This window comes from Camellia sinensis, chromosome 12, assembly GCF_055761805.1.
Source record: "Camellia sinensis isolate YWXY chromosome 12, ASM5576180v1, whole genome shotgun sequence".
Lineage (NCBI taxonomy): Eukaryota > Viridiplantae > Streptophyta > Magnoliopsida > Ericales > Theaceae > Camellia > Camellia sinensis.
Genome location: NC_138972.1, coordinates 150,000,482 through 150,116,780, shown reverse-complemented (window position 1 = coordinate 150,116,780; position 116,299 = coordinate 150,000,482). Strand labels below are relative to the sequence as shown.

The following is a 116,299-nucleotide window of genomic DNA, read 5'->3' as shown; positions in this document are numbered from 1 at the left end:
TGTGTTTGGTTTGTATTTTGAGATAAATTTTTTTTAAAAAAAAAAATTAGAGAGAGAGTTTAGAAAGTTTTTTGGTTTGTTTGGTTGAATATTTTGAAAATAATTTTGGAATTTGAAAGTTTGGGATGATTTGATATTTTATTATAATTAAGTAGATATATATATATGAAAGAAAAAAGTAATTAAAAATGAGAGAGGAGAGAGAAAATATGATTGATTAATGTGTAATAAAAAGCGAAGTAATTTTAGAATTTTTTAAAAAAAATTTGTAACCAAACATATTTTTAAAAACTTTCTTTTAAAAATATGTTTTAAAACATAAACCAATCACACTCATAATATCCTTTGCAAGGTATTAATGACAAAAATACCTTATACAAACTATATTACTATATTTTATAAATTTTTTATATCAACTGATGTGTCCCGTTATGTAACTTTGAAAACTACAAAATAATAAAAAAATATACCCCGGAATAAAGGATGAAGTAAAGAACTGGATTGATGAGTACTCGTTGCATAATGTTAGGAATTTTAAATATTTTATTAAATATTTTATATGAATGTAAAATTTACATAAAATTTATATGATATAAATTTCACATTTATATTGAACATGTTATAAAATATTTAAGATTCCTAACAATTTTTAAATTGATCAACCAACAAGCCCCTAGGCCTTCAAAAGATCTGTGTTAACTTACAGCAACTGTGAGGAAACAACACGGACTGGATAAGGGGGGATTGTAATCCATCGGACTGTTAGTCCGGGGATACATTGTCCCAGGACTATTTAGTTGGATTAGATTTGTATCCTATGTTTGTTTAGTCATGGGATTAGATGTCTGAATTGAACTATTTTTAGTAAATCCAATGTTTGGTTAGACGGACTGGATAAGGCTAAATGTTCAAAACACTATTTTATCCTTATAATCTATAATTTATAATTTAACAACACTAAAAAAATTTAATTTATAAGGCCACAATTTTTAATTTATTATTTTCAATTAAATTAAATTAAATTTATATTTTATATTTTATATTTTTATTTAATATATAATTTTAAATAACGACAATAAAAAAATAATTTTATTTAATATATAAATTAAATTTTCAACAACACTAAAAAAATTTAATTTATAAGGCCATAATTTATAATTTATTATTTATTATTTTTAAATAAATTTAATTTATAATTTATATTTTTTATTTAATATATAATTTTAAATTAATAATACTAAAAAAAATTATTTAATATGTAAATTTAATTTTTTAACAACACTAAAAAAATTTAATTTATAAGGCCATAATTTATAATTTATTATTTTTAATTAAATTTAATTTATAATTTATAATTTAAATTTTTTATTTAATATATAGTTTTAAATTAACAATACTAAAAAAATAATTTATAAATGTTCAAAAGACTATTTTACCCTTTTCTAATTGTTCACTAAGTAATAGCATGGAGGGTAAAATGGACATTTCACAAAATAATCTCATGGGATACCAATCCCATGGTTTCTATCCCACACCCCCCATGGGATAGGATAGTCCCATATTTGTGGGATTAATAGTCCGGAGCAAAAATTTTCAAACAAACAATGTACTATTAGTCCAATGAGACTAATAGTCTAATCCCACTCTCTTATCCCTCAAAACAAACATGCTCTAAGGGGCTGCATACATACAGAAATCCATTCAAACAAATTGTTCAAACACCTTCCTTCCACTGATTTAGGTTCGTTTGGCATAAAGGTTTGGAATTGATTAGGGTTATTTTAGTTAAAAAAAATAAAATAGGTTAAAAAGCTAATAAGGCAAAATATCACATCAAAATTATAATCATTTTATTTTTTCTCTCACAAAAGTCAAAAAATCTAAAAAGTCTATCTCAAACGAGACTTTTTAGCTTGAGACTAAAATAGCTAAAAAGTCAAAAAGTCAATCCACATCCCAAACCAAGGCTTAGAGGGTGTTTGGGCACAACCTAAAAAATTAAAAATCTATATATTATATAAGGAAAAGTGAGTTTTTAGGGAGAAGCTTAGGAGTTCCAAACTCTCATTCTAAAATTATTGAATTTTCTTAATTTTAAGCAATTAATAAAATTCTCATCGGCTAACTTCCATTTACCTTTTATTTTACAATTCCATATCGGGAAAAGAAAGAAAAAATAAATTGTTTCACTTACGTAAAGTGAATCTTATATTTCCATTTATATAAGCAAAATAAGATTTTTAGTGAAAAACCTTGTGATCAATATCTCATACTAATTTTTTTTTCCCTTAATTTTAAACAATTAAAAAAATCTCTATTGGCTAGTTTCCATTTAACTTTTATTTTACAATCTCACATATAGGTTTTGATTTTAAAAATAATTTTGTATGAGGTTTTGAAACTCTCATAATATATATCTTTAAAAGTATTCTTTTGTAAAATATATAGATATATTGATAATCTCAATATCACTTTTACTGCTCCTTAATACAAAAAGTATGAGATAATTATGATAATTTTAAATTTGTATTTAAAACTTATAAATCTTGGGATAGATTATTATAATTTTAAATTTATATTGTGTCAATTTTAAATTTAAATTAATAGATTGCTTTCCGTATTTAGTGACAGTTTAAATTTTAAATAAAATAAAATTTAAAAATTTTAATGAATTAATTTTTGTGTAAACTGGTTAGTCTTTTGACGTAACTGATTAAGCTAAATTGTTTTTAGTTTGAATGATTTGTTGGTTTAACAGTGATTTTCGCAATTTTACCAAAATATATTGGTTAGATTTGTTGGATTCGAAATAAACTAAAGAACTGAGATTCTTGATTAGAAATAAACTTCTCGCTCAAACAATTGTTAATTTTTATTCTATAATCTCACATCAGGAAAAAAATAAAAAGTGAATTATTTCACTTATATAAAGTGAATCTTATAAAGGGAGTTTTGAGGGAGAAACCTTCTAAAAGCTCCAAACCCTCATTATAAAATTATTGAATTTTCTTAATTTTTAAACAATTAAGAAAATTCTCATTGACTAACTTCTATTTAGTTTTTTTTTTTTTTACAATCCCACATTGGGAAAAAAGAAAAAAATAATTATTTTACTTACATAAAGTGAATTTTATACTCCCATTTATATAAATTATTGAATTTTCTTAATTGCTAGACATCTAACTACTTTTTTCTTGCCAAACTTCTCCCATTACTCATATATATTTTTTCACATAGCATTATCCTCTTAATTAATGACATAAATTTAACAAAACTTGATAATGGGTTTGTTTGAAGTGTTGGCTATTTTAATTAGTTATTTGGCTATTTTAGTATGACTAAAATAGTTATGTTTGAGAAGTTAATTGGTTTTTTTTTTTTTGGTAATTGATTTGATGGTTGTGAAAGAAAAAAATAAAATAATTATAAATTAAATGTGACATTTTGCTTTATTGATTATTTTAGTCTATTTTATCTTTTAGTGATTTGTTTTAACCCAACTCTTTTCCAAACAAATGAAATAATAAATTTTTATTCTTCTTATATATTTACTATTTTTTACAATAATAAATAATAATTTTATTTATAATATACTTTTCATTACTTTCTTGTAAATCATTATGATAGGATAATTATTCATTTAAATTTTGTTCTAATAAATCAAACAAAAATTAGTTATCTTGCCTTTGTGTGTTTTTTTATTTTTGTTTTTGTTTTTGACAAACACTTCCCGAGAGAGATCGGAGGGTGTGTATGTGTGAGATTCACATGCTCGGATCTTACATTATGGGGCCATTTGTGATTTGATTTTTTTTTTAATGGTTTGATGATTTTTTATGAGAAAAATAAAATTATTGTGTTTGAGAATTACTTTATAATTGTATGTAATTTGACTTTTATTTTATTTTATTTTGTTTTTACTATTATTATTATTTATACCTAATTTGATGATTTTTATAAGAAAAATAAAATTATTGTGTTTGAGAATTACTTTTTAATTGGATGTAATTTGACTTATTTTATTATTATTATTATTTTTTTTTTTTATATTATTATTATTATTTTTTATTTTTTACCTAAAATCTAAGTTGCCAAATGTAACGAGGGATAACCTTGGTAGACTTGCTTAGGAGCTAATGATTCATTTGAGAATTAACTTTTTTAGTATTTTTTTATTTTTTATGAAAAAAAAATGCAAAAATTAATCAACTTTTAACTTTTAATTATTTTAACCAATCGCCAAACATGACCTAATACCAAATACGAGATTTTGGTGCCTTGCTTGTTGAGCTGTTTCTAATACCAAATATGAGTTATTTAAAAATAAATAAATAAAATATGAAACACAAGTAATTTTAAATTTATGTTTTTGATGTATGTACGTATGGCCAAGTCCAAGGATATCAGAAGAGTCAAAAAAGGGGGCTAAGCCCATGATATATCCGGCTCAAAAACGTCCAAGCTCATATTATTATTGGCCCATGTAGCATTGGCTCTGTTTGGTAACACTTATTTTCAGTTTTTAGTTTAATTTAAGTTATTTTGATGTGTTTGATTCAGTTTAACAATACAGCTTATAGCTTTTTGTAAGTCAAAAATCAACTTGTTCTTTGAGTGAGGGAGGAGAAGCTTAATTTATAAATAAAAAATCAGCTTATGTTCACAGTTATAAACTATAAGCTGTCAAGTTATAAGGTATAATCACTTTCTCACAGTTTTACCAAACGGGGCCATTGTCACAAAATAATTTAAGTTGTTATTTGTGTGGGTTTTTTGTGCGCCTTGCAAAAATAAATAACTTAGATTAATTTGTGGTATTATCACGTCAATATCTTTGGAGCAATGAATAATTGCTCTACAATGAGACATAAATCCTATATATATATATATATGCAAATAGTCACTATCTATTCTTTTCTATGTTTCCAATTATCTTCTTCCTTAATTATAGTTCTAACTTGATTGTTGGAGGGTTTTTGAGAATGATATCTGAGAGGGTAATTTTTGGGAAAAAATTGGGCCGAGCTGCAAGTTGGGCTTTGAAGCCCAAAACGCGAAGGACTAAGTAAGAAGGCCGTGAAGGTTACTCCGGCCCAGGAGGAGCGTAGTTACTCCGGCTGAGAGAAGTAAATGTTACTTCGGCTCAGGGATGTAAAGCTACTCCGGTACGGGGTGGCTTCTAGTTAAACCGATCTCCAAGATAGTCCGGTTATAAGTTGTTCCGGTCGAGATCGGTTGGAATGTTATTACTTGGTAGGGCGGTTCAAATGCACCACGGTTCGTGTATGGGAGAACCAATATATTGTGTGGCAAGAAGAACCGAACTACGGTTAGTATGGCCTATTCTACGGTTCGGCATAGCCAATGCTATTTCGGTCATGGGATAGTTCGGCCGAAGAAAAAACCATCCCACTTGGTTTAAGCAGTGGGGGAGGGTGTAAAAGGATAAGCATTATCCTTTGGAGTATGAATCCTAGGAGGACTCTGCATAGAGAAATACAAGTCCTACTAGGATTGTGCCGCGGGAAACTTATAAAAGCTCACAAACATCACCTTGGAGGAGGTAATTGAACACAATCTTTCTGAGAACTTAGAGCTTTGTCTATTTGTCAAGTTTTCTGACTTAGGCATCGGAGAGGTTTCCGGCACACACCCGCCGGCTAGCTCACGTTTGTGTTTTCAGGTGACAAAGCGACGTCGTACGGAGGAGCGTGGACTTGGTCAACAGGATTATACGAGGAGAATTATTTCCTCCCCGTACAATTGGCGCCGTCTGTGGGAAGAACAGACAAGAACAAAAACCTCTTGACTAAGCTTCTCCTTTTCTCATTCAATGGCACACATTGAAGACTTGCCGCAGTCCGCCGTCGACGGACTAACTCCAGAAGGGGGCGCAAGGCGTGAAGGATTACCTGCTGTCCCTCCCATGGCGGACTTGGAGCCCCAACAACATAATTCCAGGAGGAGTGGCAGGGGAAGGCGGAATGGCAGCCCTCGTCACTCTCAAAGTCCCGACAGGCAAAGGAGGAGGATTGATCCTCAAGCCCTGGAAGATCGCGTAAAGAAACAGGATGAACTAATTCGAAGGATGGCGGCGGACATGGAGGCTTTAAAACGCCAGATGAAGACTAAAGATGTGGCGACAGGAGAGGGGCGCAAGCATAAAACGCCCCCTCGCCACTCAGAGAATCGTAGTAGGAATACTACGCCCTCCCAAGGAGAGAGCAGAAGCCTCAGGACAGGCGACACTCACTCCTTATCTTCAAGAACTCGTCACTCCAGGTCTGAGAGGACGAGATCCGAAAGATCATACACTGAAGGAAGCACGTATTGGCCTTCACATTCACACCAAACCAGATCCAGACAAACCGAGCTACCCAGGTCATCCGACTTACGAACTGTGCTAGAAGAAAAAGCACGATGCAAGGAGGATGCCAGGGCGAGAGATCCACACCGAGTTTCGGCCTTACAACGGTTGGCTCCTCGGACGCATGGAAGCGTCGAGGTTGGAATGCCAATACCGCGACCGGCCTACGAACTAGCTGACAAGGCATTAGCAAGACTACAGACTTCGCCGTTTGTCCCAGCGATCGAAAACGCACCCCTACCATCAGGCTTCCTTCAGCCGAAATTCAATACATATGAAGGGAAGACGGACCCGTATTCACACTTGAGCCACTTTCGCCAAGTCATGGCTGTGTACAGGCGAAATGAGGCCCTAATGTGCATACTCTTCCCATCAAGTCTGGGCGACCTAGGCTTGACTTGGTTTGAAAAACTCCCAGAGGGCAGCATAGCCTCCTGGGCCCAATTGGCAGAAGCGTTCGTAACAAGGTTTCGGACAAATACTAAAACACCGGTGGAGATAGACCAGTTACTCTCCATCGACATGGGTGAAAAAGAGACCCTCAGATCTTACAACAGTCGCTACTGGGAGACATTCAACCAGATTGGAGACTGCCCCACCAATCTAGCCATTGCACAGTATAAAAGAGGCCTACCAGTAGGGAATCGACTAAGAGACTCGATCACCATGACACCACCCCTCACCATGGAGGCCCTGATGGAAAGAGTGCATCAGCACATCAGGGTAGAAGAGGATGGCGCGCGTGCTAAAGCAAAATCAAGTACGACCGCGGCACCAGAAAAGAAAACCCCTGCCAAGGTCAACACGGTTGACCGAAATAACAAGAACGGACGTGGCAGACGAGATAACGGAGAAGACCCAGACAAAAGATGGTTGAGAATCCGCACTGCCATAACAACGGTGTTCAAAAAACCAATATATCGGATTCTGAGCGAAATAAAAGACGAGCCATTTGTGAAGTGGCCAGCCAAGCTAGGGGAAGCTCAGAAGAATTACGACGACAGATCACGGTGCACCTTCCACAAAGAAAAGGGGCACCGAACTGAGAATTGCATGCCACTGAGACAGCACTTGGAAGAATTGGTGGCAGCAGGCCACTTGGACGAATACATTGAAGGAGGAGCACAACCGGCCCCCCAAGATCATAATGACCAACCCAACAGAATGCCAAACGATGCACCACCACAAGGCATTATCAATGTAATTCATGGAGTTTTTGAACCTGAGCGCGTATGCGAGCTTAGAGGTTCGATCAAGAAGGCTGAGCACTTTAGGGAAGTATTAAGTACCCAACCCGCCATCAAGAAGGGGAGGACAGAGGCAACAAACGTCATGTCCTTTTCGGATAAGGACTTGGAACGAATTTACTACCCCCATAATGATGCCCTGGTTGTCACTCTCCGAGTCAAGGATTTTGACGTCAAGCGGATTCTGATTGACTAGGGTAGTTCATGTGAGATCATGTATTACGACACATTCAAACAACTAAAGCTGCAAGACAAAGATTTGGCACCTGCAGTTTCTCCCCTGATTGGATTCAACTCCATGCCAGAGTGGCCTGTCGGCAAAATAATCCTTCCAGTCAGAGCAGGAAGTGTATCAAAACAGGTGGAGTTCTAGGTATTGAAGGTCCCCTCCACCTACAACATCATCCTGGGCAGAACATGGCTGCATGCCATGCGTTCGGTAGCGTCATCATACCATCAGGTAATGCGGTTCCCCAATGACGCCGGTATAATCGAAGAAGTCTATGGCGATCAGATCATGTCAAAACAATGCTTCGCCACAGCAAACGGAAGCCGAGCTGCCAAAGGATACGTTCATTCGGTGGAAGAACCCGAGAGTAATGAACTATTCGCGGACGTCGGCAAAGAGGCTGATCAGAAAGCGGTGGAAGACTTGGTGGAGGTAAAAATAGATGAGAAGAACCCGGATAAGTTCTTCTTGCTTGGCTCATCATTGTCCAGCGCTGAGAGATTAGAGGTCTTGGAATTCTTGACCTCTAATATCGAAGTGTTTGCCTGGACATCTTACGACATGCCAGGCATTGATCCAAACTTCATCAGTCACCAACTCAATGTCCACCCATCCGCCAGACCAGTCATTCAACGCACACGCAGATCGGCACTCCACCACGCCGAAATAGTGGCAGAAGAGGTAGGCAACCTGCTGGAGGCAGGAGCAATAAGGGAAGTGCACTACCCAAGATGGATCTCCAACACCGTCGTAGTGCCAAAAAAGAATGGTAAATGGCGTGTCTGCGTCGACTACAAAACGGTCAACAAGGCGTGCCCAAAAGATAGCTTCCCTCTACCAAGGATAGATCAACTGGTGGACCTAACGGCAGGGCATAACCGTCTCAGCTTCCTGGATGCATACAGAGGCTACCACCAGATCGCCATGCATGAACCAGACCAGGAGGTCACATCCTTCACAACACCAAGGGGGTTATATTGCTACAAGGTCATGCCCTTTGGCCTAAAGAACGCAGGGGCGACATTCCAAAGGATGGTGACCAAGATGTTTGAACCATTGTTAGGCAGAACAATGGAGGCTTACATCGACGACATGGTGGTCAAAAGCAAGGATAAGAATGACCATCTGAAAGATTTGGGCGAGATGTTCCAGACCCTGAAGAAACACAAGTTGCGCCTCAACGCATCCAAATGCGCATTCGGAGTTGGATCTGGCAAATTCTTGGGCTTCCTGGTGACCAACCGAGGTATAGAAGCAGACCCCTCTCAGATCAAAGCAATCCAGGAGTTGGAGAGACCAAACTCAGTCAAAGAAGTGCAGCATCTCACTGGTATGGCGGCTGCGCTAAACCGGTTCATAAGCAGGTCGTCAGACAGACTACGACCATTCTTCCAAGCTTTAAAAGCCAAGTTTGAGTGGGATGAAGAATGCGACCGAGCTCTGGAAAGCTTGAAGGAGTACATGTCTTCCCCACCACTACTTGTAACTCCAGTTCCTAGTGAAGAACTCTTTTTGTACCTGGCAGTTTCTCAGCACGCAGTTAGCGCAGTGTTGGTTCGTGCAGAAGGAATACAACACCTACCTATCTTTTATGTAAGCAAGACATTGTTGGGAGCCGAAACAAGGTACTTGCCCTTAGAGAAGCTAGCATTAGCGTTAATGATGGCATCCAGAAAGTTGGCGCATTACTTTCACGCCCACACCATAGTCGTCCTCACAGCCTTTCCACTAAAAGCTCTGTTTGAAAGGGCGAACTTCAGTGGGCGAATTTTGAAATGGGCAGTAGAGTTGGGACAATTCGACATCAAGTTCCAACCCAAGACCGCGATAAAAGCTCAATCTTTGGCAGACTTCATCGCAGAGTTTACTCCTGGAAGTCATCATATCTGCCCAGTCGACCTGACTGACTCAACCGAACTAGGGACGGAAGTTGACGCCGGAATAGCGCAACCCCTAGTGGAAGGTAGTCCATCAAGCACAAAGGCAGACCATACTAAGGACAACAAGGAGGAGCCAAACAAAGGCTCACCAGCAGTTCAAACAGAGGACGAAGGGCAGACAGCCAACCTGGACTTTGAAGAAAACACCCTTCTTGACCTCACGACATCGTCTGATCCTTCCACTTGCTGGAAACTATTCGTTGGAGAGATGTGGAAGCTCTTTGTGGATGGAGCATCCAACCGACATGGTGCAGGGCTTGGCATAGTCCTCATCTCTCCAGACGGCCTGGTTATAGAGCAAGCAATCAACCTTGGCTTCCTAGCATCCAACAACGAAGCAGAGTATGAGGCGCTTCTCGCAGGACTCAAGTCGGCACACTTCATGAAAGCAACCGAACTAATGGTGTACAGTGACTCACTGCTGGTGGTAAACCAAATTTCTGGCGAATACGAAGCAAAGGATGACAGAATGGCCAAGTACCAAGAGCTAGTCAGAACGGAGATCAAGAAGTTTGATGTGGTAAGGATAGAACAAATTGGCAGGGAGGAAAACAGCCGAGCGGACGAGCTAGCAGGCCTTGCCTCAATGGCAGATACATCAATCCCTCATCCATTACTCGTCGACTTCTTACCAAAACCAAGCATAGAAGACCCCGAAGCAGAAGAAGTGTATTGCGCAGAATTAGGGCCCTCTTGGATGGATCCCATCATCCTGTTCCTAAAAGACGACATCCTACCAGAAGAGAAAAAAGAAGCCAACAGAATAAGGGCGAAGTCGCAGCGGTTTTGGCTATCTCCATCTTTGGCATTATATAAGAAGTCATTCTCTGGGCCTTACCTCAAGTGCGTTCATCCCAGCAAAGTAGAAGCATTCCTGTTCGAAATACATGAAGGGGTATGTGGAAGTCATCAAGGGGGAAGGTCGCTCGCTTACAGGGCTATTTCACAAGGATATTGGTGGCCATATATGCAAGCAGACTCAGAGAAATATGTGAAGAAGTGTGAAAAATGCCAGAAATTCGCGCACCAAATACATCAACCAGCAAGAGAACTCCTACCTTTAACTAGCCCATGGCCTTTCGCAATGTGGGGCTTAGACATAGTAGGACCACTTCCAACAGCACCCGGAGGCAGAAAATTCTTTCTCGCAGCAACAGACTACTTCACAAAATGGGTGGAAGCAGAAGCATTGGCATCAATCAAAGAAAAAGATGTGAAGAAGTTCGTTTGGCAAAATATTATCACTCGGTTTGGCATACCAAAAGCACTGATCTCAGACAATGGAACTCAGTTCGACGGCAGAATCTTCAGAAGCTTTTGTGAAGAATACAAGATAGAGTTCTACAATTCCACACCGGCGTATCCTCAAGCAAATGGGCAGGCTGAAGCATCAAATAAAGTCGTCTTGGATGGACTAAAGAAAAGGCTAGAGAAAGCAAAAGGCAAGTGGGCGGATGAACTTCCTCATGTTTTATGGGCTTACCGCACCACACCTCGGCGATCAACTGGAGAGACACCATTTTCCTTAGCCTATGGCATGGAAGCAGTGATCCCACTAGAAGTTGGCCTTCCCACAATTCGAAGCGAAAATTTTGATCCAGACTTAAATGGAGAAGCCATAGCCTTAGAACTCAACCTTGCAGAAGAAAGAAGAGAAAGAGCGTTGGTCCACATCGCCGCATACCAACGAGAGTTAATCAAAAAATACAGCAAAAAGGTTCATCCAAGACAATTCAAAATTGGCGATTGGGTATTGCGCAAAGTAATGGGAAACACCTTGGTCCCAGGAGACGGCAAGTTAGGCCCAAATTGGGAAGGTCCTTATAAGGTGGTTGGGTTAGCCGGCAAAGGGGCATACCACCTAGAAGACAAGGATGGCAAGGCAATCCCTAGGCCATGGAATACGGCCAATCTCAAGATATTTTACTTTTAGCTTCTCTCTTTCAAACATTATGTAATTCTCTCTTCCTTCAATAAAATGAGATTCTTTTTAGCACAGATTACTCTTTGTACAAGTTAGCTTTCAAGACTTAAGTATATTACAAGCATTCCATTCTAAGTTAGCCGGAAAAACAAACTTAGAGGTTGGCTGGATTAAACCAACACCCTTCCTAAGCCCAGAATAAGGATCCAGGCTGCAGGACATTTGGTCGGAATAACCAAATACTAGAAATTAGCTGGAAAAACTAACTTCAATAGTTGGCTGGAATAAACCAACACTTGTTACTCTTCAGCCGAAGTAAGTGTAAGGCTGAAGAGTGGTTGGCTGGAATAAACCAACTCTTGTTACCCTTCAGCCGAAGTAAGTGTAAGACTGAAGAGTGGTTGGCTGGAATAAACCAACACTTGTTACTCTTCAGCCGAAGTAAGTGTAAGGCTGAAGAGTGGTTGGCTGGAATAAACCAACTCTTGTTACTCTTCAGCCGAAGTAAGTGTAAGGCTGAAGAGTGGTTGGCTGGAATAAACCAACACTTGTTACTCTTCAGCCGAAGTAAGTGTAAGGCTGAAGAGTGGTTGGCTGGAATAAACCAACACTTGTTACTCTTCAGCCGAAGTAAGTGTAAGGCTGAAGAGTGGTTGGCTGGAATAAACCAACTCTTGTTACTCTTCAGCCGAAGTAAGTGTAAGGCTGAAGAGTGGTTGGCTGGAATAAACCAACTCTTGTTACTCTTCAGCCGAAGTAAGGGTAAGGCTGAAGAGTGGTTGGCTGGAATAAACCAACACTTGTTACTCTTCAGCCGAAGTAAGTGCAAGGCTGAAGAGTGGTTGGCAGGAATAAACCAACACTTTGTACTCCTTAGCCGAAGTAAGTGCATGACTAAGGAGTGGTTGGCTGGAATAAACCAACTCTTGTTACTCTTCAGCCGAAGTAAGTGTAAGGCTGAAAAGTGGTTGGCTGGATTAAACCAACACTTAGTACTCCTCAGCCGAAGTAATTATGTCGCCTAAGGAGTGGTTGGCTGGTAAGTATAGTTTAACCAACCAAAAACCGAAATAACACTTGGAGTAATAGATGACATTACAAATGCAAGCATACACACAATAACCGGAATAAGAGAAGTAAAATTTTCATTACAAGAGAAGTCATTACAAGGGGGCTTAGTTCGGTTACAAAAAAAAAAAAAAAAAAAAAAAGGAGAAAGGAATACAAAGTCAAGCGAAAAGATCTTCAATTTCGGCATCAAAGGCAGCATCAGTGACAACTGGAAGACCGGTCTCTGGTGGCAGCACTCCTTCAGTCACAATAGTGGCATCGACCGGAGCCACAGTTTCATTTGGCTGTTCAATAGTCAGATCTTCCACTCTGGACTCCGGCCGATCTATCTGATCCACGTTTTCAACCGGAGTACCCTCAGAAGCAGAATCTTCGTCAGTATCTGAACCTTCAAGGAATTGCTGCTGCATGGCATCCGCATACCCCGCAAGGGACTTCGGTATAAAGTACTCTGGAGGGTTGAAGACCTCGGTCTGTTGATCTTGACCGAGCTTCTCCACAGCCGCCCTCCAGCCGCACTTGAAGAAAAGCTCCTTGGCGGCATCGCATTGCTTGACGTAGGCCTCCTCTGCCTCCTTGAAACCTCGCTTGTACCCCCCCTTGTCGACCGCCTCCATGTTCTTTTTCAGTTCGCTTATTTCGGCGTCCTTTCTCCTCTCAAGCTTCAACAACTCCCGCAAATACTTGTCCTTCATAACGATGGCAGCTTTCTGCTTCTCCGCTTCCGCCGAATTAACTAGATCGGCAAGACGGCCGTTCTCCGCTTCTAGCTCGGCCATTCTCTTTTCGGCTTGTAGTAGTTCGGCCGACTTTGCTTCGGCTTCCGCCATCGCCTGCCTTGTGGTTTTGCGGAGTTCTTGGACTTTCCTATAAGTGACATTGTTCTTTTGCAAGGCCTGGCAAAACAAAAATCTCATCTCAGTCGAAGTAAAAGTTAGAAAAATTTAGACACAAAAAAACAGACAGAGCTACTTACCAAGATCATGGACTTGGAAGCAGACCGAATTGATTTCATTTCGGTGTTCAGTTGCTTCAAGTGGTGCTCCATGTCCTTGGGGAGGCACACACTTTTGGCCAGGTTAAAGGCCAGTTGGTGGTCTTTTTCAGCCACGACCGAATCAGTGGCTTTGATGTTTCGGTCATTGAAGATCAAAGGCGGAGCCCACTTCGGAGATCGAGCTCGGTCAGTTTGCTCTGGTTGAGAGGCAGGATGAGGACTTTGGGGGACGAATTCGACTTCATCAACAAGTTGCTGTTCGGCTGACGTAGATCGGGCGCGTTTTGAAGGGCGAGATGAAGAAGGCCGTTGTGAAGGAAGGGCCACGACGGCGGGCTGAACCTCAGTAGTTGGTGTTACTTCGGCCCTGGTTGTTGCGGTCAGGAGGGCCCTAACTCTGCTTTTCTTTGCCATTTCTTCTTCAGCTGTTAGTGGGACAAGTCTTATCTCGGGCAAAGTTGGGTCCGGTTCTGGGTCTTCCTCGAGAAGAAAATCGGTTACCTTTGCTTTCCGTCGACCGCTGTAACGGTAGGTCGGTTCGAAATTTAGAAGCTTGGCCCAATCTCTTTCTTTAACCCGAAATGCGGCTCGCAAGACTCCGAGGTTAGGATAGCTATACAAGGAATGGAGATGGGCGAAATCTGCAAAAAAGAGAAGTGTTAGTTCGGCTAACAGACTAAACAACCGAGATAACTTACAAAGCAGAAGACCGAAGTAAAATTACCAGGCTCTCCCATTTTCCAATTTATAGGTCGGCCAGGAATTTGAGCCTGAAAATCCTCAAAGTTCCCAGAGACCCAAAAGAAATCATCCATCATTTAGATCTTTATCCGGAGTGTGTTTAATTATCTTCTCTCGACGGCAACGAATTCTAAGGTAGTAGACCCACCCAGCATTCTTTGAGCCAATAGAGTATTGATGAAAGATCTCGGCCAGACCAAGATTCAGTCCGGTTTGGTGGTTTAAAGCGGCTATCCCCATTATAATACGATATGTATTGGTGGATAGTTGGGTGGGACATAACCTAGTCTGTCTAAGAAATTCGCAGATTAGCGGTTGGACAGGAAACCGTAGTCCGGTTTCTATTATGGATTGAAGGGTAAAAGGCACGAAGCCTTCATTGTTCCAGGGGGTAGCATCTTTTTCGGCCAACGCCAGATGGACATCATCAGGAATCTGGTAATCTTGCCTAAATTCGGCCATGCCACCAGGGGTTTCGACTAAATATCTATACTTACCCATTTGTTGTATAATTTATGAATAAATTATTTCGGTACAAAAACTAGGCTCAGTAGCTCGGTTGAGCACACGCAGGAGTGCCTGGGCAACCTAAGTCTGCAAAGTAGAAAACAAAGGGGTTAAGCACAGATCGTTGGACCGCGCTACAAATCATAAGCAAGATATGCAAATCCTACTTCGGCTTAGTGGGCTCGTTCTACCTCGGCTCATCAGAAGGTTTGTTAGCTCGGTGTTGAGCAGATTAGACCGGTTTATCGTCTAGGGGCAGCTTTCCGAGTTCGGTCTAAAAAACTAAGAAAGCTGGTTTAGCCCCAAGGCCTAAATCGGTTTTAGTGTGAATAAGAGTTACTTCGGTTAAGCCTCTAGGGGCGGCTTTCCGAGTTCGGTTTAAGAACGAAGAAAACCGGCTGGGCCCCAAAAAGCTTAGCTCGGATTATACACCGAAGTACCTAGTTCGGTATGTGCAAGCTCGGTGATCTTATCTCGGCCAGAGTGGTTCAGAAGAAACTACTGATATTCCTACAAGTTCTAGTTCGGTTATTTTCTGAATCTATCTACATGCATAACACAAACAGTATCCTAGTCCGGTTGCTAGGTGATTTTGGATCTAAGACTATTTTCCTACAAAATAGTTCATACATGCATGGAGTTCTACTGATTTCTTCATAAAAAGTACAAAAGCAAAGCAGATAAATGGAGAAAGATGTTTGCAAAAAACATACAAGGCATGGAAAGTAAAATACGAAAACATAAAGAGCAAGGTGATTAGATTTCCTTACCAGAAAAGAGAGAAAGGAGACTGGAGTCGGGAACGGTGGCAGCAAGAACACAAGCTTGAGTATGGAAGTAGAGGCACAGAAAGAAGATGAAGACAGAGAGAGAAGGTAGATGCAGGTAAATGATTCAGAAGAGTAAAAAGGTTGTTTTGTGAAAGAAGAGAGAGAAAGAGGCGGCAAGAGGAGGCGGGACTGTTCAAAATTCACGAAGTACGAAAGACGGCGTGACAGCTGTCCTCAACCTATCAGACTCTGCCACGTGTCATGGGAAGGGGAAGCGTTACAGTCGCTGTGATTGAAGAGACGTTTTGGCCGGACATAGTGAAGCTCGAAGTAAAATTAGCTCGGCTTAAAAGTTCGAGAGTTTTTAGCTCGGCTGGAGAGGCTAAAGTATTTTTTAGCTCGGCTGGAAAAGCTTAAAACGACGCCAGCTCGGCTGGTGGACTGGTAATCCCAATCATGCTACGCAGATGGAATTAAGGGGCAATTGAGAGGGTAATTTTTGGGAAAAAATTGGGCCGAGCTGCAAGTTGGGCTTTGAAGCCCAAAACGCGAAGGACTAAGTAAGAAGGCCGTGAAGGTTACTCCGGCCCAGGAGGAGCGTAGTTACTCCGGCTGAGAGAAGTAAATGTTACTTCGGCTCAGGGATGTAAAGCTACTCCGGTACGGGGTGGCTTCTAGTTAAACCGATCTCCAAGATAGTCCGGTTATAAGTTGTTCCGGTCGAGATCGGTTGGAATGTTATTACTTGGTAGGGCGGTTCAAATGCACCACGGTTCGTGTATGGGAGAACCAATATATTGTGTGGCAAGAAGAACCGAACTACGGTTAGTATGGCCTATTCTACGGTTCGGCATAGCCAATGCTATTTCGGTCATGGGATAGTTCGGCCGAAGAAAAAACCATCCCACTTGGTTTAAGCAGTGGGGGAGGGTGTAAAAGGATAAGCATTATCCTTTGGAGTATGAATCCTAGGAGGACTCTGCATAGAGAAATACAAGTCCTACTAGGATTGTGCCGCGGGAAACTTATAAAAACTCACAAACATCACCTTGGAGGAGGTAATTGAACACAATCTTTCTGAGAACTTAGAGCTTTGTCTATTTGTCAAGTTTTCTGACTTAGGCACCGGAGAGGTTTCCGGCACACACCCGCCGGCTAGCTCACGTTTGTGTTTTCAGGTGACAAAGCGACGTCGTACGGAGGAGCGTGGACTTGGTCAACAGGATTATACGAGGAGAATTATTTCCTCCCCGTACAATATCTATGGTGAATTTTTAAAGGATTTTATTTTTCAAGCCTCTACAAGGAGGAAGTCCATCTCATTGCTCTTATAGAATCCAAACCATCTCCATATCTTTCAGACCGTCCGTAAGCTATTTATTTACTGATATCATCATTTTTAAAAATTCAAATTTCTTCCTAAAATTGTATTTTTAAAGTAAATAAGTTGAAGTGTTTTGATTCTAAAGTGTAATATGACTTTGAGAAATAAATTTAAAATTACTTGAATGTAAAAATTTTGTTTTTAAAAGAGTTTGTGCTTGATAACAAAAAGAAAATTCATTGCCTGTTGCCCTTGCCCTGGTAATATCTAAGGGAGTTGAATGCATGCGAAGGTATACGTAATGTCTGAAACGAACAATTTTAATAGTTAAAACTTGTCTTGTTAAAAATTGTCCTTGGCAGTATGTAAGGGGGTTGGATGAAAGAAATATTTTGACTAAAGTCATGTTATGAAAATGTGATTTCATAAAACTATATATGTTTAAAAAATAAATTTAAAATTATTCTACAATTTTAATTTAATCAATTTTATATTTATTATATATATATATATATATGATTTAATGTAGCAATTATGTTATTATTTGTTAGTATTTCACACGAAAAAACATTCAAAATTAGATGGATTAAAGTGGAATTTCAATTTTTTGTAATGATAACTGACAAAGGAATTGTATTAAAAAACAACGGAAAGTATGAGATTTAAATTCATAAAATTAAAACTATGTAAAACCCTCACCGAAACTAGAAGAACCAACAATTTAATTTAGGAAAATTTTAATATATAACCCTTTAAAAAACATGTATGATTCATATACACCTTTAATTATATATATATTTTTTTTAATTATGATTAATTTTCTTCTTTAGTTATGATATTATTTTAATTATAATATTTTTTTTTTAGTTATAACTCAAAAAATTAAAATTACATAATTTCTCCTTTTACTTTTAAAGTATACTAGCATAACACCCGTGCTATGCACGATATAAAATAATATATTATTTATTAAAAATATGATAATTATATTTAATTTTTTTATATTTTGTCTTTCGTAAATAAAATTTTATATATAAATTTAAGGGTTTTGAGTCAATTGTTCCTTTACTATAATATATAGTATAGATACTTTATTATAATAAAAAAATGACATAGTTCTAATACTTCACTATTTTAGAATAAAAATATATGAATTTAAAAAAATTATCATATTGGTTTTTGAAAGGAAAATAATTAATGAAATTTTAAAAACTTGATGAGTAAGAAAAAATCATCGTAACATATAAAACCACCAAAATTACGGTTAAACCAGTAAATCGTTCAAATCAAAAATGGTTTAGCTTAATCAATTAGGTCAAAAGACCAATCAGCTTACACAAAAATTAATTCATTAAAACTTTTAAATTTTATTTAATTAAAATTTAAACTATCACTAAATATGAAAAACAATCTATTAATTTAAATTTAAAATCGACACAATATAAATTTAAAATTACAATAATCTATCTCATAATTTATAAGTTTTAAATATAAATTTAAAATTATCATAATTATCTCATAATTTTTGTATTTGGGAGCAGTAAGAGTGACATTGAAACATATTGAATTGAAATACGCACAACACTACAATTATCATAATTATTTGATAATTAAGTAATTAAAACTTTAGTAATTAATTATTTTAAAATTATCATTTTAATTAATTAATTAATTATAATTATCTCATAATTAATTAATTAAAACTTTTAAAATTTAAACTATATTGAACTGAAACATGCACAACGCTATAATATTAATGTGATGAAAATATAAGATTCACTTTATATGAGTAAAACAACTCATTTTTTCTTTATTTTCCTGATATGGGATTATAAATAAAAGCTAGTCAATGGAGATTTTTTTAATTGTTTAAAATTAACAAAATCAAAAAAATTAATATGAAATATTGAAACTCTCACAAAGTTCTTCACTAAATGGGTTAAGAGTATATGAATTACTTTATATGAGTAAAACAACTCATTTTTTCCTTCTTTTCTCGGTATGGGATTATCAAATAAAACTATAAAATCGCGGTCAACTCAATTAATCAATCAAATAAAAAATGATTAAAATTTTTAAATTTAAATTATATTGAATTGAAACATGTACAACACTACAATATTAAATAAGATGGAAGTATAAGATTCACTTTATATGAGTAAAATAATTCATTTTTTTCCTTATTTTCTGGATATGGGATTATCAAATAAAGTTAGCCAATGGAGATTTTGTTAATTGTTTAAAATTAAGAAAATTAATATAAGGATTTGGAGCTCTTAGAAGGCTTCTCACTAATAAGTTTATTTTCTTTATATAATATATAGATAAATAGATAGATAGATGTTGAATACTCAAAAAAAAAAAATTCAAAATTTTTACACAATAGTTATATGGCTTGTGAGTCTCTTATAGTATCAGTTCTATTCACATGATTATTGCGTAAAATATTTGATAAACTTTGTTTAGACTCCTAATAAGTTGTTTGAGAAGTAATTTTTTAATAATTTTTGAATTTTTAATTACAATATGAGGTAAAAAAAAATAATTAAAACTTTAGTAATTAATTATTTTTAAATTACCATTTTTATTAATTAATTCATTATAATTGTCTCATAATTAATTAATTAAAACTTTTAAAATTTAAACTATATTGAACTGAAACATGCACAACAATACAATATTAAATGAGATTGGAGTATAAGATTCACTTGATATAAGTAAAACAACTCATTTATTTTCCTTATTTTCCCAATGTGAGATTATCAAATAAAAGTTAACCAATAGAGATTTTCTTAATTGTTTAAAATTAAGAAAATCAAAGAAAATTAATATGAGATATTGAAACTCTCACAAGATTCCTCACTAAATAGGATGCGAGTATAAAAATTACTTTATATAAGTAAAACAACTTATTTTTTCCTCTTATTTCCTCGATGCAGGATTATCAAATAAAAGTATAAAATCGCGGTTAAACCAACGAATCAATCAAATCAAAAATGATTTAGCCTAATCGGTTATGTCATAATTAATTAATTAAAATTTTTAAAATTTAAACTATATTGAATTGAAACATGCACAATACCACAATATTAAATGGGATAGAAGTATAACATTTACTTTATATGAGTAAAACAACTCTTTTTTTTCTTATTTTGCGATGTGTGATTATCAAATAAAAGCTAACTAATGGAGATTTTCTTAATTGTTTAAAATTAAGAAAATCAAGAAAATTAATATTAGATATTGAAACTCTCACAAGGCACCTCACTAAATGGGATAGGAGTATAAGATTTACTTTATATGATTAAAACAATTCATTTTTTTCCTTCTTTTCCCGATATGAGATTATCAAATAAAAATTAGAAAGATTTTCTTAATTGTTTAAAATTAAGAAAATCAAGAAAATTAAAATGAGGATTTGGAACTCGTATAAGGTTTCTCATTAAAAATTTCATTTTCCTTATATAATATATAGATAGATAGGTAGATGTTAAATACTCAAAAAAAAAAAAAAATCGTCAAAATCAAAATCAAAATTTCTACACGATAGTCATATGACATAAGAGTCTCATATAGTATTAGTTTCATTCATATGATTATTGTGTAAAATATTTAATAAATTTATTTAGACTTCTAAGAAGTTGTTTGAGAAGTAAGTTTTTAATAATTTTTTAACTTTTTAATTATAGTATGAGGTGAAAAATTTAATTAAAACTTTAGTAATTAAATATTTTAAAATTATCATTTTTATTAATTAATTAATTATAATTATCTCACAATTAATTAATTAAAACTTTTAAAATTTAAACTATATTGAATTAAAACATACACAACACTACAATATTAAATGAGATGGAGTATAGGATTCACTTTATATGAATAAAACAACTCATTTTTTCTTCTTATTTTCCCGATATGAGATTATCAAATAAAAGCCAGCAAATTGAGATTTTTTTAATTGTTTAAAATCAAGAAAATCAATAAAATTAATATGAGATATTGAAACTCTCACAAGGCTCCTCACTAAATGGGATGTGAGTATAAGATTTACTTTCCTCACTAAATGGGATGTGAGTATAAGATTTACTTTATATGAGTAAAGCAACTCATTTTTTCCTTCTTTTCAAGATGTGGAATTATCATATAAAAGTTAGCCAATGAAGATTTTCTTAATTGTCTAAAATTAAGAAAATTAGAATGAGAATTTGGAGTTCCTAAAAGGCTTCTCACTAAATTTTCTTACTTGTTTAAAATTAAGAAAATTAATATGAGATATTGAAACTGTCACAAGGGTCCTCACTAAATGGGATGGGAGTATAAGATTTACTTTATATGAGTAAAACAACTAATATTTTCCCTTTTTTTCCTGTTGTGTGATTATCATATAAAAGTTAGCCAATGGAGATTTTCTTAATTGTTTAAAATTAAGAAAATAAAAAAAATTAGAATAAGGATTTGGAGCTCCTAAAAGGTTTCTCACTAAATTTTCTTACTAATTGTTTAAAATTAAGAAAATCAAGAAAATTATGGGTCGTTTGGTTTTTGAGTTGGGCTAAAAAATCACAAAATGACAAAAAAAAGTTAAAAAATCACAAAAAGTCAAAAATCACAAAGGACAAAAAAAATTCCACCATTCCAAAGCTAAAAAGCCAATCAAAAATATCAAACAAACAAACAAAAAGTCCCAGACTAAAAAAATCAAAAAAAGCCAAAAAGCCAACTAAAGAAGTCATTGCCAAACAAAGGCTTAATATGAGATATTGAAACTCTTACAAGTTCCTCACTAAATGGGATGGAAGTATAAGATTTACTTTATATGAGTAAAATAACTTATTTTTTTCTTCTTTTCTCGATATGGGATTATCATATAAAAGTTAACCAATGGAAATTTTCTTAATTGTTTAAAATTAAGAAAATCAAGAAAAATTAATATGAGATATTGAAATTGTCACAAGACTTCTCACTAAATGAGATGAGACTATAAGATTTACTTTATATGAGTAAAACAACTCTTTTTTTTTTTCTTTTCCCGATATGGGATTATCAAATAAAAGTTAATCAATAGAGATTTTCTTAATTGTTTAAAATTAAAAAAATCAAGAAAATTAGAATGAGAATTTAAAACTCCTACCAGGCTTCTTATTAAAAAATCTCTTTTCCTTATTTATATAGATATGGTGTACACCATAGTGTTTCTCGTAAAATTAAGTGGTTAAACCATGCAATTACACTGCAATGCTGGTTTGCAGGGAGCATACAATGGCCCCGTTTGGTGTTGCTTTTAAAACAGATTATAGATTATAACTTAACAGATTATAGATTATGACTTTAATCAGAAACTGTTAATTTGTTTGGTGTAACTATTAGATTATAGATTTAGTAGTATTTGTTAAATAAGCCGTGAAATAATTTTTTGAATTAACTTTTATTTTTTGTTATTCACTATTTGTCTACATTTCTTATAAAAAATAATAATAATAATTCATAATCCATTTGAGTCTTTTTCTATGTTTTAAAAAATAAAAAATAAAAAATTCTAAAAATATAATCTTAAATTAATATGTTCACAACAGAAGAAGCTGATAATCAGAAGCAAAGGGTGAGTAGCTTTTCAAAATCAACTTTTTTAAGTTAAAATAAATTATTAGAATCAGAAGCTCTTTGAAATAAGTTTAACCAAACAATCCAAAATAACTTTTTCAAAACTAAAATCTATAAGTTAACCAAAATAAGTCACACCAAACACCCCAATATAGCTTCGTTGATTGTGTTTTTGTTATTTATTTATTTATTTTTATTTTGAAAAACACATTATAGAATCCCCCCAAAAAAAACTTTAAAATGGATTCATCCACGTGTGTAGGCCCAAAAAAAATGAGATTTGTCATGCTTTGTTTTCAAATGCATTAGTCACAAATTGAAAGAGCCGTGATCCATACACCCACTGGGGGTCGCGCCCCCAGTGACGTGGCGCGCCCCCAGTGGCTGAAAACTTAAAAAAAAAAAAAAAAAAACAATTTTTTTTTTGGACCAATCTGGGGCCGACACCTCACTGGGGGTCGACCCAGTGGGGGTATGAAGCTTTTCTGCAAATTGAAATTATCTTGCTAGATGTAAAAAATTGAATAACCTAACAATAGGTTCTACTAAATGGAATTAATTTCTATGAAATCTTAATAAAAACAAGTCTTAATAAAATTCATGTTAAAAATATATATTTTTGACGATTTTTTACATGTCGCTAAAAATTGATAATTTGTGATTTTTTTTTGTCATGATTCTTATAAATTGTTGCTAAAACTTACAATTAGTAACGCTTTTCTGTGATAAATTTTTCAAACTGTTATTGAAAATTGAAAATTAATAACTTTTTTTATAACAATTTTATTAAACTGTCACTAAAACTTATAGTTAGTGACATTTTTTGTGACAATTTTCAAACTGTCTAAAATTAACAATTAACGTTTTTTAATAGTGTTTAATGAAAAATGTCATTAATTATTACGGAACCTATTAGAGAATAAGTCTATCTATTAGGATCTACACGTAAGTCCCCCCTAAAAAATTGTGTTAGGATAAATTACACTAATCTTTTTTTATTTATAATTTTAGTTATGTTTATTAAATTTTCTAAAATGATAGAAAAACAGTAATAATAAATAAGAGAGAATTGAAGGACCTGGCAAAAGCCCAACTTAGGTCTGAGGTATGCCCAGCTAAGTCGTGGGCTTTTTAAGAGCCCATTCTGAGCCCGATTCAAGCCCCCAAAAAAGAAAACCGAGCTAAGTTGGATCGGCCCACACGTTTTACATGGTCCACATTTTAAAATTTTAGTAAGCTTTTTAATATTGATTGTTACATTAATTTTTGAGTAAATTACGTTAATCACCTTTTAGATTTGATAAAAATATATATCACAACTTTGACATAATTATATTAGATTATGTCAAGGTCTATCATATTTTTTACACTAAAACATATATCTTATCTTATTTATTTGTGTGTTTATATATCACCTGGATTAATTTTGATCACTTAATTTTTACTAAAAAAAATCGGTGTAATTATACCAAACTTACGAGACTCACTAACTTTTCCTAAATGTCAGAGTTGATCAGTATAATTTACCTTTTATTTTCAAAAATGCTTAGTACCCTAAAGGTATCCCGAATTTGAAATCTATTGCATAAATTTAAGCTTCGTGGGGCGGTAACTACAATAAATATTGTTTATAAATTTCAAATTCTGAATATTTTTCAAAAACATTTTTTGAATTTTTAATTCCTATTTTTAGGTTTCTAGTGAATTTTTTTTTTAACATTTTAATCATTTTTTTACTTTTTAAATTCACTTAATCCATATACACTCAAAATGTGGTATAAAATTTGCGAAAAATCTAATATTTTTTACTAAATAATAAATAATAAAAAAAACACAAAAAATTCAATATTTCGTATTTGTTTGTATTTATTGAATTCCGTTTAGATTTTTTTTTATAAATATTTTAATTTTTAAGTATATTTAAATTAAGTATATTTAAAAAATTAATTAATTAAAATATGAAAAAAGGTGATTAAAGACAACATAATAAGATTAAAAAAAATACTTTAAAAAATTATTTTTAAAAACTCGAAATCAAAGATTGATTTTTCATTTTTAGTTTTTAAAATTTGGGATACTTCATGCAAAGAAAGAACAAAACATGACATAATAGGTTGGTTTGGGAAGTAGGTTGACTTTTTGATTTTTTAGTTATTTCAATCTAGGGTTAAAAAGTCCCGTTTTGGAAGGATTTTTAATTTTTTTTTATAATTTTTTTATGAGAGAAAAAATATAATAATTGTGAATTAAAAATAATATTTTATTTTATTAAATTAAAAAATTTATTTTATTTTTTGTGATTAAAATAACTGAAAAAGTCCATACCAAACGAAGCAACGGAGATAATAACAAATGAAAGAGAGGACGAGGAGTCAAAGAAGCCAAGCTAAGCCAACCATACAACATATAAGTGGTTGTGTTGTGTGGTCCTTCTCTTGCGAAGTTTGCTTATTAACATTGACCAATCACAAGACGACTCAAACTTCTAATTTATGAAAATGAAAACTGATGATGACAGCCAGTCGTGGTGCATATATTAATTAGCGTTTAATATATATTATGATATTATTATTGGTTTCCCTTGTTATATAAAGAATAATGTTATATATATTAATTAGTGTATCAATTGATGATATGACATAATTTACGAGATTTTTGATATTTATAATGTGATTAATGAATGGAATCAATAATAATGTCATAACTAGTGTTGAAACACTAGTTAGTACACTAATTAGTGTATGTAGCACCACCATTATATAAATTATAAATACCTACAGAATAATACTATATGTACCAATTAGTTTACTAACAAATGATGTAACTTAATTTTAAAAATTTTAGATATTTATTATTTGTATAATAGATGAGGTCAATAATAATGTTATAATATATGTTGGTACACTCATTAAATACCAATTAATACATATAATACAATCGATACTCAAAACTTCAAAAATTATGTTATTAAATGCGTGGTCCGCCATCATTTATTTAAGGTTGAAGTGCAAGACCAGCTAACATATGACGTATCACATTTTCATATGATTCGAAAATGCTATCTTACCAGAATTTTGTCCATAAGAATGACACACCAATGTTAATTTTGTAATTAAATGTATTTTCAGGACCTCTTCGCTTTCTAATGATTGGTTTACAATTCTGTGATATTATTCTGTATGTATTTTTTATAGAATTTTGTTATATTATTCTATGCATTTTTTATACAATTTTTTTATATATATCATTTGAAACAAATTTTGACTAATATCTCACTCTTAAAAATCCCTTAATATCTCCATTGGAACAACAAAAAAACTATCCCTATTTTATTTTTCCTAACTTTTTATACTAACATATTCCTAAACACATTCATTATAGATGCTCTAATGGACCTGAGTTTTTTTACATCTATTGATGAATTGAATTACATAAATTTATTTATGAAAATTGGCTAGCTCAAATTAAAAACTAACAAGTTAAATGATGGCACTGAAAAAAATGATAAAAAATATATTGTAGGTGAAATAATTATTTATTATTGTAAGAAAATGATAATTTTATCGTGAGACTAATAATGATTATTTTATTTTATTCTATCTTTATTTCAATGAATCAAATATAATTTGACTGATTTGGATGAAGAAATGTAGAAAAAAAAAATCTTAAGCCTAAAAAAACAAAATTGAAAGCTTGAGTGGTTTGGAAAGGTCAAAATAATAGCTTGTTCAAATCAAATAAAAGTCTGATTGGGCCATGTGTACTCTTCTTGATGAATTTTAAGTGTGAAACCTCACCATAATTGATTAGTTGAATGTGAACTCTTTTTTTTTTTTTTTTTAAAGAATATATATATATATATATATATATTTTATTTGCAAGTGACACAGGAGACTTCATGGAAGGAGACTGTTTTGTAGACTTTTGATAAGAAAAGACTCTTGATGGTATATTTTAAGCGTTGCCTGGATAATCTCTCTCTCTCTCTCTCTCTCTCTCTCTCTCCCTCCCCTCTTCAAGCCACAAAAATGGACAAGCTTTTTGATCTTCTACTCATATCAACACTCTCTCTTTACCTTCTATCTCTCCCCTCAGTTTCATCATCATGCCCTTTGAATCTAGACTATGTCCTCTCAATCCCATGGGACTCCTCTGCCTGCAACCAAACAGTCTCTCCCCCCACCACCACATGTTGCCAAACACTCATCAGCCTCTATGGTGTTGCCATGTCGCAATACCTCAGAGACACCTCTCTCTTCAGGCTTCCAGACCTTCCCACCTCCAATTCATGCCTCTCTTCATTCCAAGCCAAGCTCACAAACCTCTCTCTCCCCCCAACCCTCACTTCCAAATGCCTTGATCCCCAAACCTATGTCAACACCACCAACACATGTGCCAACATCCAAACCAAACAGGACTGGGTCGAACGGGCCGGGCATAGTAGCCCACTTGACCTAGCCTGCCGGTTCGACCTCACCAACAACATCGCTTGCGACGCTTGTGTCCTGGCGGGCTTCCAGGCCCAGTCCCACTTGCTCTCAATTGATGGCAATAGCTCCCATTCCAAGAGTTGCTTTCAGTACACAGTTCTCTATGCTGCTGGTGTCATCAATCTTGATGGCCCAAAAAGCATGGGTGCCCTAACGTGCATCTTGGGGCTCCCAATGTCACTACCAAGTGGTTCAAAATCACGCACCATGACCTACCAAGCCCTAGTTTACGGCTCGGCCGGTGCCGGTGTTGCGGTTCTAGCCCTATCGTGTTTGTTGGGCTTGTACTTTTGGTGGAAAAGTTGGGCCAAATCTGCAAAAGTTTTTTCAAGTTTTGGGTTTGAGGTGGATGATCATGGCGACCGGTGGTGGCGGCCGAAGGCGGGGTCCATATGGTACAAAATCCAAGACCTAGAGAGGGCTACTGATAATTTTTCAATGAAAAACATGATTGGGAGAGGACAATTTGGGGTTGTCTACAAAGGGTCTCTCCCAGATGGAAGATTGGTTGCTGTGAAAAGAGTCATTGAATCAGATCTTCAAGGCAATTCTGAATTCTACAATGAAGTTGAGATCATTAGTACTCTGAAGCACCGGAACTTGGTTCCGCTCAGAGGCTGTTGCGTAGTGGGCGAAGACAATGACGAATTTGGAGAGAGAGAAAGCGAGAGGTACCTCGTTTACGATTACATGCCGAATGGGAACCTCAATGACCATTTATTTCCATCATCTCCGCGAAAACCATTGAGTTGGCCTCAGAGGAAGAACATAGTTCTTGATGTGGCAAAGGCTTTGGCTTATTTGCATTATGGTGTCAAGCCTGCAATATATCATAGAGATATTAAGACCACAAACATACTTTTAGATGGTGATATGAGAGCTAGAGTTGCTGATTTTGGATTAGCCAAGCAAAATAGAGAAGGGCATTCACATGTCACGACACGAGTGGCAGGTACACATGGGTATTTAGCCCCCGAGTATGCGCTTTATGGGCAATTGACTGAGAAGAGCGATGTTTACAGCTTCGGGGTGGTGGTTTTGGAGATAATGTGCGGAAGGAAGGCCCTTGACTTGTCTTCCTCGGGGACATCGCGGTCGTTTTTGATCACAGATTGGGCGTGGTCGCTTGTGAAGGCAGGGAGGATAGAAGAGGCGTTTGAAGGTTCATTGTTGGGAGATGGGGAATCAGTGAACAGGAATCCCAAGGAGATCATGGGAAGGTTTGTGCTTGTGGGGATTTTGTGTGCTCATGTGATGGTGGCTTTGAGGCCTACAATTTTGGATGCTTTGAAAATGTTGGAAGGGGACATTGAGGTTCCAGAAATCCCAGACCGGCCAATTTATGCTGATGGGAATGTTTTTAGTGCATTGCAAGAATCAAATAGGCAACTCAGTGCACAAGACTCTCAACACTGCGGAATCTGGGATGGGTCAGCTGTAGGCAGGCTTACTCTACATGCGAGGAGTTCCCAATTACATACAGATAATAACATGTTTAGATAAACAAGAAAGCCTGTAATGTATATACTTTGTTTTCTGCGTTGCAGTTTATAGTGTGTGCATATATATATATATATATATATATATTGTTTTTTGCTTTATTACAAAGAGATGATCAATGAATACAAAGCACAGGGATTAGTCTAACATGAAAAACAGACAAACGAACTCTTAAGAGCAATCTAGAAATAACAATCTCAATTTTATGTCCACAAAATAGTAAAGAAAATAAATCAAATACACAAAACACGAAATATGCATGGCTCGGCAGTGTACCTACAAATTTGCGAACTAAATGAACTGTATAACTTTTGGAATCAAAACAGAACCAAACCACAAAATAGTTCGGTTCTGGTTTGGTTGTATGGTTCTAAGGTAGAAATTCAATAAGCTGTTTTCTACCTATAAAAGTACTCCAAAAATTAACAAATCGGATTCTTTATATCATATATTAAATATTACATTAGTATTGTCTAATATAGAATATTTCGGTTCTATTAAGTTCTTTGAGTTTTAATCTGGAAATCGAACCATAGTCGACGGTTCTTAATTAATTGAAACCGGAGCCCTAAACGTTCTTTACAAAAAATCGAATAAAACTGTAAAATTTAAACTGATCCAGATCAGTTTCGGTTTAACCAATATTTTTGAACAACACTATTCAGCAGGGTGGAAAAACTCACTGAGTAAAATAATCAAACACTTGGGGGGCTAATTGGTGGACCATCAATCCCTGTAGTAGAATGAGGCAAGCTTCTAACGAACTAGTTTGAAGTGTGAAGTTATTTCGGTTAAAACGCCGTGTGACTCGGAGGAGATCAGATTTCTTGGTCAAGCCAAAAAGATTGCCGACTGAATGCTCCTGAAATGTTCACATAACCATGCAGCAAGACTTACGCTCCGTTTATTTCGATAATTACTTTTTTTATTTTTTATTTTTTCTGGTTGGGCAGTGGCGGCAATGACGCTGGGTACAGTGATGGTGGCGATAGCGAATGAGGATTATCTCCTTGCAGCTCTTGTACTTGCGCCCGTCCTTGCAGGCCTTCGGGTCTACTTTTAGGCCCAATTTTGATAATTCGAACCGTTCATATTTTATAATTTATTCAGTATATCATACCTGTAAAAAATCAAGTTGATCGGATATCAGAAAGTATGTGTTCGAAAAATTGAACTAAAAGTTATTTTTTAAAGAATTTAATAAACAGTTTTCCGAACATATACTTTCTGATATCCGATTAACTTGATTTTTTACAGGTATGATATACCGAATAAATTATAAAATATAAACGGTTTGGATTATTAAAATTGGATCTAAAAGTAGACCCGAAGGTCTGTAAAGATGAGCGCAAATACGAGAGTGCAAGGAGAGAACCTTGGCTCGTGGCGATAGCATGTTAATAGTGGTGACATGGTGATGGTGGATATGATGGTGAGGGTAGTAATGTGCTAACATTGGTACAGTTTAGCTAAAAAAAAAAAAAAATTCGGCTCAAATAGATTTGTTCTCAGCCGATTATAAAAATATTTTCCGTCAACTTACATTTTCTGTTATATCAAATGGTAGAAAATACAAAAAAATATTTTTTTAAAAATGTTTTCCGCCGGAAACATTAAATCAACTTTATTCTACCTCAAAAAAAAAAAAAAAAAAAAATTTATGTGGAGGTCCTAATAGGTAGACTTATTGTCTAATAGGTTTTATAATAATTAATAGCATTTTTCATCAAATATTTTTAAAAAAATCATCACTAATTATTAATTTTCAGCGACAGTTTGAAAATTTGTCACAAAATATGTCGTTAATTATAAGTTTTAATGACAGTTTAAAAATATCGTCACAAAAAAAGTCACTAATTTTTAATTTTCAGAGACAATTTGAAAAATTAATCACAAAAAAGTCACTAATTGTAAGTTTTAAAATTTATAAAAGTCGTGACAAAAAAAAAATCACTAATTGTCAATTTTTAGTAACATATGCAAAAAATATCACAAAAAATAATTTTTAACTACGATTTTACTATGATTTATTTTCAATGGAACTTGATGGGAATTAAATTCAACTATCAGTTACTGCTAGTTTACCCAAAAAAAAAAAAAGAAAAGGAATTGAGATCCATAATAAACTACTTACCTTTTTAGCCAAAAAGCCAAAAAATTACATTTTTAACCAAAAAGCCAATAACTCATACAAAAAAGTCAAAGATTCTCTTTTCTCTCTACTTTTTGCACATCTTTTCGTAATTAGCCAAAAAGTCATCCCAAACATATAAGTTTTTTTTACCTACTTTTTTAGCCAAATAGCCAAAAAGTTACTAAATTAGTCTGTTCCCAAACGAGGCATAAGTCTTCGTTTGGGAAGTTGATTTTGAGATTTTTTGAGCTAAAATAGCCATAAAAAACAAAATAAGTTTTTTAATCTAATAAGACAAAATATCACATCCAACTCATAATCATTACATTCTTTCTCTCATAAAAAAGTCAAAAATCCTTCCCAAATCAGACTTTTTAACTCTAAGCAAAAATAATCAAAAAAATTAAAAAATCAAGAAATCAACCTACTTTCTAAACGATCTCTAATTATCAACTATTCATGCCGAGATACAAACCCCATATATATATATATATATATATATATATATAATTTATAGATCCCATACCTAAAAAAAAACTCTTTATTGCCTTGAACTAGGCTTTAGTGTTGAAGTTTACACCGTGGACACATTGGGCAATTTGAGAACTTAATAAAAAGTAAAAAAAAAAAACTAATTTTTTTAACTTTTTATCAAGTTCTTTAAAAAGAGTCACAAAAAAATTATCAAAAAAGTCAATTTTTTTGTTAAAAAAGTAAAAAAGTAAAAAAATCAACATTTTACCAACTTTTCAAAACACTATAATAAAGCCATCTAATTTCTCAATCATAGCCTTTATCATCCTATAACAATATTATCAATATCTCTAATAATGTAATCTAAACCACCTCTAATTGTTTTGTAGCATGTGTCTGTGGTGTGTCTGGGATATTAATTTGTGCAAATCTTTTGTTTTAATTTAAGTTCCTAAATTCAAACCACTTATTTAGTATAGCATTATCAAAGTTAGGAAGGTATGCCTCAAGTAGTCATAGTAAAATAAGAAAAAAAATTGATATACAAACTTATTTTCCATATAACAATCCACACCACCCTTTTTTATCAAACAAAGTATATCATGCATTAACACCAATGCCTATTATTTTATATTGTGAAAAAACTAAAATTACAAGAAGCTTGAGAAACAACAACGGTGGTTGGACATGAAGACAGACAACAATGATGATAGTGGTGGTAATGACGATTGTAAGGGATTCAGTAATTAAATTGGTGCTGGTGATGGAGATGGCGATATCTCTACATGCAACAACCGATACAACATTTCAAACACCTTACTATTATGTTGTAAGAACAACAAAATTGCTGGGCTCCACGTGGTTGATCAAGGTAGCTATAAACTTCATATATTGTCTAATTTACCCTCTTGAAAGTTCTTCTTCTGTCCCAAATCAAGTATTGACGGAAACCTTTCGCTAGACTTCCAATTCCGGCAAGTTCTTGTGTACGGTTACTGCAAAATATATCAAAATCACAAATTACAAAAACAAATAAAAAGTTGCTTTTCAAGCTTTTATAGATGAACTTCACACACAATTCGGCACTAAACAAACACTTATCCTCCGTAATTGTCTTAATAGTTCTGTTCAAGTGTGGCATACAAAATTACCTGTCCAAGGCCAAATCATCATACCTGATCTGATTTTCCTTCACCATATCTGCTACGAAAGCACTAAAACATAAATATAAAAAAAGCACAAAATTAAACGTTGGGTTAGCTATACAAAAAAAATGACAAAAAGATCAACTGCATTCTCACTCTAATAATTTGAACTATTCATCTTGTAAACTTCTGTGTAGAATAGATCATTTTCATAATAATAAAATAATAAACTAAAAAACAAATTGATTCAATAATTGTAGTTATATAATCTCATTATCTTTGTCTTAGACAATAAACGATAATTACTGTTTTGAAAATAGCCATTTATTTAAATAAATAAATAAATCTGATGGAATTAAATTATGTGTCTATGACTATAAGATTAATTTAATTTTTTTAATGAATTTTCAACACAATAATCTACAAAATAAACAACTTAAATTGAATCATAGAATTCAAATATGTGTTGAAAATAATCAAGAGTCTAACTAGATCAAATCATGCTTCTCCAATCACTTGGGTGTTTGGGAAGAAACTAAAATAATCAAAAGGTCACTAGAAAAATCGAAAGGTTATACAAAAAAGTCAAAAATTCCATCACATTCTCTTTATTTTTTGTACATTTTTTCGTATAAAACCAAAAAGTCATTTCCAAGCACTATTTTTTTTTTTGAACTTCATATTTTAGTCAAAATGTCACCTTCCAAACCAACCCGTCTATTTGAGAACCTAAATAATTAAAAAAGTCAAAAAATCACCAAACTATTTGTTATTAGCTAAAAAAATTAAATGTCACATCAACTTTTCATCCCCCCCCCAAAAAAAAAGAAAAAAAAGAAAGCTTTTTTAACGACTTCTCAAACACATTAAAACTTTTTTTAACTCCTAAAATAATAAAAAAAATCGTAAAAAAGCAAACCCCAAACACCCACTATGCACAACATTAGCCAAGTGGTTTATCAAATCAAGAAAACAAGAAAAATGAGATATATGGAGGGCTTACTTGAGATCACTGTAACTCGTAGCAGCAACTTCAAAAAAAATAAGCACAAAGGTGGCATAAATGAACATCAGAATCACAAAATCAGTCTTTGAAGCCATTTCTAAGGAAAAATGGATCAGAGACCACTTGGACATAACTTGAGCTCCTCTCACTCACTCAAATAAAGGTTAAGACCTCTTGTACTATTTATAATAATAATGTGTATACCCTCTATTTCATAAAGAGTAATGCTAGAGAACCCAAAAGTTTTACCAAACGTCTCACAAAGGTGTGGAACCCACATGGAACTCACATGATGCGAGTCCCACACCCATGTGAGACATTTGATAGAAAATTTGGTAAAATTTTTGGTGTCTCCAATATTTTTCTTTCATAAAAGGCATGTTAGCTTTTTCGGTGACGCATTAGGTGGATGGATAATTTTGAATTTGGAGTAAAGATATTTTTGATATTTTAACACTTGTGACCTATTGTCCTAATATCTATGTATATGTAATTAAGGAGATCTATCTTTGTATCTTGTGTAACTTTTCTAATTATTGTGGATGCAGAACTATGGTGACAGTGGACGTAGTCTTAATTTTGAGGTGAATCATATAAATTTTGTGTTTTTTGTGTGTGGGTAATTGTTGTGCATTTTTATTTTTATTTTTTCTTTCTATTCACCAATCCTATTTAGGAGTTACGGGTTCCTAAAACAAAAGTGGATCAGCACCGTTCCACCCATAAAGTTCTATGCTGCGTAATTGATTAGAAGCACCACATGAACAATGCCACATGATATTCTAAAATTGCATAGTTAACCCCACAAATTAGTCTCACTAAACTCCATTTTAAGTGAGTTTCGTGCAATGAGTTCTCTTTTTTCTTTTTTGGCCAACAAAGTTAGTTGGACTAGAAATTAGAAGAATTGATGAAAGTAGATTCTAAAAATCATCCCTCTCTTAACTTTAAGATAATTATAAATAAAAAAAAAAAATCAACTTATTTAAGCTATATTTTTTTCAAGTCTATGATGGCTTGAATGGTTACTCAAGTTTACAGCAATGCTAGGTATCATGAAAAACCTTTCATGAAAATAGAATAAATGAGGATAAGATTATGTACCTCTAGCCCACATTAGCAAAAGTCTCGTGTGTGAATAATCTTACAGCTTTAAATCTGTAATCGTAACATTGCTGAAGCATGCATGAATTAATATCCTTGATGTTACTAATACACTAAAACATTAGCCCTAATATGGACTGAATAAAACATTAATTTTCTAATGAGATAATTGAAAGACTCAAGAATTAGTCTTCATTTTTCCTTCGTCAAACTGCCAAATATAATTTATTATTATTCTCTTAGTCTTTTTTTTTATATATTTTTTTGTAATTTATATAGAACATTGCTGGAGGACTTGGATGCACTGTTACTTCATCTCACATCATTCAAACCATGTTTATATCTCAATAATTCTGCAGGCTTACATGAGATTAAAATCATAACTAGAGGTAGCAAAATGTCACCACAAAAATATCATGGAGTCCAAAAATATTATTTACAAAATTATCAGATAATGAAGTATGTGGATCAAATATTTTTTGGGTGTGTTCCATAAAATAAATAAAAAAAACTCTTTTGAGTGTGGTCTATATGTCTAAATCAGAGAAAGTTTATACACAAAATACATCCAACATACGTGCCAATGGAAACGTCAAAATTATAAAGACAATGATAGGTTTTTTGATTGAAAATAAAGATATTATATGAAAATTATGTATAAAAGTCATATAGGTATATTGTGTATCATTACTATTTTTTAATCCCTTAACCCCATTTGAATCCTCCTACTCCGCAAAATAGATAGGAGCTTAGTGCTATTTTAATAAAGAAAATGTGTAAAAATTATATAAAAATATTTTAAAATGTGTTGGAATATGTAAAAATAGTAATAAAATTTTAACCTTATTTATTTTAATTCAAAGTCTAACCATGCCACTAACCTAAAACTAACATTAGAAACTCTGATAGTTAACTTTTGTGATAATGTTTGTTTTGAGATAACAACTTCAGGAATGTTATCTAGTTTACATAACTTTGAAATGTTCTTTACAAATTCCATATTTTTTTAAAGCTTAAAGGCTAAGTCAGTCCTAAGATGAACTGTAAAACTGTCATTGGTGGCAAAACATGGGCTTAGCTAATGTGTGTGATTTGTAGGTGATTACATATATCTTATGAGAGTAATCTTGCCTTAGAAACACAAGTTATGAGAAGAGATGATAGAGAAATATTTAATTATTTTTTAAATGCACATAAAAATTTAAGATAAAATGAAGAAATCTAGAAAAAATTCACTAAACACACACACAAAAAAAAAAAAAAAAATGTGTTCAGTGAATTTTTTCCAAATTTATTCAGAAATATTTTATATTTTAGGTGCATCTTAAAAAAAATGACTAAATATTAAGGGAAAAAATCACTAAATAGAAAAAAAATTACAAAAAAACCAAATATTGTGTAAATATATATTCATTACTATTTTTTTCAAACATCAAATATATTAAAATATAAAATAACTTGAATAAATATATCTTAATACTTAATTTTATATTTAATTATAATTTCTAATTTTATTTTTTTCCAGTTGACTTGACTCAACTAACTGTTGAACTAGTGACCCTCAACCCAAACCCTTTTTCCTGTTTGGCAAAGGGGCCGGGTTTCAGAACAATGTTTAGAAGGATACCTGCCCCCGGAACATTGTTTAGAAGCATACATGAGAGCAGAATCACCACTTACATCAATATATTTCCTGCAATTGGAGCACCCATATGCTGAGCAACTTCTGGTTGTTCGATCTTGTGGTGGGTGCAAAACTGTCTGCAATTGCCAATTACAAATCAAATGAGTTTAAAACTATCATCTTGTGTTGATTCCTCTCCATGCAATACCAAAGTTGCCTCATCAAGCTGAGGCATATCTAACAGATTGGAAAGCAAATTACACTAGATAACTTAATTTGCTTTTCTTCCTTTTTTTTTATTTTATTTTATTTTTTCTTGCACTAGAACATGGATTTCAACAGACAGAAGAAATGAAATACCAAGATTTGTACTTACATGGCTCGATCAACCGCTATGTATCCAAATATCCTTCATAACATCAACTATGCTCACACAAGCTTGAGCAACAACTTCATTGCCATGATCTTCAGTCATAGTCTTGATATAAATATTCATCACAGCATCTTCACAACATAAAGAATCTATAGATTTTCTAGAGATTGGATATCACTTTTGAAATGCAACATACTATGCAATTTTCAATTGTTATTGGATCAAGATCTTACCGAAGATTCTCCTGCCAAGAGTGAGAAAAGCAAAGATTTTGACCATATTAGTTAGATGTCCACCGATGGTTACATATGGGGATTAACCAAATCCCAACAAACAAGCAGCCAACGTCAACAAAAAGGGCACCAATCCTAAACATTATCCTCAAATGGTATCAATATTGCTACTATTTTAGCATATATGTATAATTTATAGACATTACATGAAGCAAGTTTAGCAAACAAGTTGATAAAGTTCTCGGCCAGAATGTTTAGAACTCAAACCAGCTGACAAGAAATACATGTTGGAGATTGAACTTCTTCCAACTAACAACCCATAAACAGCATTAAAAATGCCGAGGAGATAGCAAGTAGCTGATGCAGACTTACATTTTCACCTTGGAATACAGCTTGCGCAGCCATCAAAACTATCTGCAATCAACAGATCGATAAAATTTTAGTCTTGAATAAGTACCAAATAACTTCAATGACCCAATAATATTAAGTGAGACAAGACAACTCAGAATTAAACCTACAAAGAGTAACTAGTTCAAAACCCCATTAACATAGAGAAAATGAAAGTAAAGTTTAGCTTTCATTTTACTTTGCCCAGTGGAAATGATAATACATTTCATTTATTAAGAAAAAAAGACCCTATTACCAATTTCAAAAAATTACTTTTAAAAGACTACAAAACATCAAGAGAGAAGCTTGTTTTGGTGATATGCATGAAGACAATCCATCAAAATCATTATGGAAATCTAAAATGTGTTATATCGGTTTTTGAGTATACGAGGGGTCATTGTCTTGATAAACAAAATACCTAATTGAACTGAGATTTATTTGATAATCTCAATTCTCAATCGACTGAGTCAAAATTTTGAAGCTGAATGAGTAGTGGTATGAACTTCTCAAGTACTTTCAGAACTTAAAGTAAAATTTCCCATGAATGTGTCTAGAATCAGTGATAAGTTAGGTCTCTCTCACTTAAACTTTAGATCCTTCCAAAGTCGATCTTCATTTTTAAGAGGTATAGTAAAGATCCACATACAAAATAAAAATAAAAATAAAGAAATCAGATTTAAGCACTTCATAAGGGGTTATCAAACAACCCCAACAAAAATGGGCATGAAAATGAAACAGCAAATTAACTGCAAGGTGTACAAAATGACAATGTATATTTATTTTTTACAATTGGCTTTTCTGTTTTAGATAACTGATAATGTTAACAGCATATTCCTTTGCATAGCTACAAAGAAAAAACAAGGCATGACAAAACAAGGCATGACCAGATCAAAACCAGTGCAATTAAAAACTAACAGTATCTATCACTTTATGAAGAGCTAGTTCTATATAAAATATGTCAGCAGAGTGGACTAATTTAAGATTTAATAGTTTGTGGTTATGAAATCAGCATTCCCAAACACGCTCACGGTTAAGAAACTCTTATATGGACTTAAACCACTTTTATAACACAAGTCATAACATACTTCAACACAGACTCCAAACATATAAATATATATATATATATACATATAGAGAGAGAGAGAGAGTAGGCATGACATCCAAGAAGTTCTATCTATTACTTTTTTCAAGTTGTGCGTGCCTTGCCACTAGTTTTCTATAAAGAGAGGTTGTCACGAAAGTTATGTACGTTTGTGATACATATACATGTGAACGTATTAGCGATTCCTAAATTTAGCTATACATTAATTGACACTTATATCTACTACCCTACAATCATGAGGTCATCAAGAACCTTTACTATTGTTGCTAATAGGTAATAATGAAAACTTCATTCTCGATTCTACGAGAAATTTTATGAAAGCCTTTCATCTGCTTCACTTCGATAGAAGTTTTATTTTCCCAGAATGTATCCTAATTTTGGCCTAATTCTTCTTCTGATGATCAATTCAACCTCTGATCAAAAAGATAGGTCACAAGCTTAAATGGTCACAAAATTAATGAAGGTTGTAAGTATACATGCAAAATTTTACTCAAATTTAAGTAAAAAATTGAGTAAACGCTTTATTTGAAATGAAACAAACACTACTTCAATCGACAAACTCATTCACTAATGGCAAAATGTAAAATTTGAGACCCACAAACTAATCTTGAAATTTTGAGTAAACAATTGAGTATCCTTGATTTGTGTAAAAATTTGATTAAAATTCAATTTGATATGGGTTTGGGTAAAAAGTGAAGGTTGTTTTGAGTGATTTTTACTCAAATTCAAATCTGATATAAATTAGAGTCAATGAATGGAGATGTCCTAATAAACATAAAAAAGATTATTATTATTATTATTATTATTATTATTATTATTTATTAATTAACATATACTAGAGCACACACGCTATGCAATTTATAATTGGACCTATAATTATGACAGTTAATTGAAACAATTGGATATAAACAAAATTGAAACAGCAAAATTAAAGCGTATATAATAGTATACTAGAAGGCGTGTGCACACACCTGGGGATAGCTTCGCCAAACGCTTCATCTACTGCTCTCCTCGGCTTGCCTCCGGTCATCACTGTCCGGCATTAAGGATTGAATAAACCACAACTCCAGTGACTCAAACCATATTTTCTCTCTAAGTATATGGTTTTTCTCTGATATAAGTTGGAGACGAGGAGTAGAGAGAAACGATAGGGAGAAGCGTTCGAGGCGGTGTCTGCATTTTTTTTTTAATTAAAAAAATATATTAATTGTTGTGAAGTTGGGGGAAATGTGCAATTTTTTGTAAATTATAATAAATCATAAATTTAAATTAATTGTAATATATATATATATACATATAAAATTAAAATTAATTTTTGTAAATTTTAAAAAAATATAGTGATTTATTAAATTTTTTCATCTTAAAAATATATACCGTATTTTATCTTCTTTTTTTTCAATTGTTACTTCCTTAACTCATTCTATTTCTCATTATTTTTCTTAACTGTCACGTGAAACTCATAAATACTCTGCGCCACCACTTGTTACTATTCTTTCCTAACCTTAATTACCATCTCCAATTCCTCCCAAACTTTCTTTTTATCCACCAACATGACTATTAGAATTCTAGTTCTCTCTCAATTTAAGGGTGCAACTCGGGCGGGCTCAACCCGAGCAACCCGAGTCCAGCCCGAGTTTTTTTAGGGCTTGGGCAACTATATCTTGTAATCTGGACGGGCTTGGGCAGATTTTTGATGCCCGAATTGCAATTCGGGCCGGGCTTGGGCAGAACCAATGGCCAACCCGAGCAACCCGAACCCGAATTCAATTTAATATATTATATAAATTATATAATATATAATATATAATATATATATAATTTAATAAATTATGTAATATATATAAATTAAGTAAAAGAGTTAGTCTTAATTTTTATTTTTTATTTTTTTTTGGTTAGTTTTCTACCATTAGATTAGCATCTTTTATGTCTACCCTTAGATCTACCTACAGGTTTCTGGACTCGGGCAATTCGGGCAATTCGGGCAACCCGAGTTCAAAATACAAAGCTTGGGCCGGGCTTGGGCAACAATGCTCGGGTTCATGGTCGGGCTTGGGCAGTGCCAAATACAATTCGGGTCGGGCTTGGGCAGACCCCCAACCCGACCGAACCCGCCCCAGTTGCACCCCTATCTCAATTGGGTAGTCAGTGGGCAGCATCATTGTGATGACGGTAATACAAGGGGTGGACATTGCTATGGTAATGAGTAGTAAAGGTGGGAAAGATTTGCTAAATGTGGGGGAGTGATTGGGGTGGTCGGGGAAGAAGTTGACGACGACAGTTGTTGGATTTTGGATGAGAAATTAGGATTTGAAAATTAAAGTTTTTGAATGAAGAAGATAAATGTATTTTAATACTTTTATTTTAAAATAAAAATGTAATATAGAAGTGATTCATTAAATGTGTGGATTGAAATAATTTAGTGTGTAGAAATAAAACTTTCATCTCCTATTATTCAGCAAGTGCACAACTACTCAGACCAAGTTTGGGAAGTCTCAAATAATCTATTTTTTTATCTTTTTATTTTTTTTTCATCACATCACCTCTCTACTTTTCTGCACATCTTTTCGTAAAAAGATAAAAAGTACACTTATTTAGGTCATTCCAAACAAATGCCTGAATTACAAAAAATAAAAAAAAAAATCTCAAGACTTGACCTTTATAACAAAATAGACATTGAATTTTTTTATTTTATTAATTTAAACTATGATTTATTTATTTATTTTTAATCTAAATCATTAATCAATTTTCATCAAGTAAAATTGAAGGAGAAATAGTATTTGAATTATTGAACTTAATATATGTGTACATAAAATGTCTAAAATATATATTTTTTAGTTTAATTATTAAAATATCATTTTTTTCTCATTTTAATTGACAGAAATAGCTTGATTCTTTAGATTGAAAACAAATAAAAAATAAACCAAATCAAACCAAGCCTTAAGTCTTATCAGATGTGGTCGGCAACATGAATCATTATTCTCCATGCAGTCCTATCAAAGGCCATATCGTTAGTCAGATTAAGTAAATCCATATCTCTGTTTGCAATGCTAGCCAACGTTAATCTAGGCGTACCTCGTCTCTTAACACTCTCATTTACCGTTACAGCATCGCATCTCTATTGGTGTCCGTTGAATGTGACAAAACCATCTCAATCGATTCATTTTCAACTTATCTTCCATCGGTGCTACTTCTATCAATTTTCGAACATGAAAATAAATAAAAAATAAAATTAAAAATTTTAAAATAAAAACATTATTTATTATACGGATAAAATTTTGAGTTTATTTTTAAGAAAATTTCAATCTAGTGTAAGTTTAAAAAAAATTACAAATAAATGATAAACTTTATACACATTAATAATTAAAATCATAAACTTTTCATAATGCTATAATAATTTTCTGTAAAATTACTCACTTATAGGCAATTTTTCCTTTATTCTATAATTGGAAAAAAATACAAAACACTGGTAATTTTAAAAAACTTAAAATTACAAATTCATGAAAAAACTTAAAATTTTAATTATTAATATTAATATTTATAAAATTTATCATAATAAAAATTTTAAATTATTTATAATTTATCGAAAAAATTTCCATGCATTCGTAATAAGTTTATGAAATTACCATTCCCAATAAATTCTCTCTTTCAGTTTTGACTATCGTTTCCAGACCAGACTACAGACTTTCCATTAGATCCCCCTCCCCCCATCTCTCTCTCTCTCTCTCTCTCTCTCTCAATTAACATATACATATACATATACGCAGAGGTGTGTATAGAATTAGCTATTTGAGATGAGTAAGCGGACTCTGTACGCATGGGGTGTGGCGGTTCTGTGCTTTGTAGTACTCATGATCGTCACACCGGCGATCCCTCAGTCCCAAGAATATCACAATTTCGCCGACAAACGCGAATTCTTCGGTATTTATTTACAATCTCTGCATTTTTCTGTTAATTGTTGTGTTTGATTCTCAATTTCATGAAGTTTATACACAATTAGGGTTTGATATTGAACAAGGGTGTTTTTCCTTTATAACTTTACTCCATGAGATTAGGCAAGATAATTAGAATTGAATGTGTTTGTGAAATGCTAAGAGTGGCACAAATTGAGTATGAAGTTGTGAGAGAATTGGGTTTTGATAATTAGTCTGTTTGGTGTAGTTGATAATTAAAAAGCACAAGCTAAAACAACACCTTCCCTGCTTTTCAACAATCAGTTTTTTTCAACTTATTTAAGCAATTTCTGCATCTTATAAGCAGCTTCATAAGCTGTACCAAACAAGGCTTCAATGAAGGATTGTAGATGCAAAGGACTAGTAATATGAGCCTCCTAAATGGAAATATTAATGGTAATGATAGTGATATGATCGCAGTAAATAGGAATTTTAGGGGGGAAGAGAAAGACCTAAACTGATATTGAGATGCTGTAGTAAAAAATTATTTAATTTAACTGAGCATATAGTCATTGACAGCGTAGTAACGGAAAAGACCTGATTGGGAGATGAAAATTGGAATTTGTTAGTTTTTTAGCTTATTTTTTATAAACTTAAAAATGATTATGGTGAAGTTCATTTCATTTATTTGGTATGAGGTTTTTGTTACATTTATATTGTGATGCAAATCAGCAATACCTTTTATTTTTTGTGTAATGTCTCATATGGTGTGTCCTGATTTGGGGCTCAGTGTTTTGGAATAAGTGGCTGAAAATATTGATACTTGACATCCAAATTATATCCATTTTTCCTGATTTGGTATTTTTAAAAATCAAAATGATTTTAATATTGTCCATTTTTGTTAGTTGTTATTTTTTTTAATCATTCAGTTGTATTTTTATTTGGACTCATGCTTGCAGTTGACTGACATTACGATTTCAAAATTTCAATCTATAGGCTATCCAGAAATTGTAATGTTGGCAAACTGTACTTGTCTTTCAGCTTTTGAACAATATTTGATGCTCCTCCCTCTAATGTGTTTTGTTATAGCTGACATGTTTGTTTAACTGTTCAGGTATTCCAAATACACTGAATGTGGTTTCAAATTTCCCATTCCTTGTAATTGGTATTGTAGGGCTTATACTTTGCTTTCATGGGAACTATTTTAGACTGAGGTATTATGTTCTACATGATCCTTATTATACGGGACTATTGGAGTGAGAAGATCCTTTATAAATTATACTTACTGATTACAATAACATCTAAATATATGTTTAGGTTGCAAGGTGAGGTTTGGGGTTGGACGTGTTTTTTCATTGGTGTGGCTGCTGTTGGTATTGGATCCTCTTATTATCATCTCAAGCCAAATGATGCTACTCTTGTGTGGGATCGTTTGCCAGTGAGCTTCGTCTTGCCTCAGCTTCTATTTTAGATGTCCTCAATATTTTTCTGTTTTGACATTTGATCAATAATTATATAGATGACTATTGCATTCACGTCAATCATGGCAATCTTTATAATTGAAAGAATCGATGAGCAAAAGGGAACGGTGTCCATTCTTCCCCTACTATTGGCAGGTGTTATAAGCATATTGTATTGGAGGTAAGCATGTGTACCTTTCCTCAATTATAAAGTATTTTGTTTTTCTATTTTAGGTGATGAAGTTCATACTTGTGTATGGGAGAAAATGCCAGAATGCGACAGTGCCTTTGGATTATATGTAAAAATTCAATGTATAAAGAAAGAAATACAGAGAGAATAAATGTATCTATTGATATTATTATTGATTGTTGTCTATAAATGGTGTGTTGAGCTCTCTCCTTTATAGAGGAGAGGGAGAACAATTACAAACCGAAAGTAGAAGCACAAACCAAACAACATTATTAAAGGTACATTATTAAAGCATACTAATTATTATACTAACCTAATTATTAAAGCAACATTTTACATATTATATTCTAACAGCCCCCCTCAAACTCAAGGATGATAGGAACCAACCAACTTGAGTTTGGAGAGAGTAACAAAACAGAAAAATAAAAGAAAATAAAAATGGATAGGAGACACTGTATGGTCGTGTCAGACCGTTGTAGAAGACTGTATAGTTATGGCAAACCGATGTAGAAGATAGTTTATGGGGTCATGTCGGACCGTTGTAGAAGCTAACCGGAATCAATGTCGGGACAGTTTACAGAGTCTTGTCGGACCGTTGTAGAAGCTAACCGGAATCAATGTCGGGACAGTTTACAGAGTCTTGTCGGACCTCTAAAAAGTCGCACCCTCAAAAGGGGTTGTGACAGTTGTTATGACAGTTTACGGAGTCTTGCTGGACCCTTGTAGAAACTAACCGGAATCAATGTCGGGACAGTTTACAGAGTCTTGTCGGACCCATGAAGGAGCTAATCGGAATCAATGTCGGAACAGTTTACTGAGTCTTGTCGGACCCATGAAGGAGCTAACCAGAATCAATGTCGGGACAGTTTACAGAGTCTTGTCGGACCCCCAAAAAGTCGCACCCTCAAAAGGTGTGCCCAATTTTTCAAAAGGCGTGCCATCAAAAAGCGTACCCAATCCATAAAAAAGCGTGCCATCAAAAGGTGTGCCGGACATGATGGCGAGGCGGCGTGACTACCTTGGCTTGCGCGCCCGTTTTGTCGGCTGTCGGCAAGTGGCGTGCGATGCGCGGATCGGCCCTGGCTATTTAAACCAAGGGTGAGGCGGAGGCTGTGCAAACCAGTCTGAAACCTCTGAACTCTCGGAGAGCTTGTCTCTAAGAGCTGCAAATCTTGAAACACTCTGTAACCAACCCTGTCTGACAGTACCAATCGGTAATCGCTGCTTCTCTGAAACACTTAGCAACCCAAAAACATGGCCTCTTCTTCCCGTTCAGCTACCCAGAACATGGCCTCTTCTTTCCGTGGTCTGCTCACTCTCTTTCCCGACCTCAACGAGTCAACAGGAGAGATAACTGGTGCGGTGGCCCGTGAACCTCAACCAAACACCTCTGGTTTTGCTCCGTTGAACTTTCCGATGCGGTCGGTGGAGCAAAAAATGGCAGTGCAAACGGATATTGAGGCCAATCAGTATACTTTGAAGTCATGTGTGGAGACCATGACGGCGGTCACAAACTTGTCGCACCGGCTTCAGAGTAGGACAAATGAGGTGCAGCAGTTAAATGCCCAACTGGCTCTGCTCCAACGCATGTATAAGGATGCGCGAGCAGAGATAAGTGTGCTAAAGGCGGAAAATAAGGAACTGAAGCGGAAGGCCACCGTTATGTTCCGATTTGGAGGGCCGCCATATGCTGTAGTGGAGGAGCAGGGTGGAGTGATCGTGCCCAGTGGAGTGGGAAACACGGAGGCAACACCGTCAAGGGCCGTCCAGGACGGAGGCAAGAAGAAAAGACCGGCGGCAGAGTAGAGAAGAAAAATCCCGCCTGTGGATGTGGTTGTTTGGGTTTGTTTGTGTTTGTGTTTGTGTTTGTGTTTGTGTTTTTTTTTTTTTTTTTGTGGTGTAAAATGGTGATCGGGGTGAGCCCCAACATGAATAAAATGAGTTTGGTGTGCAGTGCTTTTGGTTTTGCTGCTGCTTCTTCTTCTTTTTTTTTTTTTCTTTTTTTTTTTTTGAAAATAAAAGAAAATAAATTTGAAGAGAAGTATGTGAATAAAATTGAAGAGAAATGTGTGAATGTGAAAGGAATAAAAAAAAATAAAAATAAAAAGGAAATGTGAGATTCAAATTTGTTTGGTCGGGTCCTACCACTAATGGAAAAGTAAGAGGATGGGTGTGCAAACCAGTTGATGTTTCGGTTTCTTTTCAAAAGATGGAGTAAAATAAATATAAAAAAGAAAAGAAACTGGAGTGGGGAACAGAAGTGTAATGAAAAAGAAAAAATATAGGTTGGAGAATCTGAGCAACGTGGGAAACCGGAGTGTGGGGAAAGAATAAAAAAAGAAAGAGTATAGGTTGAAGAGTGGGTCACATGGGAAAGAGAGGGAGAGAGTGGGGTACATGATGATGATGTTGGGTCCATGGAGAGAGAGAGAATCCACAGTTCGGGAGGCCTGATCTGATTCTGGGCGTGAAACCTCATACATATGGGTCAGGATACGCTGTGATCTTGCAAGATGAAGTAGGTCTTCAAGCCTTCAGCAATGAGAAATGGTATACAGTTCCCAAAATTCCTCACGCTCTCTCTCTCTCTCTTGTTTTTCTTTATCTCTCGAGAGATCTCTCTCATCGGCCATGCGGAGAGTCAGAGCAACCGCGGCAGCCAAGGCCGCCCCGACGACGGCGGCGACTCCAGCTACGACTGCCGGAATACCCAACGGATCTGGATCGAGAAGCCCAGCGAAGGAGATTAGGTTTCGCGGTGTGAGAAAGAGACCCGGGGGCAGGTTCGCTGCAGAGATCAGAGACCTAGGGAAGAAGGCTAGGGTTTGGCTCGGGACCTTCGATTCCACCGAGGATGCGGCACGCGCTTACGACCAATTGCCTCACTGTCTCTCGCTCCGATGATTCCGTAGGAGGAGAGAGATCGATGGCGATGCAACAGAAGAGTTGGAGAAATCGCAGTAATGGAGGTGGGACATGGTAGAGTGCTGACAACGATGAGAGCTATGGAGGTTATGAGCTCTTCAAGTTCACGTTCAAGTTCAAGTTCGTCTAAGAGAAGAAAGTTAGCGTCCAATCTTCATGAACAACTCCTTAACGTCAACCACCGCTACGCCCTGAATTCGCCGGAGAACTTGGTGTCGTCGTCGCCGGCTTCAGATCGCCTTACGGAGGAGTGTGATTGTCCGAGAAACTTGTCCGCCACAGAGTTCGATAAAGAAGGATTGAAATCCTTAGATCTGAATAAGGTTGAATCACAAGAAGCCTGTAGTTTTGAAAATGAGATCTCCATGCTCATCAACTGCAGATTCAGAAGAGAGATGACTCCGTCAAGCGAGCTTTCGATAGACAAGGACGAACTGGAGACTTCGACGGTGACAAAGCCATCATCAGCGGCGAGTCTCCTCCGCAGGAAACATCCAGTGGCAAAGATGCCATCAGCAGTTATTCGCAGACAAGTACAACTATGATATAAAGAAGGATCTGCTAAAGGAGGGTCGGTACCAGAGGGTTAGATTAAAGCCATGATGATGAGAGTTTGCCCCAGGAAAAGATGCCACAGTTAGTGCAGATTATGAAGAAGAGGAATTCACATTGGCCTCAAGAGAGAGGATTTAGGCAGTGATGGGAAGGTATGTGTAGAAAGTAAGCGGAATAGGTTGAGGTCCGGCGGGCGGCCAAGGCGAGACTGCCGCCCGCCGGTGAAGCAGAATGACTAGGTTGTTAACTTTGCTCTGATACCATGTAAAAATTCAATGTATAAAGAAAGAAATACAGAGAGAATAAATGTATCTATTGATATTATTATTGATTGTTGTCTATAAATGGTGTGTTGAGCTCTCTCCTTTATAGAGGAGAGGGAGAACAATTACAAACCGAAAGTAGAAGCACAAACCAAACAACATTATTAAAGGTACATTATTAAAGCATACTAATTATTATACTAACCTAATTATTAAAGCAACATTTTACATATTATATTCTAACATTATATAACATTTTGTTGTAATGCCTTTTGAGTCTTCAATAAATACAAATGTTTTGGTGTTTGAACTTCTCCCAAGGTTCAAATGATTCACATCTAAAGTTAATTTTGCCAAGATATTTGCATGAGCATGACCCTACAATTCCAAGTAAACATTTATTGTATGTTGACTTGTGCATTAACCTGCAGGTTTTTTGATGACCTCCGCCCATATGCACTGGTTCAGTTTGTTCCTTGCATTGTAATTCCGATAATGGCTATCTTGTTGCCTCCAATGTACACACATTCCACATACTGGCTTTGGGCTGCAGGTTTGTATATTTCATCATGTGGGCTCTTCTGTTTACTAAATCAGTTAGTTTTTTGTGCCATTCTGAGTAACATTTAATTGCATAACATGCAGGATTTTATCTTTTAGCTAAGGTTGAAGAAGCTGCAGATAAACCAATTTATAAATGGACACATCATATTGTCAGTGGGCACACTCTTAAGCATTTGTGTGCTGCAATGGTTCCAGTCTTCTTGACACTTATGCTTGCAAAGAGGACTATTGAAACAGAGAGGTATTCTTTTTTTTATTCTTCAACTTTGTTTGACTTCCTTCTATGACACTTGGTTTTGAAGGGATTTTTAATAGGATAATTATGTTTATTCTCTAATATTTTTGGGCACAATAATTAGGGACATTAAACTACTTAAAGATCATCTTGTTTGAAAACTATTTTTGATTCAATTATATGTTCTTAAAACATATCAAGTTTCTGTGGATCCTCTGTAAAGATCACCTTTCATTGATTTTAAAATTGAGAGTGAGGGCGTCAGACTGACACTCTCTTTTAAAGAAAGATCCCAATATTGGGAATTCTGATAGTGGGAGATTTTTATTATGCCTCCGTCCTCTTTGAGAAGCAGTACCCCTACACCCTCTTAGGGCACGCATCCCTGCAAAAACTCTCTTGTATGAAAATCAGGAAGGGAATTGGATCCTTTCTTTGTATATTCAATTTGATGCATAGACTTTGGTTATGAATGCACAGCATGAGGTGGAATCCAAATCCAAGTTGGGATTGAACCTCACTGGTGCGATGCATTTGCACCACCCTCTCTCTCTCTCTCTCATGTGCATTATTGTTTCTTCTTGATGCAGGCAAAGTTTGCTCGAGACTTGGAAAATTTCCTGGACCAAAGTTAGAGGGAATGAAGTGAAGGTGGAGAGTTACACTTGTACTTACTCAAATGTCCCTGTCGAGGAATCTCCTTAACTGAGTACATGCATACTTTCTGAGAAGTTATTTGGTAGTCCTGGGACATGCCCCAACGCCTCTAAGAGACACACAATCACATGGGGTCCTCCCCTAAATGTGGGGAGTCCACATGATCAGGTGGCTTTTGGAAATATTGGGGCAATGCTCACGAGCACCAAATAAAATTTTCTCCGTTCCTTATAATGAGAATACTTAAATGTCTGACAGGTATACCGCAAAGGCTGTTAACCCATTCACAAAACATTGGTTCAGCATGCAAAAAAGAATGATTTTTTTTTTTCCTTTCAAGAATGTGTACAGAACACCTTTCCTTTGATGATGTATATAGAAAGTATTGTGTTTAATGCTTACTGGTGTAGTTTGTGTACCAGATTGTGACATCCTCTGTTTGTTGATATCGGAGGCAAGCAATTGAAATAAAAATTGTCCTCTTGAAAACTGGAAGTGTAGTAAATAAACCAATCTGCAAAGGTGTCAGCCAATATTTTCAAATTTTAAATATGACCTACCTACAGCCAACAATGCCAACATCTTCTTCAGGAAATTCTTTAGTATTTTTAGAACTGATTTTCACTTGCTTTTATACAAAATAAAAAAATACTCAGTACAAAAGAATTTTACTAAAGTAGGGTCTGGATGGATGGACATATTGCTTATCATGATTATTTTCTAAAGTAGGGTCTGGAGTAGTTTTATTCTTATTTCTGAAGTGGTTGTTTTCATGACTAAATTGGTGTCGTCTAAATATTAATGACAAAGTCTTACCGTTTAGTGAACTCACAATTCTTTATTTTTTCTTTTTCATTTGTGTACAAAAACAAAATTTAGTTATGTGATTGTTGAAACATAGTTCATGATGATAGTAATCATTTAGCTATATCTTGGTAGCATAAAAGCTTTGCTAGTGATTTTAAGTTAAAATGACCATATGTTATAAAACTAATCTAAAATAAATTATAAAATTGCTTACAATAAAATGTGCCTTCACATCTATATGGATACACGGCACATGAATTATATTTTAAATAAAATACATAATAAGTTTACCACTCGGGGTGGTGGCGCAGTTGGCTAGCGCGTAGGTCTCATAGCTATTCTGAGTTATCCTGAGGTCGAGAGTTCGAGCCTCTCTCACCCCAAATGCTTTTTTATTCTTGTATATTTATTTTTTTATGTATTGTTTTTCACAAAGGTTAAGAAAGAAATATTTTATTTTATTTTATTTTCATTTTCATTTTCATTTTAATGAACAAAATGCAACATAATAATTACAATTGTTTGGATTTTTTTTGGTTATGCTTTTTACTACCTTTTTTTTTTATAGGAAAATTGTAATTCCGTCTAAGTTTTCAAAATAAATTGTAAATCAATGATAAAATTTATCAATTTTAATAATTGGAGTCATAAACATTTTCATGATATTGCAATTTGTTTTTGCTTATTAAAGTTGATAAACTTTATCACTGATTTACAATTTATTTTTAAAACTTACACTGAATTGTTTTTTTTTTTTCTTTTTATTTATCTTCCTAGCGTTTAGTTTTGACACTTTGTAAAAGACCCAAAAGCCCAAACTAAAAAGGCTATTAATTGAACAAATGCTTATGAACAAAAATAAAAAATAAAAATAAAAAATCCTAAAAGATTTGGTTTATATCAAGGGTGGAAGTAATTATTATATTTATTTATTTATTGAACTACCTTATGGATGCATTGTATGTCCTCATTCACCCACCGAATCTCACTATAAAATAACACTTTGATACAAAATATTGAAATATTACCTTTCAAATAATAAAAAAACATTATACCGTTTTTATTATAATATTTCATTCAGTTTTCGTTTATATTATAAAAATAACATACCTAGTATAATGTACTCATGAGTTGACAAAAGTCTTAACTTATTTATGTCATATAATAGATAGAACTTTTTTTTGCTATGAAGATTGATATTTTTTTTTTTGTTTTTGGGCGGATGCTACGAAGATCGTAAAGAATTGATTTTGTAACCCCATGAATGATAAGAAAATAAATCATTACTTGATTATGGGCATTTTGACAACATAGTAAAAAGTTAGTCTTTTGACTTTTTGATTTTTTAGGTCACATTATCTCTTTATTTATTTATTTTAACATAAAAAAGTTAAAATGTCACAAGAAAGTCAAAAAACTTAGGGGTTGTTTCGGATGTTCTAAATAAGTATACTTTTTGAATTTTTATGAAATATGGTTGGATATGGGTTGGGTTTGAAGTGATGTGTTAGAGAAGTGATGTGACTTAAATAACATGATGTGACTTAAATAGGATAGTGACTTTTTGACTTTTTTAAAACACCCCAAACAAGGCCTAACTTTTTACCAAATTTTCAGAACACCAATATATACAGTAAGAATTTTTTTTTAATAGCATTTCAATAGAGCAATTATGCATTCCCATCTAAAAATTAAATAAAAATAAAACTATTATGCATCATTTTAAACATCGAATTCGTTGGTCATTTATAAATCAAAATTTGTATGTTATCAACAAATATTTGTATTATAACTTTTAATTACAAAAAATCTCCTCTATATTTTTATATAAGTTTCACTTTCACTGAATAAAATTTAAAAAAAATTCAAGTACACAAAAAATTTTCACAAGATAAATAGATTCCACATGCAAACTCCACTCATATGAATCTCTCACTTTGACACTTCTCTGTGTTTCTCAAATGGGAAATACTAAATGATGTGTACCATATATACACCTTATAACTTTATATAAAAAAAAAAAAAAAAAAAAAACGTAATTTTATATTTTTTGAATCATAACTTAAAAAAAAATATCATAACTAAACATAACATGCGGCTTAACTAAACAACTTATGAGTCATAACTAAAATAATATCATAATTGAAGAAAAAAAAATAGTAATAATTAAAGAAAAATATGACATAATTAGCGATGCATATATTACACTCCTAAAAAGGGTGTGTGTATTAAAATTTCTCTTCTCAAATAGTTGTAAAAATTCTAGATGCGGCTGATTCTAATTAAAACAAATAAAAGAAAAAAAAAATTTATTTAAAAATAAAAAATGGGAAACCATTAGGGCAAGTTAAAACTACCCCAACTAACCATCATTCCCGCCCCGGATGAGTTTTAAAAATTCGTTGACTATTCATGTAATGTATATGTATCCAAGTCTCACCTGTATCAGTTACGATTACCATTTGAGCCCATCCCTATTTCTATTGATGGACTATCAAACCCTTTTCTATCTCACCATCAAAACCCTAGCTGGAATTTGTCTAAAAAATGGCGGATCAGATCGAGCTCAATCGAACCTCTCTTCCCCTTCCCTATCAGCTTCAGGCGAAGAGGAAGGGCTCCGGAGTGAGGACCTGGTTCGTCGTCTCAAAATTGGGGAACTCTCGAATTGAAGAGCTTGGGAAGCAAGCGATCATGCTGAGGAGTGGAGTTCAGGCTAATGATTTGAGGGTTGTTGAATCAGAGCTCTCGAACCCCTCTGCAATTCTCCGAAGAGAGAGGGCTATTGTTGTGAATTTGGAACATATTAAAGCGATTATAACTGCGAATGAAGTTCTGGTACCAAACCCTAAAGACCCTTTTATGGGTTCATTTGTTTGTGATCTCGAATTCAAGCTCTCTGATTTTGGTGTAAGTACTTTTCTTCATTTATTTCATGAAGTTAACTTGATTCTGATTTGATTTGTGTGATCGTTCTTCTTCTGATTTATTTTAGTGGGTTGATCTGTGAATATGTTGGGTGAAATTTGTATTATTTTGTTTTTGGAATTTTGAGTCAATAACACAACATGAAAAAAATGAGCAAGCTGAGGAAAAACTTTTAACACTTTTTTACAGAATTAAAAATTAAGACATCCTGTTTTTGTAAATATAATTAGGAACCACTACTTGGTGAAATTGTTAAAATTCTGAGCTTATATCTGTGAGAAAGCTGGTTTTAGTGCAATGAACTACAGCTTTGCGTAAATAAGGATAGATCCATACCGATCTGCTCAATCTGGAATCCTTGCTTAATGGAGACCAGCTCTGGGTAATGGCCATTTCGTTTTTGCTTATTATGGTAAACATAAGTGGACAGATAATAGTTAGAACCATAAATTGTTGGCGAAATTATTTTTTTCTTAATTCTGTGTTTGGTTGAGGGATTTGTAGAGGGATTTGAAAATAGAAAGGGAAAAGGTTCGTGAAACTAGGTGAAATGTAAGTATATTTTATTCACATTTCACCTAACTTTTCCCTTTCTCTTTCCAAATCCCTCCTCAAATCCCCCAACCAAACACAACGTAAATAATGCTAAGTAGAGAACATTATATCCAGTTTATTGTTACTTTAATCAGAAAAAAAAAATAAAAAATAGCATCACGACACCACCTAATGATTGATATAATTTAAAAAGAGGTGTGTGATTGATTGTGTTGCTGTGTGAAGGCCAATATGGTAAGCAATAAAGCTATGGAGCAATCAGTCTCTAATATGCCACCAGAGGCAAGTGATAGGAGTCATAAATCACCAACTGAATGGTCAAATAGGGGCAACTCAAAGCCATTACCATTTGAGTTCAGAGCTTTTGAGATTTGCCTCGAATCTGTCTGCAGGAGCCTTGAATCTGAGGTATGACTATTAATATATATGTCCTAATGCTTTTGCTTTGTATTTCTACTTCTTCACTCCAGCTGTGATATTGAATTTTGTTTGAAACTAGCATATCAGTTTTAGGGAAATTGACACTTCTGATCAAGCTTTCTTTATGATCAGTGGGTAACAAACTGCACTTACATTATCTCTCATATTTGCAAAGTGGGATTTCTCACCTGTCTCAAATAACAAAATTCATTGATTTGATGGTAGTTTATTATACTTCTTATTTATGTTTTTCTCTATACTTTCTGTGTACATCATGAAATATACAAGCACCCTCATTTTTTGAGTATCTCGGATTAATTTATGACATCATTAACCACCTCATAATCTTGCAGCCATATTCTCAACCATAATTTGGCATCACACAACTTTTTAGGTCCTCTACATCTTTCACAAGTTCAATCTATCCATCAAAGAGAGTTAATATGTCCTTTATGGGAAAAGATGAATTTGCCAAGCAGTATAAACTTTGACAACATTCCCTATACATTCTTAAACTTGTGGTAACACCCTTCAATCAGCACCAGTACCGGTGTTTTTTGACTTTTCTGGCCAATCGTTGTTATCTATATCTTATCAACAGATAGAACTATAGATTTAGTCCTTTCAAACAATGTAAATCGTGCATCAAATGCTATGAATCAATCTTCTTGTTGGTTGTGGACCTTTTACTGAGATATCGTCGAAGCATGTTTGGTCTTTGAATGCATTCGCCCCATCTTTTTTTTTTTTCACAACTAAGGCTTCACTAGAAGTTGAGTTTTCAGTTTTTAGTTTCTTTAGAGATGTAATTTTTACAAATCCATGTTGATATATTTATCCAGACTTCCACATTAGAAGAAGAGGCATATCCTGCTTTAGATGTGTTATCAGCTAAAACCAGTACGCATAATCTCAAACACGTGAGAGTCATAAAAGGTCGTTTGGTTGCTCTGTCTGGGCGTGTGCAGAAGGTATAGTATTATCTCATTGACTTCTTTAATACTCATCCCTTTTTAGTGTCATTAATTGTTTTCCATTTCATCATATTAATTCTTGATAAGGGATTTTTCTTTTCTTTTTCCTTTTTCTACAAAAAAAAATTTATTCTTGTTCGGAAAAGTAGCTAATTGATCCAGTATAATGATATTATGCCATATATTTTATAGGTGAGGGATGAGTTTGAACATCTACTGGATGATGACTTAGATATGGCTCAAATGTACTTGACTGATAGGCTTGCCACCTTGCAATCTGAAGGTTTAGAAGATGAACTAGAGAATGATGCAAATGCATTTAAATCGGGCAATGATAGGTAAATTATTTTCCATTTAGATTCTTGTAATATCTTTGCATGTGGAATACTTTAGATGTTTTCTTTATTATACACAGATCGTCAAGACGTTATTGCAAAACTACATTGTCAATGTTGGTTTTGCAGCAACACCAACTGAGTCTAACTTCCCGATAAATCTCATATCTATGTTGGTTTAGGTTTGATCTTGGTTTTGCCCGATAAATCTCGTAGTCTAATTTGAACCTTGTGTAGGTATTGATTTTATCTTCACCTATTACTATTATGGCTATAATAAACAAAGAAGTTGTTCTTATTTTTCAATAATTTTAATTCAATGTGCTTCATCATGCTTCTTGGTTTTCAATTTTCAGTGATGAGGACATGAGCAGCAAAAGCAGTACTATAGATGTAAGTGATCTCAAACCAAATGTTGAAGAGTTGGAAATGCTATTGGGAGCCTACTTTGTGCAAATAGAAGGAATATTAAACAAACTATCGACAGTACGTTAAACTTCTCTTTGTTTTTGCTTTTTAGATAATGCTATGCTACTTCTAATCCCTAAAGTAGATTTGTTTGGTTATTTGGAAACTTTAGAGGAAAAAGAAGAGTTAGGAGGGATGAAATGCACAGCAGAGCAGAGGGTACTCTCTTTGTCTGTCTGTTCGGTTGAGCAAAATGTGTTACTTTGTTTCACCGAAATATTTTTATTTATCGGTGAAAAGGGTGTTTATTTGAAGGGGGAAAAATGTGAGTAAAATGTTTCCCTTTTTCCCTTCTTCCCTTCTTTCTCTTCATACATTTTGGGAAGACTGATTTTGATGAAGTTTTTCTTTCCCTACCCCTTTCTTTCCTGCCAAATGAAGGAAACTGCTTCCATCCTCCCATCTACTTTCCCCGCTTCCTTTTTCCCAATCCTCAACCGGGAAATGATTTAGTGTTCCACATGTGGGCTCCACCCTTCTTCTGTGATTGGTTTTATGAAAAATTTATGTGCATCTAGCACAGCTGATCTTCCCTTCAATGACGCGTATACCGAAATTACAATGATGTTATATGACTTTAGTATGGTATATGAAAATATAATAACAACTCCTTTTAACCACACAAAATTTATTTCTAGTTGGTTAAATTCTTTATCATGTAGTCCTATATCTCATGTCTTGTGTCTTTGATTTCTTTGTACTCCATCCAAAAAAAAATTCTTTTTAAAATTTTCAGCAATGAAGAAAAAAAATAAAATAATAATAAAGAAGAAAATGAGCTGGTGTTTCGTCTGAATCTGTCAAGATCATTCTAATGCAATAATTTTTCTTGTTTGGTTTTTAAAGCTGCGCGAATACATCCACAACACCGAGGACTACATCAACATCGTATTGGATGACAAACAAAATCTACTCCTACGAATCGGCATAATTATTACTACAGGGGGTTTGATGCTCAACTCAGGGGTCGTGGCTTCAGGTTTCTTGAGCACTAACATTGACATTCCTCTCTTTACTTCCGGAACCTTTGCACAGTGGTATGGGGCTGCTGGGGGTATAATTGCTTGTTCGATTGCTTTATTTGCCATATTCATCCTGTTGTTCAAGTGGTTAAAACTTCTTGTCTGAGGACTAACTAACTTCTCATGAATGGTTAGATACAACAATATCTACTACAAATATATCATTATCTGTCTCCAAATCAGATACAATTAAATAATCTTTGGATCTTGTGTATCATATAATAGGGTATGTTTAGTGACATATGTGAAGTCTCTGGTGTATTTTGATTTTTTTTTTCCTTCTCTGTACTGAGGTTATGTATGTAAAATGATATCAAACCTATAACTAAAATATCTAATTATATGTGTATTCTTTTGAGCTTTTCCTTCAGGTTCATACAACAACAACAAACACAAACTAGATCTACAATACAACAGCAATTACATATTCTTTGAGCTTTTTTTCTAGATCTGTTGATTTAAAAAAAGAAAAAATAGATACCCAATTACTTAAATGTTTGACCCATGGGGCCATTTTCTAGGTGTATTGAGCTTGAAATTACTTGGGTAAACTCTGAGTGGTGGAAATTCCTCAATTGATTTAACAAGGTGAATAATTCGATGGAGGGTTGTAGATTAAGTGATTTCACAGAACAATTTTCCAAATCTGGGTTTGACTATAGTGGGGGTGGTGGTGTTTCTGGAATGGAGCATGTATGAGCACGAAATAATCTTCTCGTATAATCTTTAATCCTGTTGATCAAGTTTGCACTCCTCCAAAAGTCGTCGCTTTACTCCCTGAAAACACAAACATGAGCTAGCCGGCAAGTGTGTGCCGGAAATTTCTCCGCTGCCTAAGTCAGCAAATAAACAATAGACACAAAAGCTCTGTGTATTCTAAGGTGAAAATTGTAATACCTGTATATAGGTCCTGCCATGAGCTTTTATAGATTTCACCTGGTACCATCCTAGTAGGACTCCAACTCTTCCTATAAGAAACCTCCTAAGATTCACTCTTCCAGTGAAGAGTGTCTATCCTGATAACACTTCATTCATAGCCGAACAGAATGAGATGGCCAAACCCTTCGTTCGATTGCTGATGCCAAATCGAGATATCCTACCCTGAATCGCGCCAACACATACCGTGTAGTACAGAGCTGCGCATAGCTCGACCTTCTAGAAAAACACCACGGTTCTACTTTGGACTCGCCAAGTAATGTAATTTTACATCCAACAGTCACCTCTGACCGGCCTGCAATAGGCTCAACGCATAGTGGGCCACTTACAGGGGTTACTACGGCCAATGAACAGCCCAACATGCGCAATCCATTTCAGCTAGCTCGGCCCAATTGTGGTTTACACAAATTACCCTCTCAATTGCCTCTTAATCCCATCTACGAAGTATGATTGGGATTACTGATCTTCAACCGAGCTAAAAAATGCCTAACCTACTCGAACCAAAATTTGAGCTCGGTCCTTTAGTTTGCACGATTTTCAACAGTCTTCTTAGCTGTACAACACGTCTGACACTACCTAGGCCTAAGACACATGGCACACCCCTGTAGGCTCTGTATCTCTGTCACAATCGTCAAGCGTGGATCCCAATAATTTTTGAAACGTTCCGCCTCTCTATCTTCAATAAATATATCTTATGTCTAGTGAAGAGTCGTCTTCACTGTTCGTCTTTTTCGCTGCGGAATCTCATAACCAGAGCTTGAAGCCTCAACTTTTCACGCCCAAGCCTTGGTCCACGCATCACCAGTTCTTATTCTCCCTTGCTGCTGCTGCCTGTTTTTTAGATTGGATTTGGATTCTACACCCAAAATCGTAAGTTTCCCATGCCCTTATTATTCTGGTACTAACATGTTCTCGTTTATGTCTGGAAATAACATTTCAACACCTTGGAAACACATTGATTGGACTTTAAACCAGCCAAGAACAGTGTTTTTGATCAAAAATCGTAATACGGCCGAACTAAGAATATGTTTGCGACCTTTAGGCTTGAACCTGACTGAACTAAAAATGCCTTGACCAACAACTGAGCTAAATCCTTGAGTCGGTCCTACTCTTGTGCCGAACTAGGAATAGCTTGTGACCCACCTGTAGCCGAGTTAGGCTTATTTTGCATTGACTATTTACTTAGCCAAGTCCTTTAGCTAGGCATAACACTTTTTATTTCCACTTTGCAGAATTTGACTAGGTTGGCCAAGCACACCCTTGCACTTCGCCCCCTAGTGGTTTTTTACTCAACCGAGCCAACCAAGGTCACATCAGCGCCGAGCTAGGCCGTCGTGTACAATTTTAACTTAGCAATTTTTTAAGTTTTAATAGGTAGATACCGATTTCTGGTAGACTTCCCTGGAGCCATGGCCGAATTTCGAAGAGACTACCACATTCCAGACGACATCCACCTCTCCTTAGCCAAGTTGGACACCACACCATGGGGCAAACCAGGCTTTGTCCCCTGCACCATGGTGTCCATTGTAGATGAGGGACTTTGGTTCCCCATCGAACCCTTGATCTGTGAATTCTTTAGACAGACTAGGCTATACCCCACTCAATTATCAACCAACACCTATAGAATTATCAATGGGATTGCTAAGCTAAATCGCCGCCTAGGTCTGAACCTCGGTTTGGCCGAGCTGTTCCATCAGTACTCGCTCGGCCAGAATGACGACAGTTGGGTTTATTACCTTAGAGTAAGGAGAGGTCGAGAGAAAATTGTTAAGAGAACACTGGACAAAGACTTGAACGAGACAACTTTCTCTGGGTGTTGGGCAATTTTGAAGACCAAGAAGCCCAAATACGGAGTTATAACATAAACTAGAATAAAGGAACAGCTGGTAAAATCAAACCGGTTTAATTTCCTTTGTTATTTCAACAACCACTATGCTAACCCTTATGATTGTCCTCTGTGCAGATTTAAACCAGCTTAAATCCAACTATGCCTACGCAAATCAGGCCACACTTCAAGCCGCGCTTCGATACCGCCACAGAGATTGGATCGAGCTCCTAAACTTTGAGTCGACCTACCGGTGTAGTGGAAAGAGAAAAACAAAGGTTACTGACTTCCTTCTTGAATCATTACCTGAACTAGACCCCAACTTGCCCCAGATCAACCTTATCCCACTTAATGAAGAGCAAGAAATGGCCAAGAGGAGAGCCGTCCGGACTTTGATCACCGAACAGGCATCCAACACAAACGCTGAGGTCCAAACCGAGCAAACTACAACCAGTCAAACCATTGAAACAATTGTTGCGTTGCCCTCCTCTCCGGCTACCTCATCTCGGCCCAATAAGAGGCCGCGCACCTCGGCCTCTCAACCGCAGCGGCTGATGGACAAAGATGAACCAAAAGAGACAGAGGCACCCGTAAGTCAATCGAGGCAAGGGGGAGGCACCCCCGGCCGTGCTAGTTCTTCTTCGACGTGGGCGCCGGTTGTAACTTTTAAAGGCCGTGCAGTTACCATGGCTGACTCTGTTACCGCCGAAAAAGATCACCTACTGGCGTTTGGTTTATCCAAAAGTTTATGCCTTCCAGTCGATATGGAAAGGCACGAGAACTTGACCGAGCTGAAGGCGATTCGGTCCGCCACAAAGTCGATGGTCCTAGTAAGCTTTGAGCTTCTCAACAAAACTACTACTTTTCGTAATCTCTTAGCGCGGTTTAAACTTATCTTTTTCGGACACTGTGCAGGCCATCCAGAAAAATCACACTGCCCACTAGCGTGTAATCGAATTGCGAAAAACGGCCAAGGCAACCGTTGCCGAGGTCAAGCGAAAAGAGGCACCAGTTTTCATTTATATTATAAAAATAACATACCTAGTATAATGTACTCATTAGTTGACAAAAGTCTCAACTTATTTATGTCATATAATAGATAGAACTTTTTTTTGCTATGAAGATTGGTTTTTTTTTTTTTGGGTGGGTACTACGAAGATCGTAAAGAATTGATTTTGTAACCCCATGGATGATTAGGAAATAAATCATTACTTGATTATGGGCATTTTGGCAACATAGTAAAAAGTTAGTCTTTTGACTTTTTGATTTTTTTGGGTCATATCACTTCTTTATTTTTTTTTTACATAAAAAAGTCAAAAAGTTATAGGAAAGTCAAAAACTAAATTTTTACCAATTTTTCAGAACACCAATATATATAGTAAGAAAAACAATTTTAATAGCATTTCAATAGAACTATTATGCATTCCCATCTAAAAATTAAATAAAAATAAAACTATTATGCATCATTTTGAACATCTAAGAATTCGTTGGTCATTTATAAATCAAAATTTGTATGTTATCAACAAATATTTGTATTATAACTTTTAATTAAAAAAAATCTCCTCCATATTTTTATATAAGTTTCACTTTTACTGAATAAATTTAAAAAAAAATTAAGTACACAAAAAATTTTCACAAGATAAATAGATTCCACATGTAAACTCCACTCATATGAATCTCTCACTTTTGACACTTCTCTATGTTTCTCGAATGGAAAATACTAAATAATGTGTACCATATATACATCTTATAACTTAAAAAAAAAAAAAGACATAATTTTATATTTTCTGAATCATAACTAAAAAAAAATATCATAACTAAACATAACATGCGGCTTAACTAAATAATTTATCAGTCATAACTAAAATAATATCATACCTGAAGAAAAAAAATTAGTACTAATTAAAGAAAAATATGACATAATTAGGGATGCATATATTACACTCCAAAAAAGGGTGTGTCTATTAAAATTTCTCTTCTCGAATAGTTGTAAAAATTCTAGATGCAGCTGATTTTAATTAAAACAAATAAAAGAACAAAAAAAAAAAAAATTATTTAATTATTTTGGTAAATAGGAAAAACCCATATAAAAATAAAAAAGGGGAAACCGTTAGGGCAAGCTAAAACTACCCCGACTAACCATCATTCCCGCCCCCGGATGATTTTTAAAAATTCGTTGACTATTCTTTTTTTAAAAGGGTTTGATTCGTTGACTATTCATGTAATGTATATGTATCCAAATCTCACCTGTATCAGTTACGATTACCATTTGAGCCCAAATCCCTATTTCTATTGATGGACTATCAAACCCTTTTCTATCTCACCACCAAATCCCTAGCTCGAATTTGTCTAAAAAATGGCGGATCAGATCAAGCTCAATCGAACCTCTCTTCCCCTTCCCTATCAGCTTCAGGCGAAGAGGAAGGGCTCCGGAGTGAGGACTTGGTTCGTCGTCTCAAAATTGGGGAACTCTCGAATTGAAGAGCTTGGGAAGCAAGCGATCATGCTGAGGAGTGGAGTTCAGGCTCATGATTTGAGGGTTGTTGAATCAGAGCTCTTGAACCCCTCTGCGATTCTCCGAAGAGAGAGGGCTATTGTTGTGAATTTGGAACATATTAAAGCGATTATAACTGCGAATGAAGTTCTGGTACCAAACCCTAAAGACCCTTTTATGGGTTCATTTGTTTGTGATCTCGAATTCAAGCTCTCTGATTTTGGTGTAAGTGCTTTTCTTCATTTATTTCATGAAGTTAACTTGATTCTGATTTGATTTGTGTGATCGTTCTTCTTCTGATTTATTTCAGTGGGTTGATCTGTGAATATGTTGGGTGAAATTTGTATAATTTTGTTTTTGGAATTTTGAGTCAATAACACAACATGAAAAAAATGAGCGAGCTGAGAAAAAAATTTTAACACTTTTTTACAGAATTAAAAATTAGGAAATCCTGTTTTTTTTAAATATAATTAGGAACCACTACTTGGTGAAATTGTTAAAATTCTGAGCTTATAACTGTGAGAATGCGGGTTTTGGTGCAATGAACTACAACATCGTGCAAATAAGGAGAAGAGTTAGATCCACACCCATCTGCCCGATCTGGAATCCTTGATTAATGGAGGCAAACGCTGGGTAATGGCCATTTCCTTTTTGCTTATTATGGTAAACATAAGTCAACAGATAATAGTTGGAAGCATAAATTGTCGGCGAAATTATTTTTTTCTTAAATAATGCTAAGCAGAGAACAATATATCCAGTTTATTGTTACTTTAATCAAGAAAAAAAAAGAAAAGAAAAAAGCATCACGACACCACCTAATGATTGATAAAATTTAAAAAGAGGTGTATGATCGATTGTGTTGCTGGGTGAAGGCCACTATGGTAAGCAATAAAGCTATGGAGCAATCACCCTCTAATACGCCACCAGATGCAAGTGATAGGAGTCCTAAATCACCAGCTGAATGGTCAAATAGGGGCAACTCAAAGCCATTACCATTTGAGTTCAGAGCTTTTGAGATTTGCCTAGAATCTGTCTGCAGGAGCCTTGAATCTGAGGTATGACTATTAATATATATGTCCTAATGCTTTTGCTTTGTATTTCTACTTCTTTACTCGAGCTGTGATATTGAATTCTATTAATGTATTTGATTGAATTTTGTTTGAAACTTTCTGTGTACATCATGAAATATACAAGCACCCTGATTTTTTGAGTATCTTGGATGAATTTATGACATCATTAACCACCTCATAATCTTGCAGCCATATTCTCTAAAAATTATTGGGTACCAATAGGGTACCAAGTGGCATGCCATTTGGTACCTTCTAACCAATCATAAATTATGTAGCCCCCTTCATGTTCCCCAAGTACCTAACATAAATATAATAGGTCCTACAATCTTGTTGAATTCACCCATGTGTGAAAGGGGTGATCATCCAAGTCAAGTTTGGTTGGCAACAATGGGAAGGCAACCAACCAAAGTCTACCTTGGCGGCCACCAACCATCTTGAAGAGTCAAGGATGGAGGCTGCCCAAAGGCTCTCCCACCTACTCCCTCACCTATAAATGGAGGTTGAGAGGAGAGGCCAAAGGGTGAGTAAGTGAGTGAGGAAGAAAACCGTGAACCAAAGAGTGCGAGAGATGTGAGGCGGAGAGACCGTCTCTCTCGGTGTGAGCGAGGGAGACGGGTGAGTGGCTGAGTGAGGAGAGTGTGAGCTCCTCCTCTATTGTAATCTTTCTGTAATCTCCTCATTGGTATAGTGATAATCGGTTACTCTCCCGTGGACGTAGGCATTGGGCCGAACCACGTAAAATATTGTGTCTCCTTGTGTGTGGGTGTGTTTTTCTGCTTGCAATGATTTCTATAAGGTCTTGGGCGGGATCCCAGATCCCAACAAGTGGTATCAGAGCCTCGTCGGTGGCGTTTCAGAACAAAAACAGCGTAGTGTTTGAAACTGCCCAGAAATCAAGTTGCTCGAAATCATGTTTTGAGCATACCAGGAGCAAGGGCTCGAGAAGAGGAGTCCAACCATATAAAGCATACACCCAGAGGAGTCTGCACGCGCCTCCACGCGCCGCCTGAAGAAGGCGCGTGAGTCCCAGTCTCGGCACGCGCCTCCACGCGCCGTGTAGGCAGACGGCGCGTCGGCCCAGTCGCATGCACGCGCCCCACGCGCGGATGAAGGAAGAAGACGAGTGGGAGAGGCGCGTGTATGGCACGCGCGTGCCACGTCAGCAGCCACGTCATCTGCCACGTCATCCGCAGGAGGAAGAATCCTGTGTTTCGCGGCGAAGGTACAGCCGCAGATCTGAGGCGTACAAAATGTTTTGGCTATATCGAAGCCATTTGGAGTCCGTTTTTTGGTGATCCAATAGTGGTTTCCGACTATTTGGAGTATTCCGGACACATCCGTACGGTCAAATTTTGGAGACGGAGTTTCTGTAAAAGGAAGGCAGATTAAAGTGGCAGACGGCGTCAGGGACAGTGGATGGAATATTTCGTTGGTACACGGAATATTCCTTGAACTTCTGAAAATTACAATTTGGCCCAGAATTTTCAGAAAATTGTGGTGTGGCCCAGTTTTCGGGGAAAGTTTTCAGTGAGGTCCCTGGAAGTGCAGCGAAGGTTGGTTCTAGCTAAACGGACCGCTCCGGACGCAACCGCGAGGACAGAATAGTGAAATTCTGAACGGTTTGGAAAGATTGTCAAAACATGGGTGTTTGTCATCTTCAATACTCAAAGGAAGGTTGCCGGATATTGTGGAACGCTGCGGATTCACTGAAGAGGTTAGAATGGGCAGATTCTGACCCGATTGGACAACCAGATACAGATTGAGATAGATCATTGAAGACCAGAGGAGATCAGGCTTGATCAAATGGCAGATCGAGGGAGATCAGGATTGGTCAGGGGCGATCAGAGGATTGCAGACATGATTATCTCAAGATCAAAGGTCTAGGAAAGTTCTGTCAAAAAGACACTGTCTAAGGAGACTGGTTCTTAAGTGGGACCGGTTGTGACCCCACCAGTCTTTCCTGGGAACTTTCCTAGTTGTTGAGGTGATCGGAGGATCTGGTTCAATCAAAAGAAAAGACCATTCATCGACAGATAGATGATTTGGCAACCAGTACAGGCTCAGGGAAATACTGTGGCTGTTGGAGCTACTGTATACGAGAAGGTACTAATGGTATGTGGACATGTAGAACAATAGTTGCAGAGGAGCATACTAAGCGCAGAAGTACAATTGCAGACGTGCAACAGTGCAAGGGTACGCTAGAGTGTCGTACAGAGGCGCGAGAAGAGTGTGCAGCAGCGGGTTGTTGACAGTTCACAGGAACTTCCAGACAGAGAAATTGAGACAGGTAAAACGCAAGAGTGCGTGCCAAGGAGTGGCAAGTCTTATTTCTCTATGGTGGTTTCTTTAGTTCCATGGCAGCAGATGATAGAGTTGATGCAGATCTCTCAAGCAAGCTTGACGCAGGGAGACCAGAAGCCATGGGTGCGAGCACTATGCACGGAGTTGCATAGTGGTAACTTGTACAGACCGGTGGAAGTTGTCTTGACAGAAGGGCTAACTGTCAAACATCAGTACGGACAAGTGAGACAGAACCGAACATCAGGGATTGCAGCACAGACAACAAGCGTATGTGGAAACGCTAGGAGGTTGTTCAGAAGTGCAGAAGGGCAAAGGCTGGTTGTTCAGAAATAAGCTCCGAGCAAGGAAACTTGAGGATGTTGATGTGTCAAACTCTGAAGTTTTCTAGTTGCTCCAGTGTTCATCATGCAAGGAGTTGCATGATAGTCAAGGGCATCCAAGCAGGGGGTGCAGGACATCCAATCAGGGGGTGTCGGATATCTTGGTTGCGCAAGTTCAAGGATAGCAGGTATAGACATCCGAGACAGGAAGCATGGAAGAAATCTGTGGAAGATAGGAGCAGTGGCTCTCTCCAAATCAGAGAGTGGTGTGAGTTGAGTTGAGGATGTCGGATTCCCTCCTCCTCTTGTATCTCTGGTGTTTTATCTCTAGCTTCAGGGGATGCAGCGTCCCAGTGAAGAGATGCAGACTATGTTGAATTTGGGCGTGACAAGATTAGCAGCAGTGTGTGCAGTGGATCACCTCACATGGGTTGAGGGGGTGATTTGTTGAATTCACCCATGTGTGAAAGGGGTGATCATCCAAGTCAAGTTTGGTTGGCAACAATGGGAAGGCAACCAACCAAAGTCCACCTTGGCGGCCACCAACCATCTTGAAGAGTCAAGGATGGAGGCTGCCCAAAGGCTCTCCCACCTACTCCCTCACCTATAAATGGAGGTTGAGAGGAGAGGCCAAAGGGTGAGTAAGTGAGTGAGGAAGAAAACCGTGAACCAAAGAGTGCGAGAGATGTGAGGCGGAGAGACCGTCTCTCTCGGTGTGAGCGAGGGAGACGGGTGAGTGGCTGAGTGAGGAGAGTGTGAGCTCCTCCTCTATTGTAATCTTTCTGTAATCTCCTCATTGGTATAGTGATAATCGGTTACTCTCCCGTGGACGTAGGCATTGGGCCGAACCACGTAAAATATTGTGTCTCCTTGTGTGTGGGTGTGTTTTTCTGCTTGCAATGATTTCTATAAGGTCTTGGGCGGGATCCCAGATCCCAACAAATCTAAACTAATGAGAATAAAGGAAGGCACCAAGTGGTATTGCCACATGGTACCCTATCTGTACCCAATAATTTCTCCATATTCTCACATCATTAAACTATAATTTGGTATCACACAACTTTTTAGGTCTTCTACACCTTTCACGTGTTCAATCTATCCATCAAAGAGAGAGTTAATATGTCCTTTATGGGAAAAGATGAATTTTTCAAGTAGTAAAAATTTTTGACAACGTTCCCTACACATTCTTAAACTTGTGGTAACATCCTTCAATCAGCACTAGTACTGGTGTTTTCTGAACTTTTCCAGCCCGTCATTGTTATCAATATATTATCAACAGATAGAACTATAGATTTAAACCTTTCAAACAATGTAAATTGTGCATTAAATGCCATGAATCAATCTTCTTGTTGGTTGTGGACCTTTTACTGAGATATCGCTGAAGCATGTTTGGTCTTTGAATGCATTCACCTTTTTTTTTTTTCCCCCCTCCCTCACAACTAAGGTTTCACTAGAAGTTGAGTTTTGAGTTTTTTGTTAATGCTTAACTATATCATCAAAGTGGTCTAATTTCAGTTTCTTTAGAGATGTAATTTTTACAAATCTGTGTTGATATATTTATCCAGACTTCCACATTAGAAGAAGAGGCATATCCGGCTTTAGATGAGTTATCTGCTAAAACCAGTACGCATAATCTCAAACACGTGAGAGTCATAAAAGGTCGTTTGGTTGCTCTGTCTGGGCGTGTGCAGAAGGTATAGTATTATCTCATTGACTTCTTTAATACTCATCACTTTTTAGTTTGATTAATTGTTTTCCATTTCATCATATTAATTCTTGATAAGGGATTTTTCTTTTCTTTTTCCTTTTTCTATAAAAAAATTTATTCTTGTTCGGAAAAGTAGCTAATTGATTCAGTATAATGATATTATGCCATATATTTTATAGGTGAGGGATGAATTTGAACATCTACTGGATGATGACTTAGATATGTCTCAAATGTACTTGACTGATAAGCTTGCCAGCTTGCAATTGCAATCTGAAGGTTTAGAAGTTGAACTAGAGAATGATGCAAATGCATTTAAATCGGGCAATGATAGGTAAATTATTTTCCATTTAGATTCTTGCAATATCTTTGCATGTGGAATACTTTAGATGTTTTCTTTATTATACACAGATCGCCAAGACATTATTGCAAAACTACATCGTCAATGTTGGTTTTGCAGCAACACTAACTGAGTGTAACTTCCCGATAAATCTCATAGTCTGATTTTTCAATGTTGGTTTAGGTTTGATCTTGGTTTTACCCGATAAATCTCATAGTCTAATTTGAACCCTGCCTAGGTATTGATTTTACCTTCACCTATTACTATTAAGGCTATAATAAACAAAGAAGTTGTTCTTATTTTTCAATAATTTTAATTCAATGTGCTTCATCATGCTTCTTGGTTTTCAATTTTCAGTGATGAGGACATGAGCAGCAAAAAAAGTTCTATAGATGTAAGTGATCTCAAACCAAATGTTGAAGAGTTGGAAATGCTATTGGGAGCCTACTTTGTGCAAATAGAAGGAATATTAAACAAACTATCGACTGTACGTTAAACTTCTCTTTGTTTTTATTTTTTAGATAATGCTATTCTACTTCTAATCCCTAAAGTAGATTTGTTTGGTTATTTGGAAACTTTAGAGGAAAAAGAAGAGTTAGGAGGGATAAAAAGCACAGCAGAGCAGAGGGTACTCTCTTTGTCTGTCTGTTTGGTTGAGCAAAAAGTGTTACTTTGTTTCACCGAAATATTTTTACTTATCGGTGAAAAGGGTGTTTATTTGAAGGGGGAAAAATGTGAGTAAAATGTTTCCCTTTTTCCCTTCTTCCTCTTCATACATTTTGGGAAGATTGATCTTGATGAAATTTTTATTTCCCTACCCCTTTCTTTTCTGCCAAATGAAGGAAACTGTTTCCATCCTCCCATCTACTTTCCTCGCTTCCTTTTTCCCAATCCTCCCTGGGAAATGATAAGTGTCCCACGTGTGGGTTCCACCCTTCTTCTATGATTGGTTCTATGAAAAATTATGTGCATATAGCACCACTGATCTTCTCTTCAATGACGTATATACCGAAATTACAATGATGTTATATGACTTTAGTATGCTGTATGAAAATATAATGACAACTCCTTTTAGCTACACAAAATCAAGGAACATGTCAATATTTCTAGTTGGTTAAATTCTTTATCATGCAGTCCTATCTCATGTCTTGTGTCTTTGATTTCTTTGTACTCCATCCAAAAGAAATTTCTTTTTAAAATTTTCAGCAATGAAGAAAAAAGAGAAAAAAATAAAATAATAATAAAGAAGAAAATGAGCCTTCTGAATCTGTCAAGATCATTCTAATGCTGTAATTCTTCTTGTTTGGTTTTTAAAGCTGCGTGAATACATCCACAACACAGAGGACTACATCAACATCGTATTGGACGACAAACAGAATCAACTTCTGCGAATGGGCATAATTATTACTACAGGAGCTCTAATGTTCAATTTAGGGGTCGTGGCTGCAGGTTTCTTAAGCATTAACATCCACATTCCTCTCTTTGATTCTGGAACCTTTGCACCCTGGTTTGGGGCTGCTGGAGGTATAATAGCTTGTTCAATTGCTTTATTTGCCATATTCATCCTGTTGTTCAAGTGGTTAAAGCTTCTTGTCTAAGGACTAACTAACCTCTCATGAGAGGTCAGATACAACAATATCTGCTACAAATATATCATTATATATCTCCAATTCAGATACAATTAAATAATCTTTGGAACTTGTGTATCATATAAGAGGGTATGTTTAGTGACATATGTGAAATCTCTGGTGTATTTTGAATTTTTTTTTTCCTTCTCTGTATTGAGGTTATGTATGTAAAAGGATATCAAACCCACAATTAAAATATCTAATTATATGTGTATTCTTTTGAGCTTTTTCTTCAGGTTCAGACAACAACAACAACAACAAACTAGATCTACAACAGCAGTTATGTATTCTTTGAGGCTTTTTTCTAGATCTGTTGATTTAAAAAAAGAAAAAATAGAAACCCAATTACTTAAATGTTTGACCCATGGGGCCATTTTCTAGGTGTATTGAGCTTGAAATTACTTGGGTAAACTCTGAGTGGCGGAAATTCCTTAAAAGAGAGAACATAGATAAGTGATGGTAGTCTCATCCTCGCAGTGTTGATAGGTGGATGTGAAAACTACCAGTTAACGGTAGGGTGGAGAAAGATGCTGGGTTGTTTGTGGTTACAAGGTTTGGGATAAAGGTGGCTATGGCTTCAATTGAGTGGAACTGGCATGTGGAACTGGTTAAGAAGGTTTTTGTAGTGAAGGGGATGGATGGTTTGGTGTTTGGTTGGGTGGTGGTGGTGATGTGTTTGATTGATGGCTATGTTGATGGTCAGAACGGTAGATTTAATTTCATTTCTTAGCAATTTCCGGGGGATCAGGTAAGAGATTTCTGGCTGTTCATTCTTTTTCCCCCTCGCACTCTAGATCTCATCATCGCTTAGGGGGAGGGGGAGGGGGAGGGGGAGCTACTGAAGTAGGTTTTCAAGTTGACTATGCTTTGAGCCAATTTAAGCATCCGTTTTTTCGACGTTGACTGATCTTGTTCTCCTCTTCCCGTTTTTCTGTCTTTTCTTTTCCTTTGTTTTTTTTCCTTTTAGTATTGTTCTTAAGTGTTGCAGATCTGGACCTTTTATTTTCTTTTTACAGTAGACCCCAGTTTCCCTTTTCCCAGTCCTCGTATTATCGACTCGATCCTTGACCTTTAGTAGCATTCTTTGGCCTCTTTTTATTGGGAGATTTTTGGGTGTGGGTTTGTTGCTGGTTATCTTAGTTTGTTTTGTGTTGGTTGCTTTTCTTACTTTAGTTATGTTTGTTAGTTATCCTTTTTCTCTAGTTTTTGTGAGTCAGGGTTCTTTCCTTGTTTGTGTTTTTTCTCTACTTGTTCTCTTCTTGTTGTTCTGGGGTATTTGTATCTATGTTGCAAAAAAGATTCCTTCTCAACACTGAATCGGCCACTAAGTGAATTTCAAGGGAAGAGAAAGGTAAAGCTATTGTAATAGACAGTGGTTGTAGTCCAAACAATAGATGTCTGACACCACAAGACATGCTCTTGTATATGGATCCACTTGAAATAGCTTTAATCAAAGATACCCTTTGTGATGATTTTTGTTTTGATTGGGAATTGATCGAGCGATCTCTAAAACATGGTTCAGATTTTATGGTTGAAGATTTGGACAAGAAGGTTGCTTCACCTAAGAAGAGTCAGACAATACCATGCTTTGCAAACCTTGGTGAGGGTAGTAGTAGTGGTGTTCTAGATGTTGATTTTGAAAAAGTAGCCTTTTTTGGCCTCAAGGTTCTGTTGTGGGTAGTGGCAGTAGGATTGGAGAAGATACAGTTAACGGGGCTGCTCTCAAAACGCCTTTCAAGCGAAGGAAAAAAGTGGTCATGGGAAAAAATTTTCTAGTCATTGATCGGAACTTGTGTCAATCTCTAAACGATGGTAAATTTCAGTTCTTACATCAGTCTAGCGTGGTAGTTATTGAGGTTCAATCGAAAGAGTTTTCCGAAACAGACATACAATATGTTGGAAGTTCATATTCTTGAACCACTTAACCGAGCAAGGATCCTCTAGAGTGATTTTTCCCTAAAGTTTCCTAGAGTGCAACATTGTGTGGTTGAGATTTACTGGCAAGTCACAACAATTTTTCTGATGTGACTTGCCAGTAAATCTCAATCACACAATATAACACTCTAGGAAACTTTAGGGAAATTTCACTCTAGAGGATCCTTGGTCCACTTAACCAGCTTTCAGAGTATAATTCCATGTTGGATGAACACCCATTGGTTGCCCCAAATCTTGAAGTTCAACCAATCACATCCGATCCTAGTAAAGTTGCATCATTGCCAATGCCATCCCCAGTTTCTTGAGCACCTGACGAGCAATTGCAAGCACCGAATTCCTCTGCTGAGCAGTTACTAGTGTTGGAACAATCTTCTGTGTGAAAAATAAATTGAAACTAAATCAAACAAAATAAAATAAATAACTTACAGAATTTATTTTACCAAACCGAAGTATAATAAAAAGATCAAGTCAAGTGTGTGATACTCTGTCCTTAAGACAGATTCGCCCCGCTACGGTGCTTACGGTTATGTGACGTCTATCTTCCAGGATACAATGATCTTCACAAATTTGTAGTAACACTCCAAACAAATTTGTCCGGCGAACTAGAACCTTGTGTTCTATACTTTCTTTAATTTTCTCTAAAACTAGAATGAAGATTATATATACAAAGGAACGAAATCTGGACAGCAAAATGTATTTTTTTCAAACTGTTTTCGATGGTTGAACACTACTGGAAATGTTGGTATTTATAGGCAAAAATTCTGTCCAAACAGGTGCAATAAAAAATTGAACAGCTATGAAACAGTTTTGAACAGGTGCAGTTTCAAAATTCAAACAGATAACTGCTATAACTGCAACAGATCTAGTGGCAGTTTTGGACAGATAACTGCTCAGCAGTTTGGATTTGTTCGGGCAGTTTAAAACCTGTAGACAGTTTGAATCTGAATCTGAATCTGTTGTGGACTGAAAATGGCACATTTATGGACATAAAAAATTAAATTCAAATTTTGAATTAATTTCCCACAAAATTCAAATAAATTTTGTCAAAAAAATTAATATAAGAACCGACCCGACCTATACCAGCGCCTGGCACGGCATGGCACGGCTCGGCCGACCGGATGGACGACAGCAGAGTGTGTGGTGGTTTGAGCTAAGGTTCCATTTATCCATAACTCCTCCCTTCTACAAACTTGGGATATCCCTTGGGGCCCAATCCAAGTATTGTACTCTAGAGATTATATACCTACAAAAGCTCTCTTAAAGTTTCAATGTGAGACGACCCATTTTAAGAAACCCACATTTACTTCTTTAAATTTCCCTTTCCATGAACCCGAAAACGACGTCAACTTCCAATTCACTCATAAATAGTTTTGATGAACCGTTTTCACCGTGTAACTTGCTATGCGGCAAGGAACACATCACTTTTTCGGACCCACCCCAAAAGACATTTGGGGCCGACTCAATTTTGGGCTCAAAGATGGCCCAAAATAAGCATATATAAAACCCATTTTCCAACAATCCCCCACATGAATGGAATTTGATTGAGAGAAAATGCAACAATATGATCTAATTACAGAGAGTACAAAAATTAGAAATATTCTGCAAATGATAAATAGTTTTTGGTTTTAAACCTTACCTTGTGAGACACTATTGGATTTACTAACTAACCAGTGAACATGATGTTTTGAACTGTTCAATCATTTGTGTAAACCAAGACAATAGAATTCACACAGTATATCCCCAAACACTGTTTAGTTCTCACTATTGTGTTCATTTTGGCCCTGAACAAACTGGTCTTTCATGAGTGCTCTACAGAATTGTAGCCCTACACAAATTTCATAGAATTAGCCTAGTTCACACTCATATAAGTGATTATTATGAAGAGTATCCTGCCATACTCCACTAGATTTACCTAGATATAAGAATCATTAAAATTTTACTTAACCAAAAATGCTGCAGACATCACTATTTCATCATAGAAATGGGTAGGAGTTTGACTCCCCAGTGATCCTTCTAAGTCATACACAACTCAGTTGTCCCTTTGAACCTAGATCTTGGGATCTCCAGTCAACTAGGTTGGATTGTCGTTGTGGTAACTCTTATTTACTAGGCTTTAGTCCCCTTCCCCTTGATAAATTCTCAACTAACTCTCTTTGCTAACCCTTTGGTTAGTGGATCCGCTATGTCGTTTTTAGACTTCACATATTCAATGGAAATAATTCCATTAGAGAGTAGTTGTCTCACAGTGTTATGTCGACGGCGAATGTATCGCGACTTACCGTTATACATATGATTCTGTGCTCTACCAATTGCTGATTGACTATCACAATGTATGCAAATAGCAGGCACCGATTTTGGCCATATTGAAATATCTTCAAGGAAGTGGCGAAGCCATTCTGCTTCTTCCTCAGCTTTATCTAAAGCTATGAATTCTGATTCCGTAGTAGACCTAGCAATGCAAATCTGTTTGGAAGATTTCCAATATACAGCCGCCCCACCAAGAGTAAAGACATACCCACTAGTGGACTTTGAGTCTCTAGTATCCGATATCTAATTTGCATCACAGTATCCTTCAAGTATTGGTAGATATCTAGTATAATTAAGCCCAATGTTACGAGTAAATCGGAGATATCTAAGCACCCTTATAATTGCTTTCCAGTGTTCTACTCCTGGGTTACTTGTATGTCTACTTAATTTACTTACTGTACAAGCTATATCTGGGCGAGTGCAGTTCATCAAATACATTAAGCTTTCAATAATTTGGACATACTCTAATTGAGAAATACTTTCTTGTACATTCTTAGATAGAAACAAATTAACTTCTACAGGTGTTCTAGCAAGATGATTATCATCTTTGCTAAATTTGTCAAGTATTTTCTCAATGTAATGAGATTGTGACAAAGCATAACCTTCTGATGTTTTGGTAATTTTCATACCAAGAATTACATCAGTAATGCCCATGTCCGTCATGTTAAAATGTTTATTCAACATTTTCTTGGTAGTTTTAATCATGTCATTATTACTACCTATGATGAGCATGTTATTCACATAAAGACATACAATGACATAACCTTTGTCTGTATTTTTAATATAAACACATTTGTCACACTCATTAATTTTAAATCCATTTGGCATCATTGTTTGTCAAATTTCTCATGCCATTGCTTTGGCGCTTGTTTTAAACCATATAATTGTGGACACCCCATTTTTGACCGTCCTCAAGACTTGGACGTCATCGTTTGAACACTCGATGATCATCCATGTTTGTGTTCGTTTTGAATTCCCGAAGGACTCGGCTGCGTGCCGTGCCTTGAGATCTCTCGACTTGTTTGTTTTGTGCTTGGTTATGGACCAAACACATGTGTTTTTGCTTCTAAGGGCAGGGAATGGCTTGTTGGCCATCTCCATATCTCACCAGCCATGGCTTGAGGCCACCGGCCTTGTTTTCTTGTTACCGGTCAAGGGTGTTGGCCGATCGGCAATGTTTATGGTCGGCCTGCCACAGGTATTGGTCGACCGGCCCTTTTTCTGGCTGAGACCTCCTTTTTACCCTTTTTAGGCATTATGCATGCCAGCTGTGCCAGCTGGTACGCACAAAACCTGCCCTCTATACACGTGTATGGAGGATTTGCACCCTTTTGCACCCTTTGTACCCTTTTGCTCTAGCTTCTTGAGAAAGCTTGAACCCTTTGTCTTAGCTTCCTCAAGAAGCTTGACCCTTTGTCTTAGCTTCCTCAAGAAGCTTAAACCTTTGTCCTAGCTTCTTGAGGAAGCTTGACCCCTTTGTTTTAGCTTCTCCAAGAAACTTGAGCCCTTGTTTTGTTCTATAAAAGAGGGCCTCTCCTTCCATTTCAGGGGTTGGAAAAATCTGATATATAAAATATATATCACTCTCTCTCTATATCTCCCTCACTCTCTACATTTGTGTGTTAGAGTGCCTTAAAGTGAGTTTTGTTCTTGTTTTTGCACTAGAACACCTAGGAATACACCATTCTTTGGTTACTAAGGTGCTAAGGAGTTGTTCGAGGGGTTCTTGAGCTGGTTTTGATCCAAAGAGGCTACTGGTTTAGTGTTCTTAGAAGTGGTCTTCAAGGGTGAGACATTTACCCTTTTATTCCTTTTTTTTTTTTTTTGTACAAGCTTTAGCCTATCTTGCACATTGATTTAAGCTTAGCTATAAACTGAAAAAAGTTTTGTATTTGCATGCTTAATATGTTTGTTTAAGGTCATTTTGGTGTTGGGGGTCGTCCACCCCCTCTTAGGCCTTGTTTGGCCTCTTTTTGAGCCTTCTTTGTTGAGCTTTGGAACTTTCGTGTATTGGCCTTCTCACCACTGAAATCAAGAGGATTTTCAGTGGTGGTGAAGTGGTTTTGAGGTCTTGTATAGGGGAGGGGCACCCCTCTCCCCTTATGTCTCATTTGCTTGTGTTTTTTGCTCATAAGGGTAGCATGCATGCTTAGTCGATTTTGGCTCCATTTCAGTGGGTATTTGGTGTTATTCTATCATGTTATGCCTCTGTTTTGAGTAGGTTTAATGGTCTCTTGCATGCATTATATGCTTGCCTTGTAATCCCATGTTTTGGCCTAACATGTATCATGTTATGAGATGACATTTTAGCATGATTTTGGTTTGGCTCCAAGAAGATTTTAGCTTTGTTTTGCCATGCTTGAGGTTTGGTTTTGGTTATTTTGATCATGTTTGCCATGATTTGTATAGCCATCATGCATTCTAGCTTGCTAGCTTTGGGAGTGTGGGCCACTAGCATGCTTTACTTAGCTTATTCTCATGATTTGGCATCATTGGAGACCATATTTCAGTCCATGTTCCATGCTTGTGCACTTGCATTTGGCTCTCTTTCAATGCTTGGAAGTGTTGTAGTTTTGTGCCTCAAGAGTTGGTCATTGTGTATGCCACCATGTTTAGACATTTGAGATGCCATTTAAGTGGGTTTTGGGGCTTATTCTAACATACCATAGCTCTGATTTTGTTGGTCTAATGTCCATGTCTGTCATCTTTTGAGTGTTCTTGAAAGTTGTCTTTCATGCCTTAGCCTTAGGCCCATTGGTTTGCATGTTTGTTTTGCATTTTGGCACCATCATGTTAGTACTCTTGGCCACTGTTTTGAGATGGGCTGAGGTCTTCCAATTTCGGTTTAAGTCCATCTTTGTATATAATTGCATGTTTGACATGTTGCATGCTTGCATTATATCATGTTGGCATGTTTGCATGTTGTTTAGCTAGTTGCATTACATAACCTTGTTGCATACTTGGCATATTAATGTGACATTAGCTTAGCTTGCATGATAGGTTGCATTACATTTGGCATGCTTGTTACCTTAGCCTTATGTACATACTTGAGCCACATTGCATACATACATTACATTGTGTTTAGTTTGGAGTGTCAAACCAAACACAAGGATCGAGGGACGTTTCGTACGTGAAGTGATGAAACACTTAGAAAATATGAAGAAGAAGAACTCCGAAAATATGAGGAAGAAGGAATATATTTCTGTTATATTCAAAACTTCTTATTTTACAAGACCAAATGACACTCCTTATATAGGAGATATTACAAACATCATTATAACCCATTATATGCCACTTACATGTTATATATTACCACTATCTACCACTATCATATTATATACATGCCACTATCTACCACCAACACCACTATCATATTCTATACATGCCACTATCTACCACCAACACCACTATCATATTCTATACATGCCACTATCTACCACCAACACCACTATCATATGCCACTATCTTATTATATGCATTAACACAAATTTCCAGCACTCCCCCTCAAGCTGGTTTGAAGATATCTTCCATAGCCAGCTTGCTAGTCAGCTTATCAAATTGCTTCTTGTGTAGTCCCTTCGTTAGCACATCAGCTAATTGTTCACCTGTTGGAAGGTAGGTCATACAGATTATGCCAGCATTGATTTTCTCCTTGATGAAATGTTTATCCACTTCTATCTGTTTTGTGCGATCATGTAGAACTGGATTATGAGCTATAGATATAGCTGCTTTGTTGTCACAATAGACCTTCATAGGTGTTGGGTGAGAAAGCTTTAATTCTTCAAGAATTCTTTTAATCCACATTACTTCACAGATTCCATGGGCAACAGCTCTGAACTCTGCTTCTGCACTACTTCTAGCTACCACATTCTGTTTTTTACTCCGCCATGTAACTAGGTTCCCACCTACAAAGGAGCAGTATCCGGATGTTGATCTCCTGCCTGTAACACTTCCTGCCCAGTCTGCATCTGTGTATACTTCAACTTGAAGATGTCCATGTTTCTTGAACAGTAAGCCTCTCCCTGGAGTTCCTTTCAAATATCTTAAGATCTTATAAACGGCCTCAAAGTGCTCTGCCCCTGGTGAGTGCATGAACTGACTTACCATGCTGACTGCAAAGGCAATATCAGGCCGCGTATGAGACAAGTAAATCAATTTCCCGACAAGTCGCTGATATTGTTCCCTCTCTTTGACTTCTTCAGCCTTAGCAGCTTGTAACTTCAAGTTAGGCTCGATCGGAGTCTCCACCATCTTACAACCAAGCATACCTGTTTCTCCAAGGAGATCAAGAACATATTTTCTCTGATTAACGAATATACCTTCCTTGGATCTTGCAAGTTCCATTCCGAGGAAATACTTGAGGGCTCCCAGATCCTTAATGTGAAATTCTTTTGCGAGTTTCTCTTTGAGGGCTGCTAACTCTGCTTCACCATTACCAGTTAAAATGATGTCATCAACATAAACAATCAAAATTGCAATTTTACTGTTTTTTGAATGTTTATAAAATATTGTGTGATCTGCTTGACTCTGCGAGAAGCCACAACTGATAACTGCCTTCCCAAAGCGTTCAAACCATGCTCTTGGTGATTGTTTGAGTCCATATAATGACTTGTTCAATCTGCATACTCTGTCGCTTCCAAGTCTCTGCTCAAATCCCGGCGGTAGGCTCATGAACACCTCCTCTTCAAGATCACCATTGAGAAATGCATTTTTAATGTCAAGTTGATGTAGAGGCCAATCTGAATTTACTGCAAGAGATAACAGTGCTCTGATGGAATTTATTTTAGCAACAGGAGCAAACGTCTCCTGATAGTCGATCCCATAAGTTTGAGTGAAGCCTTTAGCCACCAGTCTCGCCTTGTATCTCTCAACGCTTCCATCTACGTTACATTTTATCGTAAACACCCATTTACACCCAACTATTTTCTTGTCTTTGGGTAGATCAACTATCTCCCAAGTACCACTTCTCCTTAAAGCATTTATCTCCTCAATGACTGCTAATTTCCAATTCGAATCATCCAATGCTTCCTGTATATTCCTTGGAACAAACAAGTGTGAAATCCTAGATGTGAAAGCTCTATGGTTTTTAGACAGTCTTTGATAGGAGAGGTAATTTGCAATAGGATGTTTAATGCAATTTCGGACACCTTTCCTAATTGCTATAGGAACATCAAGGTCGGAAATAGAAGGAATAGGATTACCTAAAATTTCGATGCCAGAACTCGGGTGGACATTTGGGTCATTAGGATGGACATTCGGGTCATTATTCCTCAGATGAAATCGCTTCCTAGTATAAACCTGAAGCTCAGGATTTAGATCATTTTGTAGTACTTCTCCCCCTAAACAAGAATCTTCTTGACTAGGCACCATAGAACTTGGTTCTCCTAAGTGATCATTATCAGACAGATGTGGTTTTTGTGTAGGATAAATGACATTGGGGAGCAGGATAGAAATATCCCAAAAACGGTCTTCTACTCCACTTGTCTCCCCCTGAAGAGAAGTGTTGGGGAAATAGGATTTTGTTTCCACAAATGACACATCCATACTCACATGAAATTTCTTGGTTTGAGGGTCGAAACACTTATACCCCTTTTTATTTGAGGAATAACCAAAAAAAACACATTTTATAGCACGGGGGTCAAGTTTTGAACGAAATTGACTAGGAACATGAACATAGGCAGTACATCCAAAAACTTTGGCGGGTAAATCAGAAAACAACCTCGTGTTAGGAAAAAAAGTTTTGAGACAATCGAAAGGCGTTTTGTATGTTAACACCTTTGTAGGCATCCTGTTTATCAAATAAGAGGCTGTTAAAATTGCTTCACCCCATAAATATTTAGGAACATGCATGTAAAACATTATAGCACGTGCTATTTCAAGTAGATGTTTATTTTTTCGTTCTGCAATGCCATTTTGTTGAGGGGTATCCCGACATGTAGATTGATGAAAAATTCCCTTTTTTTTCCCAAAAACTCACCCAACTGCTCATTGAAATATTCTGTTCCAATATCAGAATGTAAAATACCAATTTTGGTTTGAAATTGGTTTTCAATCATATTGTAAAAATTTGTGAATAAATTTTTGACGTCAGATTTTTTATTCATCAAATAAATCCAACATAAGCGGGTATGGTCATCAATAAATGTAACAAACCATCTTTTACCAGAAAGAGTAGTGATTTTAGAAGGGCCCCAAACATCACTATGAATCAAATAAAAAGGTTTGGAAGCCTGGTAAGGTTTTGGCAAATAAGTAGAGCGCTGAAATTTTGCAAAAATGTAACTTTCACAATGAAAAGAAGAACAATCAATCCCTTTAAATAATTCTGGAAATAAATGTTTCAGATAAAGAAAACTAGGATGTCCTAGCCTATAGTGCCATAGCATTATTTTTTCTCGAACAGAGATTGAACTAGTACTATTAAAGCTCTGAGCTTTTTTATTACTAACAGGTACTTCATCAAAGTAGTAAAGACCTTCAAGCATCCTAGCACGCCCAATCATCATCCCCGAGTTCTGGTCCTGACATTCACAATGGGATTCAAAAAATGTAACACGACAATTAGAATCCTTAGATAGTTTACTGACAGACAAAAGGTTACAGGCTAAGTTGGGGACGTGAAGAACAGCATTGAGATTAATTTTCTCAGTTAGTTTAATAAATCCTTTTCCTGCAATAGGTGAAAAACTACCATCGGCTATTCTGATTTTGTCATGACCGGAACAAGGGAAATAGGTACTAAATAAATGGGAAAAACTAGTCATGTGATCGGAGGCACCGGAATCTATGATCCACAGAGAGAAGTTTAGGCAAGAGAAGGCTTTAGGATTTCTACCTATTTGTGCCAACAAAACACTAGGAGTACCGGATGAGGAGTTGGATTTTATCAGCTTTAAGAGTTGATCAATCTGCTCTTTGTTGAAGGGACCTGAATCGGCTTCATTAGCGGTAGGAAAGCCACGATTCTTCTCTCCTTGTTTGCTGCTTTTCCAGTTGACAGGTTTGCCATGGATCTTCCAACACGTTTCACGTGTATGGCGAGGCTTGTTGCAAAAATCACACCAGACCCGTGGCTTATCATCAAACCTGCGCTGGTAATTTGCAGCCTTGTTGGCCGCAGCATCGCTAATTAAAGAAGAAATTTCAATTGATTCACCAGTACATTTTTTCTTAAGCATGACGCTCCTTCGGCTCTCTTCCCTTCTGACTTCGGCAAATACTTCGCCAATGGATGGGAGAGGAGGTCTGCCAATAATTCTTCCTCGCACTTCATCGAACTCAATGTTGAGGCCGGCAAGAAACTTGTAAATACGGCTGTCTTCCACAGTTTTCTTGTGGTGGTTGCAGTCGTCAACCGATTTCCATTCGTATGTGTTGAAGATGTCAAGATCCTGCCACAACCTTTTCAACGAATTGAAATATTTGGTGACGGAATCATCTCCTTGACGAATCTCTCCCAACTTCAAAGTTAATTCGAAAACTTGAGATTGATTTCCTAGGTCAGAATACATCTGACTAACATTATCCCACAATTCTTGTGCAGTAGGATAGCACATGTAATTAGAGCTTATATCCTCCTCCATGGAATTGACCAACCATGTCATAACCATGGAGTTTTCAGTGTCCCAACTGTCGAACAACGGATCATTAACAGCATGAGCCTTCTTGTCACCAGTGATGTAACCGATCTTTCCTTGCCCACGGATATACATCCGGACAGATTGTGACCAGCGGAGAAAATTATCACCATTTAAGCGGATGGTGGTGATTTGGACAGAGTGAGAGTTTGATGTTTTCAACGGAATGGCAGCGGCAGGCGTTGAAGTGGTTTCGGACGTGACTTCCGACATGGCTATGACGGTTTTAGGGCTGCTGTGTTTTTTGTAGCTCTGATACCAACTTAGAAAATATGAGGAAGAAGAACTCCGAAAATATGAGGAAGAAGGAATATATTTCTGTTATATTCAAAACTTCTTATTTTACAAGACCAAATGACACTCCTTATATAGGAGATATTACAAACATCATTATAACCCATTATATGCCACTTACATATTATATATTACCACTATCTACCACTATCATATTATATACATGCCACTATCTACCACCAACACCACTATCATATTCTATACATGCGACTATCTACCACCAACACCACTATCATATTCTATACATGCCACTATCTACCACCAACACCACTATCATATGCCACTATCTTATTATATGCATTAACACAAATTTCCAGCAGAAACGTACCTCAATCTTCGGTCGCCAACGCTCTTGATCTCAACATGATAGGGCGTGTAGCATTCATTTGTTTTGTTGCATTCATTTACATTGATTAGCAAACTTGGTACCTTTAGCCATCTTGCATCGAAATGCGTGATTGGTGGCCCGAGGACCGAGGGCCATGCTTCTTTGAGTTCATTGCATGATAGGGAGAGTGGCTATGCACACATTGTCTTGAAAATGCTTTGCCATGCACTGTCTGTCCTCTGCTGCAGCAAAACCAGTGCTCTGTAGGAAGAAACGGCCGGTCGGCCACATTCAGTGCCGGCCGGCTACAAAAGTCCAGCCGATGGCCCCACGTTTGGTCGGTGACCATTTTTCCATGGCCGATGGACTTGTATCTTGGCCGGTGGCATCCTACAGTGATCAGGGAGTAGTTCAGAAGCATTACAAATATTTTCACAGTTCTCAGAGGTGCAGAACAGTGCAAACTGAGGCAATAGTGGCATGGCAACGGGTTTCCGGGCGAGGTGAATCGAGCATGCATCATCCCATCATTCCGAGGCAGGGCTGCGGCCACTTTCCTTCTGTAATTAATTTGTTAATTAATTAGAAGTTTTGTAATATTTAATTAGCTAGAGTAGTTAATTATTTATTTGGTTTGTATTATTTATTTGGACCCTCCGAGGAGGGCAATGTTGTAATAAGTGTGCGTGTATGTGATGTATGTCTTCCAACCCCACGTCTTTCTTCCTTTATTTATCAGCTTATGATGGTTAGATTATGGCATGTTTCAGTTAGTATACTTATGTTTGCATGTTTGCATCCATTCATTTGTCTTGCATGCACCGGGCTCGGCGCATCATACTAACTGCATTGTATTTTTAATTCCAAGTTGAATACATGCTATCTGTTGTATTTCACATGCCATCTTAGAATAGTCGAGCCTATATTAGCTGCATTCTTGCATGTGTTGCATTAGGCATCTCAGCATATTTAGGATTCATGCATGATTTCTAATTAACTTCTTTCTTTGGCTCGGAGTACTAGGTAAGCTTTTATTAATATTGAGAGAGAGAAATATTAATATTGAGAGAGAGAGAGAGTGATTGAAAGACTAAACATAAACAAATTTATTTCTATCTCTTAAGCATTACAATGCTACTCCATTATATAGGAGGCTATGAGGCCACGAGGCCAAAAACACAAACCCACGAGGCCACTACATTTTATTATTATAATAATATTATTATAATAACTAACCACCACCGAAAGCATGAAATAAATAAATCAACCGAAAGCATATGGAATAAAGAAAAAGCACGTGGCTTGATTTTCAACACTCCCCCTCAAGCGACGTTGTAGATGTTAATCATGCCCAATTTGTCCGTCAGAGCTTCGAAGTTAACTCGAGCAAGAGCTTTGGTGAGAATGTCAGCTTTTTGACAGTTTGTTGGAGTGTAGCTGACTTGAAAAACTCCCTCTTCAATCTTTTCCTTGATAAAGTGTCGATCTATCTCCACGTGCTTAGTGCGATCATGATGAACCGGATTCTTAGCGATACTGATGGCGGCTTGGTTGTCGCAGTATAAAACCATGGGATGCTCAGATGGAACTCGTAATTCTTCTAACAGTCTGTTCAACCAGATTCCCTCACAGATACCTAGGGCCATAGCACGAAATTCTGCCTCAGCACTACTACGGGCGACCACTGACTGTTTCTTGCTTCGCCATGTAACCGCGTTCCCCCAAACAAATGAACAATAGCCAGAGGTTGATCTTCGATCAGTTACTGAACCTGCCCAATCTGCGTCTGAAAAAATCTCAATTTTTCTATTTGTTGTTCTTTGGAAGAAGAGACCCTTTCCCGGTGCCTTTTTTAGGTACCTCAATATTCTGGTCACAGCAGTCATGTGTTTGTCGGTAGGATTGTTCATGAATTGACTGACCACACTAACAGAGAAGCCGATGTCTGGCCTTGTATGAGAAAGATAAATGAGTTTTCCCACAAGACGTTGATATCTCCCTTTATCACTTGGTGCACTACCGTCACTTTCTTCCAATTTGATAGTTGTGTCCATAGGAGTTTCTGCCGGCTTGCATCCTAGCATCCCTGTTTCATTCAGTAAGTCTAGAACGTATTTACGTTGTGAGACGACTATGCCTTTCTTTGACCTAGCAATTTCCATTCCAAGAAAGTACTGAAGATTTCCAAGATCTTTAATCTCAAATTCCTTTGTTAGGAATGTTTTAAGTAAGCCAATTTCCTCTTCATGATCACCTGTTAGAATTATGTCATCCACATAAACAATGATAATTGCCAATTTCCCTCCTAGGGAGTGCTTCACAAATAATGTATGATCGGATTGACATTGAACAAAACCGTACCCTTTTACTGCCTTAGTGAACCGTTCAAACCAGGCCCTGGGAGATTGTTTGAGACCATACAAGGATTTTCGGAGTCTGCAAACTTTGTTGAAATTTGATGTCGTCTCAAGTCCAGCCGGAATGTCCATGTAAACTTCTTCCGCTAAGTCACCATTGAGGAAGGCATTTTTTACATCAAGTTGGTGAAGTGACCAATCGAGATTAGCTGCCAAGGATAAAAGTACACGAACAGTGTTGAGCTTGGCAACCGGAGCAAAGGTTTCTTGATAGTCAGTGCCATAGGATTGGGAGAATCCTTTGGCAACCAACCGAGCTTTATAACGTTCCACATTACCATCTGCCTTGTGCTTTACTGTGAAAATCCATTTACATCCAACGGGTTTCTTACCTCTTGGAAGATCAGTAATTTCCCAAGTACCATTCGTTTCCAGAGCCCGAACTTCCTCATTGACTGCTGCCTTCCACTGAGGAGACTTGAAGGCTTCCTGAATATTCCGAGGAATGTTTATCTCCGTGATGCTAGAAGTGAAGGCACGGAACGAAGGTGATAGATTATCATAAGAAATAAAGTTCCCAATGGGATGCTGAGTACATGATCTAACTCCTTTTCTCCAAGCTATGGGCATATTAAGAATACTGTTTTCGAACTCAGAATCAACAGTACTATCTGTGGTAAGAAGATTGTTACCTGGAATGTTGCTTGGATTAGAACCCGGTTCAGCCTCATGGGATTGTTGAGAAAGTGCTCCTTCCTCCATTTCCTCTTGGATGTGTTCATTATCCCGCAAGGCAACAATGAACTCGGAATTTTCGGCAGGTACAGATGGATTCAATGACTTAGGAGGTGTGGGATTTTTGGTGGTGAGGGATGGCTCACTAAATGACTCAGGGGTCCAAAATTGATATTCAGGGGTCCAAAATTGATATTCCTGGGTTGGAGTCTCCCCCTGAATATCAATTTTAGGGTAGTAAGACTGGGTTTCAAAAAATGTGACATCCATGGAAGTGTAGAATTTCCTAGTGACCGGAGAGTAACACTTATACCCTTTCTGATGTGACGAATACCCAATGAAGACACACTTGAGCGACCGGGGATCAAGTTTACCTCGATACTGTTGATGGACATGAACAAAGACAGAACACCCGAAAATTTTGGGTGGGATGGTGGAGATGAGGCGAGTAGTGGGAAAGGATTTTAGGAGAAGTTGACAAGGAGTTTGGAATTGTAGGACCTTAGATGGCATCCTATTGATAAGATAGGCAGCTGTAAGAACAGCTTCCCCCCAGAAGAATTGTGGAACATTTGTGGAAAACATGAGTGATCTAGCAACATCTAACAAATGCCGATTTTTCCGTTCAGCGATGCCGTTTTGTTGTGGGGTGTCAACACATGAACTGAAGTGAACTATCCCTTTGTCTGCTAAAAAATCTCCTAGAATTGAGTTGAAATAGTCCCGAGCGTTATCAGACTTTAGAATTTGGATTTTTGACTGGAATTGTGTCTGAATCATAATTTGAAAATTTTTGAAGATTTGGCTCGTTTCAGATTTGTCTTTCATGAGGAAGACCCAGGTTAATCTAGTGTGATCATCTATGAATGAGACAAACCACCTAGTACCAGTTACATTTTTTATTCTGGATGGACCCCAGATATCACTATGAATTAGTGAGAATGGACGAGACGCTTTATAGGATTGAATGGGAAAATGAGACCGTACATGCTTAGAAAATTGACAGATTTCACAATCAAAAGGTTTTGGATTTTTATTAAATAATGAAGGAAATAAATGCTTGAGATACATAACATTAGGATGACCTAAGCGATAGTGCCACAACATAATTGCTCTATCGTTATTTTGACACGAAACCGAAAAAGAACTACCACAAATTGCCGTTTGAGGTTGTTCTTGTGGATAGTGGCGTTCCTTAAGGATGTAGAGTCCAGAGCATTCCTCAGCATTGCCAATCATCTTCCCCGAATCCAAATCCTGAAATTCACAATGAGTGGAGAAAAAATTAGTAACACACCTCTTTTCCTTAGTGAGTTTACTAATTGACAATAAATTACAGTCCAAGTCAGGAACAAGGAGAACAGAGTTGAGAATAAGATTTTTAGACAGCACAACTGAACCTGTACCAGCAACCTTTGATAGTGAACCATCTGCTATTCGGACCGTTAAATTATTTTGACATGAGTTATATGTATCAAAAATTGTTGCATCTCCCGTCATATGATCAGATGCTCCTGAGTCCACAATCCAAGGTTTTTTACGTTTCTTACTAACAGTAAAGGCGTTCAAAGAATTACCTTTGTGAGCCAAGGTTCCGGATCCTATGATGTGGTTGGAAGACGAACCAGATTGTGACTGTAGTAGTTTCTGGAGCATCTCCATTTGCTCCTTGGTGAAAGGGCTTGCTTCAGGTTGTGGTGATGGTTCATTTGTACCTACATGATTACCTCGTCCTTCTTTCTCAAGAGGCTGACGTGGTTTCCAATCTACTGGCTTTCCATGAATCTTCCAGCAAGTTTCTCTCGAGTGACCCGGCTTTCTGCAATGATCACACCAAGGCCTACCTCCTTTATTTTTCTGACGGTTGTCGATAGGAGCGAATTGAGTCTTAAGAGCCGAGCTTTCTGCCATATTCAGTTGTTGATGAGATCCCATCATGAGTTTTTTCCGACTTTCTTCGCGACGGACTTCAGAGAATGCCTCTCTAAGGTTAGGGAGCGGTTTTACTCCCATAATTCTTCCTCTGATTTCATCAAGATTTGTGTTCAATCCTAACAAGAATTTAAACACACGCTTCCCTTCGACAATCTTTTTATATAACAGACCATCAGTAACACACTGCCAGTTATGAACCTCAAACGTATCAAGTTGACGCCATAGACGAGTAAGGGTATTGAAATATTCAGTTACCGTAAGATTGTCTTGACGTAAATTGTGGAGGGAGCTTTCAAGCTGGATGATTTCAGATGTGTTTTCCTTGTCTGAAAACGTTTCTTTTGCCATGTCCCAGATCTCTTTGGCAGTATCAAATGACAGAAAATTTTCGCCAATGTCAGTGGTCATAGAGTTGACGAGCCACGACATGACCATATTATTTTCAGCTATCCACCTTTTGTAGGTTGATGCTGTGGTTTCTGGTAGCGCCGAGGCTCCGGTGATGTAGTCATCTTTCTCCTTTCCCCGTATAAACATTAACATGGATTGAGACCATTGCAAATAATTTTGCCCATTCAGTTTATGGGCAGTGATCGGAAGATGAGAGGTTTCCATTTGATGAGAGGATGAAGAGGATGAGATGATAATATCAGAAGAAGAGGAGGATGAGTTGATAGTCATTCCGAATGCTGGACCGTATTTAGTCATGCACTAGAAGGATATATTTGAGTAGAAGAGAAAAATTCGAATATTGACTGAAGAGGCGAAAATGACGAGACAGGATTACACCTGCTCTGATACCATGAAAAAATATTAATATTGAGAGAGAGAAATATTAATATTGAGAGAGAGAGAGAGTGATTGAAAGACTAAACATAAACAAATTTATTTCTATCTCTTAAGCATTACAATGCTACTCCATTATATAGGAGGCTATGAGGCCACGAGGCCAAAAACACAAACCCACGAGGCCACTACATTTTATTATTATAATAATATTATTATAATAACTAACCACCACCGAAAGCATGAAATAAATAAATCAACCGAAAGCATATGGAATAAAGAAAAAGCACGTGGCTTGATTTTCAACATAGCATGCTTACCATGAGGCTATGTGCTTATGTGATATAACAGTCTGAATGCCTGTGGGTGAAGGTTGGGTTGCTTGAATTGGAATAATTTGTCGGAACCCGTGTTTTAGCCTACTTGCGAGTAGCAAACTTCCATCCATTTTCAAACAAACAGATATGCGATGTTTTATTCCAACTTGGGCAATCCAGTCTATACTTGTATGCTGTGCGCATCACATAGTAATTCTAGGATAATAAACCGGAATAAGAGCACATGTGTTTTCAAAAATAAGATATCATGTGTGGTGGCCGATCTTTGATCAGGCGAGCGGGGGTGCTCATGAAATGACCTTCCCCAATCGTTCCCAAGTTCCTGAGCCAAGGCAACTTTGGTGATGACGGACACGTGGCCTTAGGCAACGAGTCAGAGTTTCCTAAATTCCACCAAAATAAAATATTTAGGTGGCGACTCTGTATCTGGTAAAGCAGTCCATGTTTGGCACTTCTTTCTAAAAATCAGTTTTTCAAAACGATTTGCCGGATTTAGACTCTTTGGTGATTCATCGGTCTTGCATTGCATTCTGCGAGATTAGATACAGGACCGTGACATTGAGTCCGAACTGTAGTGAGCCCAAATGAACAAAACGGGAGGGATTTCCCCCTGGGACGTTCGGGGACATCTACAATAATGATTTAACCAATTTACACACTTTTTTTTTCTTTTCCTGGAACAGAAAAACCTTCTGGTTGTTCCATGTAAATTTCTTCATCTAACTCACCATTTAAGAAAGCTGTTTTCGCATTCATTTGATGAATTTCTAGATTATATAGAGACGCAATGGCTATTAGCATTCTAATGGATGTTATTCTAGTAACCGGTGAGTATATGTCAAAGTAATCAAGACCTTTTTTTTGTTTAAAACCTTTGACCACAAGTCTTGTCTTGTATTTGTCAATTGATCCATCCCCTTTCTTTTTTCTTTTGAAAATTCACTTGTACCCAAGAAGTTTACAACCTGGTGGTAAGTTCACTAATTCCCAAGTGTGATTTTGCAAGATGGATTCAACTTCACTATTGACAGTTTTTTTTCCATAAAGGAGCTTCAGGACTAGACATAGCCTCTTTAAAAGTTAAAGTCTCATTTTCTAACAAATATGTAAGAAAATTTGGACCAAAAAATTTTGAGGTTCTAGCTCGTTTATTACGCCTAAATTCCTCTTCCTCATTTTGACCTATCTCTTACTCTTGATCTTGTTCTAGATCATTACTAGTAATAGCATCAAAAGATCTTTTATTAGTACTAGTCTGTTGTCCAGTCTTATTTGGAAGTACATGTTCAAAGAAAGATGAATTCCGAGATTCAATAATAGTATTTAAATGTATTTCGGAATGTTCTGATTTATGAATCAAAAACCGATATGTACTACAATTCTTGGCATAATCAATGAAAATGCAATCAACGATTTTAGGACCTATCTTAGTCTTTTTAGGACTAGGAATAGCCACTTTAGTCATACACTCTCACACTTTTAAGTATTTGTAGGATGGTACTCTCCCATGCCACAATTCATAAGGTGTTTGCTCCACTTTCTTTCGGGGTACTTTATTAAGCATATGATTAGCAGAAAGTATTGTTTCTCCCCACAAGTTCTGCGGTAATCCAAAACTTATTAACATGACATTCATCATTTCTTTTAAAGTCCTATTTTTCCTTTCAGCAATTCCATTTTGCTGAGATGAGTAAGGAGCGGTGGTTTGATGAATTATTCCATGTTCTTTACAAAACTCGCCAAAGGTGATTCATATTCACCACTTCCATCACTTCTTAGTTTTTTGATTTTCTTGCCAAGTTGATTTTCAACTTCATTTTTATATTGAATGAAAGTTTCCAAAGTTTCATCCTTGGTTCGAATTAAATAAACATAACTATATCTAGCATAGTCATCTATAAAAGTGATAAAATATTTTTTCCCACCTCTAGCTTGAATTGATTTAAAATCACAAATGTCACTATGAATTAATTCAAGTGGTTCCGTACTTCTTTCAATTGAATGGAAAGGAGTTTTGGACAATTTTGCCTCAACGCAAATTTTACATTTATGATTTGTATCAATGTTAAATTTAGGCAAATATTCCATATTAATTAATCTACGCAAAGATCCATAATTAACATGTCCAAGTCTACCAAGCCATAAATTTGAAGAGTCAATCAAGTAAGAAGAAGATGTATTTTTATTAATAACTAAGGGTACAACGGTCATTACATTCATCTTGAAAAGGCCATCAGACATGTAAGTTTTTCCTACATGCATCACATTCTTAGTAAGTACAAATTTATCACTCTTAAATACTAGCCTAAACCCATTCTTACTCAACAAAGATCCAGAAATAAGATTCTTGCGAATGTCCGGCACATACAGCATATTGTTGAGAGTGAGTTCCTTTCCAGATGTCATCTTCAAAACAATCTTCCCTTGTCCTTCAACTTTGAAAGTTGAGGAGTTGCCCATAAAAAGTTGTTCACCGTTGTCCATTGTAGAATAAGATGTAAACATCTTTTTATCGGCACAAATATGGCAAGTAGCACCAGTGTCCACCCACCATTCTTTAGGATTTCTGACAAGATTTGCCTCGGAAACAACTGCAGAAAGATTGATGTCATCTACACCATTGGAAATATTGTCCACTTCGGTCATATGAGCTTGAGCAGGCTTCTTGCTTGTTCTTCTTTTGCTTTTGCCTGTGCTACAACAATCTTTGGCCCAATGTCCCTCTTTGTCACAGATGTAACACTTGCCATTAAACTTGTACTTTTTAATTTTCTCTCATTTAGAGCCTTGTGATAAACTTTCTTCAGAAAACTTCCGTTTCTTTGCTTTTGCAGCATGTTCCACCACATTTGCCTCAGACTCCATAGGATGCTTACCAGCCTGCTTTTCAAAATTGCGGTTGTCCTCCTCAATCCTCAAACGCACAATTAATTCCTCTAAAGACATTTCTTTGCACTTGTGTTTGAGTAGTTTTTGAATTCCTTCCAGCCTTGTGGTAATTTCTCAATTAAGGATGCAATTTGAAAAGATTCACTGAGAGACATGCCTTCTGCGTGAATGTCATGCAGAATGAGTTGGAGATCTTGAACTTGGCTGATCACAGTCTTAGAATCAACCATCACAAAGTCCAAGAATTTGCCAACCACAAATTTCTTTGAGCCGGCATCTTCCGTTATGTACTTTTTTTCCAAAGACTCCCAAAGTTCCTTTCTTGTTTTGATAGGACTGTAGACATTGTATCATGTATTGTCAAGTTCGTTCAAGATGTAGTTCTGGCAAAGGAAATCAGCATGTTTCCAGGCATCGACCGTAGCAATCATTTGCCGGTCAATTTCATCCTCGTTAAGAGTAAGAGCATTTTCACGAAGAAAACGAACTAGGTTCAGAGTTGTAAGATAGAACAACTTTTTTTGTTGCCATCTTTTAAAATTAGTTCCTGAGAACTTCTCTGGCTTTTCACCGTGATTTACCGATACTATCACACCAGGAGAGGGGGGTTGGCGCAATTGCAGCCACCATTCCAGTACTCGTTTGAGCATTTGTTTCAGTAGCCATGAATTCTAAATTATAAAACAAAATTATATTTAGAATTTATACTACACAGAAAATTAATCTAAATTCACAGAATTAAATTTTGTAAAAATAAAAGAAATAAGAAGGTAACTTTATTTTTCAATTAATTTGTAAATAAAATAAAATTTTATTTAACCAAATTAATTCCACACAGAAAATTAAATTTCTGTAACACTTCAATAATTAAAAAAAAAACAAATTTATTTTTAATTAATGAACACTCAGAAATTATTTAAGAAAACCAAAATTAATTTCTGACAACCTTTACAAATAAATATTCTGAATTGTTAATGACACTAGTATATTACTACTAATTGTCAAAGAAAATAGATAGTATATTACTACTATCTGTCAAACAGTATATTACAACTATTTATTTTCCAACCAGAATATTATTTTTTAAAATCACAGAAAATAATTTCTGTAAGAAGAAAAAAGAAAGGAAATAAATGAAAAATTTTGTAAACAGAATAATTCGAATCTGTCTTAAGATTGTTGGAACAATCTTCTGTGTAAAAAATAAATTGAAACTAAATCAAACAAAATAAAATAAATAATTTACCGAATTTATTTTACCGAACTGAAGTATAATAAAAAGATCAAGTCAAGTGCGTGACACTCTGTCCTTAAGACAGATTCGCCCCACTACAGTGCTTATGGTTATGTGGCGTCTATCTCCCAGGATACAATGATCTTCACAAATTTGTAGTAGCACTCCAAACAAATTTGTCTGGCGAACTAGAACTTTGTGTTCTATACTCTTTTTAATTTTCTCTAAAACTAGAATAAATATTATATATGCAAAGGAACGAAATCTGGATAGCAAAATGTATTTTTTCAGACTTTTTTCGATGCTTGAACACTATTGGAAATATTGGTATTTACAGGCAAAAATTATGTTCGAACAAGTGCAATAAAAAACTGAACCGATATGAAACAGTTTTGAATATGTGCAGTTTCAAAATTCAAACAGATAAATGCTATAACTGCAACAGATCTGGTGGCAGTTTCGGACAGATAACTGCCCAACAGTTTGGATTTGTCCGCGCAATTTAAAACCTGTAGACAGTTTGAATTTGAATCTGTTGTGGACTGAAAATGGCACATTTATGGACATAAAAAATTAAATTCAAATTTTGAATTAATTTCCTGTAAAATTCAAATGAATTTTGTCTAAAAAATTAATATAAGAACCGACTTAACCCACACCTGCGCTTGGCCCGTCGAACGGATGGCGCCCGTGTGGTGGTTTGAGCCAAGGTTCCATTTGTCCATAATTCTTTCCTTCTATAAACTTGGGTGCCCCTTGGGGCCAACCCAAGTATTGTACTCTAAAGATTATATACCCACAAAAACTCTCTTAAAGTTTTAATGTGGGACAACCCATTTTAAGAAACTCACATTTACTTCTTTAAATTTTCCTTTCCACGAACCCGAAAACGACGTCAATTTCCCGTTCACTCATAAATGGTTTTGACGAACCATCTACACCGTGTGACTTGTCATGCGGTAAGAAACACGTCACCTTTTCGGACCCACTCCAAAAGAGGTTTGGGACCCACTCAATTTCGTGCTCAAAGATGGCCCAAAATAAGCATATATAACACCTATTTTCCAACAACTAGCACCGAATTTTAATCAAATTGTTCATATTCGCGCCGGTGGCTCTAAACGGATTCGAGCTCCAAGATGTTGCTTTTCAGGTTCACATGTATTGACCAATACAAATGACTTCCTTAAGCTCCATGCCCAAATCTTGGCAAGCGCAAAAGAGAGTCGAGGATTCAAGATAGCTTCTACAACCCAAGTCTTTTCCGACCACCTTGGCGCTGAGCTTTTTGATTCAATAGCTTGGGTTGTGCTAACATGTTTGTTTGCATTCTTGTTATCCTTGCAGGGTTGTGATGTTGCTGCGTGTAGGTTTCTAATTGAGGTGCGGTTACTGGTGGCCGTCTTGGCTATTAAGTCCTGCAATTGTTTTTATTTTGCCCGTGTCTAGTTGGTTGCTTAGTTTCTTGAGTTTGTGGTGTATGTTGTGTCTGTTTTGTTGCTGACTGTCCTGTTTGTGTTTGTTATGTTGATGCAAGTTAATCTTTTCTCAAAAAAATAAATAAATAAAGGAAGAACATAAACAAGGGTAGTAAAGTAAATTCAATAAGGCATTAAATAGTGCTATTTGACAAAGGGGTGTGGAAGTGATATTTCAGAAAAATAGAGGGAGTGTCAGCCTAATTTACATAAACATATGGGTGTGGTTTTTAACGACAATATCTCAATTCTCAGCGAAAGAACGTACATGATCACTCTTATAGTATCAATACGAGGACATTCTGACATGTTTTTTATAGCAAAATTACACTAAAATTTGTGTTGTGCAGTGCAGCACAAGAATAAAAAGAAAATAAAACAAATAAACTAGCTAGGCTAGTATGCAAAACAAATAGAATATATAGGTTCGAATCGCACTTTTGATGAAATACCTTCATATGAACCTCAAGAAGGGCAGTCTTCTCCTGAAAACTGAAAAGGTTGCATTGCTGCCTTTTCAGCATTTTTTTGCCTCAATTCGAACTGCTTTTTTCTCCTCCAAGGTCATCTGCAAGCAAAAATGGGAAAATGAAAGAACATTCAGTGGGGAAAATAAGGAAATAAACTAAGAAGGATAAGAGAAATTATTGATGAATGTTATCAAAGTAGAGGAAATTCTCTAACCAATATCTTAACAGAAAATGCTCTGCAACTCCAATGCTCTGGAAAAAAAATAGAAAAAAAAAGGGTTACTACAAAACAAAGTAGATATCTTCGGCTCCTTACAGTAATTGCCAGATGCAAGAGAAAGTAACTACCATTGAAACTTGATCTTGTCAAGCAAGTTGTAGGAGAGGGTTCAAGAAAAAGAATTGGAAAATTCGAAGATCTTCGAAGATCCTTGAAGAACAATTTCGAATTCTCTAGAATATGATGAGAGGCTTAGATTCTTCAATAATCTCAACTTAGGAACACAACAACAAAGGAGATAATGGAGATAAGAGATTGGGTGAAGAAGAAGGCAAAATGGCTAGAGAATAGAATAATGGCAAGGCTTTCCCATGGATCTCCCACTTTCACTCTCAAGGTTGATAATGGAGAAGGGAAATTAGTTCTTTCCCAAGAGTTAAAAATCTCCAAAATCCATCCCTTGTAAAGCTATGGGACGGTGCTATTTATAGGCACCTCATGATGTAGGATGGAGCCCATGTGCAAGGCACATGGGGGATATTCTCTCTAACCACCTTGTCCGAGGAGGTGACCTCTCCGAAGAGGTGACTCCTCCGAGGAGGTGACTTCTCCGAGGATGAGAAAACCCCGAAGAGGAGATCAATCCCTCGGCGAACCCCTCTTCTTAGCCACACCTAACCAATGATCCCCAATCATCCCAAAGGGTCAGGGGTAGTCCCAGAGGACGTCCTGCAGCAAAAAAATATTGCCGAGTCTCATGGACCGCCCGGGGTCGTGCCACCTCGACCCGGGTATAGGCTAGTTTAACCGAAGAGTGAATTTATCTCCACTCACCGTCCTCGGGATCGGGTCCTTTGTTCGAACTCCATTACGCCCATGGTTCTGGTGCGTAGATCCCGGAAAGCTCCGAGCCCGCAAGTGTTCTGGGACTCATTAACGGAGCGACTTCTAGATTGCGTCTGAATCCGTTCGAAGCCAAGTGTTTAGGACCTCTAGGTTCGTGGATCCGAACCCTTTCGAGTCCGAGTGCCTCGGATCTCTAGGCTTGCTTAATACCCTTTCGAGTTCGGGCCCGAGTAAGTCTCTAGGTTCGTGGATCCGAACCCTTTCGAGGCTTAGAGCCATTCAGCCCGTTTGACGGAGATAAATCCAAGCCCACCAATCTTGGACTTGCGATAAATTCGGGCCCACTAATCTTGGGTTATTGGGCCTAAATAATTTAGTGGGCTTAAATTAGCTCATCTTACACAAGTTAAAAAAAATGATTTGGCTATGTGCCAATTAACAAAGAACAAGGGAAACAAATACAAATATATGCATATATATTATGTGTATATGTACACATACATATACTGTAACAACCCTCACCTTACTCTTGTCTTACTTGCATACGTTCCTGCATGATCTTGTCTTGTTTTAATAATTGGAAGGATTTGTTTGCCTTGTTTTGTTAGTATTACTTGCGTGATCTTGTCCCTTGTTCGGTGTGTGCGTGGCTGAGGTCATCTTGAGCTTAGTCCGCCTTTGAACCCTTGTACTTAGATTTGTTTTGAGATCTTGTTCAACTCCATCTTCACCTCGGGCATTCATTGCCGAGATATTTTGCACTTAGCGAACCTTGTCCTTGGGCAGGCATGGCCTAGGCCGAGATGTGGCACACCCCGGCCAAGGTGTGGCACAGCTTAGTCAAGTGTCGTCCTCCCTAGCCGATGTTTTGTTATCCTGTTGCTGGATCCTTGATTTGAGCCGATGTCATCTTATTGCCGATGTGTCTTACCCGAGCTTGCTGCATACGCTTTGTCAGAGACTTGTCTTGTCTATCAATCACCTTTTTGAGCTGAACCAACCCGATAACGCCACGTGTCCGAGCTGATTGTTAAGGCAGCCGGCAGACCTTGAAACAAATCATTTTTGGGTCTCAGATCTTTGTTTTAGAGAGAGAAGCTCTAGAGAAGTTCTTGAGTGAGAGTAAGTCTCCCAAGCTTGATCTTCGTGGTTTGAACCGTTGGATCCGAGTTTTGAGGTTAGAATCTTGATCTCCTTTGGTTGTTCTTGCTGATTATCTAGCTGCATTGCATGATCGGATCTGTTTTGCATGTCATGCATTGTTTGAAGTTGGTTTTGGAAAGAGAAAATGGTTTTTCATGTGTTCTTGAAGAAAGTCTCGTTTTGATCGAAAAGCTTGGAACGAAAACCATGTTTTTGTGTTTGTTCTTGCATGACTTCCTTGTATGGGTACCCAGGTCCATATTTTGAACTCTTGGCATGAAAACTCAGATTTTTGTAACAAGTTGTGAGCTTGCATCCATCTTTCCAATGATCATGTTCTTCATATTCTTCAAAGGAAAACCCAGGTTTTTCCTGACTTTGTTTAGCGGGACCTCGGCATAGACCTGGACGGTACCCAGTGTGTTTTCATGAACGGGAGCAGTGATTAAGCTTCCAGCTTGTTTTGCTTTGTCTTTGACTTGGATCTGGCAAGAATGCCGAGATCATTTGCATGTATATAGAGCTTGCTTTGAGAATGTGACTTGCCATGTGATTGTAGGTCCTTGATATTTGCTTTGAGTCTACACCTGAAGAACTAGGTGAGTGGTATTTCTAATAAAGCTATGTTACACTTGCTTTTGATAAATCTTGTTTTGTTTGTTTTGACGTGGGTATTTGCTAAGCATGAATAAATAGCCTTGTTTTGATTGTTATCCTCGGAATGTCCCTTGTGCTGGAGGACTCTAAACTTTCGCAGTACTAAGTATAAAAGGATACGGTCCTTGTTAAATCGGGCTACGGGCCTAAGTAACACAAGTCCCTTGTATTGGAGGACTCTAAACTTTCGCAGTACTATGTGTAAAAGGATACGGTCCTTTCTTGAAAAGATTTCTATGTTAAATCGGGCTACGGGCCTAAGTAACACAAGTCCCTTGTGCTGGAGGACTATAAACTTTCGCAGTACTTTTGACCAAACAATTACGGATCGTACAGCCCTTGATACTTGAATGATGAATACGGTTCATCCCTTGCTTCGCCGATGTTACGATACTTGAATGATGAATACGGTTCATCCCTTGCTTCGCCGATGTTACGATACTTGAATGATGAGTACGGTTCATCCCTTGCTTCGCCGATGTTATGATACTTGAATGATGAATACGGTTCATCCCTTGCTTCGCCGATGTTATGATACTTGAATGATGAATACGGTTCATCCCTTGCTTTGCCTATGTCAGTAAACATCTTTGGATACCTGTAATATTTGATTGATGAATACGGTTCATCCCTCGTCTTGCTGAAGTTTGATGTGTTTCGTTTTGAAGGACCTCGGCTATATTCATGCAAAACCTTTATTATTAGTACCATTCACTGAGTATTTGTACTCACCCCTCTATATATATGTAGGTGATGAGCAGGACGGCGGCGACGCCTAGATCGTTTTGGATGCTTGTTTTGGATTCGTACTTATGTCGGCTTTGCTTTTGTATTTACGTCGGCGATGCCCTGCTTTGCATGTCGGCAAATCTTGAAAATCATGCTTCTTGACTTGTATTAGCTGTACTTTTGTATATGTCAGCTCGAGAAGCCTTTTGATCAAGATGTAACATGTATTTTACCTTGTTGTATTCAAGTTGTAAAGTTAATTGGAAATGTTTGGCATTGCTTTGATCTACGCACAGCTCTTATGGACCACTTGTATTTGATTTATTGCTTCCGCATTTGTGAGCCCATATATCCATACTCTGATTGTGTTAAGTTTTTGAAAAGTTGGCCTTCGGTAATTACGGATTATTGGCCATCACGGCACCAAACTACTAGGGGCGGTTTGGGGTCGTGACAGAATGGTATCAGAGCACAAGTTCCCCGGTATACGCTATTCACACACTTTGAGTCCTAAAGAGGATAGGATTTCCCTTAGGAAGATGTTAGGGTTGCATCATGGTGTTTGCTATTTGAACGAGGTGTGCATTGTTTTGATATACTTATTTGCTACTTGCCTATGTGGTTATTTGCTTAATTGTTTTAAAGTCATACCTTGCATACTCATAGCATCATGAGGAGAGGTAGACCACCGCTTGGCCGAGATCAGTCCGAAGATAGAATGGACAGATTGGAAAGATTAGTTGAAGGTTTGGCCCGTGAGTTGAGGCAAACCAGACAGCAGTTCGCTAGTGCTTCGACTCAGGCCGAGCAGGCCAACGGCCGAAACGTAGTTCCACCTCCACCTCCTCCAGTACCGCAGGTTCCCCCGCAACCAGCCTTGTATGGGGATGGCACGATAGCTTTGATCAGGGAGTTCAAGAAAATGAGGCCACCGAGATTCTCTGGGGGTATAGAGTCGATGAAGGCTGAGGCATGGGTTTTAGAAATGGAGAAGTTGTTCGAGATCTTCCCTAGCACTGACGCTCAGAAAGTGACGTTGGCAGCATTCACATTAGATGATGACGCCCGCAGGTGGTGGATGATGGTTAGAGGGAGCAATCCAGATTTGACCTGGACCCGATTCTTAGAGTTGTTCTACAAGAAACATTTTCCCCTAAGTGTTCGAAACCGCAAGGCTACCGAATTTCATACTCTAACGCAAGGCAACAGAACAGTGGCGGAATATGACCGCGCTTTCACTGAATTGGTAAGGTTTGTACCTCACATGACCAACGATGAATATATGAAGGCCAGGAAGTTCGAGTGTGGGCTTCGTGGACCGATTCAAGACCGGGTCAACTTGCTCGATATGCCGACTTATGCCGAAGTATTGGACAAAGCCATTCAGGCCGAAGCTAATTTGAACCGATACCAGAGCTCGGGAGAAAACCAGCGAAAGAGGCAGAACTATGACAATCGCCGAGGACAGCTGGGCACCAAGAAGAGAACGAACATGGGCAGTACTAGTAACCTAAGGCAGGAAGGGAGTGCTAAACCGATGTGTTCGGATTGTGGGAAACAGCATTTCGGGATTTGTCGACGAACGTCTGGAGCCTGTTATGAATGTGGCGAGATGGGCCATTATGTGAGAGATTGCCCCAAGACAAAGGTCGATAACAGCAAGAAAGGAGAGAATACCTCGGGTTCCGTTCAGAAGGGAAATGCTGGGAAAGAACAGATGAGACAGGGCAGAGTGTTTGCATTAGTACCAGGAGACACTCAGAATGCTGAGGCAGTAGTGTCAGGTATACTTCTAATTTGCTCCCAAGATGCTTATGTGTTGATTGATTCGGGTTCTACTCATTCGTTTATATCTACTATGTTTGCCGAGAAAATTAATAGAGAACTAGAGCCCCTTGATTATGTGTTGTCTGTGTCTACTCCATCTGGGAGATCTATGACTGTTGCATCCATTTACAGAGCATGTGTCGTTATGATTGAGAATGTTGAATTGCTAGTAGATCTAATGCCTCTAGACCTAGCTCATTTTGATATTATACTGGGAATGGACTGGTTAGTTGCAAACGATGCATCTATTAATTGTGTTTCGAAAAGTGTCACACTGAGACCCCCAAACCTAGCCGAGATTACTTTCCAGGGTAAAGGGATAGTGCCCCCACCATACTTGATTTCGTCCATTAAGGCCTGTAAGTTAATTCAGAAGGGGTGTCGAGGTTACTTGTGTAGTATACTGAGTGATCAGAATGGAAATGTTAACTTAGCCGACATCCCGATTGTTAATGATTTTCCCGACGTCTTTCCGGATGAATTGCCTGGCCACTTGACCGATAGAGAAATAGAGTTTACTGTCGACATTATATCGGGAACGCAGCCGATCTCCAAACCACCTTATAGGATGGCCCCCGCTGAACTTAGAGAATTGAAACTGCAATTGCAAGAGTTGTTAGATAAGGGTTTTATTAGGCCGAGCACTTCACCATGGGGAGCACCTGTTTTATTTGTTAAGAAGAAGGATGGCACACTCCGTCTTTGTATTGACTATAGAGAACTTAATAAAGTCACCATTAAGAACAAGTACCCGTTACCTAGGATTGATGATTTGCTTGATCAGTTACAAGGAGCACGAGTCTTTTCTAAGATCGACCTTCGGTCTGGTTACCATCAGCTTAAAGTTAAAGCCGAAGATGTTGAGAAGACTGCTTTTCGAACAAGATATGGCCACTACGAGTTTTTAGTAATGCCTTTTGGAGTGACCAATGCCCCTACTGCATTTATGGATTTAATGAACAGAATCTTCAAACCATATTTAGATGAATTTGTAGTTGTTTTCATTGATGATATATTGATCTATTCCAAGAGTGATGTTGAACATGAAAACCATTTGAGACTTGCCTTACAAATTTTGAGAGAACGGAAGTTGTATGCTAAGTTTAACAAGTGTGAGTTTTGGCTTGCTACCATCTCATTTTTGGGTCATGTGATTAATGAAGAGGGTATCTCAGTAGATCCTAGCAAAGTTGAAGCCGTAGTAAATTGGCCGAGGCCGACTAATGTGTCCGAGATTCGTAGTTTTCTGGGTTTGGCAGGTTATTACAGGAAGTTTGTGAAAGATTTCTCAAGGATTGCAATTCCATTGACGCAACTGACTAAGAAGGGAACATTGTATGAATGGACTAAAGATCGGGAGTCAGCCTTCCAGGAACTGAAGACGAGGTTAATTACAGCACCAGTACTTGTACTACCATCAGGTAACGAAGAGTTTCATGTCTATAGTGATGCATCGCATAAGGGTTTGGGTTGTGTATTAATGCAAAAGGGTAAGGTTATAGCTTATGCATCTCGTCAGTTGAAACCTCATGAGAAAAACTATCCTACCCATGACTTAGAATTGGCGGCCGTGGTATTTGCTTTAAAGATTTGGCGTCACTATTTGTATGGAGCTACTTGTCAGGTTTTTACAGATCATAAGAGCTTAAAGTATCTATTCACTCAGAAGGAATTGAATTTGAGACAGAGACGGTGGCTTGAGTTGTTGAAAGACTACGATATGCAGATTCAATATCACCCCGGGAAAGCTAACAGTGTAGCCGACGCTTTGAGCAGGAAGTCAGATGGAAATTTGGCGTGTTTAACCGTGATGTCAGCAGAACCGACTATTGTTAATGAAGTAAAGACCAGGCAGGTGGAAGATGACTTCCTCAAGAAAATAGCCGAGGAAATTGGCACAAGGCCGAGACCAGGGTATACCATCGAGAATCAAGTGCTCAAGTTTGAAGGAAGGTTATGTGTGGCCGACATCCCAGAGTTAAAGAGGAAAATTTTGCAGGAAGCTCACGGTTCTAAGTTTGCCGTCCATCCAGGGAACACCAAAATGTATCAAGATGTGAAGCGGACCTTCTGGTGGCCAAGTATGAAAAGAGAGATAGCCGAATTCGTGTCCCAGTGTTTGCATTGTCAGCAAGTGAAAGCAGAACATCAAAGACCAGCAGGACTTCTTCAACCTTTGCCGATTCCTGAGTGGAAATGGGAGCACATCTCCATGGATTTTGTGATTGGTTTGCCGAAAACACCAAAGGGTATGGATTCAATTGGGGTTGTTGTTGATAGGTTAACTAAGTCAGCACACTTTCTACCTGTTAAGACTACCTTCAACGCCAATCAACTTGCCTTGCTATATGTGAACGAGATTGTCAGACTTCATGGAGTGCCGATGTCAATTGTTTCAGACCGAGATCCTAAATTTGTTTCTAGATTTTGGCAGAGTCTACAAAGGGCTTTCGGAGCTGAGCTGAGATTTAGTACAACTTTTCACCCCCAGACAGATGGGCAGACAGAGAGGACAATTCAGACACTTGAAGATATGCTTAGACTTTGTGTGTTGGACTTCCAAGGAAGTTGGGGAACACATTTGCCCTTAGTGGAATTCGCTTACAATAACAGTTATCAAGCTAGCATTGGCATGGCGCCGTATGAAGCCTTATATGGAAGAAAATGTAGGTCGCCGATATGTTGGACCGAAGTCGGAGACAGAACTCTGCTTGGTCCCGAATTGATTCAAGTGACAACAGAAAAGATTAAACTTATCCAACAGAGGATTAGAACTGCCTAGAGCCGACAAAAGAGCTACGCCGATCAGAGAAGGAATGAGATAGAGTTAGAAGTTGGGAATCATGTATTCCTGAAGGTTTCACCAATGAAAGGAGTTTCCAGATTTGGAAGGAAAGGTAAGTTAGCACCTCGCTATATTGGGCCATTTGAAATTCTTGAGAGAATTAATTCCGTTGCCTACAGACTTGCTTTGCCGCCAGATTTGAGCCAAGTCCATAATGTGTTTCATGTTTCGATGTTGAGAAAATACATCCGAGATCCACTACATGTAATTGATCATTCCGAGATCACAGTTAATGAGGATTTGGGCTACGAGGAGAAGCCAATGAGGATTATTGACCGACAAGTGAGGCAATTGAGGAACAGATCGATACCGATGATAAAGGTCGAATGGAAGGAACATTATGGCACAGAAGCCACGTGGGAAAAAGAAGAGGATGTGAGAATCCATTATCCAGAGTTGTTTTCTGAGCAAGGTAATCTAAGTTTGGGGACCAAACTTCTTTAAGGGGGGTAGGATGTAACAACCCTCACCTTACTCTTGTCTTACTTGCATACGTTCCTGCATGATCTTGTCTTGTTTTAATAATTGGAAGGATTTGTTTGCCTTGTTTTGTTAGTATTACTTGCGTGATCTTGTCCCTTGTTCGGTGTGTGCGTGGCCGAGGTCATCTTGAGCTTAGTTCGCCTTTGAACCCTTGTACTTAGATTTGTTTTGAGATCTTGTTCAACTCCATTTTCACCTCGGGCATTCATTGCCGAGATGTTTTGCACTTAGCGAACCTTGTCCTTGGGCAGGCATGGCCTAGGCCGAGATGTGGCACACCCCGGCCAAGGTGTGGCACAGCTTAGTCAAGTGTCGTCCTCCCTAGCCGATGTTTTGTTATCCTGTTGCTGGATCCTTGATTTGAGCCGATGTCATCTAATTGCCGATGTGTCTTACCCGAGCTTGCTGCATACGCTTTGTCAGAGACTTGTCTTGTCTATCAATCACCTTTTTGAGCTGAACCAACCCGATAACGCCACGTGTCCGAGCTGATTGTTAAGGCAGCCGGCAGACCTTGAAACAAATCATTTTTGGGTCTCAGATCTTTGTTTTAGAGAGAGAAGCTCTAGAGAAGTTCTTGAGTGAGAGTAAGTCTCCCAAGCTTGATCTTCGTGGTTTGAACCGTTGGATCCGAGTTTTGAGGTTAGAATCTTGATCTCCTTTGGTTGTTCTTGCTGATTATCTAGCTGCATTGCATGATCGGATCTGTTTTGCATGTCATGCATTGTTTGAAGTTGGTTTTGGAAAGAGAAAATGGTTTTTCATGTGTTCTTGAAGAAAGTCTCGTTTTGATCGAAAAGCTTGGAACGAAAACCATGTTTTTGTGTTTGTTCTTGCATGACTTCCTTGTATGGGTACCCAGGTCCATATTTTGAACTCTTGGCATGAAAACTCAGATTTTTGTAACAAGTTGTGAGCTTGCATCCATCTTTCCAATGATCATGTTCTTCATATTCTTCAAAGGAAAACCCAGGTTTTTCCTGACTTTGTTTAGCGGGACCTCGGCATAGACCTGGACGGTACCCAGTGTGTTTTCATGAACGGGAGCAGTGATTAAGCTTCCAGCTTGTTTTGCTTTGTCTTTGACTTGGATCTGGCAAGAATGCCGAGATCATTTGCATGTATATAGAGCTTGCTTTGAGAATGTGACTTGCCATGTGATTGTAGGTCCTTGATATTTGCTTTGAGTCTACACCTGAAGAACTAGGTGAGTGGTATTTCTAATAAAGCTATGTTACACTTGCTTTTGATAAATCTTGTTTTGTTTGTTTTGACGTGGGTATTTGCTAAGCATGAATAAATAGCCTTGTTTTGATTGTTATCCTCGGAATGTCCCTTGTGCTGGAGGACTCTAAACTTTCGCAGTACTAAGTATAAAAGGATACGGTCCTTGTTAAATCGGGCTACGGGCCTAAGTAACACAAGTCCCTTGTATTGGAGGACTCTAAACTTTCGCAGTACTATGTGTAAAAGGATACGGTCCTTTCTTGAAAAGATTTCTATGTTAAATCGGGCTACGGGCCTAAGTAACACAAGTCCCTTGTGCTGGAGGACTATAAACTTTCGCAGTACTTTTGACCAAACAATTACGGATCGTACAGCCCTTGATACTTGAATGATGAATACGGTTCATCCCTTGCTTCGCCGATGTTACGATACTTGAATGATGAATACGGTTCATCCCTTGCTTCGCCGATGTTACGATACTTGAATGATGAGTACGGTTCATCCCTTGCTTCGCCGATGTTATGATACTTGAATGATGAATACGGTTCATCCCTTGCTTCGCCGATGTTATGATACTTGAATGATGAATACGGTTCATCCCTTGCTTTGCCTATGTCAGTAAACATCTTTGGATACCTGTAATATTTGATTGATGAATACGGTTCATCCCTCGTCTTGCTGAAGTTTGATGTGTTTCGTTTTGAAGGACCTCGGCTATATTCATGCAAAACCTTTATTATTAGTACCATTCACTGAGTATTTGTACTCACCCCTCTATATATATGTAGGTGATGAGCAGGACGGCGGCGACGCCTAGATCGTTTTGGATGCTTGTTTTGGATTCGTACTTATGTCGACTTTGCTTTTGTATTTACGTCGGCGATGCCCTGCTTTGCATGTCGGCAAATCTTGAAAATCATGCTTCTTGACTTGTATTAGTTGTACTTTTGTATATGTCAGCTCGAGAAGCCTTTTGATCAAAATGTAACATGTATTTTACCTTGTTGTATTCAAGTTGTAAAGTTAATTGGAAATGTTTGGCATTGCTTTGATCTACGCACAGCTCTTATGGACCACTTGTATTTGATTTATTGCTTCCGCATTTGTGAGCCCCCTATATCCATACTCTGATTGTGTTAAGTTTTTGAAAAGTTGGCCTTCGGTAATTACGGATTACTGGCCATCACGGCACCAAACTACTAGGGGCGGTTTGGGGTCGTGACATATACACATTTATATATTTGCATAGATTACAATGTTTTTTTGGTCATATAGCTGCTAGGGGGTTAAAAAAATTTAGTGCATTTGGTTTGAGTTTACTGGATTAAGTTTTTTGAAAACTGAGTTTTTTAAATTTCGTATTCTTTTGTTTTTAGTGAATATTTTTTAAATTTTAAATATTTTTTTTACTTTCAAGATGCACCTTAGTTAGATGTATATAAAAAGTAAAAAATTTGTGAAAAAATATTTTAAAAAATTAATAAATACATAAAAATACAAAAAATGTACTGAATTCTTGTATTTTTTTTATATATATTTTTGGTATTTAGTGAATTTTGTATTTTTGGTATTTAGTGAATTTTTAAAAGATTTTTTTTTATAATTTTTTTACGGTGTATTTATGTTAGGTGTGTCTAAAAAGTAAAAAAATTGCTTAAAATATTTAAAAAATTTAGTAAAAATAAAAAAATACGAAAAATAAGAAAATAAAATTTTCTGAAAAGTACTTTCTGAAAAATGAAAACAAGCCAGCTATTATTGCTCGTTTTTACAACTTAGACGTTTCAGTGAGAGCACTGGATGATTCAATTTACAATCATGATAACATCAGAGATAAAGTGTTAGCTTCTATAGCTAGAGCTAGTTGATTTTAAAGTATTCGGCTATAACTGGGCAAAATTATCCCATCCGCACCTTATTTCTTTCCCCAAATCATGACATTGTATTGAACCAATGTTCCTTGGTTACTGCAAGGGTTATAGTCAACATCATATGTCGTAGAGCTTTTATGCACACTGAAATAAGATTCATAGCTCACCAGTCACCACCTCAAAACTCACAATTATCCAAGTTTCATTGATGTAGATGGATATCTGAATATGCTAAAAAACGAACTAGCACATATTGGCCGAAACCAAAAAAGTACCTGTAGCTTGTCTGGTGACTGAACAATTTTAGAGTGCAAATTGGCATTTTCTTGGACATTTTGTACCACTACAAACTCTGCATGGGAAATCTGGGGAGAAAAAAACCAATAGCAGTAAAAATTGTTGGTTCAAACATAGAAAAACATATTTAAACGACAAATCTGCCTAGCAAAGCTGCAAAGAAAGTCTATCTAAAAATACAACTTAAAAGGCGATGCAACTCAGCAGTCTGGTTGCAAAAAATAAGGAGCTAAATTCTTCAGAAACAAGAAAGAGGTACCAGATTGTATGATAATTATTGCAGGACTCTCCATAAATCTAAAGTTAATAAAAGGAATGACGGATATAGTGACAGAATAACTATTATGTCCCCAAAAAATGTTCAGGATATAAGCAACTTGGCTGGGGAAATTTTTACACTTGGTTGCTAGAATGTCAATAATAGAATCAAAAAAGGATATCTCTTTATGACGGGGAGATTCCAAAAGCTATAGATCATATTACTTTTTCTTTTATATAAGTAAATTGTTTTAATAGGCACCAAAGATGGTTAACTCTTAAGCAACAAATTGTTGGGACAAAATGGCAGCATTAAATTTTTCTACAATTCTTAATTATGGTTCTGCTAGAATGCCAACAAAAAATTTAAAAAGAAAACAGAGGACAACTCTTTAGAATGAGAAGATTGCAAAAGATATAGATTATATTACCTTTTTACATAAGTAAATTATACTAATAGCAATAGGAAGGACAGGTAAAGCTCATAAGCAACAATTAGCTACTACGATTATTGTCTAAGTGAGATTACCTTTAGTACTCTCGGATACAAGTCAACAACATATCCTTTTCCCAAACATCATATCTATCATACACAGTTATGTTGGAAATGGTTATAAAATTCTGGATAAAATCAGAATTTTTTTCTAAGTTCGGTCTATTTTTTAGGTGGGCCCCGAGTGTCGATTTACTCGGGTAAAAGTGGTAACGCGTTCTATGCCGCGTTGTGATTCACGTGGTATATTTGGCTGATCAAAACCATTACCGAGTGAATGGGAAATTGAAGCCAAAGTATGCTCCATGGAAATGGAGTTTTGGTGAAAATTTCTTAAGGTTGTAAATTGGCTTGTCCCACATTGATTTGGTGGGAAGTTTTGAAAGGGTTTATAAGGCTTAGGGTGAGATACTTAGGGTGTGCCCCAAGGGGTACCCAAGTGTTTTAGAGGGAGAGGTTATGGGCAAAATGGACTAGACCCATTGGACCCAAAAATCACCACACCCGCGCCGCTGTCCGGCTGGGCTTGGGCGCTGTGGTGTGGCTTCTAATCTTTTTGGGCAAAAAACATTTGAATTTAATTTTATTTTTTATTAAAATAAAATCCAAAATTCAAATTAAATTGGTTTGGATTTTTTGTTCATCCAAACAAGGCCCTTCCCGTTTTCAAACAGAAATAAACTGTTTTGGAATTAGTGCACAACCAAACAGGGCCCTTCCCTTAATTGCTATCTGTTTGAATTGTTGAATCTGTTTGAAATTCAAAACCAAGAGCCACATACCTGTTCAATTCAAAACCAAGAGTCACCTTCACATCTATAAATAGGACCACCCTCATTTGATGTTTTGGATTCAGAAATTTCGTATTTCACTTCTGCTATTTATATTCTTCATCTTGCTGCATTTTATTTCCGAAAGAAAGAGTGTAAACACTTAGTGTGTTCGTAAGGCAAACAATTAGTAGTGCTGCTATTGTTTGTGGTAGATCATTTCATCCTGGGAGATAGACGTCCGAATTCTGAAAGCACCGTGGAGAGGACGAATCTGTCTTAAGGACACAGTGTTAAACACTAGACTTGATCAGAAAATAATTCGAAGAAATTAAATCAAGTAAGTTATTTAATTTATTTTCAGTGTTGTTTTTTATTTATTTTAATCAGATTTTGTTTTTGTTTTTGTAACAAAATAAAATCTGTTTTTATTTATTTATTTTTATTTCGAGTTTGATTTTTGTAATCAAACAAATTCTCTCCTTTTCTTTATTTCTTTAAATTCTATTTGTTGTTGTGTACACAATAGAATTAAATCTTTTAAATACAGTGAAGATTGTCCAACAATCTTAAGACAGATTCCTTTTTGGGTATCTTCATTGTATTTAATTTTCTGTGTTTTCAAATTAATATTCTGGTTGGAAAAACAAATAGTGATTTATACTATTTGACAGATAGTAGTAATATACTGTCTCTTTTCTTTGACAACAACTAGTAGTACGATACTGGTGTCATTAACAATTCAGAATATTATTTGGTATTACAGAAAATTCTTGTGATATTTTATTTTTCTAGTTTTAGTAACAAGGAAAATAAAATTATTTTGTTGTTATAATTTATTTTCTGGTTTTAGTAACTAGAAAATTAATTTGTGATTTAATTTTTTCTGATTTTTGTAATCAGAGATTATGGCCACTACAACTGAAACTGCATCTGGCAGTGGTACTCCTATTGTTACACCTACATCGGTCCCTATCCAGAACCATGTTCATGTACCAATCAATCATGGAGAAAAATCGGAAAAATTTAACGGTACCGAGTTTAAGAGATGGCAGCAGAAGATGCTGTTCTATCTTACAACTCTTAATTTGGCCCGGTTTCTCCATGAAGAGGCTCGAGCACTTAAAGAGGGTGAAAGTGATCGGCAAGTTGTTGCCGCTGTAGATGCTTGGAAACATTCAGATTTCCTGTGCAGAAACTACATCCTAAATGGCCTTGACAATATGCTGTATAATGTATACAGTCCTCTGAAAACAGCAAAAGAATTGTGGGATTCTTTGGAGAAGAAATACAAGACAGAAGATGCCGACGAAGAAATTTGTCGTCGGTAAATTTCTGGATTTTGTTATGGTAGACTCCCAAACGGTAATATCTCAAGTTCAAAGTTTTCAAATAATTTTGCATGATATTCATTCAGAAGGTATGTCTCTTAGCGAGTCATTCCAAGTCGCTGCTTTAGTGGAAAAGTTACCACCGGCTTGGAAAGATTTCAAAAATTATTTAAAACATAAACGCAAAGAGATGACTATGGATGAATTGATTGTAAGATTAAGAATTGAAGAAGATAACCGAAAGGCTGAAAAGAGAAATGGGAAAAATCCCATTGAGTCCAAGGCAAATGTGGTTGAACAAGTTCATAAACCACATAACAAAAAGAGAAAGTTTACTGGAGATGGTCCTAAACAAGGCGATAGTAGCAAGAAGTTCAAAGGAAAATGCTATAACTGTGGCAAAACTGGACATCGAGCTTCTGACTGCCGCCGCCCTAAGAAGAATCATGGAAGTACAAGTAAGAAGACCACCAATCAGGCCAACGTAACAGAATTGGATTACATCTCTGACGGAGTGAATGACATCAACCTCTCTGCTGTGGTGTCTGAGGCTAACTTGGTTGGAAATCCCAAAGAGTGGTGGGTTGACACTGGAGCAACTCGTCACATATGTGCGGACAAGAAGATGTTCACTACCTACAATGAGGCAGCAAATGGTGAACAACTTTTCATGGGAAATTCTTCTACTTCTACTGTGGCTGGACAAGGGAAAGTAATCTTGAAGATGACATCAGGAAAAGAACTGACCCTCAACAACGTACTGCATGTACCTGACATCCGGAAGAATTTAGTTTCTGGGTCTTTGTTAAGTAAAAATGGTTTTAGGCTTGTATTTGAGTCTGATAAATTTGTATTAACAAAGAGTGGTATGTATGTTGGTAAGGGATACATGAGTGATGGTCTCTTTAAGTTGAATGTAATGACAGTTGTACCGAAAGTTGCTATGAATAAGAATAACACATCTTTTGTTTATATTCTTGAGTCAAATTTATGGCATGGTAGATTAGGACATGTGAATTTTGATGCTTTGCGTAGATTAATTGGTTTAGATTATATACCAAAGTTTGAAATTAATCCTAATCATAAATGTGAAATTTGTGTAGAAGCGAAACTAACTAAGGCTCCATTTAAATCGGTTGAAAGAAAAACCGAACCTCTAGAATTAATTCATACTGATGTATGTGATTTAAAATTTATTCAAACTAGAGGTGGCAAAAAGTATTTCATAACATTTATCGATGATTGCACAAGATATTGTTATGTTTATTTACTTAGAAGTAAAGATGAAGCCTTAGAAATGTTTAAACTCTACAAAATAGAAGTTGAAAATCAACTTGGTAAAACCATTAAAATGGTTAGAAGTGATAGGGGTGGTGAATATGATGCACCATTAAATGAATTGTGTGCACAACATGGCATTATTCACCAAACTACAGCCCCTTATTCTCCACAGCAAAATGGAATCGCTGAAAGGAAGAATAGAACTCTCAAAGAAATGATGAATGCCATGTTACTAAGTTCAGGCTTACCACAGAACTTGTGGGGGGAAGCAATATTGTCTGCTAATTATGTTTTTAATAGAATACCCCACAAGAAAACCAACAGCACTCCTTATGAATTGTGGAAAGGTCGACCGCCTTCCTACAAATACTTAAAAGTGTGGGGGTGTTTGGCAAAAGTTGAAGTTCCTATTCCTAAAAAGACTAAGATTGGACCAAAAACAATAGACTGTGTGTTTATTGGTTATGCTCAGAATAGTAGTGCATATCGGTTTCTAACTTATAAATCAGATATACCTGATATAAATGTGAACACTATTATAGAGTCAAGGAATGTTGTGTTTTTTGAACATGTCTTTCCTTACAAGAAAGGACAGGAATTAAGTTCACAGAAAAGAACTTATGATTGTACACAAAGTCAAGAGACTAATGACAATCAAACACAAGAGACTAGTAATAGTCTCGACCAACAGGATTTAACTAATGATGAACCAAGACGGAGTAAGAGAGCAAAAATATCAAAATCCTTTGGTCCAGATTTTCTGACATACTTGTTAGAAAATGAACCTCAAAGCTTTAAGGCAGCAATGACAAGTCCTGAAGCACCTTTGTGGAAAGAGGCTGTTAATAATGAAATTGAATCCATTATGCAAAATCATACTTGGGAATTGGTGGATCTTCCACCAGGTTCTAAACCTCTTAGATATAAATGGATATTCAAGAGAAAAATGAAATCAGATGGTTCAATTGACAAGTATAAAGCAAGACTTGTTGTTAAAGGTTACAGACAAAAGGAAGGTCTGGACTATTTTGACACATATTCCCCTGTGACAAGAATAACATCCATTCGCATGCTTATTTCTATAGCAGCGTTGTTTAATTTAGAAATACATCAAATGGATGTTAAGACAGCTTTCTTAAATGGTGATCTAAATGAAGAGATCTATATGGAACAACCCGAAGGGTTTGTAGTATCAGGGCAAGAAAAGAAAGTTTGTCGACTTGTAAAATCCCTTTATGGATTAAAACAAGCACCTAAGCAATGGCATGAAAAATTTGATCATGCAATGCTTACTAATGGGTTTAAGATAAACGAATGTGACAAATGCGTCTATGTTAAAAACACTGACCAAGGATATGTCATAGTTTGTCTTTATGTGGATGACATGCTTATCATCGGAAGCAGTCAAAACATGATCAAATCAACTAAGCAGATGCTTAACAAAAGATTTGATATGAAAGATATGGGGGTCGCAGATGTTATATTAGGAATGAAAATTACTAAAACATCTGACGGATATGCATTATCTCAATCTCATTATATTGAGAAAATCCTTGATAAATTTATCAAGGATGATTTGAATTTAGCTAGAACACCTGTAGACATCAGTCTTTATTTATCAAAAAATAAAGGTGATGCAGTGTCTCAGTTAAAATACTCCCAAATCATTGGAAGCCTAATGTACCTAATGAATTGTACTCGTCCTGATATATCTTATGCTATCAGTAAATTGAGTAGGTACACTAGTAACCCTGGAGAAGACCATTGGAAAGCGATCATTCGAGTTCTTAGATATCTAAGATTTACTCGTGATCATGGTTTGAACTTTACTCGATATCCAGCAGTACTCGAAGGTTATTGTGATGCCAATTGGATATCGAATACTAAAGATTCAAAATCCACTAGTGGATATGTCTTTACTCTAGGCGGCGTTGCTGTTTCTTGGAAGTCCACGAAACAAACTTGCATCGCACGATCCACAATGGAATCCGAGTTCATTGCTTTAGACAAAGCAGGTGAAGAAGCAGAATGGCTTCGTCACTTCTTAGAAGACATTCCAATGTGGCCAAAACCTGTGCCAGCTATTTGCATTCATTGTGATAGTCAATCTGCAATAGGCAGGGCACAGAATCACATGTATAACGGTAAGTCACGACATATACGTCATCGACATAATACCGTAAGGCAATTGTTGTCAAATGGAATAATCTCAATAGATTATATAAAATCTAAAGAGAATATTGCGGATCCGTTAACAAAAGGTTTGACAAAAGAGCTAGTGTATAGTTCATCGAAGGGGATGGGATTAAAGCCTATTACATAAGAGTCGTCATAATGGTAACCCTACTTATATGACTGGAGATCCCAAGAACTAAGTTCAAAGAGACAACTAAGTTATGTATGGCTCGCCAGAAATCACCAAGGGATTAAAATTCCTACCCATTCCTATGGTGAGAGTGATATCTGCAACATATGTTGTCTGCAGGGGTATAAGGATAAACTTTGCTTTTCATGATTACTTATATCTTGATTAAGACATAAAATCAAGATGAGTATAAGAAGATACTCACAATAAGAATCACCTATATGAGTGTTGAACTGGGGCCGGTTCTATGAGAATGAAGAGGCTAAATTCTCTAGAAACACTTATGAAAACCAGGTGCGTTCAAGGCCAAAATGAACACAACAGTGAGAACCACGATGTGTTAGAAGATATTTTGTGTGAAATCTATTGTCTTGGCTTACAAAAACGGCTGAACAATTCAAGGCATCGCGTCCATTGGTTAGCCAGTAAGTCCGATAGGTTATCACTAGGGAAGGTTCAAAGCCAAAAACTACCTATCCTGATGCAAGATATTTTCGACTTATACTCTTTCGTTAAAGTCTGCATATTGTTGCATTTCCGTTATCATCAAATTCCATTCATGTGGGGGATTGTTGGAAATGGTTATAAAATTTTGGATAAAACCAGAATTTTTTCCTAAGTTCGGTATAAGTTAGGTGGGCCCCGAGTGTCGATTTACTCGGGTCAAAGTGGTAACGCGTTCTATGCCGCGTTGTGATTCACGTGGTATATTTGGCTGATCAAAACCATTACCGAGTGAATGGGAAATTGAAGCCAAAGTGTGCTCCATGGAAATGGAGTTTTGGTGGAAATTCCTTAAGGTTGTAAATTGGCTTGTCCCACATTGATTTGGTGGGAAGTTTTGAAAGGGTTTATAAGGCTTAGGGTGAGATACTTGGGGTGTGCCCCAAGGGGTACCCAAGTGTTTTAGAGGGAGAGGTTATGGGCTAGACCCATTGGACCCAAAAATCACCACACACGCGCGCGCGCCGTCCGGTCGGGCGGGCTGGGCTGGGCTTGGGTGCGTGGTTCTAATCTTTTTGGGCCAAAAACATTTGAATTTAATTTTATTTTTTATTAAAATAAAATCCAAAATTCAAATTAAATTGGTTTGGATTTTTTGTTCATCCAAACAGGGCCCTTCCCGTTTTCAAACAAAAATAAACTGTTTTGGAATTAGTGCACACCCAAACAGGGCCCTTCCCGTAATTGCTATCTATTTGAATTGTTGAATCTGTTTGAAATTCAAAACCCAACAGGTGTCATACCTGTTCAATTCAAAACCAAGAGCCACATACCTGTTCAATTCAAAACCAAGAGCCACCTTCACATCTATAAATAGGACCACCCTCAATTGATGCTTTGGATTCAGAAATTTCGTATTTCACTTCTGCTATTTATATTCTTCATCTTGCTGCATTTTATTTCCGAAAGAAAGAGTGTAAACACTTAGTGTGTTCGTAAGGCAAACAATTAGTAGTGCTGCTATTGTTTGTGGTAGATCATTTCATCCTGGGAGATAGACGTCCGAATTCTGAAAGCACCGTGGAGAGGACGAATCTGTCTTAAGGACACAGTGTTAAACACTGGACTTGATCAGAAAATAATTCGAAGAAATTAAATCAAGTAAGTTATTTAATTTATTTTCAGTGTTGTTTTTTATTTATTTTAATCAGATTTTGTTTTTGTTTTTGTAACAAAATAAAATCTGTTTTTATTTATTTATTTTTATTTCGAGTTTGATTTTTGTAATCAAACAAATTCTCTCCTTTTCTTTATTTCTTTAAATTCTATTTGTTGTTGTGTACACAATAGAATTAAATCTTTTAAATACAGTGAAGATTGTCTAACAAGTTAAATGACTTCTTTAGAGAGGTTACATTCCTTCTATACTGTATTTGGTTAGGGGATTTTGGGAGGAATTTGGAAGGAGAAAGAGAAAAGATATGTGAAACTAGGTGAAATTTAAGTATATTTTATTCATATATTTCGCCTATATTTTCTATTTCCCTTTTCAAATCCCTCCTTAAATCCCTAAACAAACACAAGGCAAAATGAGAAGTGCTAACAAGTTGAAACCTAATCTTGTCATCCATTTCTTTAGCCTTATCCTTTATTTTTCTTATCAAAGCCTTCAAACCTAACCTTGTCATCAATTTCTTTAGCCTTATCCTTCATTTTTCTTATCGAAGCCTTCAAGGACATCGGGTGATTGTTTGGAACCGGAATGGTCTGACGTAGTTCTTTAAGCCATTCACAAAAACAATGGTTCAGCATGCAAAAAATAATGATTTTTTTTTTTTTTTCCTTTCAAGAATGTGTACAAAACACCTTTGCTTTGATGATGTATATAGAAAGTATTGTGTTTAATGCTTGCTGGTGTAGTTTGTGTACCAGATTATGACATCCACTGTTTGTTGATCACGGAGGCAAGCAATTGAAATAAAAATTGACGTCATTAGAACGGAAGTGTAGTAAATAAACCACTCGGTCAAGGCGTCAGCCTATATTTTCAAATTTTAAATATGACCTCCCTACCCTACAGCCAACAACACCAACATCTTCTTCAGGAATTTCTTTATTTTCAGAACTGCATTATTTCAGAACTGTATTATTTTCATTTACTTTTTATACAAAATAAATAAATCACTCAGTAGATAAGAATTTTACTATAGTAGGGTCTGGATAGATGGCCATGTTGCTCTTCATGACTATTTTCTAAAGTAGGGCCTGGAGTAGTTTTACTCCCATTTCTACAGTGGTTGTTTTCATGACTAAATTGGTGTCCTCTAAATATTAATGGCAAAGTCTTACCGTTTAGTCAAGTGACAATTCTTTCTTTTTTCTTTTTCATTTGTGTACAAAAACAAAATTTGGTTGAGTTATTGTCGAAACATAGTTTATGATGATAGTAATCACAATAAGTTGTTAGCTGTAGCTTGGTAGAATAAAGGCTTTGCTAGTGATTTTAAGTTAGAATGGCCACATGTTATGGAACTAATCCCAAAAAAAATTATAAAATTGCTTAAAATAAAAATGTGGGCTTCGCATCCATATGGATGAGGCACTAGCATTTATATTTTATGTTACAAAAAGCAACTGTTCTAGATTTATCGGCTCATAATTTTCTGTGTGAGGTATTTGTATGGTGGAGATTGAATCTAAGTCACATTGAAGAGTTGATAATTCGAGCCTCTCTTATGTCAGATGTTTTTTATTCTTGACATTGTCATTAGCTTATTGCTTAATAAAAATAAATATTTGTTTTATTATTATAACGAATGACATTATCGTCCTATTAAATATTTATTTTTATTATTTTTACAAAGGTTAAGAAAGAAATATTTTATTTCATTTTCATTTTAATCAACAAAATGCAGCATAATAATCACACTTATTTTGGGTTTTTTTTTTTTTTTTTAGGAAAATTGCAACTCGCTAGTAAGACCAAAAACAAATTGCATATCATGGAAAAATTTATGACTTCAATTATTAAAGTTCATAAACTTTCACTAATTTACAATTTACTTTGAAAATTTACGCTGAGTTACAATTTTCCTTTTTTTAAAAAAAAATTTATTTTATTTATCTTCCTGGCCTTTAGTTTTGACATTTTGTAAAAGGCCCAAAAACCCACGCTAAAAAGGTTATTGATTGAACAGTTGCTTATGAACAAAAATAGAAAAAAAAAAAAAAAAATCCTAAAAGATTTGGTTTATTTCAAGGGTGGATGTAATTATTATTTTGAGTATTGTTATTCAGACATGAGAGTTAGATCTATTTTCTAAACTCAGTAA

The 116,299-nt window shown here is 36.6% G+C and overlaps 5 protein-coding genes, 1 long non-coding RNA gene and 1 other non-coding gene across 18 annotated transcripts; 5 read left to right on the top strand and 2 right to left on the bottom strand.

Moving 5' to 3' along the window:
• Positions 1-26,596: 26,596 nt before the first annotated feature.
• Positions 26,597-28,816, top strand: LOC114268147 (putative receptor-like protein kinase At1g11050). Its single transcript, XM_028209265.2, has one exon. The coding sequence runs from the start codon at positions 26,663-26,665 to the stop codon at positions 28,709-28,711; it is 2,049 nt and encodes a 682-aa protein (XP_028065066.2). The 5' UTR covers positions 26,597-26,662; the 3' UTR covers positions 28,712-28,816.
• A 3,036-nt stretch (positions 28,817-31,852) lies between these two features.
• LOC145804864 (uncharacterized) lies at positions 31,853-39,469 on the bottom strand. Of its 10 annotated transcripts, none has more exons than XR_014347495.1 (8): positions 39,262-39,469; positions 37,174-37,215; positions 36,802-36,936; positions 36,572-36,699; positions 36,252-36,332; positions 34,572-34,642; positions 32,468-32,530; positions 31,853-32,311 (listed from the first exon to the last, which is right to left on the bottom strand). It is a non-coding gene; the product is annotated as an uncharacterized LOC145804864 (long non-coding RNA). The 10 variants fall into 10 exon arrangements; XR_014347498.1 differs by having other exon boundaries at positions 32,492-32,530; XR_014347494.1 differs by lacking the exon at positions 34,572-34,642.
• Positions 39,470-41,888: 2,419 nt separating this feature from the next.
• Positions 41,889-49,424, top strand: SAG18 (senescence associated gene 18). Its single transcript, XM_082900157.1, has 7 exons — positions 41,889-42,208; positions 43,295-43,394; positions 43,498-43,618; positions 43,700-43,821; positions 48,005-48,126; positions 48,219-48,378; positions 48,963-49,424. The coding sequence occupies exons 1-7, from the start codon at positions 42,082-42,084 to the stop codon at positions 49,075-49,077; spliced, it is 867 nt and encodes a 288-aa protein (XP_082756283.1). The 5' UTR covers positions 41,889-42,081; the 3' UTR covers positions 49,078-49,424.
• Positions 49,425-50,132: 708 nt separating this feature from the next.
• On the top strand, positions 50,133-50,219 carry TRNAM-CAU (transfer RNA methionine (anticodon CAU)). Its single transcript is given in 2 exon segments — positions 50,133-50,170; positions 50,184-50,219. It is a non-coding gene; the product is annotated as a tRNA-Met (tRNA).
• A 2,046-nt stretch (positions 50,220-52,265) lies between these two features.
• LOC114268150 (magnesium transporter MRS2-F) lies at positions 52,266-56,884 on the top strand. Of its 2 annotated transcripts, XM_028209269.2 has the most exons (6): positions 52,269-52,746; positions 53,545-53,727; positions 54,582-54,710; positions 54,906-55,051; positions 55,405-55,534; positions 56,363-56,884. In XM_028209269.2, the coding sequence occupies exons 1-6, from the start codon at positions 52,384-52,386 to the stop codon at positions 56,642-56,644; spliced, it is 1,233 nt and encodes a 410-aa protein (XP_028065070.2). In that variant the 5' UTR covers positions 52,269-52,383; the 3' UTR covers positions 56,645-56,884. The 2 variants fall into 2 exon arrangements, with proteins under 2 accessions (XP_082756281.1, XP_028065070.2); XM_082900155.1 differs by lacking the exons at positions 55,405-55,534; positions 56,363-56,884 and adding an exon at positions 55,231-55,285 and having other exon boundaries at positions 52,266-52,746.
• A 4,533-nt stretch (positions 56,885-61,417) lies between these two features.
• On the top strand, positions 61,418-69,380 carry LOC114268152 (magnesium transporter MRS2-F). Of its 2 annotated transcripts, XM_028209271.2 has the most exons (6): positions 61,430-62,018; positions 62,666-62,848; positions 67,050-67,178; positions 67,372-67,523; positions 67,887-68,016; positions 68,846-69,380. In XM_028209271.2, exons 1-6 carry the CDS (start codon positions 61,656-61,658, stop codon positions 69,125-69,127), a joined length of 1,239 nt encoding a protein of 412 aa, XP_028065072.2. In that variant the 5' UTR covers positions 61,430-61,655; the 3' UTR covers positions 69,128-69,380. The 2 variants fall into 2 exon arrangements, with proteins under 2 accessions (XP_028065073.2, XP_028065072.2); XM_028209272.2 differs by lacking the exon at positions 67,050-67,178 and having other exon boundaries at positions 61,418-62,018.
• A 10,373-nt stretch (positions 69,381-79,753) lies between these two features.
• On the bottom strand, positions 79,754-80,910 carry LOC145803975 (uncharacterized). Its single transcript, XM_082897376.1, has 2 exons — positions 80,235-80,910; positions 79,754-79,920 (listed from the first exon to the last, which is right to left on the bottom strand). Exons 1-2 carry the CDS (start codon positions 80,908-80,910, stop codon positions 79,886-79,888), a joined length of 711 nt encoding a protein of 236 aa, XP_082753502.1. The 3' UTR covers positions 79,754-79,885.
• Positions 80,911-116,299: the final 35,389 nt, after the last annotated feature.

Coding starts and splice junctions, on each gene's coding strand:
- LOC114268147 (XM_028209265.2), top strand. CDS start 26,663: ATGGTATATTTTAAGCGTTGCCTGGATAATCTCTCTCTCTCTCTCTCT.
- SAG18 (XM_082900157.1), top strand. CDS start 42,082: ATGAGTAAGCGGACTCTGTACGCATGGGGTGTGGCGGTTCTGTGCTTT. Junction 43,395..43,497: donor GGGAACTATTTTAGACTGAG/GTATTATGTTCT, acceptor ATATATGTTTAG/GTTGCAAGGTGAGGTTTGGG. Junction 48,127..48,218: donor ATACTGGCTTTGGGCTGCAG/GTTTGTATATTT, acceptor CATAACATGCAG/GATTTTATCTTTTAGCTAAG.
- LOC114268150 (XM_028209269.2), top strand. CDS start 52,384: ATGGCGGATCAGATCGAGCTCAATCGAACCTCTCTTCCCCTTCCCTAT. Junction 52,747..53,544: donor TCAAGCTCTCTGATTTTGGT/GTAAGTACTTTT, acceptor TGCTGTGTGAAG/GCCAATATGGTAAGCAATAA. Junction 53,728..54,581: donor GCAGGAGCCTTGAATCTGAG/GTATGACTATTA, acceptor ATATTTATCCAG/ACTTCCACATTAGAAGAAGA.
- LOC114268152 (XM_028209271.2), top strand. CDS start 61,656: ATGGCGGATCAGATCAAGCTCAATCGAACCTCTCTTCCCCTTCCCTAT. Junction 67,179..67,371: donor TGTCTGGGCGTGTGCAGAAG/GTATAGTATTAT, acceptor TATATTTTATAG/GTGAGGGATGAATTTGAACA. Junction 67,524..67,886: donor TTTAAATCGGGCAATGATAG/GTAAATTATTTT, acceptor TTCAATTTTCAG/TGATGAGGACATGAGCAGCA.
- LOC145803975 (XM_082897376.1), bottom strand. CDS start 80,910: ATGTATTCTGACCTAGGAAATCAATCTCAAGTTTTCGAATTAACTTTG. Junction 79,921..80,234: donor TGTTTTGTTGGCACAAATAG/GTAGAAATCCTA, acceptor TGTGAATGTCAG/GACCAGAACTCGGGGATGAT.